Source organism: Podarcis erhardii (genome assembly GCF_964252035.2).
Source record: "Podarcis erhardii genome assembly, chromosome: 14".
In the NCBI taxonomy this organism is placed as follows: Eukaryota; Metazoa; Chordata; class Lepidosauria; order Squamata; family Lacertidae; genus Podarcis; species Podarcis erhardii.
In genome coordinates this window covers 11608003-11750024 of record NC_138503.1, presented here as the reverse complement: position 1 = coordinate 11750024, position 142022 = coordinate 11608003, and the positions used below count along the sequence as shown (strand labels likewise).

The 142022-nt window shown below is 45.1% G+C and overlaps 3 protein-coding genes and 2 long non-coding RNA genes across 6 annotated transcripts in view; 2 read left to right on the top strand and 3 right to left on the bottom strand.

Annotated features, from left to right (window-relative positions):
• The window catches only part of TMOD2 (tropomodulin 2), a 46149-nt gene extending 36820 nt beyond the window's left edge, over positions 1–9329 (bottom strand). Inside the window, exon 1 of the mRNA XM_081839220.1 lies at positions 9249–9329. The gene's annotated coding sequence lies outside the window, so the exon portion shown is untranslated. The remainder of the gene's footprint in view (positions 1–9248) is intronic.
• Positions 9330–21243: 11914 nt separating this feature from the next.
• On the top strand, positions 21244–68718 carry LOC309328813 (tropomodulin-3). Of its 2 annotated transcripts, none has more exons than XM_081839217.1 (10): positions 21244–21338; positions 35103–35308; positions 37793–37949; positions 50670–50792; positions 51196–51285; positions 54277–54407; positions 55344–55451; positions 56294–56437; positions 58383–58527; positions 64336–68718. In XM_081839217.1, exons 2-10 carry the CDS (start codon positions 35183–35185, stop codon positions 64368–64370), a joined length of 1059 nt encoding a protein of 352 aa, XP_081695343.1. In that variant the 5' UTR covers positions 21244–21338; positions 35103–35182; the 3' UTR covers positions 64371–68718. The 2 variants fall into 2 exon arrangements, with proteins under 2 accessions (XP_081695343.1, XP_081695344.1); XM_081839218.1 differs by lacking the exon at positions 21244–21338 and adding an exon at positions 23961–23984.
• Positions 33968–34713, bottom strand: LOC309328998. Its single transcript, XR_014150999.1, has 2 exons — positions 34302–34713; positions 33968–34091 (listed from the first exon to the last, which is right to left on the bottom strand). It is a non-coding gene; the product is annotated as an uncharacterized lncRNA (long non-coding RNA).
• On the bottom strand, positions 35303–52017 carry LOC309328952. The gene is made up of 3 exons (XR_014150947.1): positions 51848–52017; positions 38689–38886; positions 35303–35396 (listed from the first exon to the last, which is right to left on the bottom strand). It is a non-coding gene; the product is annotated as an uncharacterized lncRNA (long non-coding RNA).
• A 3636-nt stretch (positions 68719–72354) lies between the features above and the next one.
• Positions 72355–99604, top strand: LEO1 (LEO1 homolog, Paf1/RNA polymerase II complex component). Its single transcript, XM_081838949.1, has 12 exons — positions 72355–72513; positions 76339–77115; positions 78075–78179; positions 82803–82897; positions 83442–83587; positions 87719–87803; positions 89730–89824; positions 91179–91313; positions 92699–92834; positions 94174–94360; positions 94680–94777; positions 99321–99604. Exons 1-12 carry the CDS (start codon positions 72456–72458, stop codon positions 99426–99428), a joined length of 2025 nt encoding a protein of 674 aa, XP_081695075.1. The 5' UTR covers positions 72355–72455; the 3' UTR covers positions 99429–99604.
• Positions 99605–142022: the final 42418 nt, after the last annotated feature.

The following is a 142022-nucleotide window of genomic DNA, read 5'->3' as shown; positions in this document are numbered from 1 at the left end:
CTAAAGAACTGGAAGCCCCAAACACTTGCTGATCGACTGCAACTTGAGGATTAAAATGCCTTAAAATAGCTTTTATCCTCTGAACAACATCTAGAAAATCCAGTGATGGATGTTTTCATAAAAGCAGAAAAACCACTTTATTAGTTATTCAATAATGCTTGATGGTGCTGCCAAGACTGGCAGGTATCCTGTCCCACAGTGAATACTTTATCACAGCACTCATTTTTATTTCATTTATTGATTTAAGGTATTTATAAACCTTTCGATTATTAGCATTTCTAAGCACTGTACACAAAAATGCAGATAATAAACCAATAAGACATCATCAGATCCAACACTACATGGAAGTGCCTGCTGGAATAAGAAAGTCTTTGTCATGCACCAGAAGTTTAGCAAGGAGGGTACCTGTCAGATCTCGGTTGGGAGGATTTCTACAGACTAGGGACTCAGCTAGATTAGTAAAAAACAAACAAGCACAATGCCTTGAATGCATTATAAACATGTAACACCAGATGGCGCTAGAGAGCAAAAGAAATTTCAATGCGATTTTTACATAGCGTTAACCCCCCCCCCCCTTTTTGGTGACATTTTTCCACCTTTGCCGCATCAAGCAGTTGGTCCCTTACCTTTCCTGCCCCGACCTTGCCACAGTGATCCATGCGATGGTCACCTCCAGGCTTGACTACTGTAATTCGCTCTACGCGGGGCTGCCCTTGAAGCTGTCCCAGAAACTCCAGTGGGTGCAGAATGCTGCAGCGAGGCTCCTCACGGGGTCTCTGCCATGGGAGCATATTCACCCAGTGCTTTTCCAGTTGCATTGGCTCCCGGTGGAGTACAAGGTCAGATTTAAGGTGCTGGTTTTGACCTTTAAAGCCCTTCACGGCCTAGGACCCTCGTACCGACGGGACCACCTCTCCCGGTATGCCCCACAGAGAGCCTCAAGGTCCATAAATAGCAACACCCTAGAGGTCCCGGGCCCTAAGGAAGTTAGATTAGCCTCAACCAGAGCCAGGGCCTTTTCAACACGCTCTATCTCATGAGACCAGGGCCCTGCAGGATCTGATTTCTTTCCACAGGGCCTGTAATACAGAGTTGTTCCACCTGGCCTTTGGCTTAGAATCAATTTGATTCCCTCGCCCTCTTTCTTTTTTCCTTTCTCCTCCTGTGATGAGGCTGCATCTTAATGTTTTAATGTCGTATTTTAAACTTGTTTTTAAGTTGTATTTCAATCAACTTGTTTTTATTATTGGTTGTTAGCCATCCTGAGCCTGGTCTTGGCTGGGAAGGGTGGGGTGGGGTATAAATAAAATATATTATTATTATTATTATTATTATTATTATTATTAAACAATTTAATTTCTGACTTATTTATAGCGATCCCCCCACCGCAGTGTGTAGATCCACCTTTGCACCACAACACAGAATGCACGGCTTATCTAATAGCTACTCTGAGCCATGGGGGACCGCCAGCAGAGATTCCCCCCATAATCTCAGTGATCAGGCAGCGCTGTATTTTATTTATTCATCTGGTTATATCCCATCTGGTTATATCCCATCTTTTTCTCCAAGGAGCTCAAGGGGGCATACCTGGTTCTCCCCTTCCTCGTTTAACCCCCACAACAACCCTGTGAGGTAGGTAGGGATGAGAGTCAGTGACTGGCCCAAGGTCACCCAGTGAGTTTCATGGTCATACCTCGGAATAAATATGCTTCAGGATAAGTATTTTCAGGTTGCACTCCGCGGCGACCCGGAAGTAACGGAGCACATTACTTCCGGGTTTCGCCGCTCCCGCATGCGCATGCACAGAAGGTCAAAATGATGGCACGCACATGCTTGGAAGCGGCAAAACACGACCCGCGTGCGCGCAGATGTGCAGTTGTGTCTTACGTTCTATTCAGGATGCGAACGGGGCTCCGGAACAGATCCCGTTCACATCCCAAGGTACCACTGTACAAGTCTGACACGTTAACCACTACACCATATGGCTCCGGATCAGGCAGTCAGGCTCAAATGATTCACCATGCCCACCTGCATCCATCGTGGCTAAAGGTAAAGGTAAAGGGACCCCTGACCATTAGGTCCAGTCGTGACCGACTCTGGGGTTGTGGCGCTCATCTCGCTTTATTGGCCGAGGGAGCCGGCGTACAGCTTCCGAGTCATGTGGCCAGCATGACTAAGCTGCTTCTGGCGAACCAGAGCAGCACATGGAAATGCCATTTACCTTCCCGCCAGAGCAGTACCTATTTATCTACTTGCACTTTGACATGCTTTCGAACTGCTGGGTTGGCAGGAGCAGGACCGAGCAACGGAAGCTCACCCCGTCCCGGGGATTCAAACCGGCAACCTTCTGATCGGCAAGTTCTATGCTCTGTGGTTTAACCCGCAGCGCCACCCGCATCCCTTCGTGGCTACTTATGTACAAATACAGTCGATTACAATTTTGTGCTGGGGTTCCATTTCCGGCCCCCGCACATCAGTGGAGCGCATAAAAGCATGACCCACCCCCATTCCACACAGCCCCATCCCAGTTCTGCACTTTTTAAAATTATTTTTTGTCACATTTTCCGTCCCTTTCAGGTTCGGATCTGTGTGCGAGTGCATTGTCATGTATCTTTCAGGTGTGTATTAATCGGCCATTGCCTGTACACTCTAAGGCTAGCATGTGGATACAGTAATGCTTTGTAAACAAGCATTTTGGTTCCCCTGCAAATGTCCCGGTCCTCAAACACTCTGCACTTCAATCGGGAGAAAGCTGCTTGTGAAACGTGGACCACTTATAAACGCCATCTCCAACTCCTCAAAAGATTCCATCAATGGTGTCTCCGAAAAATTTTACACCTCACTTGGGAAGACAGGCGAACTAATGCTGGTGTACTGGAAGAAGCAAAGATCACCAGTGTTGAAGCGATAATTCTTCAACATCAATTTCGCTAGACTGGTTACAGGTAGGTAGCCGTGTTGGTCTGCAGTAGTCGAAACAAAATTTTAAAAATCCTTTCTGTAGCACCTTAGAGACCAACTAAGTTTGCTATTGGTATGAAAGCTCATACCAATAACAAACTTAGTTGGTCTATAAGGTGCTACTGAAAGGAAGATTTATTTTTTTAATTTTTTTGGACTGGTCATGTGCGGATGCCTGATTATTGTCTACCAAAGAAACTACAGTGGTACCTCTGGTTAATAAGTTAATTCATTCTGGAGGTCCGTTCTTAGCCTGAAACTGTTCTTAACCTGAAGCATCACTTTAGCTAATGGGGCCTGAAGCATCTGTAATCTGTAATCCTGTAACCTGAAGCATCTGTAATCCAAGGTGCCACTGTACTCTATTCTGAACTTAAAAATGGAAAGCATAATGCTGGTGGTCAACAAAAGAGGTTCAAAGACTCTCTCCAGGCAAATCTAAAAAAATGTAGTATAAACACCGACAACTGGGAAACACTGGCCTGCGAGTGCTCCAATTGGAGAACAGCCTTTACCAAAGGTGTCATGGGCTTTGAAGATGCTTGAACTCAGGACGAAAGGAAGAAATGTGCTAAGAAGAAGGCATGTTTGGCAAACTCTCACTATGATCAACTCCCGCCCAGAAACTTATGTCCCCGCTGTGGAAGGATGTATGGATCCTGAATTGACCTCCACAGTCACTTACGGACTCACTGTTAAAACCGTATTTATGGAAGACAATCTTACTCGGCTATGAGTGATCGCCAAAGAAGAAAAAGAAGAAAGAAGCAGGTTGGATCATGGATGATGCACGTCCAAAAGAGGTCATGTATTAAAGGTGCTCTCAAAGACACATCACTCATGAGCTGGAAATATAAATCTGCCGTCCAGCCAGTTCCAGATCTTAATACATAATGAAAAGTCTGGCACATGATGTTGTGCTCTGTGCCAAAAGCGGTGCTAAAAGGCTCTCCGAACATCACCTGGCAACATGTGGAACTAACTTAGGTCACCTCCAGCCCGCCAGCATTTCATGAGAGAGATCCAAGCGCATGCCGGAAATTTAGGTTTGCGCAACTGAAGTAGATGAAAGTGCTGTGTTGCAACACACCCAGTGTTTTCGCTGTTAGGAAAATACAGTGGAGAGCTTAGGACGAACACATGATGAACAGCAAGGCACATAAACACCCCAGAGGCAAGTCTGCTTGAGTGCTCATTATTGTATAACCTCCCCACAAGTAAATGAGAACAAATGCTCAACAAATACCAGACATAGTCTAAGCTCCGCAGAGGGGGCAGATAGCTCAGTTGGTTAGAGCGTGGTGCTCATAACGCCAAGGTTGCAGGTTCAATCCCCGTATGGGACAGCTGCATATTCCTGCATTGTGGGAGAGTGGACTAGATGATGATGATAATAATAATAATAATAATAATAATACATTTTATTTATACCCCGCCCTCCCCGGCCAGAGCCAGGCTCAGGGTGGCTAACACCAATAACATTACAGTAAAAACATAATAGGGGGGAAAACCAATTTAAAATACAGGTTAAAATGCAATTTAAAATGCAGCCTCATTTTAAAAATAGCCCATAATAAAAAGCGTAAGGGGATGTAAACATAATGGTCAGACTGAGTCCAAACCAAAGGCCAGGCGGAGCAGCTCTTTCTTGCAGGTCCTGTGGAAAGATGTCAAGTCCCGCAGGGCTCTAGTCTCTTGTGACAGAGTGTTCCACCAAGTCGGGGCCAGTACTGAAAAGGCCCTGGCCCTAGTTGCGACCAATCTAACCACCTTGCGACCTGGGACCTCCAAGGTGCTGTCATTTGTGGACCTTAAGGTCCTCCATGGGGAATACCAGGAGAGGCAGTCCCGTAGGTATGTGGGTCCTAGGCCAGTCCCTTCCAACTCTGCAGTTCTATGATTCTGTAAGCTTTGGGCCAGCAAATCAGGACGAACACTCAGTAAACGGGATTATCTGGAGGAGCCCACATATTGAGTCAAGTTCCTCATTGATAAAAAGTCATGTATATTCTGAAGGGCAGCATCTCTTCAGGGCTTCTTGTAGAATCATAGAGTTGGAAGAGGCCACAAGAGTCATCTATTCCAACCCACTGCAATGCAGGGATCTTTTGCCCAACATGGGGCTCAAACCCACATCCCTGAGATTAAGAGCCTCATGCTCTATGGATTGAGCTATCCCAGCTTACTCCCACAGGGCTGATTTCCCAGTCTCTGCTAGCTGAGATCTGAAACGCGACTACAGCAGGGGTCCCCAAACTAGGGTCTGCGAGCCGGATAAGGCCGGAGGGACTCGTTTATCCAGACCACAGAGACCCCTGCCACCCACTCTTACTGGAGGAGCACCGGAAATAGCTTGTGCTCGTGTGCAAGTGTTATGTGCACACGCGCAAGTGTTATTCGCGCATGCGCAAGCATTATTTCCGGCGCACATTAGGGTCAAAGGAGGCCCGTGCACTTGCGCACAAGCTATTTCCGGTGCTCCTCTGACCTGGTAGTGTGCAGGAAATAGCGTGTGCACACGCGTATGGGCAGTCACTCCCCCGCCCTCCAGCCCGCCGTGCAATCGGCGCTGGAGACACCGGCCTGAGGCGCGGTAAGTTTGCTGACCCCTGGACTACAGCTTCAAAGCATGTAGAACAAAGATAATTCAGCCCTACTTAGCACTCAGATCATCTCATCTGCACATCACTTCTCAAGAAAAAGGGGGTTTTGTTAGGTAAGGCTCAGCAGCGGCGGTGGGGAAGCCCCTATCTGGGGGGGCCGCAAGCCAGTGGCAAGTGTGGAAAAGGCTGGAGTTGGCAAACACACAACCACTTTCCATCCTATGCCCAGGCAAACGAGAGGAATTATCACAGTTCAAGGACACCTTTCAGCCAAGTAAAAATCACTAGAGGTAGGCGAAGAGCAGGATCCGTGCTGGGTGTGACTTGGGAGGGAGGGGCAGCATGGGGTCAGCAGAGTCCCGAGGGACAGGCAGAGATGCCTGGGGGGCCACGACCCCCAGGCCTGAGGCTCACCACCCCTGCTTGACAGTTCCATTCTCAGGATCCAGCTGGCTGCCATGTTTTGGATTTGTGGGGAAAGAGAGAGAAAGGAGATTTAGCTCTTGGGTACAGTGGCTGACGATCCTAAAAGCTTCTTGCTTTGTCCTGAAGCAAAGATGTGAAATGGTTTGTTGTAATTTTTTTCCCCTTATTGTGCTTCTTTTGGCATGAGCATTTGGCAAGATGACTTTCCTTGTTCTTAGCCTCTGCTGATTACACAACCACAGCTGGATTATAGGGAGGTCCTCTGCAGGGAATGCTTAGTCAAAGATAATGCGGGAGAAAAGCTGTTTGACTCGGGCAGCTGGGTCCATTTTAATCTCTTTTTTTAAAATGAACTATCTTAAGGATGTTATCTGGTTGTTGTTGTTGTTGTTGTTGTTGTTGCATTTTAAAAAATGCATATTAAGGGGAAAGGGTCAGCAACCCTGCAGTCATTTTTGTTGGGAAATTGGGTCTTTCTATCACGTGTTGGCGCAAGAAAATGCAAATCCACCCACAGTGAAATATTTGCGGAAGGAATCTGTGCATTTTATCTGCTAGCATACAAGAACCTATTTTATTTATTCGTTCGTATTTTTTACTTAATGCACCATTCTGTCTCCAGGTACTCTTTTATGTTATGCATTTATCTTATTGAAAAAATCCCTGTCAAAACTATATAAAAAAAAATACAGGACACTTAAAGTAATATTTTTAATTGCTCTTCTTTTCAGTGCCCCACCCATTCAGAACTAAATAGCACAACCACCTCCCTTTCTTCTTATCTATTACATCTGCGGTGCTGGGGAGAATCAAAGCAATTCTGAAAGGTTAACTATGCTAGGTTGAAATTCCAAACACACTGACTAGGGTGTGTAAGCGCCATTCAGCACAATGGGACTTTACTTCTGAGGAAACACACACAGGGTTGTGCTGTTCATCTCTTGCAGCAGCTGGGGAGGGGGCTGCAGCTGGGGAGGGGGCTGCAGCTAAGTTTGAATCACAGAATTGTAGAGTCGGAATGGACCCCAAGGGTCAATAAATTCATCTAGTTTGCTTTGCAGGAATGAGGTCCCAGGTTCCATCCTCTCCAAATAAGGGCTGGGAATTTTTCACAGCCTGAAACCCTGGAGAGCAGCTGCCAGTCAGTGAAGACAATACTGAACTAGATGGACCAGTGGTCTGACTCAGTATAAGGCAGCTTTCTAGAAACCCACCTAAAGAATCCTAGGTAAAGGTAAAGGGACCCCTGACCATTAGGTCCAGTCATGACTGACTCTGGGGTTGCGGCGCTCATCTCGCTTTATTGGCCAAGGGAGCCGGCGTACAGCTTCTGGGTCATGTGGCCAGCATGACTAAGCCGCTTCTGGAGAACCAGAGCAGCGCACGGAAATGCCGTTTACCTTCCCGCCAGAGCGGTACCTATTTATCTACTTGCACTTTGACGTGCTTTTGAACTGCTAAGTTGGCAGGAGCAGGGACCGAGCAACAGGAGCTCACCCCGTTGCGGGGATTCGAACCGCCAACCTTCTGATCAGCAAGTCCTAGGCTCTGTGGTTTAAGCCACAGCGCCACCAGCATCCCTAGGACACCTTAAAATGCTTAAAGGGGGAGGGGAAAGAAGAGGCAGAACAGCCTCTTTCCATCATCTAGTTCTGCCTCTCCCACGCCACCAGAGAGCCTACTCAAGAACCATCTTGCCCTGAGCAAAGGAGAAAGAGAGTTTTTTTTTAAGCTCCCACCCTGTTCTTTGTAGCTTGTGTTTGCTATTTTTATACTATTTTTAAACAGGTGCCTACTGTTTTAGCATTTCTATGTGAGCCATTTATCGAGGACCACTAGCAAAGGGCTTTATAAACATCTTAAGTGCACACACACCTATTAAAGAACCACCACATGCCACAGAATCGTAAGAGTCAGAGAGAGGGCTCTCCAGGTGTCATCTAGTCCAGCCCCATCCTGGTCAGGGCAGGAAGTTCAGAGTTCGAGCAGCCCCTTGCTCTCCCACAGACCACCTGACAACACCCACTTCTCATGATAGAAGCATTTTAAAAACACACACACACACACACACACACACACGCGATAGCAACAGCAATCCATTATTATCCTAAAACACACACAAACACCAAGGAACCCAGTGCTGCAAGATCAAAGTGAAACCTCTTTGGGATGAGGATAATTATTGCTATTACTGTATTATTCATTTTTTTACTATTATTTGTATGTGTACCCATTCCCTCTGCACTTTTCTGACCGAGTCCCCTTTGGCAAAGCTCTAATCTGGATTCCTGCTCATAGGGGCCTTCGGACTCCCCCCCCCCCAATAAAATAATTGAGGGGGCCTGGCTCCCCCCAAGTTAATGGGCATTGCCAACAAATGGTGTGTGCATGCTGCATCTTGCGATCGATTATGCAGGGGCGAGGCTTACCTGGGGGACTCCCCCCCCCATATATTTTATTCAGATTGGCATCCCTGGTCCTGCTCGTCTTGAACCCGATCGCCTCTGCCCCTTTGCCCATTTCCCAGGCGAGTGGCTCCCTTTGACAAAGATCTGCTGTATTATTGGAAACCGCTCCTCCGTGCCCCACCTCTGCTTCCCGGGCGGGTTCCCCCTGGGAAAAGACCCGAGAAGGCCCCACATCCAATACATCGCCCCTCCCCATAGCGCCGTCCCCCCCAACCCACACACACGGCTCGCACCGCCTGGCAACAGAGGTGGCTGAGCCTCAACGGAGCATCATTGCATAGGACATCTTTAGGAGATGTAATGCAAGCAGCGGGCAACGCGGGGACCATTCTGTCCCCTCCACGGCTCAAATATAGGAGTGGCTTCACCCCCAGGCAGATCCAGGAGAGGTGGGGTGAGATTGCACCATTGCACCCCATTAGGGGTGCCAACCTGAATAAAATATTGGTGGGGGGAAGGAAGCCCCGCATAATCGATCACAAGATGCGGGGCGCACGTACCATTTGGATGGCAATGCCCATCAACTTTGGAGACCCCTGGCCCCCTCAAATATTTTATGGGGGGGCCAAGGGACCTCGGCTCCCAGGAATTGGCTGCTATGCACCCCATGCTATAATCTCCGGGCTCTCCTTGCAGAAGGGAGTTTGGCTGGTGAAGGATGCTCGGCTCCATCCTTTCAGGGCAGGGCGGGTGGGGTGGCAGCGCGCGCGCGTGCCTGCATGCACGCATCCTGAGATGGGAGAGATCCGGGGGTCGGGATGGGAGGGGGGGATGACGACCTCAGGCTTACCAGTTGCTGACCGTTGCCCGCTGCTCCTTGGGCGGACGCAGGATTTATCCCGTCCGCCTGCCGGCCTTTCTCTGCATGGTGTTTCTCTGCATCCTCTCTCGCCCGCGCGCTCCCACCAAAAAAGAGAAAAGCCCACCCCGGAGGGCTGTCAACAGGCAAGGCGCTCCCTCCTTCTCTGCAGCCAAGCCAGGCAAGGCGGTTGCGCAGCCTCAGCGCCGCTGCTGAGCACTCTGGGACTCGTAGTTCTTGGGACTCCGACGCATCCCTTGCCTGGCCGGGGTCTGCCCGGTCCAGAACCGCACCTAATGCATTTTTGGGGGGGAAATTGCAATGCAGGAATATATTAACCTATTGCATTTGCACCCCATCTTTTCCTCCAAGGAGCTGAAGGTGGGGCGCACAGCCATAGCTGTCAACTTTCCCCTTTTTTAAAGGGAAATTCCCTTATTCCGAATAGGATTCCTCGCAAGAAAAGGGAGAAGTTGACAGCTATGCGCACAGCACAGGCTTCCTTCCCCCTCTCCATTTCACCCTCAACTTCTTTGGCAATCACTCATAGCCGAGTAAGATTGTCTTCCATAAACACAGTTTTAACAATGAGTCCATAAGTGACTGTGGAGGCCAATTCTGGATCCACACTTCCTTCCACAGTGGGGACATAAGTTTCTGGGCAGGAGTTGATCATAGTGAGAGTTTACCAAATATGCCTTCCTCTTAGCATGTTTCTCCCTTTCATCCTGAGTTTGAGTGTTCAAAACCCGCGTCACCTTTGATAAAGGCTGTTCTCCAATTGGAGCGCTCGCAGGCCACTGTTTCCCAGTTGTCGGTGTTTATACTACATTTTTTTTAGATTTGCCTGGAGAGAGTCTTTGAACCTCTTTTGTTGACCACCACCATTACGCTTTCCATTTTTAAGTTTGGAATAGAGTACAGTGTACCTTGGGTTACAGATGCTTCAGGTTACAGACTCCGCTAACCCAGAAATAGTACCTCGAGTTAAGAACTTTGCTTCAGGATGAGAGCAGAAATTGTGCTCCGGCGGTGTGGCGGCAGCGGAAGGCCCCATTAGCTAAAGTGGTACCTCAGGTTAAGAACAGTTTCAGGTTAAGAACAGACCTCCAGAATGAATTAAGTTCTTAACCTGAGGCAGCGGCGTAGCGTGGGTTGTCAGCACCCGGGGCAAGGCAAGTAATTTGCGCCCCCTAACCCGGGGCAAGACAAGTAATTTGCGCCCCCTAACCTGGGGCAAGGCAAGTAATTTGCGCCCCTAACCCCTAACCTGCCGCCGCTGCCAGCTTCTTCTTGCTGCTGCCTGGGCTGGGGTATTTACAGTAAGGTAGCCACGGTGGCGGCGGAGGGTCTGTGTCAGGTGATCTGAGGCGAGTTGCCACTGGCACTGCCGCCCAAACGACGCCACTTGCCCAGAGGAGGAGGGCAGAGAGGCAAGGAAAATGCAACACGGCCCAGTAGCTGCAGCAGCGGCGGCGGCGGCGGAGCTGTGAGGAGGGGCTGCCTGGCGCGCCCTCCGCGGCCCTGACACGCGGGGACCGCGGCGAGCACTGAGAGCCGCTGCCAGCCGGACGCCTTCACCCCGGATGCGCACACAGCTCGTCGGTTCCGCGAGACATGGGGCTCTGCTACAGCCTGCGCCCGAGGCTCTTCGGCGACTCCGGAGGCGGCGAGCGCGCCCCCCCAGATGTTGCGCCCGGTGCGGCCGGCCCCCCCGCACCCCCCACGCTACGCCACTGACCTGAGGTACCACTGTAGTTGCTTTGGAAGACGGTAATCAGGCATCCACACAACATGACCAGTCCAATGAAGTTGATGTTGAAGAATCATTGCTTCGACACTGGTGATCTTTGCTTCTTCCACTGCACACTGGCATTAGTTCGCCTGTCTACTTCACTCTGTGAGATAGGTTGAGGTGGCCAACTTTGTCCGGCTCCCTCTCCTGTGCCTTTGGCAGCTGAATCAGAGGCAGTGTGGGTGTGGGTGTCCACACTGCTACCTCTATATGCCTGATGGGCTGGGGAAGTGCACCTAATGGGTTTTTTAATGTTTGTTTTAGTTGTATAGAAAAATCATAGGTTTGGAAAGGACCCAAAGAGTCATCTAGTCATTGCAGCAGTATATTTATTTACTTCATTTGCATGACACCTTTTGCTCCAAGGAGTGTACAGGCTTCCTCCCGCCTCTCCGTTTCATCCTTATAACAATATAAAAACACCTTGTGGGGTAGGTTAAGGTCAATGGCCCACAGTCACCTGGTGGCCTTCCCTGGCTGAGAAGGGATTTGAACCCTTGCCTCCTAGCTCCTAATCTTGACAATCTAGCCCAGGGGCAGCCAACTTTGTGAACTCAGCATGTTGGTGGTCAACAACTCCCATCACCCCTGGCCATTAGTCCAGGGCCAGATTAAGGCCTTTAGAGGCCCCAAGCTCTGAAAAGATTATGGTACCTCCCCCCCATATGTAATTCAAAATCAAAACAATGCTATAAACCACAACATAAACTTTTGAAATAATAAAACATAGATTTACTGCAACACGTAACAGAATCTGATTTCCTCATGTTATTTCAGTTTGGGTTAACAGGTCAGGATGCCTCCATTTCCACCGTTCTTTTCCTCTACACCCATTTGTAGCCTTTCAGCTGGGGATTATTTTTCTGTGGCTAGCGGAACGACATTCTGCATATGCTCAGAGGCATGTGCCCAACCTTGAATTCTGGCACACAAGTTCCGAGGTTGAATCTGGTGTTCAGGAGGATGAAGCATGGCTCTCATTCAGCCCACCATGATTTGGGCTGAAGGTCACATTGGGAAATTGCCAGCCCTACTTGGAGCTGCCAGGGCAGTCCTGCACGGTAGGGGGTTGGACTAGATGACCCTTTGGGTCCCAATTCTACAATTCTAGGGATTGAACCTGGCGCCTTCTGTGTGCAGAGCAGATGCTTGACCGCTAAGCTATGGCTCTTCCCCTACAGTAAGTCAAAATCCAGACCTCATGCATACAACATCCAGCCTAATTTTTGTTGCTGTTCCCTTCCCCTCAATCCCTTGGTTTGTTGCCTGGCAAGAGTTACGGAAAACTCAGAAAGCTTGCTCACTCTTTTGTGACATTCTGGTTAGCCCCAATATCAAAGTATTGCCCAACTGTGGGTTTTTGCAGGGGGTGCGGTGGTTCCTAATGGGTGAACCTATCTTTGAGTTTTAAAACAGAATGTTTAGCAGATCCTTGACTGGGCATAAGGAAACCTAAGCTTGGATCATGTAGGTAGACCTCAGTCCTCCTAGCTTCCAGAAGAGTGGTCTCGAGTGGGAGTGGGGCAGATTACTTACAAGTAAGGTTATAACACACACTTGCATGCATTCAAGGTTAAATTCCCATAAAGCACTGTAATAATAATAATAATAATTTATTATTTATACCCCGCCCATCTGGCTGAGTTTCCCCAGCCACTCTGGGCGGCTTCCAATCAAGTGTTAAAAACAATACAGCATTAAATATTAAAAACTTCCCTAAACAGGGCTGCCTTCAGATGTCTTTTAAAGAGAAGATAGCTGCTTATTTCCTTCACATCTGAAGGGAGGGCGTTCCACAGGGCAGGCGCCACTACCAAGAAGGCCCTCTGTCTGGTTCCCTGTAACCTCACTTCTCGCAGTAAGGGAACCGCCAGAAGGCCCTCGGAGCTGGATCACAGTGTCCGGGCTGAACGATGAATGTGGAGACGCTCCTTCAGGTATACAGGACCAAGGCCGTTTAGGGCTTTAAAGGTCAGCGCCAACACTTTGAATTGTGCTCGGAAACGTACTGGGAGCCAATGCAGATCTCTCAGGACCGGTGTTATGTGGTCCCGGCAGCCACTCCCAGTCACCAGTCTAGCTGCCGCATCTTGGATTAATTGCAGTTTCCGGGTCACCTTCAAAGGTAGCTCCACGTAGAGCGCACTGCAGTAGTCCAAGCGGGAGATAACTAGAGCATGCACCACTCTGGCGAGACAGTCCGCAGGCAGGTTGGGTCTCAGCCTGCGTATCAGGTGGAGCTGGAAGACAGCCACCCTGGACACAGAATTAACCTGCGCCTCCATGGACAGCTGTGAGTCCAAAATGACTCCCAGGCTGCACACCTGGTCCTTCAGGGGCACAGTTACCCCATTCTGGACCAGGGAGTCCCCACACCCGCCCACCCCCTGTCCCCCCAAAACAGTACTTCTGTCTTGTCAGGATTCAACCTCAATCTGTTAGCCGCCATCCATCCTCCAACCGCCTCCAGGCACTCACACAGGACCGTCACCGCCTTCACTGTAGATTTCCCCTGCCTCAGAGTATTTTTGGGGGGTTAATTTTTTTATTATCTCATCATAACCAGAGAACTGGGTCCTTCTGGAGGAATAGTAATATCCTAACTCAGAGACGGAAGGGTGGGGAGTGCCTCTCTCTTCCTCCCTGAAGGACACACCTGTCTGTCCCAGCCTTTCCTTGGGGGCAATCTTAGAAATTATCTCGATCACGAGTTCTAATTATAGCACAGCACCAACCTTCAAGGTTCATGAGGAAGCACTTGTTAAAAAGGAACGTAACCATAAGCAGCAATCTTGATTCCTAAGCTGGAACCACCAGAAAAGCCAGTCTGGTAAGCATCAAAGAAATCTTCCCCTATCATTGATGTATAATGAACCATGCGCTCATTTAATTAAACAGTGTGCCTCTTTGCAGTGACGCAATATAGATGACTTAATTATGAGGAAGGTATTGGAACATGTCATCCCAAGATGCTTAGCTCATTTCTGTCACCACCCGTGAACATATGCACTCATCAAAGGGCATGCATGTCTGGGGCTGGCTCCCCACTCAAAAATGCACTCTTTAAGTGCACCTTATTCCTGCTACTGAAACGGCACCAAGATTCAGATCGTGATTGTGCATCTGTTCACCTAGCAAAGCCATTGAAGTATTTTAAACATTGTTTGGTTGATATTTTATTTCTCCCAGGCCTTTGGCTAATTAAACCATCAATGGCCTTTTAAACTGGAGGTGGGGGTATTGTGGTTGTTTTTTTTTTTGTTACTATGGTATGTATTTTCTGTACTTGTATATTGTAAAATACCCTGTGATATAATAAATAATAATAATAATTCTTCACAGGAAGGGTGCAAGTGTACTCCAACAAATGTAGGTTTGCACAATTAGTGGATCAAAACACTCTGTTGATTGCCGTAGTTTAACAAGTCCATCTTTAAAAAGAAACAGACTTTTTGCCATTAGGAAAGAGATGGGGAAGCAGAAGAAGAAGAAGAGTTTAAATTTGATATCCCGCTTTATCACTACCCGAAGGAGTCTCAAAGCGGCTAACATTCTCCTTTCCCTTCCTCCCCCACAACAAACACTCTGTGAGGTGAGTGGGGCTGAGAGACTTCAGAGAAGTGTGACTAGTCCAAGGTCACCCAGCAGCTGCATGTGGAGGAGTGGAGATGCGAACCCAGTTCACCAGATTACAAGTCTACTGCCCTTAACCACTACACCACACTGGGGAAATGAATTCAAACATGAAGGATGAGCTAATGATTAACAGGAAGACATCTAAACACCACACAGGCAAATTGGGATGAATGTTCTTTGTTGTATAAGTTCCCACAAATAAATTGGGATGAATGCTCAGCAAAGACCAGGCATAGTCTAACCTCTGCATAAGCTTTGTGCAAGCAAATCAGGATGAATGCTCAATGACATATGAGGAAGCTGTAGACCTATATCTGCCAAGGCATATTATTTTTTTCTCTTTTCCTCTCCCAAGCTCAAGCCATTCTATGACGGTAACTCCAGGTTAGACAAACAGGGCTAGTTCAAGACATGTGGAGGCCAAGGATGAGGTCGTTCCTCCCCACCAACTGCCATAAATAGAAGCCGACTGGATTGACAGCTGACTCTTCAACTTTGTGATAGAATTGCATCCTCCACTACACCTAAGAGCAGTAGCCCAGGTAAGGGGATGCTGTCACAGCTCTGTGGAGTAAACACTTCTGTCCTTCTAGAGAGGAAAATGGCCCAGAGATATTGGAAGCAATGGCAAGGAGGGGATAGGACTGCTGCTGCTGCACACACTTATTGTGTCAATCAAACAATTTATTGGGTCAATGTGGACTCCCCCCCCCCCATTTACAGAAATCTTAGTCAGTTAATCCTATGCTACTTTATTCATCCGTTAAACCTGCACAAATATGAGTTGATAATTAAAAGTATTGGGAAAAATGAGAGGTGGAAACAAGTACTCCACCTTGAGCTCTATGGAGGAATGGTGGGCTATAAATCTAGTAAATAAATAAATGGTGGAATGGAGTATTCTGGAAAGGGGTGTGACTTGCTGGCTGGAATGTGAACAGGAACGCTGTGCACCGCTGTGTTTTGTTGCAGCAGGTCCCGCTTGTTCTAATTAACAAATCACAGATTCCCTCTTGCAATGTTTCATTGGGCTCTTTACTTGAGTTTCTGCAAAAAGAGCTTCTTTCTGTCTTTGTTCATCTTTCTTTCTCTCTTTATATTTCTTAAAGACATAAGCAACTGCTCATCTCTTCTGTGTGTGTTTTAAACATTTTGCGTTTCCCCAAGAGCTGGTACAATTTAAATTTCTATTTCATGGTAGATGTCAGAAGTTAGGCTACTCCTCTGAAAAGGAAGTTTTACTATTACTATATATATATATATATATATTAATCTCTCTTGCTCAAACATGTAGTTGCAAGTTTGGGAAAAGACTCGCCTTCTAAGGAGCACTGCAGAATTATAATAGACCTCAGCTCAATGGCAGGCATACTCTTGAGCATACAAAAGCCTCTCTTCATCCAAACCATGGGCAGGGTGCCAGAAGTACTCAACTTGGCTTGGTGGCATCTCTCAGCGCCACCCCCCTTCCCGCCTATCACACTCAGAGGAAACTGTCACAGCCATTATACAACTCAAGCAGATCAGTAGCAGAAAACTCCCAGTTTAGCATAGAGGGTGCTTTTCATGGGATGGAACAAAGAGCTCTAAGATAGCATTGTCTTTCATGTGGGACTCTCCCATCCCCAGCCCCGAAGAAGTGGGGAAATGACAATGGACCACAAGTGTAGTTAAGGCAAGCGGTAAAAGCAAGGCAACGTCATGGAAAAGCCTTGTAAGATTCTGCAGCTTACAAAAACGACATTAGTTGGGCTAATGACATGAAATGCGGCGTATGTGAACTACCCAATGTTCACATGAGGTCTGAGAAAGTGCCAGATTCCAAACTGATCTGATAATAATTGCCACCGAAGCGACAAGTGACAGTTTGGCCTTGTTTTCCCTATTAAGAAAGCATATCATTTATTTAGGAGACGTGGGTGGCACTGTGGTCTAAACCACAGAGTCTCTTGGGCTTGCTGATCTGAAGGTCGGCGGTTCAAATCCCTGCAATGGGGTGAGCTCCCATTGCTCTGTCCCAGCTCCTGCCAACCTAGCATTTTGAAAGCATGCCCCCCCAAAAAAGTGCAAGTAGATAAATAGGTACTGCTCTGGCGGGAAGGTAAACGGCGTTTCCGTGCGCTGCTCTGGTTTTGGTGTTCTGTTGCGCCAGAAGCGGCTCAGTCATGCTGGCCACATAACCCGGAAAAACTGTCTGCAGACAAACACTGGCTCTCTCGGCCTGTAAAGCGAGATGAGCACTGCAACCCCAGAGTCGTCTGCAACTGGATTTAACTGTCAGGGGCCCTTTACCTTTTTTACCTTTATCATTTATTTATTTCTAATTTGGGGGGAAAACCACTGATGCATTTTATTCAGGCTTGTAGTCGACATGACCTTTTCATTGGCCTGATGAAGTTCTGATTAGCAGTTTGAAAGTTATTAAGGTTTTTCTACCCCATGTTAATACCTATGGCAAAATAGGTTGTGCCCTGCTGTCTTGGCAATGGACCACTTAGGTATGCAGAACTCTGTTTCTCATGTGGTGCTTCTGCTTATTCTGGGCACCATTCTCTATCAAAAATGTAATAGACTCTTCCATGCATTATGCAGTTCTTAGTAATACATCAGTTCGGGACCAAATCCTTTCCTTTATGCATCCTTGAACAAGTCTTTCAGGTGTGCCTTCCTGATCATCCTGTGCTTTGATGGCAAATGATATCAAAGGCCTTCCATCTTTGGGCAAAGTCTCTCTATTCCTGCCAACACTATAAACAGATTGATTCATGTGCTAAGGTGAGTGGTTGCTCAAAACTGAACCTGGTTTGAGAGAGGTAGTAAAAACGATGATCCTGTTTTTGTCCACTGTCGTGGATGGTGGTGGTGTGAACTGAAGTTGGCAGTGCTCTGGGTGGATACAGAAGACCTGGCATTTCAGTGGCATTCAGTGGCAGAGGCATTTCTGACTGTTAAGTCAAAGGTGCTGCTTTATTGCTTTGCTACACGAGTTCCAAAATTTCTGTTTCTAACTTGCAAGGCTAAGCAAAGGCGGGGGATGATGGCTTGCTTCTTTTTAGAGAATAGTATAAGTACGCAGGTGGAGCTGTGGGTTAAACCACAGAGTCTAGGACTTGCCGATCAGGAGGTCAGCGGTTCGAATCCCCGCGATGGGGTGAGCTCCCGTTGCTCAGTCCCTGCTCCTGCCAACCTAGCAGTTCGAAAGCACATCAAAGTGCAAGTAGATAAATAGGTACCGCTCTGGCGGGAAGGTAAACGGCGTTTCCGTTCGCTGCTCTGGTTCGCCAGAAGCGGCTTTGTCATGCTGGCCACATGACCCGAAAGTTGTACGCTGGCTCCCTCGGCCAATAAAGCGAGATGAGCACCACAACCCCAGAGTCGGTCACAACTGGACCTAATGGTCAGGGGTCCCTTTACCCTTTACCTTATGATTACTAAGCTGAAACTATTTATTTTTCTTTTCTTTTCTTTTTTTAATTTTAAATTTTTATTGGAATTTTATTTACAACATAACACAACCCCCCACCCCCCAATACACATTAAACGTGAACCTAACATACAGTGAACATAACATACAACAATACAAACAACCAAATAAAAGACTTCCTTTATCCTGTATCTGGCCTCCTTATCTACTTCTTATAAACTGTGTCCTTTATGAATAATTATTAAGATTTTTCTAATTATAACTTAAATATCCCCAAAGTCTCCTGCAGACATTAATCGAAACAAGTCCAGGTATGTATTTTAGGGCACTATTTTGTGAAGTATTCTCTGCATTTCCCCCATGCTTTTTGAAACTCTTGTCTAGTGTGATCTCTAATTGCCTCTGTTAATCTAGCCAGTTCAATATACTCTAACAGTTTATCTCGCCATTCCTTTTTTGTTGGCACAGGTTTTTTCCAGTTTTTAGCAATTAGGATCCTTGCTGCTCCTGTGGCATAGAGGAATGTTTCCAGATCTTCTCTTGCTATGCCTGTGTCCGTTATCCCTAGTAAAAAAGCTTCTGTATTTTTCATAAAGTTATACTTATACATTTTTTTAAGCTTGTCATACATTGTGTTCCAGAAGCTTTTGATTTTTTCACAGGTCCACCAAACATGTTTAAGTGTCTCCTCTGTTTTACCACACCTCCAGCACAGATTTGTTTTTCTCTTATACATTTTAGCTATTTTGGTAGGTGTTAAGTACCATCTATAAAACATCTTGATTAGGTTTTCCCTCAATACTTCACAGGCTGTAAATTTCCAGTTCTTTCTCCATAGTTCTTCTTCCCATGCTGTTAAGTTAATGGTTTTCCCAATATCTAAAGCCCACTTGATCATTAGAAACTGTTTTTTTTTCCCCTTTAAGAAACATGCACTTTGAAATGTATGTTTCTCCCCTGTTCCCCTTATGTCAGCTCAGATAGTCAGTAGAGCATGAGACACTTAATCTCAGGCTCATGAGTTTGAGCTCTAGGTTAGGTAAGTTTCCTGCACTGCAGGAGTTGAGACTAGATGACTTGCATGGTCTCCCTTCCAACTCTACAATTCTGATTCTATGAACTTAAATTCGGAGAAAGGGCTGTAAAAGTCACCCTATATTTAAATGTACCTGTTTAAAGCAAAATAAAAGTTTTTTTAAAAAGTCACTGCTTTGTAGGTTACAAGGGCAAGGGTCCTACCCCCCCCCCCATCCCTGCCACTCAAAAAACCTTTGTTTACACCCCCACCCCAGCCTGGATGAATTGGTGGGAGAATGTGGAAAAGAAATTGCTGGCCTCTGGGTGGAGTGAGTGCCCATGATATGAGGGTCCATAAGGCGTCTCTGGGTAAGAACCGGAATGGGAGTGTCTGCAGTACCCTAGGTGAGACGTGGATGCTTGAAGGTTGAGTCTTGGATCCAAATTATGGAAAATAAGATACATCATCTGGAGCATGTCGATGTTTTGCATACTACTTTTTTATTTCTGCTTTAGGCAGTATTTTCTCTCCCATCTAGTTTTAAGCTTTTAAACTGTTTTATGTATATTGTTTTATACAAACGTATTGTGTGTGTTTCTTTCATATATTGGTTGACATTGTTGCTGCTGCTGTTATTTATTTTGAACTGACCAGGTTACACCAACACCTTCCCAGTGTTGGTGAAGAATACACCCCCCTCTAAACAATTTCATGAAAAAATTTATTTTAAAAATAACAATAAACGCAGGCACTCAAAATCTGCAGACAAAATGTCAGTATTATTATCATTAAGTACAGTCATACCTTGGGTTAGAGACGCTTCAGGTTGTGTTTTTTCAGGTCACCAGAACGGGTTACTTCCGAGTTTCGGTGGTCGCGCATGCACAGAAATGCTAAATTGCGCTTTGCGCATGCGCAGAAGCATCAAATCGCAACCAGTGTGTGCGCAGACACGTAGCTGCGGGTTGCGAACGCTGCAGGTTGCGAATGTGCATCCTGAGCGTCCTTCGCAACCTGAGCGTCCACTGTACAGTGGTACCTCGGGTTAAGTACTTAATTCGTTCTGGAGGTCTGTTCTTAACCTGAAACTGTTCTTAACCTGAAGCACCACTCAAGCTAATGGGGCCTCCTGCTGCTGCCGCACCGCCTGAGCCCGATTTCTGTTCCTATCCTGAAGCAAAGTTCTTAACCTGAAGCACTATTTCTGGGTTAGCAGAGTCTGTAACCTGAAGGGTATGTAACCTGAAGCGTATGTAACCTGAGGTACCACTGTATATAAATATTTTATGAATCTGCTTTAGTGGTTTATTTTAAATGGCTCAAGCAAGCAGGCAAATATTATATTATATTATATTATATTATATTATATTATATTATATTATATTATATTATATTATATTATATTATATTATATTATATTATATTATATTATATTATATTATATTATATTATATTATATTATATTATATTATATTATATTATATTATATTATATTATATTATATTATATTATATTATATTATATTATATTATATTATATTATATTATATTATATTATATTATATTATATTATATTATATTATATTATATTATATTATATTATATTATATTATATTATATTATATTATATTATATTATATTATATTATATTATATTATATTATATTATATTATATTATATTATATTATATTATATTATATTATATTATATTATATTATATTATATTATATTATATTATATTATATTATATTATATTATATTATATTATATTATATTATATTATATTAATGGCTCTCAGAAGTGGAATGCTGAGGGTAGTTCATTCGGTGGAGCGAGACCCTTAATGTCAGGGTCGCGGGTTCGAGCCCCATGTTGGGCAAAATATTCCTGCATCGCCGGGGGTTGGACTAGATGACCCCCGTGGTCCCTTCCAACTCTCTATGATTCCTTCTTTGGGGGAATCCCAGGTCTGTGTGCGCAACCGAAGATGGGGCGGCGGCGTCACACCCGGGATTCTCTCCTCCCTTCCGGACTACAGCCCCAATCAATGGCGGACTACGCCTCCCATGATCCCACGCGAGCGCCTCCTCGGAGAGCGTCCTGGGAGGGGCGCGCAGGCGCAGTGGCCGGGCGGAGACTCGGCAGCCGCAGCCTTGTACGTTTCCTCTCCTTCTTCGAAAAGGTTGGGGGAAGTTCGCCGCCTGGCTGGGTGAGTGGTCCGGGGGCGACGAGGGGGGGTCGGGGCGGCAAGGGCGGGGTGGAATTAGCCGGGTCCGGGTGAGGCCCTTGCGTCTAGAGGGGACTGCTGTCACTTTGGCCGCACTTGGGGAAAAGTTGGGGGGAAAGATTCCTGCCTTGCCGGGGTTGGGCTAGATGACCGCGGGGGAGCCCTTCCAACTGCAGAGCTCTAGGTGAGGCGGAAAGAGGAGGGAGCGAGCTGCCGTTGTGGGAAAGCAGGCGTAGCTTATTATTATTATTGATTATTTAAAAGGATGGGATGCACAAGGACAAAGAGTCAGTTGCAGCTCTCTTTTGGGGGAGCAGTTGCTCTGCAGATCCAGCAACGCGGAGTGGGATCTGGAGTCGCTCCACTTCCACACCCGCTTCAGTTCTTCCCCCGTGCCTCCCTTCCCCACAGCTCTTTTCCTCTGCAAACTTGACAAACTCACACCCAGGAAACTCAACTCCACCCCTTGTCGCATCGTGAATCTTATCCACCCCCCCCCCCTTCTCCGTCTGCTCTGCAAGGATTTCCTCCCTCTCTGACTACATGCCGGCTCCCCAACTCAGGGAAACTTCCTTCCTCTCTCTCTCTCTCTCTGGGGGGGGGGATGTTTTGCAAGTGGGGTTTGGTGTTCTGTTTGATGCTTTTGTCTCCCCATCCCACCTTGGGCTTTTCTGCTCAGGGCTGCAGCATGCAGAACGTGTTGTTTTTGTCACCAATATGATTTCCCCATAAAGAGGGCCTATGTGTCGCTTTTGGTCCACAGCTGATTAAAAATGGCCAAGAGTTTAATGGCAGGTGAGAGTGAGCCTTGTTTTGCCATGATGCCTTCCTCCCCTTCTCTGTGGAACATTTTGTACTACACCCAACATCTTGGTACAAGCAAGTCCTCTTTTGCTTTTTGGTGTTTTCCATTCCTGTTGCATGCAACAAAAGATCGCTCTTTGCTTTACATCTGTTTTGGGTGTGCAGGGTGAATGGAAAGGGAATCCTTTCTCACTGAGATCCAGAGTGAGCAACTTTTAATTTAGACTCTGGACTTACTAACCTTAATGCCCTTCCTGCTTCCCCAGTGCCGGCTGAGGTGGTAATGTAGGAGCTAGGAAGTGACTCACACTTTATCTTTGAAACACATTCTTTCCCTCAAAGAATTCTGGGCACTGTAGTTTGCAAAGGGCTGCTGGGAACTGCAATTCTGCGAGGGGTAAACTACAGGGCCCAGAATCCTTTAAGGGAAAGCATGTGCTGAGATTGTGCTTTAAAGGTGCTGTGTCTGCATAGCCTTGTTTTGGAACACCTTGTGCAACTGATGCTCCTATATCACCACCCTATAATGGTCATTGGGATCCCACCAATTTTTCTGGGCACATCCGTAGGTGTGGATTGACATGCCCATCTGGAGGTGTGAGGTTAAAGACAATGAGCTGCCCCTGCCCCTCTCAGAGAAGTACATTATTTTTATTTTTATTTCATTTCCCATTGGGTGAAGGAGGGCTGTCCTACATGCCTGTCTGAATGTTTGGATTGGCTTTGTGCTGGCATGCCGTTGAAAATGCTTTCGGGAGAGTAGGGTGCTAGAAATGAAAATAGTACCAATGTTCCATGATAATCTGTGTAAAGAATGTTTCTTTGAAATATGGTCAGGTGGTCTTAAAGGGAAATGTGCCATGGAAACCCATCATGTATGCCTCGATGGCATCAGACCTTTCCCAAGCAGCTCACCAGGCTGAGTAAGGCTAGAGGCTCCTTGCATGAGGCGACTGAAAAATACAGCAAATAAACAATCCAAGCCTATGGCTATCGGGCCAATTCTTAAGTAAAAGACTGGTCTATCACAGTAGCAGTTAAACAAACAAACAAACAAACGTCCTAGAATCATAGAATCACAAAATTCTGGAGTTGGAAGGGACCTTGTGGGTCATCTCCTGCAATGCAGGCTCCTTTTGCCCAAGCTGCACCTCGAACTCGCAACCCTGAGTTGTAAGAGTCTCACGCTTTGCTGATGGAGTTGTCATTGGCATCCGTTTAGCGGACTAGAAGAGTTCAAAGAATGTCAACAGTGTCTATTGAAGTATTCCCATATTTGTAAGGTGTTGCTTTCAGAAGTTGGGGTTATATCCAATGCTAGTCCAGACCCCATCCGCACTAAACATTTAAAGCAGTATCATGCTACTTGAAACAGTCATGGCTTCCTCCAGTCTTGGGAACTGTAGTTTGTTATGCGTGATGAGAGCGGCTAGGAGACCCTGATTCTCCTCACAGAGCTGTAACTCTGAGGGGTTTAACAGTCTGACCCTCTACCCAGGGAACTCTGGGGATTGTAGCTCCTTGAGGGGAAAAGGAGTCTCCTAACTCTCAGCACCTTTGACAAACTAAATTTGAAGTGCTGTGACACTGCTTCAAGTGTATTGTACACAGATGGGACCAAAGTTAATGAACATGACTAACTTCTTCTGTTTAAGCAGATGACTAACTTACATCCAGGAATTTCACTGGGTGTACTATGAGCAGAACTTGGTTCGATACAACCTCTAGATCTCCTACTTATTCTTTTCTTCTGCTTGTATTATTGTGCTACAGTTTCAAACGAGCCGTTTTACCTTCCATGGGACTTTTTAAAAAGCTGCACAGGTATGTGCCCCCCAAAAGGTATCTCGACTCAGGAATGCTCACCTGATGTGGTGTGCCTATTAAAATGTTAGGTGTGCGCTGTCACTCTTATTAATGCAAAGCAGTTCCGGTGCTTCAGCACCGTAGCTGAGTAGAAACAGGAAATAAGAGCATTTGAAAGGTATGTTTGGCTTCTAGAAATGGTACTTTGAATGGCAGGGCTCCCTCCTGTCTCTAGGCTCTGTTTGCTATGTAAATGTGTACATACTCGAAATGTTTCCATAATGCTTGGGGCATCTCCTAGACCAGTTTGTTTGCTTTGGCCTCAGGGATATAAAGTTCAGCAGTGGGACGGTTGTGGAAACAACCAGAGCGATTGTCTTTCTTCTTTTAAAGATAAACAAACAGTGGGAAGAGAATGGGGTGGCAGGCAAAGCACCCCAACCTTAGTCCTCGTGATGCTGGATATGTCCCTCATGAGACTTTTTTTGAGTGGTGCATGCTTGGGAAATCTGATAGCAAAACCAGATGTGAGGAGTTGCGAGCTGATTCCCAAAGGGGATAAGTTGTCGCTGCTGGAGGAAAGGGAAGAAGGAAAAATCGGTTCAGGCCAAAATACAAACAAACAAACAAACAAACAAACAAACAAACAAACAAATCTGGCTTGGGATACCTAGAATTGCTGAGTTGAGAGGAAACAATGATCAACCAGAAACCAGGCTTACACTCTCCCCCAATCTACCGATAGCTCAGTGCGCACCATGGATGTGTCACCTCAAGTTCAGGGACCAAATGTGGCCCTCGAGCCCTTTCAGCCTGGCCCTCGTGACCAGGAGTTGGCAACCTAAGGCCCATGGGCCACAAAAGTATTATCTGAACCCTGATAATAGTTCACTTTATTATTGAAGTTTCCTCAGTACAATTAAAAAGAAGAAACCAATCTACAAAAAATTAAAGAAAATAAACCAAGGAAAGAAGAAACGGAAAAAGAAACTACAAAATCCTTTCACCCCTTAACTTTCGTACCCTAAAGAGGAAGGTGTGCTCTTCCCAGCTCTAACCTGGGGTCATCCCTCTCTTTTCACAGCCTCCCACCCTGTGAGATCTCCCCTTACCCGCCTCTCACATGCGGTCCTCAAACTCCTTCTCCTTTATCTGTATACAGTTCTTACCAAAATACGAGAGAGACAACAACAACAAAAACAACAAACAAACAAACAACTACCAAGGGAGAGAAAAATAGAGGGGAAAAGAAAAGACGCCCAGCTAGAGCCATCTGTCAGTTGTGCATGCAATATTTCTTCCAAATCGTCAAATGCTCAATCTAGGTTATTCGATTGTTCCTTTCTTTATTGGAAGTTGTTTTTTCAACCTTCCACCCAGTGCTGTCCAGTTCGTTTATGAAAGTGTAAAGAAGATTCTCCAGTTACTGCCTTCACCATTATAAAACCTTCCCTCTTTATTCTTTTACCTCCTTCTCCAAAAGAAAAGCTGGGTGGTTTTTTTACCTGTGTTGATATATTAACACATAGTATTTCAGTCACTTTATAATCTGCGTTTGCGTCCCAGTCCATTTCCTGTGTCATTTCCATCCGAATATCAGTTCTGTACCTGATAATGCCTTCTGATGGGTGGCTGTGCATAGAAACTAGCCAGCTGTACTAAGATAAAATTTCTTCTTCCACCTACTTTTGCCTGAGCCCCCAACCACCACTGGCAGGCGTCCCCCAGAAGAGAACATGGCCCCCAGGTTGAAAAGCGTTCCCCATTCCTAGCCTGCGCAAACCAAAACTGAGCAGAGAACAATTTCACCACAACAGGATTAGGCCATCTCCGGGCCTTCCAGTGTTGCTGGACTACAACTTTTGATGGCCCCAGCCAGCGTAGACCAGCTTCTTGGACCTGGGGAGGGGCAGGGGAGGGTACAAAATGTGTCCGTGTCTGGAATAGAGAGTCACGAAAGAATGCTGGCAGACTGTGGTTAGAGAGAGGAAATGGAAAACCACTGTGGGTGGGTGGGAAGATGCAATGGAGTGTCCTGGGAAGGGGATTGCTGGCTGGCTGGAAGACTGAACAGGAGAACGTTTTTGCTGAATCCATAAGGCAGATTTTTGTGGCACAACTGGAGCAGGGATGTCCGAACTGTTTTCCCGGCTGGTGAAGAGTTAACGCTGCTCCCTAACCCTTAAGCAGCTGGAACCCTTTCAAGCCTGTGATGGATTGTGGAAAACTGATAAACTTTGCCTACAAAAGACCCTCCCTTCTCCTGTTGAGGTTCATCCAGAGGCTGATTGGAATAAGAGGCGGACCAAAAATAAGGACAATGTTTTAAGGCTTCTTAGTTCCAAACCAGCTCTTGTTTATTTGCCTCTGATGTCATTTTCTATTTTAAAACTTCAGCAATGGGGCTTTGTTTTGCAAAGATCCTCAGTAAATTTGGAAGCCCTGCCCGCCTTCAAAAGAGAAAACAATTAGGACTCTGTAACTTTGCAGGTCACTCGTCTCCAGTAACCTCTTTGTAGCCTTGTTAGTGCCTGATGTCAAGGGGTCTCCAGTGCATGTATTTTGCATGCCTCTGCTAAAACATTTAGGTCTTAATTCAGGACAAATAGCATTTCCGTTGCTGCAGGTAGATAGCTCTCAAGTTTGCAGGCAGGGGACCAAGAAACTCTGGAACACTGCTGCCAGTCAAAGTTCACTCTACATGAGTTACCGTATTTTTCGCCCTATAGGACGCACCGTCCCATAAGGCGCACCTAGTTTTTTGGGGGGGGAAATAAAGGGGAAAAAAATATTCCCCCCCCAGGCGCGGGGCTGGGGCGGGGGAGGCCCGAGCTTCCCCCGCCCCAGCCCCCAAACAGGCAGCTCTCTGCAAGCCGTGGGAGCCCAGCGCTGGCTCCCGCTGCTTGCGGAGAGGTCCGCGAAGCCTGGACGCGCTGAGCTCAGCGCGCGCAGGCTTCGGCATGCAGGCAACTCTCCTCAAGCAGCGGGAGCGCTCCTGCTGCTTGCGGAGAGGTCCGCAAAGCCTGCAGAGCGAGAGGGGTCGGTGCGCACCGACCCCTCTCGCTCTCCAGGCTTCAGCGAAAGCCTGCATTCGCCCCATAGGACGCACACACATTTCCCCTTCATTTTTGGAGGGGGAAAAGTGCATCCTATAGGGCGAAAAATACAGTAGATGGACTAATGACTCAGGCCTGGTGTAAGGCAAATATGTTTATCTAAAGCAAGTTTCTATCCCTCATCGTTGCAGAGGAAAAACTTGAATGTGCTATACTCGCAGGCCGCCATTTGAATCTCTGGTATCTTCAGCTTTTGGATGAAAATCCACAGGTGGATCACACGCTTTTCACGCCAGGGGCCCTAGGTTCGAATCCTGGCATACTTGGTCATTATTATTAGCATTTTCATTGATGAATTGCTTCCCATAATGTTTTAACAATGAAGTCACTGATGCTAAAAGTACATTAAAAAAAAATCAAGACTCGTACAGATAGTACTCTAGGATTTGGAAAGATCACAGAGCTGCTTCCTGGGAAAGTGTCATTTACTAAGGCTGCTGAGAGTTGTTAGGTCACCTCTTTAACTATCACAGAGGTACAATTTCTAGAGTGCTTTAGTCCCTTTCCTCCTAAATGTAGGTCCCCGGATTCTTGGGGGTAGGGAAGCCATGACTAATACAGTGGTACCTGGGGTTACAGACGCTTCAGGTTACAGACTCCGCTAACCCAGAAATAATACCTCAGGTTAAGAACTTTGCTTCAGGATGAGAACAGAAATCGTGTGGCAGCAGCGCAACAGCAGCAGGAGGCCCCATTAGCTAAAGTGGTGTTTCAGGTTAAGAACAGTTTCAGGTTAAGAATGGACCTCCGGAACAAATTAAGTCCTTAACCTGAGGTACCACTGTACTGCTTATAGTGCAGAGGAGCCCTAAGTTCCTGCAAGAGAACTTGTAAGCATAGCATCACCTGATGAGGGTTTTCTTGGGGGGTGCTGTTGGCTGCATCTCAGTGTGACATGGATCCTGAACCAGTCTAGCGTTTGCAGTGTGTTCAAACTGCTTCAAATGGGCATCTCATAGGATGGGGGATGCTGACAGACAGAGGCGCATGAGGGAGCAAAAATGATGGCAGCACTGATGACCAGATCACATTGTAGCGCAAGGGATGCTGTTATTCCACCTGTTTCCAGATATAAAAAAAAAACACAATGGGGACCATGACTCACTTTGGGATGTTTAGTGATTCTTTGGAATAGAATGATGCAGGTGTAAGATTGTGATGGAGCTCAGAAACAAACTAGGTCCCCCTGTGACAGTCTGGCCAGCTGTACCAATGCGTGATAAGAGAAAATAAATAGGCCTTTGTGCCAATCTTCCTTTAAATAAATAAATAAATAATGTTGGCTGTTTGTCTCTAGTCCCCAGCACTCGTATTGGAAAAGGTTCCCTTCTCCTCCCAGAGTATTGTGGTCTGGTCTGATTATAAACAGATTTGCACTACACTGGGAGAAGGAACAAAAACAGAGCATAGTGTTGACTTGGCAGATGGATAGGCAGCTTGGCAGCCAGCAGTGCTGTGGTCATTAGCTGCAGGAAGCCATTTCCCTTTTAAGATGCTGGCTCACATTGGAATGGGGGTTTGGGAAGTGGGGAGAGGCCCTTCCTCTGATGGGAGCAGGAACTTGTGTTTGCTTTTTTTAAAATAACTTTTTTATTCAAAATTTAAACAAAACATATTATCCAAAAACATATCATCCTTTCCCCCCCCCATTTTCCCTCCCCCCCACAGTCCACCCCACCCCACCCCACCCCGACTTCCCTCAGTTCCAGTCTTTGATTTCTCAAAAAATGCTGTTTTCTGCATGTTACACAGTTGTATAAATCCTCAAGCTATTTAGCTGATTATTATCAATAAAAAGTTTGTGAATGTTTATTCAAAACCAGCCAAGGAGTCCACTTCGCTTTCTTGCGTCTTCAAATACTTTGTAAAGGGTTCCCATTTATCTTTAAAGTCACAGTTACCCTTGTCCCGTAGCTTATATGTCAGTTTTGCCAGTTCTGCATAGTCCATCAATTTTTCTTGCCATGATTCTTTAGTTGGGGTTTCTTCAGTCTTCCATCCTTGTGCTATTAAAACTCTCGCGGCCGTTGTCGCATACATGAAGATGTTTTTCAGCTTTTTTGGCAGATCTTTCCCTACAATCCCTAATAAAAATGCTTCAGGTTTTTTAATAAATGCTTTCTAAGCTGTTCTTCCCCACCCCCCCAAAAAAATATGACAGGGATGTTGCAATGGCAGCAGTACCACAGTGTTGCAACGCTCATGGAGAACAACTGCGGCCCAGTGGTTAGTGCTTCTGCTTTGTATGCAGAAAGTCCCAGAAATCTGGAGGCAACTGCTAGACCAGGGGTCAGCAAACTTTTTCAGCAGGGGACTGGTCCACTGTCTCTCAGACCTTGTGGGGGGCAGGACTAGATTTGGGGGGGGGGTGAACAAATTCCTATGACCCACAAATAACCCAGAGATGCATTTTAAATAAAAGGACACATTCTACTCATGTAAAAACACGCTGATTCCCAGACTGTCCGTTGGGCGGATTTAGAAGGCGATTGGGCTGGATCCGGCCCACGGGCCTTTGGTTGCCTACCCGTGATGTAGACAATGCAGAGTGAGATGGACAAATAAGTTCCTGTTATCAGATGGAACTTACCAGTGACTTAACTTGGTTGGATGTTCTTGTAAATTGTTTTAATTGACTTTTAATCTTTCCTTTTTATATATATAACACGCGGGCGGGTGTGGAGGACTCCCTGGTCCTGAATGGGGTAACTGTGCCCATGAAGGACCAGGTACGCAGCCTGGGAGTCATTTTGGACTCACAGCTGTCCATGGAGGCACAGGTCAAATCTGTGTCCAGGGCAGCTGTTTACCAGCTCTATTTACGCAGGCTGAGACCCCATCTGCCCACGGACTGCCTCACCAGAGTGGTGTATGCTTTGGTTATCTCCCGCTTGGACTACTGCAATGCGCTCTACGTGGGGCTACCTTTGAAGGTGACTCGGAAACTACAACTAATCCAGAATACGGCAGCTAGACTGGTGACTGGGAGTGGCCACCGAGACCATATAACACCAGTCCTGAAAGATCTTCATTGGCTCCCAGTACATTTCCAAGCACAATTCAAAGTGTTGGTGCTGACCTTTAAAGCCCTAAATGGCCTTGGTACTGTATACCTGAATGAGCGTCTCCACCCCCATCGTTCTGCCGGGACACTGAGGTCCAGCTCAGAGGGCCTTCTGGTAGTTCCCTCGCTGTGAGAAGCGAGGTTACAGGGAACCAGGCAGAGGGCCGTCTCGGTAGTGGCACCTGCCCTGTGGAACGCCCTCCAAGCAGATGTGAAGGCAATAATAAGCAACTATTTTACTTTAAAAAGACTACTGAAGGTGGCCCTGTTTAGGGAAGTTTTTAATGTTTGGTTGGAAGCCGCCCAGAGTGGCTGAGGTAACCCAGCCAGATTGGCGGGGTATAAATAAATTATTGTTGTTGTTGTTGTTGTTGTTGTTGTTGTTGTTGTTGTTATCAGCAGCTGCTGGAGTGACTCTGCCCAACCACACTGGCCATTGGCTCTCCTTAACAGGAAATGCTATGACAGCTTCCTGTTCAGGCTAGGATCTTGCCTGAGCAATTATCACTTTGCTTTGACTGGCCATGCTCACAGCTGTTTCTCCATGCCCAGACCTCTGCTTCCCACTGAACAGCTGTCTCTGGTTCAGACCTGTTTGTATGCCAGCGGCACTCAAATTCTTGTTTGCATACCTGACACCTTTTTAGAGAGCTGCCGACTTTCACTTTGTATAGAAGTTGGACGTAGCAGTGTTTTATTTTTGCTGCTAATGGAAAAATAGCAGGATGTGAGTAAGCACATGTCTGTAACATAGATGTTAGGTTAATGCTGATCGTTGGCTTACGTTCTTAACTGGTCTTTGACTTGCAAGCAGATGTCACAATCTTGATATTTTCTGCCCCCTTCTCAAAATATAAGGAATTTACCAGCAACCGACGCAGTTTTTGATATTTACTTTATGTATGATATGTTGATATGAAATCTTATGTTTTGGAGCAAGCAAATGAAAGCTTCGACATTTGATCCCTGGAGTCAAAGAGAACATGGCCCAGGGGTTGACATATTGCCAAGATCAAATAGTTAGGCACTTCCTATAAAGTAAACAATGACGTTCAAAGAAATCTGTAAGCCGAGCTCTAATGGAATCAAGTAAGAAAGCAGCTTTGGACTTGAGTGAGCAGGATGTAAGGGAAGCTGTGTAATAAAATAAGAGCAAAGTGACAAAATGATGAAATCCTCCCAAATTCACATTAGGGCAATGCCTTCATTTGGCCAATCAAAATGCCACAGAATGATTTGCAAGCTTTTGAGTTCTCCAGGACTCTTAATCAAGAGTAATTAAAATGGGTGGGGTTAGAGCAATGGAGTCTTGCCCACAGCACTATTAAATGCTGTGTAAGTTTCAGGTTGTACCTGGGATGTTTGGGGAGGAGAAACACACAGTGCTTGATCCATCATCTTTGAACATATAGGTGTTGTACCCAAACTAAGTCCTACTTGGAGCAGACCCACTGAAATGAATGGGTCTTAGTTAGTTGTGTCCACTCATTTCAATGGGTCTGTTCTGAGCAGGACTAGCATTGGGGACAAGCAGTGCTAGCTGTTGCCCAGATCCATCTCCATCCTTAGGCTAAATGCACAGGTTCTTTTGTAGGTGAAAAACAGGAATAAAAAGAAGGTAGGCAGCTTTTATTGAAGCTGGAGGTTATTTATAGCAGGTGTGTTGTGTTGTTTTTTTAAAAAAGTCAAGTGAAGTCAAATTGGGTAACTTATCTATGGTGGTGGCGAGCTTTTGGCCTACCAGATGTTGCAACAGCACCATCAAGCATGACCAATGGCCAGGGAGGATGGGAGTTGTAGTTCAGCAGCGCCTGGCAGGCCAGAGATTCCCCACATTCTGTAATAGATGGAAGGAATATGCTTTCCAAATGAAGTCTCCTTGTCTGGTGGCTTAAGATCCCCTTCCTTTAGTTTAGGATCCTGTTTCCGAATGGCTTGAATTCTGCATTCTCCCAAAGTCACCCAAAAACAAAGGGATCCATCTTGGCACATAAGGGAAACTATGATAATGTGTGTTTGCTCTTGATACTCCTACTCTGTGGCATGCAAGAAACCACTCCTTGTTTCAGCTGCAGTGAGAAAAGGGTTGTAGTAGAAAAAGATGTGTGAACCTGGTGCAGAAAAGAACAAGTGGTTTGTTTATTTCAAATAGGCAACACATTTTATGAAAAAGTTATTGAGGGCTATATAAGAACCTGGCTGTATTGTCTACTACTGACCTGAGGAACATTCCCCCAGATGTGTTTTGGAGGCCACATCTAACCCCAATTTCTCAGCTGGCTATCCTTGTCATAAGGCAGACATGGTGAACCAGTAATCCTATGAGTGCTTTTGCGTCCCCAACTTCCATCAGCCGCAGCCAGCAAGGCCCATGATGGGAGAAATAGACCGGCAGCATTGGGAGGGCCATAGATCTCCCCACCTCTCCCTATAAAGGTTTCTAGGATCATAGAAGTGTAGAATGGGAAGGGGCCTCCAGAGTCATCTAGTCCAACCTCCTGCCATGCAGAAATCTTTTGCTCAGTGTGGCCCATGATCCTGAGATTAAGATGCTCTAGCGACTGAGCTGTCTCTGGGGAGTAGTTCATCTCTTCCCTCCCTTGGTTAGCAGTAGAGACTGGTCCATTCGGACGAAGGGGGGCACTGCCCCACCAACCTCTGTTTGCCCCCAGCCAGCTGCTACCTGCCTGCCATCTTACAGCCAACATGCCCCCTCCAAATGTTGAGCTACAACCTCCATCATCCCTGGGCATTGGCCATGCTGGCTGCAACTGATGACAGTTGAAGTCCAAAACATACAGGAGTTGGGAGAGGCTGAAAGAACCAGTAGCTAGCACTGGGATGCAAGCGACTCAGCGGGGGAAATGTTTTGCCATTTTTGCTGACTCGTGCACCTGTGCTTGTGTGTGATCCGCTTTGAATGTAGCCAAGGTTTCCTTTGTGCGTGTTCCAGATTCAGACTGTGAAGGTGACCTTGAGCGTGAACAAAATTAATAAATGGTTTCACAAAGTTTCTGTATGTGCAGCTGACTCCAAGGTCCTGGGATTTGTAACTAGTGTTTGAAGAGTAGATAAATTATCTCTTCCCTGGTTTTGCCTAGTATAGTGTCTCTGGAGTTTCCATTGTTGTTTTAACAATGAAAGTTGTGTATTCAGTTACTGACTTAAGCCAAAGGTTTTCTTGTTCTTCTTCTTCTTCTTAAATGCAGCGGTATGATATAGTAGGGGAAAGGGGCTTGTGCATTTTTTGGGCAATGCATGCCCAGCAATGCAGATAGGCGCTAGATTTTAAACAGAAATCTGAGATGCGACCTGAGTTAAACTCTGACAACAGATCTCAAACTTTACCTTTAAGCTTCCTATGGGTCATTTCTCACTTGACCTTCTGCACTCGAGAGTATGGATGTCTGAATACAAAATGCATGAGCCTCTCAAGTGAAATGTGCACTTCTTGCTGGCGTTTTATCAATATACATATACTGCTTTTCCTTGTATATCATCCTGTTCAAAGAAATTTACTGCAAAGCAGGATGAACGTAACATCAGTTTGTTGAGTTTTGGGTTTATTAGATTTTTTTAAAATAACTTGCTCTTCCTCCCAAAGGATCATGGGATGGCAAAGAACAATCAGTAATGCAAACAGATCCTAAACAACGTATGAAAATACTTACAAATGGGCACATTTAAATACATGTCTTTAAAGTGTGTGGATTTAAAATATTACGACATCGTAGTTGGGCAGGGAATGGACACCCCCACCTTCTTAATTCTTGGGACAAGTGTCAATAGAATAAGAATAATAACCATAACAATAATGTTGCTGATGAAAACTATTTCTCTTTCTTTCCCCCCAGTTCTGATTTGAAATTAAAGGACAAAAGGCAGGAGGCGGGAGAGGAGGCAGAGGTGTAGATTTAAAATAAAATGTAATATGCTGTAAGAGAGCTGTGTTTTGGGTGTCCCCTGGCTCTTTCAAGCAGCATTAATAGCAGGTGCGTTGATGTGCAGAAGGTGGGGGTGGGGGCGCGCATGCACACCAGACTGTGGAGGTCCTGATTCTCCCCCTGCCCTGGGCCTTGTTTTGCTGCTTGACGCTGCCCCTCTCAAGCTTCTGTTTGCACCACGAAGCAGAAAGTGCAGATATCAAGCCTGAACGAGCATCTTTCAGGTTCACAGCTTGGGGGATGTAGAGAGGTTTCATTTCGGACAGTGATGTACAAAGAAAGGTCTAATTGCCTCTCCTAGTGCTGCAGTCCAGATCTAACTTGGGAGGGAGGGTACATGGCGGTAATTAACCTTATTAAATGATGGTGATCATGATGCCGAGGTCTAAACAGGTCTTCAGCATCACCTCCTGTAAAGTCCTTGATTGACTCTGAATTTCCTTGTTCAGGTTGTCCTCCCCAGCCAAATGTAGGACTTGAGATGGTTGATATTTGGGTGGTGGGGCGGCACACTTTACGGTGCTTGGGTCTCAAGCCATTTAGGACTTTTCATGCTAGTGCTAACACCTTGAATTTGCCCCAGTATCTCACTGGCAGCCAGTGCAGTAGCAGCAGCAGCAGCAACAACAACAACAACAATAATAATAGGTATTAGTAACAGTAATACAGGCAATGCTCTTTTTGCACAGTGGTTATGTTCCGGACTCCCTCGCTCATTGGCATAAGAGTGCGCATAAGCCTGCCCGGTTCCGTGCCTGCCAAGCTCCTGTTCTGCCCTGTTCCGCCCTTTTTCCTAATGTATTTATGACGCATGGGGGCTACTTCCGGGTTCAGCTCGTGTGTGCCATTTGGACGTACCTAAATCGCTCGTTGCCTGTAGTTTATATTCTGCCATTGCAGTTGGAACAGCTGCTCTGCACCATCCTAACTCTCTTGAATGGCCTTCTGTTTGCACACACCACTACAGAGCAAAATGCCCTTGTTGATGAGTTCTTTGTCCCTCTTTCCACAGTTCCGGTTAAAAATAAAACCCAGGTTGCCAGCCTTGCCGTACACTTGACAAAGCTGCTTGTCCCCTCGCAAGCTGAAGTGATGGCTCTCCCCTTCCGAAAAGACTTGGACAAATACAAGGACCTCGATGAGGATGAAATCCTGGGCAAGTTATCGGAAGAAGAGTTGAAACAACTGGAAACCGTCCTGGATGATCTCGATCCAGAGGTGTGTTTTGGGTCAGCGGGACAATTCCCTCTGTTTAAAAAAGTGCTTATCCTGCTTTCTCTTGTACAAACATTCAGGGTAGCTAATGCTGCAAGGGGACGTGGGTGGCGCTGTGGATTAAACCACAGAGCCTAGGACTTGCCAGTCAGAAGGTCAGCGGATTGAATCCCCATGAGGGGGGGAGCTCCCGTTGCTCGGTCCCTGCTCCTGCCAACCTAGCAGTTGGAAAGCACGTCAAAGTGCAAGTAGATAAATAGGTACCGCTCCGGTGGGAAGGTAAACGGCGTTTCTGTGCGCTGCTCTGGTTCTCCAGAAGTGGCTTAGTCATGCTGGCCACATGACCCGGAAGCTGTACGCCGGCTCCCTCAGCCAATAAAGCGAGATGAGTGCCGCAACCCCAGAGTCGGCCACGACTGGACCTAATGTTCAGGGGTCCCTTTACCCTTTCCCTTTAATGCTGCAAGAGAGTGCAAAAAACAGTGGCTTGACAGCACAAGAAGCCTGAATGGAATGAGTCCATGTGTTAGTGCTGTTGCACGAACTGCAAGTCCCAGTGACAGGAGCGCAAACATCTTTTCAATGGAAAGCAAATCCTGGGGGAAACTGGGGGCATCTTGGCTGTTGCTGGATTCTCAACTTCCATCAGCCCCAGGCAGCATGGCCAATGGTCAGGGATAAGTGCCATGTGTACCACCCTCAAATGGTCATCTGGTCCAGCATCTCACAGTGGCCAACCAGATGCCTGTGGGAAGACTTTAAGCAGAGCATGAATGCAACCGTGCTCTCCCCTCTTCATGATTCCCAGCAACCTGTATACAGAAATGGAAGTAGAGCAGGGTTTCCTCATTTTGGGTATCCAGCTATTTTTTGTCCTACAATTCCCATCATCCCTGACTGCTGGTCCTGCCAGCTAGGGATGATGGGAGTTGTGGTCCAACAACAGCTTGGAGATACAAGTTTGGGAGAAACGGAAGTACAGCATGGTGAGAGTTGTAGTTCAGCGACATCTGGATGGCCACATCTGGAATGGCATGTGCCTTGGATGTGCAGGCGCAATGGATTTTAAGCTATAAGCATTAACGGGTGTGGACTCTAGAGGAAAAAGTCAGCAGATTGTGTGCTGCAACATCATCTCTGGTTCACTCTCCACACGTAGCACTCTTCACACCCAGAAATGGCCTGTCCGTGAGCAAGAAATAGGGTGCCCGCAGAATGGATCTGGTTCAGTAGAAAAATGCCAAAATAAAAACAGTCAAAACAAAACAAATTCCTTCCAGTAGCACCTTAAAGACCAACTAAGTCAGTTCTTGGTATGAGCTTTCGTGTGCATGCACACTTCTTCAGATACACACGAAATGCACACGAAATGCACACGTGTGCATGCACACGAAAGCTCATACCAAGAACTGACTTAGTTGGTCTTTAAGGTGCTACTGGAAGGAATTTGTTTTGTTTTGACTATGGCAGACCAACACGGCTACCTATCTGTAACTAAAATAAAAACAGGTTATTTTTCAGAATAAATCCAGCACAAAATATTAAACATGTATGCACATTGCGGCCTAGGACCCTTGTATCTACAGGACTGCCTCTCCTGGTATACCCCGCGGAGGACCTTAAGGTCCATAAATAGCAATACTCTAGAGGTCCCGGGCCCTAAGGAAGTCAGATTAGCCTCAACCAGGGCCAGGGCCTTTTCAGCACTGGCTCCGGCCTGGTGGAACGTTCTGTCTCATGAGACCAGGACCCTGCAGTATCTGATTTCTTTCCACAGGGCCTGTAAGACAGAGTTGTTCCACCTGGCCTTTGACTTGGAATCAGCCTGATCCCTTCCCGCTCTTTTCTTTTCCTTCTGTGATGGAACCCCTATCTGGGGACTTCCCTGGCTTTTTCTTGCCCACATAGGACCAGTCTGTATACTTGGCCTTGGTGAAGATTTGACATTTTCTCCCCCCAAACAGTTTTTGATCTGGGCTTCCACTGAAATGAGGCTGCAGTTTAAGTTGTACTTTAATCCTGTTTTTAAGTTGTATTTTGGTCAATTGTTTTTATATGTGATGTTAGCCGCCCTGAACCCGGTCTTGGCCGGGGAGGGCGGGGTATAAATAAAATTTAATAAATAAATATCAGAATCTGGATGTATCCCAGTTCCTGCCAAGTGGAAGAGAGTCTTATGTGTGTGTGCACAGGGAGGGGTCTAAAAGTACGTACACCAGAAGTAGGATGTGATGAATAAATGCAGATATTATCATTGTGTTAAAACTGTACTCAAACTTGCAAGTCTCATCCTTTCCCAGGAGATAGGGCTGATGCAAGGAAACATGAGGGTGGTGATGAATCTGCTCCTGAGACAGGATCCAGGAGGATTTGGCCTTTTTGACCCCTTCCTAAGACACCTGCGTGTATTTTAATGTGCCGCTTCTGCGGTTCGTTGTTTTTTTGACGAATAAGAGCGGTAGAAGCCTTGTCGTTTTCGTTTTGCAGAATGCACTGTTGCCCGCAGGGTTCCGGCAAAAGGACCAGACGTCCAAAAAGCCCTCCGGTGCTTTTGACAGGGAGAAACTCCTTTCGTATCTGGAGAAGCAAGCGCTGGAGCATAAGGACGTTGAAGATTTTGTCCCATTCACGGGAGAAAAGAAAGGTAAGGGTGCCTCTCCCCAGCCCTCCCCATACCGGGCACAATGGTTTGCGCAAACTCGCCCTGAGAGCTAACCAGTGTGAGTTCACTTCTTCACCTTTCTCCTTGCTTCGGCTGTAACTGGTAATGCTTGGCTTCCCAGTTGTACGTAAAGATCCAGTTTTATTTATTTATATATTTAAAATGAATTTATTTATTAGGTTTTTCAAATTAAAATTTTACAATCGCATATGAACATACAATATAAAAACAAGAATTCTCAGAATCTCCTGGACTTCCCCCTGCATCTTTTATAATAATCCAAAACTTTCGCATCTCCATTATATCCCAAATTCACCATTAAACTACAAGTGTTTTGCCAATCCTACTAACGATTTTAGCTGTCTACAATGGTTTTTAAGATAGACTATAAATCCCCCCATTATTAAAATTTTGGTCTTCCTAATTTCTTTATTATTATTATTATTATTATTATTATTATTATTATTTTATTTTATTTTCCAATACAATATTTTATTGGTTTTTCCATATTACATCACAATATAAATAAACCAAAGCCATCACCACATCCTTCCCATCCCCCCATATATCCATCAATCAAACCTAATATTCTTTTGTCCCTCCCCCCGCTTCCTTTCGCCCCCACTCAATTTCCTCTACATTCTGAGATTACATTTATCTTTGCATTTACAGTCTTCTCAAATCTTCTATATATTCTTATTATCTTTCCTTACTAATTTACCTTCCCTCAGATACTTTACATTTCTGATTCTTCCGGTCATTTTTGCCATTTCGGCATAGTCCATCAACTTGATCTGCCATTCTTCTCTGGCAGGGACATTATCTTCTTTCCATCTCTGGGCTAGTGGCATCCGCACAGCCATACTCATGTACGTAAATAGTACTTTCTGCACCCTTGGGATTTCGGCACCTAGAAGTCCTAAAAGAAAGGATTCTGGGTTTTGTTTTGTTTTTAGAAAAAGTTATTTTAAACTTTTGTAAAGATCCAGTTTAAACCTTATAGCCCCGTCTGTCTTCCGAGGAGTGAGACGAAGGACCTACTCTGTAACAGAGAGGAAGTTGTGTGTGTGTGTGTGTTGACTCCTTCACACGTACGAACTGGGCCTCGGATGTGCACTTGCCTGCATGAGTTTGAGGTCCTCGGAAAATGCGGCTTTTCAGTATCAAAGCAGAGAGGGCTGCTTCTCCCAAATGAATAGAGCACTCCCCTGCCCCTGTCGTAAGCGGTTGCTAAAACTTGAAAGCCTCACCCTGTCCCAGCTGTTGGCGAACATACAATGAGCCACTGTTGCTGGTGGAGAGGGCTGATGCAAGAAAACTTTCTTTTGCGGAATGACATTTGGAAAGAAAATAGAGATTTCATCCACGTAACAATGGGAGCTTTGTGGCAAAAAGCATTGTGACTATCAAGAAGGCATGCAAACAATCGTTGTCTGCTGCAAGCACACAGCTTGAGGACCCAGAAGGGTTGGGGAATTGATTCCCTACTTCAGAGGTGGTGAGCTTGGGCCAAGCGGGAGTCCTAAATTGAAGCCTGTTTTTCTGAAGCCACACCCATATATGCTGTCAGGTGTAAGCAGTGCCAGATGTAGGTATAAGCTAAACAAGCTATAGCATATGGCCCCACTCTCTTGGGGGGGGGGGCAAAAAAAAATATGAGGAAAAACCTGGATATAGATTTCCAAAATATAAGATAAGTTCAACAATCACTTTGATAAAATACATTTTGTTATGTGCAAATGGCTTTAGATACCTATTAGGTCCATAAAGTACCATATAGCATATATTCAACACAAAAAACAGTGACAATATGTTGTTGACAAAGGACAGCTGGACATATAAAGGGCCCCATTACCTTCAGTAGCTCAGGGCCGCATCAAACTTAAATCTGGCCCTGGGTTTAAGGCACCGCTTATCATCTGTCCCTTTGCTTGTGTGGCTTGAGTTTGCATCACTGCTGGTAAAGGAAGTGTGGTTTTGCAGCTGACTGTCAGCGCTTGCAAATCGTTCTTCGTTTGCCCACATGATTTGATTCATCTGATTTCACCTGCCTGAGCACTCCAAGCCTTTGTGGTTTGAAGTCTACTTGGCCAGGTTTTCTGGCTTCCTGTGCCACCTTGGTCAAATCACTGAGGGTGTATTTAGACTCAACTAGAATGGAAATCAGGGGACGTGGGTGGTGCTGTGGTCCAAACCAGTGTTTCCCAACCTTGGGCCTCCAGCTGTTTTTGGACTACAACTCCCATCATCCCTAGCTAGCAAGACCAGTGGTCAGGGATGATGGGAATTGTAGTTCAAAAACAGCTGGAGGCCCAAGGTTGGGAAACACTGGTCTAAACCACAGAGCCTAGGGCTTGCCGATCAGAAGGTCGGCAGTTCAAATCCCTGCAACGGGGTGAGCTCCCGTTGCTCAGTCCCAGCTCCTGCCAACCTTGCAGTTCGAAAGCACGTCAAAGTGCAAGTAGCTAAATAGGTACCGCTCCAGCGGGAAGGTAAACGGCGTTTCTGTGCACTGCTCTGGTTCGCCAGAGGCGGCTTAGTCATGCTGGCCACATGACCCAGAAGCTGTCTGCAGACAAACGCCAGCTCCCTCGGCCTGAAAGCAAGATGAGCGCCGCAACCCCAGAGTCATCTGCGACTGGACCTAATGGTCAGAGGTCCCTTTACCTTTAGAATGGAAATCACCTATGGACATCCGCAAGGCGATGCAGTGCATTTTGCATTGATTGCCTTGTTTCACCACCCAAGATTGCTCAGCTGCAAGCCAGTCCGTTGAAAGCCAGCATCTAGGCAGTGGGTTCCTAGACTTTTACCCTGCACAGCCCAGTTGAAAACTGCTGAGGGTCATGAAGAACCACTTAACATTTCTTTTGCCTGTTGTAGCAAATGTAATGCACTGTGCTAGACGCTATATGATTCTCTATTGCCTCTGTTATTTTAGATCTGTTGTATTTTATTGCATTACAATTCCATGTAATTCAATTAGCTACCAGATGTTGTGTTTGATTTTGGCACAGTCTTTTTTCTTTTCTTGCACAAGTATGTGAAATAAATTGATTGAACTGATTGCGTTTATATCCTGCCTTTTCTCCAAGGAGCTCAAGGTGGTTCTCCCTCTCCTCAGTTAATCCCCACAGCAACCCTGAGAGGCCGTGACTGGCCCAAGGTCACCCAATGAGTGTCATGGCTGCATGGGGACTTGAACCCTGGTCTCCCAGGTCCTAGCCCAACATTCTAACCACTGCACCACAACGGCTCTCTATGATTTCTGATACATAAATGCATCATGTTCGTCTTAGCCTTGATTCCATTCAGTTTTTTGTATCAGAGCTGGAGTCTGCCAGTGCCTGGAAAACCATATTTTTCCCACCTGGGTTTGTACACACTTCAGTGATACTCAGCACACATAACTTTTCTGATACTCTTATGCCAAACTGTTAGGTGTGGAAGTGTTTTGATATGTGCATCCCCCCCCCAAAAAAATATATCACTCCACCGTGTGATCTCCTCAACTAAATGAAATGTTCTCAGATTATCAGCAAAAACACTCCTGTGCCCCTTGCAAGCTCAAGTGCAGATGTGTCCTTTCGACAACGTTTGTGTTGGTGCGTGTCGGGCAAGAGGAATCTCGAAAAGTTCTCACTTGGCTCTCTGCCTGTATAGTTATGTCATTGTTTCCAAAGGCTGTGCAGAGTTTTGCCCTCACAGTGACTGAACAATGAGTTTGAGTTTTGAGCGTATTTGCTCATTACCTGGAAGGGAATCTCGGAAGTTTTCTCAGAACAGAAAAGGGTGGGTCTGTGCAAGACGAGACTCGCTGGGAGCTCCAGTGAGACCAAGTTTGCATTTGTGTGAGGGTCTTTTTTGTTGTCGTTGATTACACAAGGGAGCAGCTAAACTGTGGCATTGATCACAGTGTTTAAAAGGGAAGAACACAGCAGTGTTTAAATTTGGGTTGGTTATGGGGAGTCTGTCAGCCTCAGCCAACACAGCCAATGGTCTGTGGGGAGTTGCCGTCCGGTGACTCACACACTCCTTATTTTTGAGTACTTCAAAAGTTCTTCAGAGCTGTGTGAGAAAGTTTCTGTGTGTGTGTTTTGGCCAAAGTGCACCCCTGGAGCTGCAGTGGAAGGGAAATAGCACAAACTGTGCTCTGCTGCAGTGGCTCAAGACCGCCATACCTCAAGGACCGCCTCTTTCCATATGAACCTACCTGGACCCTGAGATCACCTTCTGAGGCCCTTCTTCGTGTGCCGCCTCCTTGAGAGGCCCAGAGGGCAGCAACACGAGAACGGGGCCTTCTCTGCAGTGGCTCCCCGTCTGTGGAATGCTCTCCTCGGAGAAGTTCACCTGGCGCCTTCATTACACACCTTTAGGCCCCAGGCAAAAAGGTTCCTTTTTAACCAGGCCTTTGGTTGATCTGTTTGACATCCTATACCCTTTTAAAATGTGACTCTTTTCTTCGGGGGGTGTTATTGGGTTGTTGTTTTTATTCTGATTATATACAGTGGTGCCTCGCAAGACGAAAAGAATCCGTTCCGCGAGTCTCTTCGTCTAGCGGTTTTTTCGTCTTGCGAAGCAAGCCCATTGACGGATTAGCGGATTAGCGCTATTAGCGGTTTAGCGGCTTTTAGCGGCTTAGCGGATAAGCAGCTTAGCGGCTTAGAAAAAGGGGGGGAAGGGGAAAAAACCCACAGGAACTCGCAATACATTTTCGTCTTGTGAAGCAAGCCCATAGGAAATTTGTTTTGCGAAGCACCTCCAAAACGGAAAACTCTTTCGTCTAGCGAGTTTTCCGTCTTGCGAGGCATTCGTCCTGCGGGGCACCACTGTATGTTGTGATCTTTTCTGTGACCTGCCCCGAGACCTCCAGGTATAGGGTGGTATAAAGGTAAAAGATAAAGGGACCCCTGACCATTAGGTCCAGTTGTGACCGACTCTGGGGTTGCGGCGCTCATCTCGCTTTATTGGCCAAGGGAGCCGGCGTACAGCTTCCGGGTCATGTGGCCAGCATGACTAAGCCGTTTACCTTCCCGCCGGAGCGGTACCTATTTATCTACTTGCATTTTGACGTGCTTTCGAACTGCTAGGTTGGCAGGAGCAGGGACCGAGCAACGGGAGATCACCCCGTCGCGGGGATTCGAACCGCCGACCTTCTGATCGGCAAGTCCTAGGCTCTGTGGTTTAACCCACAGCGCCACCCGCGTCCCTATAGGGTGGTATATAAACTCAATAAATAATAAGAAGGCCATTGCCTGGCCATCCAGGCTTCCTCTGTCACAAGTATGCTATTATTCATAGTCTACCTCCACACTCAGAGGCGGTGTTGAACTACAGGTAGACGAGTTGTTGGCTTGGACCAGTAGGGCTTTCCTTTCCGTTCTCAAAGGAGTACGTTTATGGCTGTTCTGCAGAGTCTGCCGAGGGAATCCAGGTTAGGTGCTCACAGTGAATTTTGGACAAGTACCCATTTTGTGCTTTTCATAGAGATTTCATCGCCTGTGTACTGTTGCTGCCTTTGCAGAACGCAGAATGCTTTGGAGCTGTGGGAGACGGCTGAGCTGCCTCAGTTCTTAACGTGCATCTCTGCAGTGCTAGGTTTAATAATGGAAACAAATGGACAGGAAAGGCACAAGAATGGGAACTGGCAGATTTTCCCCTGGAAACCAACCAGGAGGGAGGTGCTTTTCCCCAGTTGCGCGCTTGCCCTGTTGCCGAGGGGGGTGGCAGCTTGTGCGTTTTGGGCAGATTGCCTCAGAGGCCTCTTTTGTGAAGCCAATTCTGTTTTTAATAACTGGGTTCTTTTCCTGTTGCATACCATGAAGAATAATGCTAATCAGAAGGAACAGAAATGCAATTGTGAAGGCTATAGCAGGCAGAGAAAAGTAAGAGAGAGGAGGGAGCATGTAATGTATATCCATTACTTTCAGCATTTTCAGACTTGCTATATAATTGGGTGGTGCTGTGGGTTAAACCACAGAGCCTAGGACTTGCCGATCAGAAGGTCGGCGGTTCGAATCCCCATGATGGGGTGATCTCCCGTTGCTTTGTCCCTGCTCCTGCCAACATAGCAGTTCGAAAGCACGTCAAAGTGCAAGTAGATAAATAGGTACCGCTCCGGCGGGAAGGTAAACGCCCTGAACCCGGTCTTGGCCGGGGAGGGCGGGGTATAAATAAAATTTAATAAATAAATATCAGAATCTGGATGTATCCCAGTTCCTGCCAAGGGGAAGAGAGTCTTATGTGTGTGTGTGTGCACAGGGAGGGGTCTAAAAGTACGTACACCAGAAGTAGGATGTGATGAATAAATGCAGATATTATCACTGTGTTAAAACTGTACTCAAACTTGCAAGTCTCATGCCTTCCCAGGAGATAGGGCTGATGCAAGGAAACATGAGGGTGGTGATGAATCTGCTCCTGAGACAGGATCCAGGAGGATTTGGCCTTTTCCACCCCTTCCTAAGACACCTGCGTGTATTTTAATGTGCCGCTTCTGCGGTTCGTTGTTTTTTTGACGAATAAACCAAAGAGCCTAGGACTTGCCGATCAGAAGGTCGGCGGTTCGAATCCCCGTGAAGGGGTGATCTCCCGTTGCTTTGTCCCTGCTCCTGCCAACATAGCAGTTCGAAAGCACGTCAAAGTGCAAAGTGCAACGGCGTTTCCATGCACTGCTCTGGTTCACCAGAAGCGACTTAGTCATGCTGGCCACATGACCTGGAAGCTGTACGCCGGCTCCCTCGCCCAGTAAAGCAAGATGAGCGCCGCAACCCCAGAGTCAGCCACGACTGGACCTAATGGTCAGGGGTCCCTTTACCTTTACTTTATATATAATTGGGGAGCATTCATAACTCTGTGGTATGTCCTTGTGTGCAGAAAGTCCCAAATTCAGTCCTCAGCATGGGAGGCTGTAATGGCCACCAACTTGGAAGGCTTCAAAAGAGGGTGAGAGAATTTCTTAGAGGGGAAGGCTGTCAACTGCTAGCTATGATGTTCTACCTCAGAGGTCAGCAACCTTTTTCAGCTGTGGGCTGGTCTACTGTCCCTCAGACCATGTGGTGGTCCAGACTACAGTGGTACCTCGGGTTACAGACGCTTCAGGTTACAGACGCTTCAGGTTACAGACTCCGCTAACCCAGAAATAGTACCTCGGTTTAAGAACTTTGCTTCAAGATGAGAACAGTAATCGTGCTCCGGTGGCGCAGCGGTAGCAGGAGGCCCCATTAGCTAAAGTGGTACCTCAGGTTAAGAACAGTTTCCAGTTAAGAACGGACCTCCAGAATGAATTAAGTTCTTACCCCGAGGTACCACTGTATATTTTTTTGGGGGGGGGGGAAATGAACAAATTCCTATGCCCCACAAATAACCCAGAGATGCATTTTAAATAAAATGCATTTTAAATACATTCTACTCATGTAAAAACACGCTGATTCCCGGAACGTCGGCCGGATTGAGAAGGTGATTGGGCTGGATCCGGCCCCTGGGGCTTAGTTTGCCTACCCCTGTTCTACCTCCTCCATTGTCAAATGTCTTTCCATGCCAATTGCTGGGAATCACAGTCAGGCAGTGGGCGGTTGTATTCATGTCCAGCTTGCAGGCTGCAAGCTGTGAAAACAGGATGCTGTGAAAACAGGATGCTGAACTAGGTGGACCAATGGCCTGATCTAGTAGCCTCATCCTATGTTGTTATCTGGGGGGCATCAGTTGGATAGATCTGTGGCAGGAGACAACTTGTTCCTGTGTGCTATCATATCCAACCAGCAGCATGAGGTCTGCTTTTAAATGTACGTGTTTACTTTTCAGCACTTGTTTTCCTATCATCTTTTTTAAAAAGAAGGCAGCAACCCATTAAAATCAACAACGCACCACTAAATAGGGATGTTGCCATTGGTGCAAACCACTATAGGCTGCGTAGTGGCCCAGTTTTGTGTTCCAGTCTACCAGTTGGAGATGATGATATACTCCATTGTTGATGAGATCATCTCTGTACAGTGGTACCTCAGGTTACAGACGCTTCAGGTTACAGACTCCGCTAACCCAGAAATAGTACCTCAGGTTAAGAAATTTACTTCAGGATGAGAACAGAAATCGCGCGGTGGCGGTGGGAAGCCCCATTAGCTAAAGTGGTACCTCAGGTTAAGAACAGTTTCAGGTTAAGAACAGACCTCCAGAACGAATTAAGTTCTTAAACCGAGGTACCACTGTATATGAAGAAAGCAGCTCTCAATTAGTTGTGATAAATCTTCTGTCTCCCATTTTGGTCCTGAACACTTTTGGTTCATAGGATTGAACCCATTGCCAGGCCTATTCAGAGCACACCCATTGCAATTAATGGGCACAACTGGCTATTGTCCGTTGATTTCAATGCGCTTACCCTTAAGTAGGATTTACCGTATTTTTCACTCTATTGGACGCAGTTTTTCCCCTCCAAAAATTGAGGGGAAATGTGTGCGCGTCCTATGGAGCGAATGCAGGCTTCTGCCATAGCCGCGCGCAACCCCTCCAGCAGGGAGAGGCTGCACGGGGCTATGGCTTCTTTAGCCCTGCGCAGCGTCTCCCGGCAAGGAGAGGCTGCACGGGGCTAAAGGGGAAGCCAGAACAGTGAGCGGGATCCATCCTGCTCGCTGCCTTGCCTTCTTCCATAACTGCGCGCAACCCCTCCGCAAGGAGAGGCTGCACGGGGCTAAAGGGGAAGCCAGAACAGTGAGCGGGATCCATCCTGCTCACTGCCTTGCCTTCTTCCATAGCTGCGCGCAACCTCTCCGGCAAGGAGAGGCTGCACGGGGCTATGGCTTCTTTAGCCCTGCGCAGCGTCTCCCGGCAAGGAGAGGCTGCAGGGGGCTAAAGGGGAAGGCAAAGCAGCGAGCGGGATCCATCCTGCTCGCTGCCTTGCCTTCTTCCATAGCTGCGTGCAACCCCTCTGGCAGGGAGAGGTTGTGTGCAGCCTGTACGCTGCTCTTTGGGGCTGGGGGGGGGGTGGAAATATTTTTTTCCTTGATTTCCCTATGGTCCGGTGCGCCCTATGGTGCGAAAAATACGGTAATAGGCTGCAACCCACAGGCCCTATTGTACCTGGTGTCTTGGAGGCCTTGCAGAATCAAGTTCAATGTCAGTCGTATTTGTTTCGACATGGACCTCTAAAGACTATAAAACGAGTCCAGGGCAAAAGTGGGTCTTGAGTCATCCCGTCAGATCTACGTCCAAGTTTTCTGTGCCATAAAACTCCGACCCTTTAGTCTTCCATTGCTTGTAATATTGCTAAGATGGATTCCAGACATATTTGATTCCCCCCACCCTGTTTCATTTCCTTTTATCCTGAAGATCAGAGTTGGCTCTTGCCAAGACTTGTGACAACGTGAAAGTGAATTCAAGAAAAACAGAACCAGATGGTGATGGGCTGGAAAGGGAGGCTTGACACTGTTTGGTGAGATTCGCTTTTCAGCAAAAGAGGCTCCCCTTTCTTGCTTCATTATTATGCCTGTATCCCAGGCTTTCTCAACTTTGGGTCCACAGATGTGGTTGGACAACAACTCCCATCATTCCTGACCACTCGTCCTGCACGCTAGGGATAATGGGAGTTGTAGTCCAACAACATCTACAGACCCAAGATTGAGAAAGGCTGCTGTATCTTGTTGTCTGTCTTGTTTTTTAAAATATACAGAATCCACAACGTAAAATAAAAGCGCTTGGTCCAAGTAAAATGGCTAGGAGAAGCAGAAATTACTTATCTATGTTTACTTATAAGATTTCTGGCCTGCCCTCCATATGGTGTCAGGATGGGTTGCAGCACGGTAACCTATAGTAATTTTAAAAGATTAGAATTATTTTTAAAAGTCAAATTCCAAACAAGTTGATGATGAAGATGATGATAATAATAATTGTATGTCACCCATCTGACTGAGTTGCCCCAGCCACTCTGGGTGGCTTCCTACAAATTAAAAACATGAATAAGTATCAAACATAATAAGTATACAGTGGTGCCCCGCAAGACGAACGCCTCGCAAGACGGAAAACCCGCTAGACGAAAGGGTTTTCCGTTTTGGAGGCGCTTTGCAAAACGAATTTCCCTATGGGCTTGCTTCGCAAGACGAAAATGTCTTGCGAGTTCCTGCGGGGTTTTTTCCCCTTTTTCCCCCCTTTTCCTAAGCCCTAAGCCGCTTATCAGCTGATCCGCTAAAAGCCGCTAAACCGCTAATAGTGCTAATCCGCTAAGCTGTCAATGGGCTTGCTTCGCAAGACGAAAAAACCGCTATACAAAGAGAATCGCGGAACGGATTCTTTTCGTCTTGCGAGGCACCACTGTAGATTCATCAAAAAGGATTGGTCCCACAAAACAAAATACCTTAACTCTCAAGTAAATAAATAAGTGTGTCTTCAGCGTATAGGGGAATATGCAGTGAAGATGCTTCTGTGAAGAGGGATTTCTACAAGTTAGGGGCTGCCGCAGAGAAAACCCTTTCCCATACCGCCATTCCCCACACTTATGGGAGTGGTGGAACTACTGACAGAGCCCCCCTTGACACCCAAGAGGGTCTCTAGGGGTGGAGACAGGCTTTCAGAACCTTCTGGAGTCTCCTTCAGGGTCTGAGAAGCCCTCAGAATCACAGCTTTTTCTGGGATCTAAAAGCCAAGAGAGGATAGAGCAAGAGAATCCCGTGCCTGGATTGTCACTCTCTGTATGGTGGGGAAACACAGAGTCTATGGTCTGGAGATATGGTCCAGTCTGCTACAGTGCAGTGCTCTACAACTCCCATCATCCCTGACTATTGGCCGTGGCAACTGGGGCTGATGGGAATTAGAGTTAGAAGCTCCTGTTTTGATAGCTCATTGGTAGAATATGTGCTTTGCATGCAGACGGTTCAAGGCTTCATTCGACAGTAATGGGGATCAGGTAGCGAACGGAAAGAAGACCCTTTCTGCCAGGAGAGCTGTTGTCAGTCAGAATCTGCGATATTGGGCTCGATGGGCATTAGTCTGAGCTGACTTAAGGCTTCTTCTTAGGTTCCTGCACATCTCTCAATCCTCTAGCTCAAGGGTAGGGAAACTTCGGCCCTCCAGATGTTGCTGAACTACAACTCCCATCGCCATCTACCATGCTTGCTGGGGATGATGGGAGTTGTAGTTCAGCAACATTTGGCGAGCCAAAGGTTACCCACCCCTCCTCTGGGTTTTCCTGTTGCACAGGTTGGTTGCATCTATGTGGATTCACAACTTTCTCATACTGAACACATATATCCAGCTTCAGTGTTTGCTCTCATAGGAAGCAGCAAATTGGGATAGGAGTGCCATCTACTGAATTACTCAGAATGCCTTAGCAGAGAAATAATTCAAGTGCTGCTGTCAGGCATCCATCAGAGAGATGTCTGAAGCACCATTTCCAGCAGCTTTCCCCAATCTGATGTCCTGGAATTTGACAGCCCATCAGCCCCCATCAAGCCTGGCTGTGCCAGCCTGGTGCCATCAGGCATCCATACAGAACATCTGGCAAATGCTGATTTAAGCTTTTGCCTGCAATTTAAATTGCTCAGATGCATTGCAATCAAAAGACTGAAGCCAATTACGTTGTCGGATTACTGAGCTACTCACTGATCTCGTGTCTAAATGCAATAGCTGAATTTTCATGTTCAATTTGGCAAATGCAGTCTATATCGAACTGGCAGACAGGCTGACACATTTGTTGTGGAATTCAGCCTTTATGATGCACGGTAATGGTGATAATGATCTAAGCCAGGATCCAAGGAAGTACCTTTGGGGTAGTTCCTGAGGGCTTGGATATGCTCATTAGGTGCTGTGATTAGAATCAGAGAATTGTAGAGTTGGAAGGGACCATGAAGGTCATCTAGTCCAACCCCTTGCAATGCAGGGATCTTTTGTCCAAGGGACGCGGGTGGCGCTGTGGATTAAACCACAGAGCCTAGGACTTGCTGATCAGAAGGTTGGTGGTTCAAATCCCCGCAACAGGGTGAGCTCCCGTTGCTCAGTCCCTGCTCCTGCCAACCTAGCAGTTCGAAAGCACGAAGTGCAAGTAGATAAATAGGTACCGTTCCAGCGGGAAGGTAAACGGCATTTCCGTGCGCTGCTCTAGTTCGCCAGAAGCGGCTTAGTCATGCTGGCCACGTGACCCGGAAGCTGTATGTCGGCTCCCTCGGCAAGTAAAGTGAGATGAGCGCCGCAACCCCAGAGTCGGCCACGACTGGACCTAATGGTCAGGGGTCCCTTTATCTTTACCTTATTCAATAATAAGCATTAGAATAATTTTGTTATTTGTATCCTGCCCATCAGACTGGGTCACCGCAGCCACTCTGGGTGGCTTCCAGCACATATACAGGGCTGCCTTCATATGTCTTCTAAAAGCCAAATAGTTTGTTTCTTTCCTTGACATCTGATGGGAGGACGTTCCACAGGGTGGGCGCCACTACCAAGAAGGCCCTCTGCCTGGTTCCCTGTAACCTTGCGTCTCTCAGTTAGGGAACCACCAGAAGGCCCTGCATGCTAGATCTCAGTGTCTGGGCTGAGTGATGGGGGTGGAGACACTCCAGGTATACAGGACTGAGGCATTACCCCTTTAGCGATGTGGTTTGGTTTGGTGAGTATTGACTTTGTAAGCTACTGATCATCACGCAATGTGATCTCAAGATCCTGCAAGGTTGTCGAAAGCTGAGCACCAATAATATCCTAAAACAGCTGTCCTCCTCTTTTGAACAGGGAAAGTATTTATTCCAAAGCCAAAGCCAGTACAGTCTTACACGGAAGAAAAAGTGAGTCTTGATCCTGAACTGGAGGAAGCATTGACAAGTGCTACAGACACTGAACTATGTGACATTGCAGGTTGGTTGGTTTGTGTGTATGTGTGTATTGAGTTTGATTTAGCTTTTCTAAAAGCATGATCTTGCATACAAGCATTCTTAAGGCTTCTTCCCTGGGATGGGAAAACACAAATAGTTGGACTACAACTCCCATCATCCCTAACCATTTGCCATGTTGGCTGGGGCTGGTGGGAGTGGGGAGTCCCAACAATATCAGGAGAGCCACAGGTTCCAGTCTCTGGCATAGATTCTGATGGTATGAGCCATATCTCAGAAGCAGTGCGTGCATGTTAGTGGCGCTGTACAAGGAGTCGTAAGAATGACTTTGGTCTTTGGGAAATTCTGCTGCAGATTCATGTTTCGGTCGCCTTAAGGGCCCAGCTGCAAAACCTAACCGCTGTTTCTTTCTCCTTTCTCCTGAACAGCTATCCTGGGAATGCACAACTTGATAAGCAACTCTCAGTTTTGCGATATTGTGGGAAGTAGCAATGGTGTCGCCAATGAAAGTTTCTCAAGTGAGTTTCATGCTGAAAGTCCAGAAATGCAACATTGTGGGTTCGACTGAAAGTGAGCCTCGCTGATTGCATTGGGGTTTCCTAATGCAATTGAGCACATGCAGACACATGGTGGATTATTTTTGTGTGCCATTTTTATTTTAAAGTGTCCTAAGCTTCTGTCCTGGACAAGGCAGCAGTTTAATAGGATTCCTTCGGAGTCCCAAGGCTACTCAGTTGTGAGAAGTGACTTGGTGGGTCTCTTATGCCTTTGTTAAGGAGGTCCAAGAGACTCTTCTCGTCATAATATTCCTGTGAGGCTTAGTTGCAGTTTTATGCCCCATCTGCACAACAACAACAATTTATTATTTATATCCCGCCCATCTGGCTGGGTTTCCCCAGCCACTCTGGGCAGCTCCCAACAAAATTTTAATAATAATAATAATAATAATAATAATAATAATAATAATAATAAATTAAAGTGATAAAACATCAACATTGGTCCAAGGAGCATCTTTAAAAACTGGGCATGTGGTGGGGGCACAAATCTTCAGGAGGTCTCCCCTCTTTCCCATGACTTTACCTTCTGCGCAACCAGCGGCACATTGTTCCATGTGGGTAGAAAACCGAAGATGTCCAGAAAGTCAGTCAATCCATCTGAACAGCTTTCAAGACAAGAACAGAAGAAGGGATCTGAATGGCTGCTAACTGCTCCAACTGACTGGGCTTTCAGCTTAGCCAGGGATCCTTTCAAGAAACTCACCTGGCCTCCTAGGAAACAAAACATTCCCCAGGATTCCACAGCTGTAAGGCGGCTGAGGGAGAGGCAGTAGGCAGACGCAAGTCCCATGCTGCTGTTTCAGGCAGCGCGGAACCTGCAGGCGCCTAAGACCCCACATCACTCCTAAAAAGTTTTGTGAGCCCTTTAAAAAAAATAAAATCATTTTGTCCCGTCCCCCCAGTGATGACACCTGGGGCACCCCCCCCTTCCTCCCTCTCTGTTCCTCCCCTCTTTCCCATGACTTTACCTTCTACGTCACTAGCAGCACAAAGATCTTCAGAACCAAAAAGGTCCAGAAAGTCAGTCAAACAGCTTTCAAGACCACAAAAGAAGAATTGCTGCTTTATGGGCTGCTAACTGATCCAACGGGCTTTCAACTGACCCAGGGATCCTTTTAAACAACTCACCTGGCCTCCTAGGAAACCAAACATTCCCCAGGATTCCGCAGCTGGTTGTGAGGTCAGAGCCTGGCCAAGGACGGGAGCCAGTGGGCTCTGGGCTCCAGGAACGCTCTCTCTGCCAGGCCCATGGCACCTGGGCAATTTCAGGCAGCCGCCAAGCTGTCTAGCCCACCTTCTTTCCCTCAGAGACTTCTGGGCACTGAAGTTTACCTCACACAGAGTTACAATTCCCAGCAACTGAACAAGAATAAGAATAAGAATAAGAATAAGAATAGTTTACTTATACCCCGCCCATCAGGCTGGGTTTCCCCAGCCCCTCTGGGCAGCTCCCAACAGAATATTAAAACACAATAAAACAGGCTTCGTCAACCTCGGCCCTCCAGATGTTGTTGGCCTACAACTCCCATGATCCCTAGCTAGCAGGACCAGTGGTCAGGGATGGTGGGAATTGTAGTCTCAAAACATCTAGAGGGCTGAGGTTGAGAAAGCCTGGAATAAAACATCAAACATTAAAAACTTCCCTAAACAAGGCAGCCTTCACATGTCTTCTAAAAGTTAGATAGTTGTTTTAATTGCTTGACATCTGATGGGAGGACGTTCCACAGGGCGGGTGCCACTACTGAGAAGGCCCTCTGCCTGGTTCCCTGCAACCTCACTTCTCGCAATGAGGGAACCACCAGAAGGCCCTGCATGCTAAATCTCAGTGTCTGGGCAGAACGATGGGGGTGGAGACGCTCCTTCAGGTATACTGGGCTGAGACCATTTAGGGCTTTAAAAGTCCACACCAACACTGCGTTTTTTTCAATCACCCCTCCCCCCCCAAACACTATACATTTAAAGCAGTGTCATACCACTTTAAATAGTCATGGCTTCCCCACCACAATGCAACGGAGCTCAGCGTGATTTAACAGTCAGTCCTTCTTCCCAGGGAACTCTGCTCAAGATCCTTGTTGCTGGAGGAAGGATTTTTGGGGAGCGCCAGCCCATTGGTGGTCCAACACAATACACATAAAGGGATGTAAGCGATTTGTTTGTATGGTTGTATCGGACTCATTCAGACCAGACCCCCTAATTTCAGCTGGTCTACTCTGAGTACAATTTAGTGGGATACAACGTGTAATTTATCTTTTTATCATTCCAGATTTTTCATTTAAAGTTCTCCCAATATCAGTAACACATGACATCTTGAGGAAGCGGTGGGGCATTGTTATGAATTTTGTTTTCCAGTGAAGGGTTTCCATTATTATTATTATTATTATTATTATTATTATTAAAAATTATATACCGCCCTATACCCACAGGTCTCAGGGCGGTTCACAGGATAAAATCACAATATAAAAACACAAAATACATAAATAAAATAAAAACAAGAACAACTCAATAACCTCCCGCATATAATCAGAGAAGGAAAATTAAAACACACACACAATATTTGTAATAAAACATATAAAAATAAGCACCCATCAGATACCATCAAGGAGTAAACTAAAAGATCAATGCAACTCTCTTTCAAATCAAAACATTTTAGCCATTAGTTTTTTTTACAATTGAATTGGAATAGAATTAAGTTTCCTTCTGCACTGCATTGGCATGGGCAATATATTTTTTAAAGAACTCAAGATATGGGTTGTGTACTTTGGTTTATCCCTGTGTTCCATACTACAGAATTATCCCTGTGGAATTTTGTTGCTGGTAGTTGACATTTTGCCGTGACAGAAAAATGTTGCAACACCTGAACCTGCATTTTAAAACTAGTACCAGCGCCGTTTGGGGTGTGTGATTGAAAAATTCAATGTTCGTGTTTCTCACATTCCCTGTCTCCCGATTCAGATGTGGTCAAAGGCGAAAAGATCATGCCCGTCTTCAATGAGCCACCAAATCCCACAAACGTAGAGGAGAGTTTGCAAAGGATTAAAGACAACGATTCGCGCCTTGTTGAAGTCAACTTGAACAACATAAAGGTAACTGTGAAGCATACAGAGAACAGCAGGGATGGAAAACCAGTGGCCCTCCAGATGTTGCTGGACTACAGCTCCCATGATCCCTGACTCAAACACGTTGGCCAAGGCTGATGAGAATCCAACAGCATCCAGTGGGGTACAGGTGCCTGTTCCTGGAGTCCAGAAATGTAGCTTTCAAAATGACCGGAATTTCTGTGTCCATGGCAGTGTGGCTCCAGTGCTTTATGATGGCAAATAGTGCGCTTAACTTATTACAATGCAAATTGTTATTTAATTACAGTCGTACCTTGGAAGTCGAATGGAATCCGTTCCGGAAATCTGTTTGACTTCCAAAACGTTCGAAAACCAAATTGCGGCTTCTGATTGGCTGCAGGAAGTTCCTGCAACCAATCAGAAGCTGCAGAATCCCCGTCGGATGTTTGGGTTCCAAAAGAACATTCGCAAACTGGAACAATCACTTCCTGGTTTGCTACATTTGGGAGCCAAAGCGTACAAGTTCCAGGGCATTCGGGATCTGAGGTACAACTGTATTGTTTTTATTTTGGTTTTTTTGATCTGTGGATATTTACAGTGACACATGCTGTCCTTGCTGAGAGTTGTTAGGAAACCCCTGTTCCCAGAGTTCCCTGGATTCACTGTGAACCACTCTGGGAATTTTAGCTCTTTGAAAGGAAAAAAAAACCCCTAACTCTCAGCACCCTTAACAAAACTGCAGCTCCCAAGATTACTTGCTGGAAGCCATGACTGTTTAAAGTGGTATGATACTGCTTTAAATGTTTAGTGCAGATGGGGCATCTCTCTTTCTGCCACCCTCTCCCCTTGTTTTCCTCCCTCGTGAAAATATACCGAAGGCCCCACTGCTCCCAAGTTGAAGGAAGGAGGGAACTGCCATCATAATATTAATTGTGTCTTATTCTCTTTTAATTTTGATTGAAGAACATCCCCATTCCAACACTGAAAGAATTTGCCAAGGCATTGGAAACAAATACTTACGTGAAGAGCTTCAGCCTTGCGGCTACTCGAAGCAACGATCCTGTTGCTGTCGTAAGTGAGATTCCAGGGTTCGCTAATCTAGGGTGTTGTCTTGACACGAGGTACTCAAAACAATTGAGTTAAAGTAAAAGGTGGTGCATGAGGGAGAGATGCTTTCAAAACCTGTCGTGCCTTGGATAAGCTCAGACTAAGGCTGACACTTGGGGTCTCATTCTGGTGCAAGAACCAGAGGACATAGTCAGAAGGGTCAGGGGCATGAGAGGGTTGTTTTATTGATTATAGTTTAGATATTATTGTAACTGTTGAGTGGATTTCTGTTTAACTTTTATATGTTGATATTATTATTTTCTACTATTCTAATGATTGTTGAATGTTACTTTTTTGATGGAGGTTGCCTATTTTAAAGTTATGTTTTATTATCACATCTTTGTATTGCATTAGATTGTTATAAGATGTACATTTTTTGTTTCTTTAGCTTGTAAACCACCTTGAGTATTGTTAGAAAGGTGGTATACAAATTAAAAATGATAAAATGATAATGAGGGGGAGATGAGGCAAGACTAGTCTCTTCAGCAGCTTTTCACAATAATGAGTTGTTCAAACTGAGAAATTGACTTGGATGTTTGGGTTTTTATAGGGTCTGGTGGGCTCTGATTGGCCAGGGGTTGGCCAGCTGACAGCATTCCGGTAGTTTCTGAAGCCTAGGCGATACCGTTGCGCTGTAGAATTTAGGTGTAGGTGGGAGGGAAGTCTTGAACCAGGACACCGTCACCTTCATCGCCTTTTGGGTATTGACCGTTATGGTGTAGGCTTTCATTCATGCCTGACATGGTCGCACTCTGCTTTGGTTTTCCATATGGGCTGCTATCATTGACACCTCTTTGTATTTCAAGGCTTTTGCCGATATGTTGAGGGTGAACAAAACACTGAAGAGTCTAAACATTGAATCCAACTTCATCACCGGTGTGGGCATATTGGCACTGGTTGAAGCACTCAAGGAGAACGAAACCCTGACCGAAATAAAGATCGATAACCAGGTAACTTCAGCTGCTTCTTATGCAAAGTTAACTGTCAAAGTGCAGGCTAGCCAGGATCCAAAGCTTTGTTGTGAAAAATAAATAAATCTAGTTTGGTGGGGGTGAGGCTGAAGGTTGAGCTATTGGTCCACCTCTCAAATGACACTGTTTGGTGGAAGCTGTAACTGCATGGATTCTGCATTCAGGCCTTCTGCCGAACACTCAAAGGGCTGAGAGATTGAAAGTGAGGGCCTGTTGGCCACATTACACATTTCAAATGTCTCTTCTCAGCCTGAATGTTGTAGTGGGACAAATTAGGCAAATTTATTCTTCAGAGGAGTGATGCCTTTGGAGTAATTAATCCTTTCCTGAAGCATTTTTTAAATTAAAAAATTCCTTCCAGTAGCACCTTAGAGACCAACTAAGTTTCTTATTGGTATGAGCTTTCATGTTCATACACACTTATTCAGATTCTTCGTGCATGCACACGAAAGCTCATACCAAGAACAAACTTAGTTGGTCTCTAAGGTGCTACTGGAAGGAATTTTTTTTATTTTGTTTCGACTACAGCAGACCAACACGGCTACCTACCTGTAACATTTTTTTAATCTACAGCATGAATTTAAGTCTCCCTCGCTTAGTTCTGTGTTGGTCTTGAACAGCCACCTTCCAATGACAGTAATTGTCCTGTAACTTTAATTGCTGAGACTAAAAATAGCTGTTTTTAAAAAACCAAAACATTAGCTACTACTTACATACTAGTTATTAAACAAATTAGTTTTGACAGTTGAGATAGGGATGTTGTGGTTATTGTTTTTAACATGCAGTTTGCAATCTCTGCACACACATAGTCCATATCTGTCCTGTGCTTACAATTTTTAAAAAACTAATTAGATATGCTCTTATATCTTATATTATACAAAATGGTTTGTCTGGTCTTCTCTCTGTGCATTTGGACACCTCTTAAGATACTGTAACCAAATACGCATGATGGTTTCTGAAAGCTGGTTTTCATCTATGTTTGGATAAAACTGAGCACCATTCTGAATCAAGATGACAGACCGAGCCTTTCAAAATGGCACCAACTTCTTAAAATCACTGGAGTTTTTATTAGTTTCTTAAAATTCCCAAGCAGTGTCAGTTCATAGAATGATAGAATTGGAAGGGACCCAAGGGTCATCTAGTCCAACCCCTTGTAATCCAGGAATCTCAGCTAATGCATCCATGACAGATGGCCAGCCAACCTCTGCTTAAAACCTTCTAGGAAGGAGAGTCTACCATCTCTTGTGGGAGTCTGTTTGACTGCCAAACAGCTTTTAACTGTCAGTTGTGAGGCTGCCAGTGCAGGATCAAAGCATTAATAATGATAATAATAATTTTATTTTTACCGTATCTGACTCTTAGTGAAAGCAAGAGATGATTGGCCTTGAGGTTTAATTTGGTGCCTGAAAGTTTAATACAGTGGTGCCCCGCAAGACAAATGCCTCTCAAGACGAAAAACCCGCTAGACGAAAGGGTTTTCCGTTTTGGAGGCGCTTTGCAAAACGAATTTCCTATGGGCTTGCTTCGCAAGACGAAAATGTCTTGCGAGTTCCTGCGGGTCTTTTTTCCTCCTCCCCCCTTTTCTAAGCCGCTAAGCCGCTTATCTGCTTATCTGCTAAGCCGATAAGCCGCTAAAAGCCGCTAATAGCGCTAATCCGCTTATCCGTCAATGGGCTTGCTTCGCAAGACGAAAAAACCGCTAGACGAAGAGAATCGCGGAACGGATTCTTTTCGTCTTGTGAGGCACCACTGTAGTTTCTGAATTCGAAACGTAACTCCTCTTAACTGACCCTTTTAGGGTCAAATCACCCATCTCAGTGTTCCCACTACTGATCTAAAAATCCCAAGGTGCTTAGGAGACTTTATTTTGGACAACCCTGGACCAACGTTTGCTGAATTTCTAATGCTTTGCTGATTCCACCAGAGGCAGCAGTTGGGAACCCCTGTAGAAACGGAGATTGTGAAGATGCTCGAGGAGAACACAAAGATCCTCAAGTTCGGATATCACTTCACGCAGCAGGGACCGCGAGCCAGAGGAGCGGATGCAATTACGAAAAACAACGATTTGGGTAAGGGGTTTTCTGCTGCAGAATGAGCAGGCCTCTGTCACAACTGAGTGTGGTGGCAGCTACTTGGCATAATTTGTTTAAGAATGTGCCTGTAAGGAAAACTGACACCACAAGTTCAGCCCCTCCAGCTGGTATCCTCCCTCTACACATTGATTCCTCTTCAAGAGCCTTGTTGGATCAGGCCTAAGGCCTGTCTCAGGGGTGGGGAACCTCAAACTAAATGTGGCCCTCTAGGTTGCTCTTATCTTGCCTCCTCGTGCTTTTGCCTGACTGGAAAGTGTCCTTGAACTCTGATCATGCCTCTTACTTTCCTGGATGAAGGTGGGTGTGAAACTGCTGGATTTGTATACAGTGGTACCTCGGGTTACATACGCTTCAGGTTACAAACTCCGCTAATCCAGAAATAGTGCTTCAGATTAAGAACTTTGCTTCAGGATGAGAACAGAAATCATGGTCTGGTGGCGCAGCAGCAGCAGGAGGCCCCATTAGCTAAAGTGGTGCTTCAGGTTAAGAACAGTTACAGGTTAAGAACAGACCTCCGGACGAATTAAGTACTTAACCCGAGGTACCACTGTAATTGGAATATAACCTGCCGAACAAAGGTTAAGAGTCACGTGCATTGCTCCATCCTTCAGTTGCCTCAGGACCCCACATACAGTGGTGCCCCGCAAGACGAATGCCTCGCAAGATGGAAAACTCGCTAGACGAAAGAGTTTTCCGTTTTGGAGGTGCTTCGCAAAATGAATTTCCTATGGGCTTGCTTCGCAAGACGGAAATGTATTGCGAGTTCCTGCTGGTTTTTTTCCCTCCCCCCCCCTTTTTCTAAGCCGCTAAAAGCCGCTAAACCGCTAATAGCGCTAATCCGCTAAGCCGTCAATGGGCTTGCTTCACAAGACGAAAAAACCGCTAGACGAAGAGAATCGCGGAACGGATTCTTTTCGTCTTGCGAGGCACCACTGTACTACTCGTGTGTAGTCCTCAGAAGGTTGCCTGCTGAGGAATGTGGCCTTCTGCCTGCAAAATGTTCTCCACCTCTGGCCTATTGAATCCTGCATCTAGTTTCTCATCATGGCCAACCACATTGATTTACTTAGTTAAGGGATAATAATAATAATAATAATAATAATAATAATAATAATAATATATTCTGCCCTTCATCCAAAGATCCCAAGGCAGTTCACAACAGAAAAATACAAAATAAGAACACAAAATACAGTGGTACCTTGGTTCTCGAACGTCTGCATTGACAAACGTTTCGGAACCTGAACACCGAAAACCCAGAAGTAGATGCTTCCGTTTTCAAACGCATCTCCGAAGTCGAACGGCTTCCACTGCATGTTTTTCGATTTTCTCTCTTTTTAAAAAAATAATGCTTTATTAGTTAACAAAAGAAATACAGTTAGCAAACAATAATACAGTTCTTGTTACTTGTACAACGAGCACAGGAAGAGCATAAAATAATACAAAAAAATAAATTTCAATCATTTAGTGAGAATTATCTACATGTAGCCTTAAATGCTGTTTGTTACTGTACGAACGAAATATCATTGTTGTATTTGACTTCCAGGGTTGGTTGTTTTCAATTTTCTCAATGCAATTTGCAGACTGCCCTTTGCGCCTTGGTTTTTGAACATTACGGAAGTCAAACAGTTTTCCGGAATGGATTATGTTCGAGAACCGAAGTACCACTGTGTATAATAAAACAGAACTAAACAAGTAATGCCCCCTCCCACAAAATCCTGCTATTTCACTGTAAAGTTTTCCAGAGTGGCTCCCCTGAGACTTATAACAAACCCAAGGGAAGAGGAATTGGAGGGAATGGGGAGGAAAGCAAGCAGGTTTAATCACAAGTGTCCTTGATAGTAGATGTTGCCCATTGGGAGTGGCAGGGCCAAAGGCCAAACAGTCTGTTGTGCCTGAGCCACTGACAGGGAGAGCCAACCCCATTCTAGTTTTGGCCCCATCCTCTTCCCCGCTGAGTTCTACAAAGGGCAGCACTGAGGCTAAGGCGGAACTGACCAGCTGTTTGTAAATAGGAAGGTGGTTGGGTAGAGACCTGGCTGAGGGCATTTTGCAATGCAAGAATCTTTTTGCCCAATGTGGGACTCAAAGCCATGACCCTGTACTGAGATGAAGTGTCTCATGCTCTACTGACTGAGCTTAAGAGTTGCTTGAACAGCTACTAAGAAAGAGTACAGTGGTACCTCGGGTTAAGTACTTAATTCGTTCCGGAGGTCCGTTCTTAACCTGAATCTGTTCTTAACCTGAAGCACCACTTTAGCTAGTGGGGCCTCCTGCTGCCACTGTGCTGCCGGAGCACAATTTCTGTTCTCATCCTGAAGCAAAGTTCTTCACCCGAGGTACTATTTCTGGGTTAGCAGAGTCTGTAACCTGAAGCGTATGTAACCTGAAGCGTATGTAACCAGAGGTACCACTGTATATGCAAAGCACCTGTGGGATGGAGGGCAAAAGGTGTCCTCAACACTGCAGGAAAAGAATCTAGGCTTCTAAGGAAATATAACTTGGCCTCTTCTTACTTTCATTTTCAAAAAGCCGCTCAGCACATTGTAAGCTTTCCTGTTTTCCACCACTGCCCCAAATTCCAGCTGTGATATGTCATTGCTGGATGGTCATATCTTTTCTCATCTATTTATATCTTGCTTTTTTATTTTTTTATTTTGCTTTCCTAGTCTGGCGCATAGGAGTAAAAATGTCATCAAATGCCCTTTCATCCCTTCAGCCCTGAAGCTTCTGAGACAGGTTATTGCAAATGCCCAATTGGGTACTGAACACTGCAAAAGAAACTCTCTTAAAACCTCTCCTTGTCTCTGTATGTGTCTCCTAACAGCTCTTCGTGTGCACACTGTTGCTCCATGTTTCCCTCACACTCTTCTGCATGCTTTTTTTCATTTCGTAGAGGCTCTGGAATTCCTTTCTAATAGCATGATTAATTAGGGAGGCATAAATGAAATCCTGTACAATTCTGTTCTTGAGGCAGTTTCATACAGCAATGGGTTCCAATATATAGTGTCATAATGTGTCGCTGCTTTTAAAGAACAGGCCCAGAACTGGTTGGGCTCAAAAGCATAGAGTGCGGAATAAAGAGAAATACAAAATAAATGTAACAAGTGGACTTTTCCACTTGCATGTCAACACGTTTGGGTGCTGCTGTTAACAAGGTTGTTGATAATAATAATAATGATTTAATAATAATTTATTATTTATACCCCGCCCATCTGGCTGAGTTTCCCCAGCCACTCTAGGCGGCTTCCAATCAAGTGTTAAAAACAATACAGCGTTAAATATTTAAAACTTCCCTAAACAGGGCTGCCTTCAGCTGTCTTTTAAAGATATATAAAAAAAATTTATTATTAAAAGATTTCACTTCCTTTGGGATACCCTCTTTGACCCAGTTATATAAAATCAACATTGGACTAAGTTCTAGTGTAATTCCCATAATTCATGTTATATTCACCACCAAAAATACGTTGTTATTATGTATTTATTACCCACCCTTCACTCTAAGGTCTTAGGGCAGGTTACAGCAATTAAAACAGAATGTTAAAAACAGTTCAAACCATCTTGCAAGCACAGATTGAGGTGGGTCCTAAATATATGTCAAAAGCCAGGGTGAAGATGCATGTTTGGTATTTACTGAAAGCTGTACAATGGAGAAGCCTGGGGCACTCTTTTTGGGAGAGAATTTCACAACTTTGGGGCTGCCACAGAGAAGGCCGTCTTCAGAGCTGCCTCCGCCCCAAGCTTCTGAGGATGGGAAAACAATAGGGTCTCCTTTGTCAATCTTAACACCCAAAGCGGTCTGTAGGAGATGAGGCAGTCTTTCAGGTATTTGGGGGCCTGAGTCGTTTAGGGCTTTAAACACTAACACCTGGAAATAAACTCGGCAACCAGTGCACTTGTATTAAAACACGTTAGGTAAGACCTGAACAGAACTGCTGGCAGTAATCTATCTGGCCGCTGCATTCTGGACCAGTGGAGGTTTCCAAGTCGTGGAACGTGTTCCAATAATCCAATCTTTTGGGCATTTTGTTTTTCCCCAGTTTGGACGCTGCAGTGAAGAAAGGTGGAGAGGGGCATCAAATTTTGAGATGAAAGGACTGTGGGCTCATTTCCAGTACCGAATTAAAAAACGTACTGGGTCATGTGCTCAGAGGCTCCTTGTTCCTTAGTTCTTTGGGCCCAGCTACACAATGATAATGGTTTATCATTGCCTTTAAGTCGGGGGCGGGGGAGACATTTGTTCCACAAACCTAACTGAACCCAGCACAGGTCCCACTTTGGCCTGTGAGGCTGTTTCCCACAAATGCTCTCTCCTGATGTCCCATGACATCACTCGCAATTGTGCATTGGTAAAGGAGGCTTGCTGCCTCCACCAATCAGCTGCGCAAACCAACTGGGATCAACTGCGCCACTGAGCATTGGTTAAAGTGAAGGGCCTTTTAAAAACGTGAATTGCCTGTGCAGGATGTCCAGAAGGATCCTAGTATAAACAGGCTTCAACAACTCTTTACCTTCTTCTGCTTTCCCTAGGCTTGCAAGTTGTGGAATCAAACCAGCAGCTGCAGTTAAAAGGCACAGATACGTAGTTAATGTCTTATGTGGTGTATAAATTTCATTAAATTAATAAGTGCGTCTGTGCCTCTGAGCTGCTGTTTTGCACTCCAGCTGGTTCTAGAAAAAGCAAATTGGATTCTTCAAAGCCTCGGTCTGCCTGCGCCAATCGAGTGAGCTTCTTAGTTACCAATTCTTACAAAAAAATGAGTTTTCAGTACATTTAAACTTAGAAGTTTTGAATAACTGTTTCCTTTCAAAATACAGGGCTGATACATTTTTTTTCCTCCTTGCTTAATATACATGTTCAGTAACCTTCTGAAAATATTTACAAGACTGTTTGGACTCTCTCCACTGTTGACTTGATGGACTAACGTGTTTTCTTAACCTAACAAAAAGGCCAGAGAATTGTGTGTGCAGAATTGACCAGTTAAACCTTTGGCTTATCAAATTAACTGTTTTGGAATGAATATTTCCCTGCCTGGTTTGAAAGAACAAAACAAAGTTTGCTGTAGAAGACCTCCTTGAACTGTTCCATAATATGCTGTGTTTTTAATCTCTTACCAATTCAGGTCAACATGACCTGCTTGCTAAGAATTGTGTTTTTGTGCTGTGCTTCTGTAGTTGTGCCGGTACAGCAAAGACTCCAGACCCGTTTTAAAAAGTGCTGAATAACATCAAGTATCTTTGCTATGCAAGCAAAAGGCACAGGAAGAGTAATTGCAGCAACAGCTCCGCAGTCCCAATGCACTGCAGCACAGATGTGGTTTGGTTTTGTTAACCACATCGCATACCCACTGCCACATTACAAGCTGTTCTTCAGGTTCGCTGGGGCTTTTAAAATTTGGCTTGCTGGATGGTGAGAATGGACCATCCATCAGTCATGGATGCTTTGGAATGACATAGGATGTGGCCTGGAGCAGCGCACTGGGAGAGAGAGAGGGATGGATGGATGGAATGCGAAATGGGGACTAGTTGTGTAAGCAAAAGTGCTTTTGTGCTCACTCAAGGGAACTTTGGATCCAACCCATAGTAAACAAAGGAAATTTTTAAAAATCGCTAAAGGGTAGGAGAATTCAGTCATGGCCACCATTTTTAATGTGCATGACAGATGCTGCAATTAGTCCTCCTAGTTCTTGGCTGTTAATAGACGTCATTCCAGTAACTGAAACATGATAGCCTTACACCAGCGTTGTCTCATGTCTTGTTTCTCTTCCCCCACCTCTGTGGGCACAGTTCGCAAAAGAAGAGTGGAAGGAGACCATCAATAAACCTGAGCGGCTGCCAGATGTGTGTGGCATGGAGAATTTGGAGCATCTGCTTAGATGGTTTCTTCGGCAACCTCAAGATTACTTCTTACCTGGGTAGAAGGGAAAAGACTGGAATCGCCATTCCTCCTGTTGTCGGGTGTTCTGTTTTTGTGTGTCTGTGTTGTAAATGTATATTTGTATGCGTGATATCCAACACATGTATGTTCAAAGCCTTGTAACTACATCTGCCCAAGATCAGTTCTTGAACAGCCTTTCATTTAAGAACTTGGGTGTGTGTCTTCTACAAAGATAAGTACCAATTCTAGCATCTGCCGGAGTATCTTCGTGACATGCAGTCAAGGATCGGCAAACAGTTTTAAACCTGCAGGGAGCAAGTTTTCAGGCAGGAAACCCAGAGTCCTTATTTAAAATACGGACTCCATATTTTTAGAAAACAAATGTTTCGGGTGGGGTGGGGGTGGGGGAGAGAAAGAGACCCTTCCAAGAAAAAACAAAGGACTTTGACCACTTACTTCAACTTTGTATGTGGATAAATCACTGCTGCGACAGTTACTCCTCCGGTTCTTAACGTGCTTTGACCGTGTAGAATGCTTTCTTGATATGGAGATTTAAGCTTGAAACTTCTTTTTATAAGAGATTATTATCCCACTTTTAAGGGCTGCTTCTACTCTCTTACCTCATTGGAGGTAAGTGAAGCCGACAGAAATGGCGATTGATATTTTAAGCCCACAGCCTTTGCAATATCTGGTGTTCGGTTGGCTTCCTTTTCTGTCAACTTACAGAACATGACGTTTCGGCAACTTTGTTCTGTTAAGTCTGAACTGGATGTATTTATAGACCTTTTGGTGTTTTTGTTTCATCCACGTCGTGTTGAGTTATATTCCTTGGAATCTCTCTCTGTGTGTGAGTTTATATATATGTGTGTGTGCGCGCACGTGTACACAGACACAGACACACACACACACACACACACACACACACACACACACTCTTCAGTGGCAGCATGCCAAACCTACACAAACGGCTTCTGAATCACAGCACAGCATCAAGTAGCAGTCCGCTGGTATGCTGTTTTGTATAGGCCAAAACACATGACAACCAGGTTTTACGCTCTTTGGCTGTGAGTTCTGACCAGTGTGACATGGCAGGTTTTTAGAAACTTCAGGCTTTCTGTACTTACCAGCACCCACAGACAGCTGCTGCGGCCTTGCAGCCTCTGAGCACCTCAACAGGACCCACTTTGCCTCCCATGGGCCACCATTTTAAATTACCCACAATGCCCTAGGGCAGCCAACAGAGCATCACTTGGGCATCGTGAGGAATTAAAATGGCTTCCAGTTGGGCGCCACCACTTTTAGTTTCCCACGATGCTGTGGGGCAATACATTGACTGCTCTGAGATGCTGTGGGGATTTTTTAATAGCTGCTTCTCAGTTGTCCAACCTTGCCACTAGGGGTTCGCTGACTTAAAATACCAAGTGGTATTTTACTAAGCCCCCCCCCCCCCTGGCTCCAGCCCTTACTCTGCTACATCCATCATATGCATAGGAAATTTTGTATTCTTTCACAGTTCTGGTGCAGCTGGCAAGGAAAACCCACAGTTTTCAAACATCTGTTAATAACAACACATACTTTTAACCTTACAACAGCTACAACTAACAGGATGGTTTTGTGACCTGAGCTTGGTTCCCACTGTGAAATAAGGACCGTTTTAATGCCACTATGTTAATGCCTGCTGCTGACTTACATCTCCAGTTTCATGTGGTACAGGGAATAATCATACATATTGGACACAACCCGTCAGGCTTCTCCTATGCAAACCATGATAAAAGTCAATGGAGCACAAGCAGTAGTAGTATATGGAATAGGATTCACAGAGTATACTCCAGGTTCATTTTTTAATTCAGGGTTCTATCTTCAGCAAAACTTGGAAACAACTCTGGCCAGGTTCAATCTTGTTTTTCCTTCATTTTTCTGACATCTTTTGGCTCTCTGATTTGTTGAGTGCAAAACTAAACGGCACAGAGCAGAGCATCAGGCCAGGATGAAAGTTGCAGGACTGATGTGCTATTTTTCACATCATTGTCTCTTTGAATATGGACCATAACTGCAAACATTTTACCTTAAAGGAAGTTGTGTTGAAATCAGTGATATGTTTTTCCGAGTCAATGCACTGAGAATACCAAAGTGTGTTTCTGTAGGGCAGTCATCCTAAAACAGGTGTCTTCCAGATGTTAGGACTAAAACTCCCATCATCCACAATACTGAAGGGCTAATGGGAGTTGTAGTACATGCTATCTGGAGGGTGCTATAGGGCAGAGGTGGGGGTTTTTGTTCGTTTTTGCATTGTATGAAAAGACTGCGTTAAAGAAACCATATTAATATGTTTGTTTCTGTTGGCGCTTAGGTGTGTAAAACAGAAACGTGCATTTTTAAAAACAATTTTGGGAAACAAATCCAAATCTCTTTTCTCATTTGCAAAGCTTTAAAACAGTCCCAACAACAAGAAAAAAATGGAGGGGGGAAGAGAGAAGGTAGTTGCCTCCGTATAAAAATATGCATTTTTAAAGTTTCAGTGTGTAAATACAATGCACCTATTAAGAAGATAGTGTAGATTTGTTGTGAAAAATCAAAGATTAAGTAGCTTTATCTCCCCCTTATTTTTTTGTCTGTTGACAAAATGCCTGTCAGGTTTACAGCCTGCCAGGCAGCTGATACACCCAGTTTAGTTTTGGGGGGGCTTCCGAAACAGCCTGCTTCAGACATATGGAGAGCCACAAAACAAGAATGGCTTTTTATAAGAGAGCTGAGATTGCAAACTGGCAGGCTTTTTCAAGAGGTGTTTCCCCCCCCCCCTTAAAGAATGAACTCAAATCATCTGCATGTTGAGACTGCAGCCCTGTACTTACTTGGGTACTTGGCTCACACGAGCCACAGTGCATGGGCAGGAATGCTCCACGGGTGTTTTTCAACAAGTGGTGCTATACTAAGTTGACCAAAACATAATAAATACTTGTACAGTATTGCACTGTCTGAAGCTTGAGGGATGGGGTGCAGAAAGCACTGCTACCGCATGACCTCCATTCAATTCAATAGGGTTTGCATGGGAGTTTGCCTACATCACATTAGGATCCAGAGGTGTTGTGGCGTGGATGGTTTTCAATTTCTGTAGTGCCTAATACAATATAAAAGTTGTCAAAACACACATACACACACAGAGAGTAAATGTTTCTCTGTTTTTCTGTTACAGGGAGGGTTCTGTATTACTAACCGAGCTGGTTTGTCAGATCAGGTGCAGAGTTCATTGGTGCCTCGATGACCATCAGAAAATGTTCAATTAAAGATGAAGGAAGGCAGTAAAGTGTGAAGCTCTCTTGTGCTTCAGACCAGGAGCGGTCAGTGGGGTGCCCTGTAGATGCTTTGGGCAGCACCTCCCATTGATGGCTGTTGACCACCCAAGATGACCATTGACCAACCTGGCTGGAGGTGGCAGGAGTTAAGAAGCACCTGGAGAGAATCACGTTGGCTCCCCTTGGCCCAGATGAACCATCAGTATTATGGTGATATGAGCATTTAGCAGCACCTAAATTTAGAGGTCTTTGTGAGCTGGTAGCTAGCCTGAGAGAGTCCAGTGATCATAGTTCTAGTGGAGTAGAAGCAGGCATCCTTTTAATGCCAAGCAATCTTCTCTATGAGTAGAGAAAAGAGGCAGGGAACCTTCTCTAAGCCATCAAATTGTCCTTTTGAGATAGGACTTCTGAGGATACTTTAACTCTTTCTAGTTCTGTATGCATTCCTGTTTCTACTCCTTGGAACGTAAAGCTTTCTGAGTTGCGCACTATAATACAGTGCAATGGTCTGACTTTTCATACTTCATTCCGGGTCACTAAGCTTACTGTTAAGGGCACATATCATGAAAGTCTACATGCAAGGATGGTTCAGAAATGACTGTAGAACTGGGCCATTTCCCGAAAAGGTGAAGGTTTTGTGCATTTTTAGTCTAATTGTTCTTGCTGAGGTGAGAGACTGCTTTATGTTTTAAAATATATGCACTTACCCTTTTTTAAAAACAATAACAACAAACAACCCTTGGCTTTAGGCTCCACTTATCTTGAACAGAATGTTTTCATACCATATGACAAAATAATGTGTTTCCACTTAATACTGTTTACAAATGTTATCTTCTCTTACTATTTTTGATACAGATAATACTGTTTGTAAGCTATAAACTTTCTCGAATCTTTGGGCAAAGTTTCTGTGGGGAGAAAAACATGAATGGGAACATATAGGAATGCCAGCACTGTATGCTGCTGTTATTGTAATAAAAATATCCAAATGATTTTTTCAAAGTATTATTACAAGGTGGTTTTTCTCCCGCTTTAAGTATGTTTATTGTTTCATGTGATTTGGAAGGCATTCCTTTATATCAGAAACTGAGGTCCAAGTAAGGAAGAAAGAAAGAAATTGAGGTCCATGGTCTGCATCTTTGTGTTTCCCAAGTACCACATTTTTCGCTCTATAAGGCACACCAGACCATAAGACTCACCTAGTTTTTGGAGGAGGAAAACAAGAAAAAAAAAATTCTGAATCCCAGAAGCCAGAACAGCAAGAGGGATCGCTGTGCTGTGAAAGCAGCAGTCCCTCTTGCTGTTCTGGCTTCTGGGATAGCTGTGCAGCCTGCATTCGCTCCATAAGACGCACACATTTTCCCCCTTACTTTTTAGGAGGGAAAAAGTGAGTCTTATAAAGCAAAAAATACGGTAGTCACTGCAGTGGTTTTCTCACCCTGAAATGCTTCGTGTACATGTCACTCTGGTGACCAACTTGGTTCAGTTGGGGATTGGATGGGTGAAAAAAGAAGCACATAGACCTTTTGGATCATCTTGTGTTCCAACCCCACTACCGCTTTGTTATTAAATTGCTAAGGGAGATATTTGGCATCTATAAAGTCAGAGAAAACTTTCATAACCAACCATTGGGACTCCCCTTCCTCACCATGCAGAAAGAAGACGTACATTCCCTCTTTATCATAGAATTTGAACGGACCTTGAGGATCATCAAGTCCAACACCCTGAAATGCCGGAATATGTAGTTGTCCCATTTGGGATCGAACCTACAACCTTGGCATTATCAGCGCCATGCTCTAACCAGCTATCAATGCTTTCCTTTTTCTCCATGGGTCTGCATTCACAGCTACCAAGCACATGAGTTGCATTGGGCTATCAGACAAGAGGGAAGATGGTAGGACTGGTCAGATATTTTTAAGGCATCAGGGTAGGGGCAGTCAACATGTTGCCCTCCAGATGTTGGAGACATCTGTTGGTCTTTTCCCAGACTTTTCACTAATAGAAGAAATACAGTGGTGCCCCGCAAGACGAATGCCTCGCAAGACGAAAAACCCGCTAGACGAAAGGGTTTTCCGTTTTGGAGGCGCTTCGCAAGACGAATTTCCCTATAGGCTTGTTTCGCAAGACGAAAATGTCTTGCGAGTTTTTCCGACTTCCCCCCCCTTCCCCCCCTTTTTCTAAGCCGCTTATCCGCTAAGCCGCTAAGCTGCTAATAGCGCTAAGCCGCTAATGGGCTTGCTTCGCAAGACAAAAAAACTGCTAGACGAAGAGACTCGCGGAACGGATTCTTTTCATCTTGCGAGGCACCACTGTATGGCCTTTTAAACTGGGGCAGGGAGTGGAGTTAATGCTCTCTGCTACTGTGTTACATATTTTTGTGTTTTTATATTATAAACCACCCCGTGATCCTCAGATGAAGGGCGTTATAGAAATTGAATAAATAATAATGGCAATAAAGCTCTGAATAGGCCCTGAGTTGCTGGGAACCACAGGTGGTGCTTGCCTGCTGGCCATGCTTGTGAGCTGTCTGTAGGCTTCTGGTTGGCACCATGATAGTAGGATGTTGGAATAGATGGGCCATTGGCTTGATCTAGCAGCGTGGTTCTATTGCAAGTATTAATATTGTGCAGCATGGATACATAAAAGCTGAGTCCCCTTGGAAGAAAAAAATTGTGACGTGCTCTGGTCCATGGGGTCACGAAGAGTCGGACACGACTAAACGACTAAACAACAAATAATTATGATTCAAAGCTTTACTAACCAGGACTTCTTAAAAAAACAGGTACAAAAACAAATGATACGTCCAAAAAGTTGTATAAGGCAAATGCATATTCGAGCATATGTTCTTCTTAAATATACATAACATAATTACAATCAAAAAACAAATCTCTCTCCCTTAGCTTGCATTAGCCTGCATCCAGCTCCTTGAGATAGGGTTGCCATATTTCAAAGAGTGAAAATTCAGACAGAAAAGTTGTTGAGCTTTGCCCAAAGTTGTTTATGGAAAATTGGCACTGCCGACATGGGCTGCCATACATATTTTCCCAGATAACTACAAATTTGCACCAGGACAATGCTAGAGACAGCAGTATTCTGTATATGTCTGGAAAATTCCGTACAGATGGCAACCGTCTCTTGAGAGGCTTCATTATCACATCCTCATCTCTGTGGCATCCAGAGAAAGGCTAATAGGCAACTGCCTTCAAGCCACAGATTTGCAATATCTTCACATAATCTAAAATTAAACACCACGTGAAAGCTAGCAGAGAACAACAACACTTAAGGATCACCCCAGCTAGATCCCAGAGAGCTCTCTTCTAGCTTGGTATACTCTAGTGGAATTTTCCAATGTTAAATGCTTCAGCAATACACACCCAGGCATTTCTCCATTGCAGTGTGCAATTAAACAATTATATTTCACACGTTCTCAGGTAGCACAGACAGGGCTGGATTTAGGTTTGATGAGGCCCTAAGCTACCGAAGGTAATGGGGCCCTTTATATGTCCAGCTGTCCTTTGTCAACAACAAATTGCCGCTGTTTTTTGTGTTGAATATATGCTATATGGTAATTTATAGACCTAGGTAAAGGAAAGAGTAAAGGGTCCAGTCGTGGCCGACTCTGGGGTTGCGGTGCTCATCTCGCTTTATTGGCCGAGGGAGCCGACGTACAGCTTCCGGTTCATGTGGCCAGCATGACTAAGCCGCTTCTGGCAAACCAGAGCAGCGCATGGAAACGCCGTTTACCTTCCGGCCGGAGTGGTACTGAAATATACTCAGAGTGGATTTCATGCTCTTTATTCAGCTCATAGTGGTGAGGAGGAATGGAAGTTCCCCCACAATATCTGCTTTATATACATTATTTACACATTGGGCTGCACTTGATTGGCTAATTCCGGGATTCTCCTGTAAGCCAATCAGGTTGTGGATTCACTTCCACCTGGAGCTGGATTGGGTGGCTCCTGTGGACCAATCATACTGCTCCATTGTTCTAGGACCAATTAGACTGCTGTATTCTGAATCCTATTGTTTTAGGACCAATCAGACTGCTGCATTTTGGATCCTATTGTTCTAGGACCAATCAGACTGCTGCATTTTGGATCCTATTGTTCTAGGACCAATCAGACTGCAGCATTTTGGATCCTATTCCACTCAGTACATAACAGGTACCTATTTATCTACTTGCACTTTGACGTTGGCAGGAGCAGGGACCGAGCAACGGAAGCTCACCCCGTCGCGGGGATTTGAACCGCCGGCCTTCTGATCAGCAAGTCCTAGGCTCTGTGGTTTAACCCACAGCGCCGTAAATCCAGCACTGCCTAAGGGTCATATAGTCCAATCCCCTGCAGTGCAGGAATCCTGCCCACAGCCATTCCTGGGTAGGCTCGAACCACCAGCCTTCTGGTTGACAGCCAGATGCCCTGACCCATTGCAGCACAGAAGGATTTTTATCTCTATATAGATGACTCTACTATTTTCTATCTCTATGCGAACCACTACGGCCCGCCCACGCGGACACTTCCGGTTTAACGCAAGTGGATATACCGTAGGTTTTCATCTTAAACCGGAAGTGCAGGCCCTGCACTGCTCTATATTCTATCTGTCATCTTCTATTGTAAATCTAGGCACGACTCCTCCCCCCTCAGTCGCAGCTGTTTTACGTCACGGGAAGGCGCCCTCTTCCGCTAGCCCTGCCGCCGGGTCCGCTGAGGTGGCCTGAGGAAATTGGGCTCCCCCTCGCCATGGCGGACATGGAGGAGCTGTTCGGCAGCGATGCTGACACCGAGCCGGAGCAAAAAGGTAACGGGGCGGGGGGGGGGAGAGACACGGACGCCGGGGGGGGGCATATCGCATTGTATCACGCATGCGCGGAAGGAGGCCTTGGCTTTTAACCCCCCCCCCGACGCCTTTTGATTCCTTTGAAATTCTCTCCTTGCTCTCTTGTTCGCGCCCAGAGCTCAGCCCCAAGCCTCGTTTTGGTACCAGAGTGCACGAGAGGCGACCATACAGAAAAAGAGTGCCTCTGAGCATGAGCAAAGTGCCATGCAGGAAAAGAGTTCCTCTGAGCATGAGCCAAGTGCCATGCAGGAAAAGAGTTTCTCTGAGCATGAGCCAAGTGCCATGCAGAGAAAAGAGTTCCTCTGAGCATGAGCCAAGTGCCATGCAGAAAAAGAGTTTCTCTGAGCATGAGCCAAGTGCCATGCAGAAAAAGAGTTCCTCTGAGCATGAGCCAAGTGCCATGCAGAGAAAAGAGTTCCTCTGAGCATGAGCCAAGTGCCATGCAGAAAAAAAGTTTCTCTGAGCATGAACAAAGTGCCATGCAGAAAAAGAGTTCCTCTGAGCATGAGCAAAGTGCCATATTCGCAGCGCAGCTGGGATGAGGCGGGAGAAGGGGACTGGGTGCTTCCAAATTGCTCAGGGCGGTGTGTTGCGGTTTGTTCCCCGCACCTGCCCCGTTTTTTATTCTTGCAACCCTTTGAGGGAGGCTAGGCTGACGGTGATGGGTTGAATCCTACCTGAGTGTCTCTCCCCAGACCCAACTCTGAGCACTGATTTACCTGCAATTAGATTTCAGTTGTTTCCCCCCCTCCCAGTTTCATCTTTTCATCCTTCTAGAAGTTGGGGCTTGTGAGACTGCCTCCAGGCACCACTGGGTTTGAAACATCAAAACTCGTAATATGTGAATGGGGCAAGTGCAAAGGAAGGCACGGTTTCTGTACCTTTTAACAGCTGCGTGACAACAAGGGGGAACTTTTCTCATGCTTTTGTCACAAGTTATGGTTACTATAGTCCAGTGTTTTTCAAACTTGGGTCCCCAACTATTGAGCTACAACTCCCATCATGTCTCGCTAGCAGGACCAAGGGTCAGGCGTGATGGTATTTGCAGTCCAACAGCTGGGCACTGAATTTTGAGAAACACTGCAATCCTTATGTACCACTGTTAAAGGTACAATACAGTCGTACCTTGGAATTTGAATCCATTCGACTTCCAAAACAGAAGCCAAAGCAAGGCTTCTGACTGGCTGCAGGAAGCTCCTGCAGCCAATCGGAAGCCATGGAAGCCACTTTGGACATTAGGGTTCCAAAGACCGTTTGCAAACCGGAACACTCACTTCTGGGTTTGCGGCATTCGGGAGCCAAAACATCTGAGTACCAAGGCCTTCAGGATCCAAGGTACGACTGTAATTTCCTTTTCATCTGGTCACAATGTTGTGGTCTCTGTCTGTTCATTCGTCTCCATGCCCCTTCTCACCAATGCACATCTATTCTGAAATTCTTCCTCATTTTAGGTACCCTGCAAGAACATCTTAAACAATGCTGCTAGCGTGTATTGTTTTGCATAGTAGTTTGCTGTGGGGGTTTTTTTCTCAGATCACAGGAGACTGGTGTACTCCATGACACACTTGTGGACCTTGAATCAGATTTCTCAGAAACAGATATGTGTGTCTTCCTACTCTTTGGGCAGACCCACCATTTATTAAACTAGAGGCCGCTATCAAACAAGGGATTTTTATTGTGGTGATCTCCAAGCTGTTCAGTACCTGGTTCTGTGCGCTAGATCCAATGTCTTGGTGTCTTTTTAAAAAGAAAGAAAGAAAAAGAAAACAGGCAAGGGAGACCTTTTTTTAGACAGGCTGTTTAGGGTTTGATGTGTGATGATTGTCATATTGGCAAGCAAAGTGGTGTAGTGCAAGATAAAAAATGTACAGTGGTGCCTCACAAGACGAAACTAATTCGTTCCACGAGTCTCTTCGTCTTGCGGTTCTTCCGTCTTGCGAAGCACGGCTATTAGCGGATTAGCGCTATTAGCAGCTTAGCGGATATTAGCGGCTTAGCGGCTTAGAAAAAGGGGAAAAAAGGGGAAGAACTCGCAAGATGTTTTCGTCTTGCGAAGCAAGCCCATAGGGAAATTCGTCTTGCGAAGCACCTCAAAAACGGAAAACTCTTTCGTCTAGCGAATTTTTCGTCTTGCGAGGCATTCGTCTTGCGGGGCACCACTGTAATCTCTGCCAAAATACAAATATCATTAAGTCACCCGTCCTCAGACTGATTCCCTACAGGTGTTTTGTACTACAACTATTGTCAGCCCTAGCCAGCACCAAAATGCTGTGACCATGTTGGTTGTTGTCAAGTCAGTCAATAGAATCCTCATAAATAAACCCACAAAAGTTACTTTCCAATAACAGTAATTGCCAGTTTACCTATTCTTCACATTCTGATGGCAGTCATACGTGGCTTAAAAGCTGGGGGTAAGCCAGCTTGGATAATATTTTTCTTATGTGGTCACCTGGTGGTGATTCTTCCTTTGCACAGATGACCAGGAGAGCTGCTATTTATGGGCCAGTTTATAGCAGTGTTTCTGAAACAATGGCATAATGGGACTAAATAGCAGCGCCTTAAATATTGTTTTATTTATTTATAAAAATATTTATTCACTATACGGTAAAAAGAAAAATACCCAAGTAGTTTACAGCAATAATACATACAACATACAGTAAAAATCATATTTAAAAAGTTAAAATGGACATTAATAAACCATTGTGGAAAAATGCAGTCTTAATTGTCTGTATAGACAATTTAAAGTTGACAATTTAAAAGTGACGCTCCTGCAGGTGATCTCAGTGATCAAGCTGGGATATAATGGTTCAGGCTAACCGGTTTTTACTTCAGTCTCCCAGGATATTCTATACAAGATCTTAAAGTAGCTGGCTTACTGCAAAAGAATTTTAGAAATACACTTGAAAGAGAAGTTGCTGAATTACAACTTATTACCAAATTAAAAACTATGGAGAGACCTGGTCTGAATAGAGATATTGGATTCATGTCCCATTATACATACTAAAGCTAATTTTGGTCATCTATCGCTTTAAAAATCCCTTGTCCTTCCCTATGGAACCAACTGGCGTAACAGCCATCAGCAGTTATAAGGTTGAAGCGACCTCTGCTTCAGAGTATCTGACAAAGTGTGTATTACACACAAAAGCTCATACCTTGAAAGCTTATATTTAGTAGATCTTAAAGGTGCCACTGGAATTATTAAAAAAGATTTTTTCATCTTTCATCTTGTTATTTATTATGACTATGACAGATCAATACGGCTATCCACCTGAACCTGTTTTTATTGTTTTGCCCATTTTCAGTCAACATTTGCTTTACTTCTGTATAGTACTTCAGTCAGGATTGTTGCTGGACTACTACTTAATTATGATTTTTCACTGCTGTCAGTGTTTTCAGCAAAGTGACTAGTTCTTCAAATTGCATATAGCTGATGGATTTGCTTCCTTCTGACTAGGTGAACATAAATACAGTGGTACCTCTGGTTATGTACTTAATTCGTTCCGGAGGTCCGTTCTTAACCTGAAACTGTTCTTAACCTGAAGCACCACTTTAGCTAATGGGGCCTCCCGCTGCTGCTGCGCCCCCGCCGCGCGATTTCTGTTCTCATCCTAAAGCAAAGTTTTTAACCCGAAGTACTATTTCTGGGTTAACGGAGTCTGTAACCTGAAGCGTATGTAACCCGAGGTACCACTGTAAAATGGTATTGGTCAGTTGATTTTTATATATGTTATCTGATTCTTTTCCTCTTGCTAACGTTGTCCTTTTATGCTTGTTTGGTTTTCACAGATTCTGATTCTGGGTCAGATTCAGACTCTGACCAGGAGCCTGTTGGCTCCATCAGTAATATTTCTGGTAGCGAGAGCGACAGAGATGACGACCGAGAGGCTTTGAAACCAAGTAACAAAGAATTGTTTGGTGACGACAGCGAGGATGATGGCGCCTCTCACCATAGTGGCAGCGATAACCGGTCTGAGCGATCCTACAATCGCTCGGAAGGCTCGGGGCATTCTGAACATGAGGATAATGACCAGTCAGATATGGACCAGCACAGTGGCTCTGAAGCTGCTCACGAGGAGGACGAGGATGAAGAGGATCACAGGTCAGATGAAGGCAGCCACCACTCTGAGGCAGAAGGCTCTGACAAAGCACACTCTGAGGATGAAAAATGGGAAAGGGAAGACAGAAGTGATCAGTCAGACGATGAGGAGAAGCTCCAGAACTCGGATGACGAAGAAAGGCCACAGCACTTGGATGATGATGAGAAGAACTCGGATGATGAGGAGAGACCTCTGGCTTCTGATGACAAAGAGAGGCTGCAGAACTCTGACGATGAGAAAATGCACAACTCGGATGATGACGAAGAGAGGCTGCAGGTTTCTGATGAAGAGGAAAGACCCCAAAACTCTGATGAGGAGAATATGCAGAACTCGGATGATGACTATGAAAGGCTGCAGCATTCAGACGAGGAAAAGATGCAGAACTCTGACGAAGAGAGGCCCCAGCATTCCGATGATGAAGAGCGAAGGCTCTTGGAGGATGAGGAAGAGCATGAGCATAAATCGGGTATGGAGAATTGAGGGTGCAAATGTCTAGTTGCAGGACTAGGGAAACCTTAGGTCTGGAGGGCTCTTGGGCAAGATTCTTTCCCAGCCTTCTACAGTCATACCTCGGGTTGAAGTAGCTTCGGGATGAATATTTTTGGGTTACGCTCCACGGCGACCCGGAAGTAACGGAGCGCGTTACTTGCGGGTTTCGCCACTCGCACATGTGCAGATGCTCAAAATGACGTCACACGCATGTGCGGAAGCAGCGAAACGCAACCCACGCAAATGTGCAGTCATGTGTTACCTTCGCTTCAGGATGCGAACGGGGCTCCGGAACGGATCCCGTTCGCATCTAGAGGTACCACTGCATATGCATAGCATGTGCTTAACCACTGAGCTTTGGCGTAGTAGACATATCTTGAAGGCTACGATTACTCTTTTTCATCCACCCCAAATCAACAAGTCTAGCACAATCCATATTTAGTTTTCAGAGCAGTTGTCCCTTTAGATAATCTCTTGGAATTTGGGTTTAATAGTTGCTCACACTTTTTTCCACTTACCTTTTTATAAAAAATTTAAACTCCCCCAAAATTTCAGGACGGGTTGTAATGTTTTGGGGGTTTGTTTGTTTTTCACTATTAACCTTTGATAGCAGTAAGGCTGAAAAATTTGCTGAATGCCTACCCAGGGAGCTTCAAGGCCAAGTAGGGATTTAAGTATCTTCCTTTTATATATGTCCACTGCATTGCTTGGCCATTTTTATTTTAGTACCCGTGTGGTTTCATCAACAATACTTTTGGAAGTCCACTGGTATGAATGCCATTCTTCAAAGTGACATTGCTCTGCTGTGTTTTATTCAGGGTGTCTGGATTGTGTAATATATAATAATATATTAATGGAAATATATTAATAGAAATATATACAGTATAATAATAGAAAGTGATGAGGGGGCTTCAAGATTGATATGTGCTTTTGCAGAATCGGCAAGAGGCAGTGACAGTGATGAAGAAGTCATGCAAACGAAGCGTAAGAAACAAATTGCGTCGGATTCCGAAATGGACAGTGATGTGGAAGGACAAAAAGGTAAGCAGCCCCTCTTCGTGTCATTTGGGATTAAAAACAAAACAAAATCTCATCTGAGGTTGGGTTTGCAGTGCCAAGCTCCTCTTCACCTCCTCCACTGCATTAGATCAAAAGTTGTCTCCACAACAGTTTATTTAAACAACTGTTTAACAACAAATCTACATGTTTGATTATTTTCATGGTAGCTCTGACTTCAGTATTTTGGGTCATCTCTTGTCACTTGCTTTAGAGCAGGGATGTAGAACCTGTAGACCTTCAGATACTGTTGGACTCCCATAACCCCCCAGCCAGCAGGCCAGTGGCCAGGGATTAAGGGTCCCAACAGCAGCTGGAAGTCCACATTTCCTCTGCCCCTGTTTTATAGGGTTCAAAGGAGGTCAAGTGCTTCAGTGGGAAAGTTCCTATAAACTAGGATTGGCTCCATGTTGCTCCATGGACTGGATCTGACACCTGAGACAATTTCCTCTGGTCTAGAGCTACCTAATCCTCACTTATTTCCGCCCCAAATACTATTATTTATGGATTTTTTTCACCCTTCATCATAAGGTCCCAGGGTGGGTTACAACAAAATAAATGTACGTTGTTAGAATGAGTTAAAACAATTTACACTGGCTTTCATTACATTTGCAAGTTATAACACTACAGAAATACAAAATTGAAATTGGGTATAAAAATTTAGAATTACAATATTAAAATCAAGTTGAACAATTTGCAGGTACCTAGTGTTAACAATGTTTGGCTCCCTCTCCTGGAAACCAATTTTAGTATCTGTGCTGCTGAAGCGAGCACCCTCTCCTGGTATCCTTCTGTGGTGCATATAATTTTCTAGATCTCATTGTAAGAGCCGTTTCGGAGATAAGGTCAATTTTTGCCAGACCAGTTCATTGGCACCACTTCCTGATTTTCCACATGGTTAGAATGGACCACCCTTAAGTTTCAAAAGAATACCCCCAGTAGAAAGACATCTGAAGCACGCCACTAAATACCTGGGTTTACTTTATTGATAAGCCAAATGGGCAAGGATTTTTTTAGAAATAAAACAAGGGCAAGGCATACAGAGCAAAGTTTCGAAACCAAAAGGAACATACCTGCTACTATTCTTGTGGCACCTTAAAGACTAAGAACTAAGAAACTTGCTTTCAGTCCAGCTACACGTTCCTTATCTCCAAAATCATTTAAAGCAATGTTCTTCAACCTTGGGTCCCCATTTGACTACAACTCCCATCATGCCCTCTCCATTGACCACACTGGCTGGTAACGATGGGTCTTGCGCAGCAACAGGTGGGGACCCCCAAGGTGGAAGAACTCTCATTTAAAGGACAGGACATCTTTATGACCAGGTGGGCAGGCTTAGATGAGATACCTAGATTCTCTCTCACTCCCTCTCTGACACTCTCTCGGTTTCTGTGACTCTTTGCCCCGGAGATCTAACTGTCTTCTCCCAACTGACAAAGTTCCAACTGCCAGAGAACTGACTTCTTTAGATGCACAGCTCCTCAGGTCCATCTTCCAAGTCTACCTGATAACTTCGTTACACCTTCCCACAGGCCAGTTGTTGGAAGAAGGTTTCTGTGTAGGGCAAAGGAGTCCAGCTGGAGCAGGAGGCTCTGAGGAAATCTTTGCCTGCCTCTCTCTCCAGGAATGCTGGAAGGCAAACTTGGTACAGTTGTGCCCCGCAAGACGAACACCTCGCAAGACGGAAAACCCGCTAGACAAAAGGGTTTTCCGTTTTGGAGGCGCTTCGCAAAACGAATTTCCCTATGGGCTTGCTTCGCAAGACGAAAATGTCTTGCGTGTTCCTGCGGGGTTTTTTTTCCCTCCCCCCCCCTTTTTCTAAGCAGCTAAGCCGCTTATCAGCTGATCCGTTAAGCTGATAAGCCGCTAAACCGCTAATAGCACTAATCCGCTAAGATGTCAATGGGCTTGCTTCGCAAGATGAAAAAACCGCAATACGAAGAGACTCACAGAATGGATTAATTTCGTCTTGCGAGGCACCACTGTACAAGACGAATTTCCCTGTGGGTTTGCTTCGCAAGACAAAACGTCTTGCGAGTTCTTGCAAGTTTGTTTCCTTTTTCTTAAAGCCGCTAAGTCGTTAATAGCCGCTAAGCCGCTAATAGCCGCTAAGCTGCTAATAGCCGTGCTTCGCAAGGCGAAAAAACCGCAAGACGAAGAGACTCGCGGAACGGATTAATTTCGTCTTGCAAGGCACCACTGTAGTTAGTTTTTTGTTTTTGTTTTAAATGCTTTGTTTGTAAAGATGGGATAAACAAGGATGTAAGTCACTTTGGGCCACCTTGTAAGAAAAGTGACTTTAACACATATGATAAAGAAATAACAATTTAATAATAAATGGTTTACATGAAATAATATAAAACTTTACATGAAATAATATAAAATACTCATAAGAAAATGCCAATAAAACCAACAGATTTTAAAAACAAGTCAATGTAATAAAATTATCAAAATATTAAGATTAAAAAGAGGGGAATGCTGAATTTCCCTGCCCTTTTAAATAAATCCTCACAACAGCCCTGTCTGAGAGGAGAAAAGAATCAATCAGAAGAATATTTGCATCAGCCACTAGCCATAGCAATAAAGTAAAATGTACAGAAGATAGAGGTAAAAGCTTAACTATAGAAAATACATTTTGGGGGTTTATATCAATAATCAAATAATAGATCTTTTCTAATTGCCCCCGCTAAAAACCTTGCACTTTTTGCTGTCACCTGATCATCTTGATCTGCTAAAAGGAAGGACACAGTAGGAATGGTTGAGAGACCTGGCATGGAGAGTAATAAAGGGGCCATAACCTCACTCCTCAAATCTTTATAAAGAGTGCAGGCCAGAAGCACATGAGCCACTGACTCAATACTGCCATCTCCACAGGGACAAAACCGTTTTCCCAGTGGGATTTTTTGAAATCGACCCTCAAGTACAGCCGAAGGCAGTAAACTCAATCTTGCAAAAGTGAAAGCTCATCTGTATTTTGGAATTGTCAAATTTTGCAAATAGGGTGTGCCAAAGTGTCAAAATGACTAGGTGGAAAATAATCATACCAAGCCTCATAAGCTTTATGGCTGGCTGGGAGTTCGAATGTCATTCTCCGCCCGCCAGCCCCTCGGGCCACATCCTGAGCCATCCATTTAAAGCACTATTGTGCCACTTTAACCGCCATGACTTCCCACAAAGTATCCCGGGAACTGCAGATTTCCAGAGCTGCAATTTCCAGAGTGGTTTAACAACCATTCTCTCGTCATGGGGAACGCCAGGTATAAACTAGCCCCCTACATTCAAACCCAAGTCTTTGTGGCTCATAACAGCTCACACACCAAACTCCTACATGTCGCTGAGGTTTTTCCTTCCCAAAATCCTCTGAGATTGATCTTGAAATACCTTCCTAGACCTACGAGGAATATTTCAACTAAAATAGCTTTTCAAACACTGTGGATCCTTGGACGTTTATTGGGGCAGGTTAGCTGTTTCCTCAGTGACAAAAATCAGTTGTGACTTTTTTGACAGCTATGTAAGTGAGACCAGGACAGGAGTCGTGAGAGAGGGAAAGATTTTTAAATCAATATTTTTATTAATTTTTACAGTAACAAAGCATCGCATTAAAAAGAAAAACCATACATCAAAGCCTTAAAATAATTATATATAAAATCCACATTTACTCCATAACCTGGGACTACTAGAGTCCCCTGACTTCCCTCCTCCCCCCACATGGCTCCCTTGTTTTATGTTATTCATATATGACCATCAATTTTTTACCTCATTTTACATTCCAGTTTTGTGCTTTACCTATAATATTACAAAAATAACTTTTATTGTACATCAATTTACATTAATTTACCTATAACTTATAACATTTAACTTGGTTTACTCGTCAGATCATATAAATCTTTTGCGTTTTGGAGGCGCTTCGCAAAACGAATTTCCCTATGGGCTTGCTTCGCAAGACAAAAATGTCTTGCGAGTTCCTGCGGGGTTTTTTCCTCCCCCTCCCCCTTTTTCTAAGCCGCTAAGCCGCTTATCAGCTGATCCGCTAAGCCGCTAAAAGCCGCTAAGCCGCTAATAGCGCTAATCCGTTAAGCCGTCAATGGGCTTGCTTCGCAAGACGAAAAAAACCGCTAGACGAAGAGACTCGCGGAACGGATTCATTTCGTCTTGCGAGGCACCACTGTACCAAGAGCAAACTTAGTTGGTCTCTAAGGTGCTACTGGACAATTTTATTTTATTTTTAATACAGTAGTACCTTGAGTTAAGAACTTAATTCGTTCTGGAGGTCTGTTCTTAACCAGAAACTGTTCTTAAGCACCACTGAAGCACCACTTTAGCTAATGGGGTCTCTCGCTGCTGCTGCGCTGCTGGAGCACGATTTCTGTTCTCATCCTGAAGCAAAGTTCTTAACCCGAGGTACTATTACTGAGTTAGCGGAGTCTGTAACCTGAAGCGTCTGTAACCTGAACTGTTTGTAACCTGAGGTACCACTGTTTATATTTTTATGCCCCTTGCAGAGTATATTTTTTATAAATAAGGTGTCTTTCAAAAACAAACAGTCCTTCTCGACCGCCAGTTTCCAACCTTCTGAGTATGATTTCTGTTTCTTATTTTCTGGGCAAGGTAATAAAGATGCAATGGATCTGTTTGGAGGAGCAGATGACATATCTTCGGGGAGCGATGGGGAAGACAAGCCCCCAACTCCTGGGCAACCTATTGTAAGTACCTTTGTTGCTTGGTGAGGTCAGAGGGTGTCGCATATCACCCGGTCCTGCTTTTGGATCAGTGTTGGATTTAACCTGACAACTTGAGAAATTATATTTTAATGCTTACATGTATGTTAAGATTTGTATTCTCAAACTGCATTAGGAAAAAGTGGGATAATGATTTGTGATCCTTTTAGAAGGGGTTGCAGATAAGTGTATTCCATTCGGGACTTTTGAAAGTTGAAGGTCTCTTTCCCCCTCTCTCCTGATGCCAGGATTGGGGAACTTTGGTTCCTCCAGAAGCTGCTGAACTACAACTCCCATCAGCCCCAGCTAGCAAGGCCAACAGCTGGATATGATGGGAGTTGTGGTTCAGCAACATCTGGAGGGCCAAAAGTTCCCCACACTTGCCTTATGCTGATGTCCTGAGCAGGCATAATGTTGATAAAGTGTATGTTCTCTGTATGGTCAAATCACACATATGCATAAATGGAAGAGATGGAATTATATTTAAAAGCAATAATTTCCCACGTGATTTTCTCTCCCCACTGAATAGGACGAGAATGGATTGAACGAGGATCAACAGGAGGAGGAACCTATTCCTGAAACGCGGATAGAAGTTGAAATTCCTAAAGTCAACACAGACTTGGGAAATGACTTATATTTTGTGAAGCTTCCCAACTTCCTCAGTGTGGAGCCCAGGTAAAAGTCACAGGCTCAGTCTGGGAAACAAGTGTTCCAGGGTCTTAAAAAACAAAAACAGTAAACCAATCTGTAGTTCTATCCACAGATGAGTTGCAACTATCTAAAAAAATACAAGCCCCCCCCCCACCTTTAGTCAAAATAGGTTTTTTACCAAAAAAAGAGCTAATGCTAACAAGTTAATTCTGTGTTTGGTTTTATTATAAACCATCTTTATTATAAGGAAGAAAGGGAGAATATAAGCATTTTAAGTAAACAGAATTGTAGTAGGGAAACTTAGGTATAATAATAATAATAATAATAATAATTTATTATTTATACCCCGCCCATCTGGCTGGGCCTCCCCAGCCACTCTGGGCGGCTTCCAAAAGAATATTAAAATACTATGATACATCAAACATTAAAAGCATCCCTAAACAGGGCTGCCTTCAGATGTCTTCTAAAAGTCTGGTAGTTGTTGTTCTCTTTGACATCTGGTGGGAGGGCATTCCACAGGGAGGGCGCCACTACCGAGAAGGCCCTCTGCCTGGTTCCCTGTAACTTGACTTCTCGCAGTGAGGGAACCGCCAGAAGGCCCTCGGTGCTGGACCTCAGTGTCCGGGTAGAATGATGGGGGTGGAGACGCTCCTTCAGGTATACTGGACCGAGGCCGTTTAGGGCTTTAAAGGTCAGCACCAACACTTTGAATTGTGCTCGGAAACGTACTGGGAGCCAATGTAGGTCTTTCAAGACCGGTGTTATATGGTCTCGGCGGCCGCTCCCTGTCACCAGTCTGGCTGCTGCGTTCTGGATTAGTTGTAGTTTCCGGGTCACCTTCAAAGGTAGCCCCACGTAGAGTGCATTGCAGTAGTCCAAGCGGGAGATAACCAGAGCATGCACCACTCTGGCGAGGCAGTCCACAGGCAGATAGGGTCTCAGCCTGCGTACCAGATGGAGCTGGTACACAGCTGCCCTGGACACGGATTTAACTTGTGCCTCCATGGACAGCTGTGAGTCCAAAATGACTCCCAGGCTGCACACCTGGTCCTTCAGGGGCACAGGTACCCCATTCAGGACCAGGGAGTCCTCCACACCTGCCCGCCTCCTGTCCCCCAGAAACAGTACTTCTGTCTTGTCAGGATTCAATCTCAATCTGTTAGCCGCCATCCATCCTCCAACCGCCTCCAGACACTCACACAGGACTGTCACCGCCTTCACTGGTTCTGATTTGAAAGAGAGGTAGAGCTGGGTATCATCCGCATACTGATGAACACCCAGCCCAAACCCCCTGATGATCTCTCCCAGCGGCTGCATGTAGATGTTGAAAAGCATGGGGGAGAGGACAGAACCCTGAGGCACCCCACAAGTGAGAGCCCAGGGGTCTGAACACTCATCCCCCACCACCACTTTCTGAACACGGCCCAGGAGGAAGGAGCGGAACCACTGTATGACAGTGCCCCCAGCTCCCAGCCCCTCAAGACGGTCCAGGAGGATGTTATGGTCGATGGTATCAAACGCCGCTGAGAGATCCAGCAGAACCAGGAAACAGCTCTCACCTTTGTCCCTGGCCCGCCGGAGATCATCAACCAGTGCGACCAAGGCAGTTTCAGTCCCATGATGAGGCCTGAATCCCGACTGGAAGGGATCCAAATGGTCCGCTTCTTCCAGGCGTGCCTGGAGTTGTTCAGCAACCACTCGCTCAATCACCTTGCCCAAGAATGGAAGATTTGAGACTGGGCGATAGTTGGCCATCGTGGCCGCATCTAAAGATGGTTTTTTAAGAAGTGGTTTGATAACCGCCTCTTTCAGTGGGTCTGGGAAGGCTCCCTCACGGAGGGAAGCATTCACCACCTCACGAAGCCCATCACCCAGTCCTTCCCGGCTAGCTTTTATAAGCCAGGATGGGCAAGGATCAAGGAGACAGGTGGTTGGTTTCACTCGTCCAAGCAGCCTGTCCACATCCTCGGTGGTAACAGATTGGAATTGATCCCATGCAATTTGACTAGACAGGACTCTAGCACTCTCCCGCCCCGGCCCTGCTCCCACGGTGGCGTCTACCTCTTCCCGAATCTGAGCGACTTTATCTGCAAAAAACTTTGCAAAATCATTGCAGGAGATCATGTGGCCCGTACTGGGCCCCGATGTAGCAGGTGGTTCCGCTAAATTGCGGACCACCTGAAAAAGTCTCCTGCTGCTGTTTTCTGCAGATGCAATAGAGGCGGCGAAGAAAGTTTTCTTCGCCGTCGCTACCGCCACTTGGTAGGCTCGACATTGAGCTCTAACCTGTGTCCGGTCAGCTTCAGAATGAGTTATCCGCCACCGGCGCTCTAGCCGTCTCAACGATTGTTTCATTGCCCTCAGATCCGTGGAAAACCACGGGGCTCTCCGGGCTCCATGCAATCGGAGAGGGCGCTTCGGAGCCAAACAGTCAATAGCCCTGGTTAACTCCACATTCCAGCGGGCCACCAGGGAATCAACTGAAAGGCCATCAACATGGGATAAAGCATCCCCTACCACTCTCTGGAAACCATTTGGATCCATTAAGTGGCGGGGGCGGACCATCCGAATCGGTCCCACCTCCCTGCAGAGGGGAAGGGTCGCGGAGAAGTCCAGTTGCACCAGGAAGTGATCTGACCATGGCACTTCTTTTGTTTCACTTTTAGTTAGTGTCAGATCACCAACATCCGTAGAGGTAAACACCAGGTCCAAGGCATGTCCGCGGCTATGGGTTGGGCCAAACTTATTCAGGGACAGCCCCATGGAGGCCATGCTTTCCACGAAGTCCCGAGCGGCCCCTTGTAAGGTCGTGTCGGCATGGATATTAAAATCCCCTAGGACAACCAAACTAGGCGTCTCCAGGAGAACATCCGCCACGACCTGAAGCAGCTCGGGCAGGGAATCCTTGGTGCAGCGGGGAGGTCGGTACACCAAAAGGAATCCTGTACTGCCCCTATTGCCCAACTTCCAGAACATGCACTCAGAAAACTGGGTCTTCCCAATAGGACGCCTGGTGCAAACTAATGACTTCCTAAAAATCACTGCAACCCCCCCTCCCCGCCCACAAGGCCTGGGTTGCTGTGCGTAAGAGAAACCTGGTGGACAAGCAGCGGCAAGAACAGGCCCATCTGCTTCATTCAACCAAGTCTCTGTTACACATGCCAGGTCAAATCCTCCATCCATGATCAGGTCATGGATGGCAGTGGTCTTATGAATCATTGACCTGGCATTGCACAGCAGCACCTTCAGGTCATGTGGGTATCCCTTGCTGATTCTAGTATCCATCTGGTCAGGACCAGACCTGGAGGCAGGGATAGTCCTCAGACAACGACTAAACCTGCCTTCTCTGTAATGACATGGTCTGGTCTTAGCGTAACTCCTCCTCCTACCCGAGATCACTGAGATCGGTTGTCCCAACGCATCCCCCCCTGTGGAACATGCCGCAGCCATTTTGTTGGCTGGGACCCACTCCCCGGCAGCCCTGACCCCTCCCCTTAAAAACAAAGTAAGGCATTAAAACAATGAAAACAAAACAAAAAAGAAACCCCAAAAAACAATACAAATAAAAAACTGTAAAAATTACAATCCATCAAAATCAAAATCAAGGTATGACTTTGAAACCCTCTGTCTTGGTAGAAGATAATAAGTGAGGGTTGTATCTAATGTAGTGCGAAGTGAAAGTCACCTAGCAGTACACTTGTTCCACTGGCGAAATGTTTTGCACCAGAAGAAGGTTGTTGCACAATAGAATGCACAAGCAAGCTGCTTGTGATGTTGTTGCACAACGTGCAAACCTTAGGGACATAGGAAGCCGCCTTATACTGAATCACACCTTGGTCCACCTAGATCAGCACTGTTTACACTGGCTGGAAGTTGCTCTCCAGGGTGTCCCGCAGGTGTTGCTGCCAACCCTACTTGGATATGCCAGGGATTGAATTTGGAACCTTCTGCATGCAAGGCAGATGTTCTACAGCCCTTCTCCAATAAAATCATTCGCCTTCTCTGTTCTCTCTCCCACCTCCTACCATGTGTACAAAGGAACTGCGGCCACAAACCCATAATTGGGTTTTTGTGTGAGAATTCCAGTCCTGGTACAAAATTGTTTTGCAAGGAAAGGATGACATCCATGGTAACCCATATTCCGCTTTATTGCAGGCCTTTTGATCCACAGTATTATGAGGATGAATTTGAAGATGAGGAGATGCTGGATGAAGAAGGTAGAACAAGGCTAAAGCTGAAGGTACCGTATACCTTAAATTCTGCCTCCACGCAACATGCAAACTTGACATCTTTCTGCAAGGCCTGCAAGACGGAGCTGTTCCGCCTGGCCTTTGGTTTGGACTCAGTCTGACCCTTATGTCTCCCTCCCCTTATGGTCTTGATTTATCGGCTACTTTTAAAATGAGACTGCGTTTTAAATTGCATTTTAACCTGTATTTTAAATTGGTTCCCCCCCACATTATGTTTTTACTGTGATTTTATTGGTGTTAGCTGCCCTGAGCCCTTGCAAAATTTATTATTATTATTATTATTAAACACTCCTTGCTATGTCTTGGAACACAATCCTGTCAAGCCTCATGCTTTGGATCAGGGCTGGGGAACCAGCCGTTGTTGGACTCCCATCTCCCTTGAAGCCCAGTCTGCATGGCCACTGGTCAGGGAGCGCTGTGGTGAGCGCTCAGGGAGCATTGGTGAGCGCTGTGGTCCAGCTGAATTGGGAGGGCCAGCGGTTCCCCATTCCTTCTTTAAACATTGAGAGCTTGTGTAGCATAGTTCTGAGAGATGGAGCAATGCACCCTGAAGTCCCCAGCTCAGATCCACTGATCCGGTGAAGTCCCATCAAATCCTAAAGTTGGAAGGGGAAGCTTTTAGGTAATCTGTTCCAACCCCTGCTCAATGCAGGAAACCCACTACTTGAGCTTTTCCAACAGGCAGCCGCCCAGACTCTTCTCGAAGACTCGGAGAGGCCAGGCAATTGGTTTCATGGTCCAACTGCTGTTTCCATCAAGACGTTTCTCATAACATACTGTAACTGATGCCCATTAGATTAAATGGCCTTAAGTTACAGGAGGGTTCAGATGAAGCTGAGCATTGCAAGAAACTTCTTCCCTGGAAGAGCAGCGAGTAGGTGACCCTAAGCAAGCCTTCTCCACCCACCCCAGCCAATTGTGGGTCCCCATCTGCAATAGGGGGACAAGAATACTGACCCACCTTACAACGCCATTGTTAGGAAAACATCCGTCACTCTGGGAAGTGATTTGTAAATGAAATAAATAAATGATGATGACCACGATAGCTTATGTGAAGTTCTTGAGAGTGTTCAAATTACTATTTAAACACAAAATATGACATTTTATGGAACATCAATAGGGCTGACTCTAGAGCACCACCATAGTATATGCACGATAACATTCTCTGTGCCAGTTAGAGCACCTGGGGTTTCTTCCTTGGTTTTTGTTTATTTATATCTCCGTCAATGTACAATGGTACCTTGGTTCCCGAACGGCTTAGTTATTGAACAAATCGGCTCCCGAACACAACAAACCCAGCAGTAAGGGTTCCAGTTTGCAAACATTTTTCGGAAGCTGAACATCCGACACGGCTTCCATGGCTTCCAATTGAGTGCACAAAGCTCCTGCAGCCAATCAGAAGCCGCGTCTTGGTTTTCGAACTGTGTTGGGAGTCCCAGAACGGATTAAGTTCGGGAACCAAGGTACCAGTGTACATGGATTATTACTTTTCAGCATAACAGGGAGGGAGATAGGTTCCTTCCTGAAGAGGCTTACTTTCTAAAATGGGCACATGGGAAGCAACAGTGGGAATGGAGAGGAGAGAAAGTTAATTTCAGGTTTACATGCATGTTATATGTGAGGACTAACATGTTACGCTAAAGTTTTAGCAGAAAAGGTCTGAGCTTGCAGTGGTGGCCTCTCCTCCCCGCCCCCCTGCTGAATCCCTCATGGTACACTGAGCTGTCTTGCTGCTCATTGATTCACAACACTAATGCGTTAAACAAGTTAATATTTTAAACATGAATTCAGCAATTCAGAATACCAGTGTATGACATTCCCACCAGCATTATTCCCCCACTCCCCACACTCTATTTCTTGCAAGCGTTGTGACATTTCTCTCAAGAAATACCTCCTGCAACTTTGTGTCCCCACAGGTGGAGAACACGATACGCTGGCGAACTCGCCGAGATGAAGAAGGGAGCGAGGTTCGAGAAAGCAATGCGCGGATAGTCAAATGGTCTGATGGGAGGTCAGTTTGTGCCTGATCCTGCTTGACCCATGCTTCTGAACTGTAGAAAGAAACATGTTGTGTAGCATAGAGTTCTATCTCGGGTCTCGTTCATCCAGTTATTATTATTATTGTTCTGTTTTCTGAGTTGAGTGAAAGAGGGCACGCATCCATGAAGGGGCTGAGTCTTCCTGCAAGGAATCATGCGGCCAGATTTTAAGCAATTCAATGCCTTACCTGGGACAGAGCTCTGCCCTATCCCATCATTCAGCCTCATTGCATCTCACCTTTCTGGACGCCTTTCATTTTATTTATTTAAATATCTATATACCGCTGTTCGTATTGCAGCTGCTTTTGTTGCTGTGATCCAGGCTGAATGAGCTGCCCCACTAAAGGTCAGAAAAAGCTACCAAGGTAGCTCAAAATACAGTGGTGCCTCGCAAGACGAAATTAATCCATTCCGTGAGGCTCTTCGTATAGCGGTTTTTTCGTCTTGCGAAGCAAGCCCATTGACAGCTTAGCGGATTAGCGCTATTAGTGGTTTAGCGGCTTTTAGCGATCAGCTGTTAAGCGGCTTATCAGCGGATCAGCTGATAAGCGGCTTAGCGGCTTAGGAAAAGGGGGGGGAAAGGGGAAAAAACCCGCAGGAACTCGCAAGACATTTTCGTCTTGCGAAGCAAGCCCATAGGGAAATTCGTTTTGCGAAGCGCCTCCCAAACGGAAAACCCTTTCGTCTAGCGGGTTTTCCGTCTTGCGAGGCGTTCGTCTTGCGGGGCGCCACTGTAACTAATGCTTTCCACCCACTTTGGAACAGAGAAGGCTCCAGTGGTAGACACCTTGGTGGAAGCGCTGCTCGATGGCTGATGTCGCTACCTGTATGAAAACCCACAGGGAGAGGAAAGTGCAAGGTGCTGTCAGTGAAGCTTAAGAAGCCCCATATCCCTCTCCTTTGCTATTTCCAATTTTGTTAGGGCATCCGTGTTATGGCAGGAGGGCCTGGAGGCAGTAGGCAAGAATACATAGAAAAACATATCCATACAGCACGTTAAAGAAAGCTGACAATAAACAACGATAAAAGACAGGCTAGAGAACCAAGGAGAGAACCAAGGAGAGCATAATTATAGATTGGGAGAATTAGCAAGTTTCACACAGGCACTGCCAAATTCTGTAATACCTGTAAAAAAATAATAATCCATGATGTAAGGAGTCGTCAGAATTTTGTGGGATAACTCTGTCTTCACTGCTCTGTAAACAGGTAATAACATCCTATATCTCGTTCACTTGTATCAACTGGGCTTAATGTACTTGTATAAGCAAAAGCAAATAAGGCTCTTGGCTTGTGTGCTAATCAAAGCAATCCTCCTTCCTTTTGAAGCATGTCACTACATTTGGGGAATGAAGTGTTCGATGTGTACAAAGCACCATTGCAGGGGGATCACAACCATCTCTTCATCAGGCAAGGAACAGGTCTTCAGGGGCAAGCTGTGTTCAAAACAAAGCTAACCTTCAGGTAAGCATGTGGATTCAATTGAGTTGAGAATATTTACAAGTAATAGCATCACTGTGAATGTGAAAGAAGATACAAGGTGGCTTGCCTAATTATTTCCAAGCAGGGTAGCCATGTTGAAGCAAGAACATAGAAGCTTGCCTCATCTACAGGCATTAATTAACTGACCAGCATCAGGATGCTTAGATTATTGTCATCAGTGCTGCTGTGGTCACTGACGATTTTACATACCTTTTAAACATTAACATAATGCATTCTTACAATTCCCACCCACCCTCAACCCTATCTATCTATCTATCTATCTATCTATCTATCTATCTATCTATCTATTTCTCTCTCTCTCTCTCTCTCTCTCTCTCTCTCTCTCTCTGTGTGTGTGTGTGTGTGTGTGTGTGTGTCTGTCTCTCTGTCTCTCTCCCTTCCATTTCGGGAAAATATGTAATGCATCTGATGATGTGGACTCTAGTCTACAGAAGCTTATGTTATAATAAATATGTTAGTCTTTAATGTGCCACAAAACTCTTGAATCATTTTATTATGGTCACTGTTGTCTATGGCCTATAGCAGGTAACAGCATTCGGAATTAGCCAGGCACATTTTGCACCTGGCTATCAGCCACTTGCAACCAAGTGAAGATGCCTGGGCGCCAGGATGGCACCTGACATCACTATCTGACTGGCTAGCGGACAGCAGCATTTGTTGGTTTTTCCTTACCATGCTATGGCGCGAGTCAGATTTTCGCTGGAGCTGAGAATATACACAATTCATTTTCAGCTTTGTGATCTGGTTTTAAAAAATATATGCATCCAAACATTCTGTTAGTGTGCCTGTAACCTAGCTTTAAGGGGCCATATGCCAAATAGCTTTTATATCTCAGTTTCTAACAGTGTCAGGTAGGGAACCTCATGCCCAGGAGCCAAATCAGCTGAAGGCCTGGCAGTCAGCTGGAATCAGTTATGCTAGGAGGTCCCCTTTAGGAAGTACCTGATGCAACCACTTTCTCAAGAGAGAGAGAAAATTGCTGAAATTTAAAATGGAGATTTTGTTCTTTCCAGGGATACGAAGTGCTTTCTCTGCAGAGGGAGAAATGTTCTACTTTTAGGAGCGTTTCCCCCTCTGCAGAGATTTCAAAGGGGCTCCCTGTAACTGACAATCAGCTGGTCATTGCTCACAGCGAGCCTCTTTGAAGGCAACTTCCTAGTGCCCGTGGCACTGAAAAGGCTTCTTCAAAGGAGGTTGCTGCAACCGATGATCAACCCACAAGATGGTCTTGGCTACAGGTTGACATAGTGTGTTGTGTGAATCAGCTCAGTCACATGCAATTGTTTTCTCAAACCTGCAGTTCCCTGAAAGAAGTGCTTTTTAAACCAGTAACAATTTTACCGCAGGCCTCACTCAACAGACAGTGCCACACACAGAAAGATGACTCTCTCGCTCGCAGACAGATGTTCCAAGACCCAAAAAATTCGTATTTTGCCCATGGCTGGCCGTGATCCAGAGTCCCAACGAACAGAAATGATTAAGGTATAGATTTGGGGTGGGGTAGCTGGAATCAAAATTTGCCTTCTAAGCCATTATTAAATTTGTCCCTTATATGCAAATCTTAAAATATTGTTTGTATGCATGACTCAGCAGCATCTTTAGACTTACTGCCCTCAATGCAGCTAAGCTCTTGCTCGGCAGGAGTCTGAATTGCCATAGAAAACAACCTTACCTACCTTGGCATCTCTGCAAACAGTTGAAAAGGGGGAGAAGAACGGAACAAGAAGGGATGAGCAGAAGAGATAAGAGTAACTTCATATTTGCTATATCCTACAAAACTTGGGTGGGACGCGGGTGGCGCTGTGGGTTAAATCACAGAGCCTAGGAATTGCAAATCAGAAGGTCAGCGGTTCGAATCCCCGCGACGGGGTGAACTCCTGTTGCTCGGTCCCTGCTCCTGCCAACCTAGCAGTTCGAAAGCACGTCAAAGTGCAAGTAGATAAATAGGTACCGCTCCGGCGGGAAGGTAAACGGCGTTTCTGTGTGCTGCTCTGGTTCGGCAGAAGCAGCTTAGTCATGCTGGCCACATGACCCGGAAGCTGTACGCCGGCTCCCTCGGCCAATAAAGCGAGATGAGCACCGCAACCCCAGAGTTGGCTATGACTGGACCTAATGGTCAGGGGTCCCTTTACCTTTACCTTTACAAAACTCAGTATCGGAATCTGGCAATCAGTCTTTATAAACTATTTTATGGTATCACCAGCACTGCTAGGTAAGAATGGGCAGTGCCTCGCTACTATGTTGCCAGTGGACTAAAACACATTTCCCCCCTATTTGGTGAAATGGTGGAGCTGGGTTGGGAGCCAATTTAATTTAGTCTGAAGCAAAACAAAAATCCTTAATGGATCCTTCTTTCTCCCTCTCTAACGTATTGATCAAGCTCTGTAATCCAGGCCAGAGCTAGTCATGAAACAGAGCACGTGAAACCTGTGCCACATTGCTCTCAGTTGCAGCACGTAGCAGAAAAAGAACCTGGAATAAAAGAAGAACTAGACTTAACTGCTGCAAGAATGCCAAAGCCTCATCTGCATTGGCATTCCACCGGCTTCTGAAGATGCACCTGTTTACACAGGCACCCCTACGATCTTGACCTGTTTTAATGTTTTGTTTAATAGGATTGTTTTATTGGGTGTTTTAATTATGGATGCTTCTATTCTAATACTCGTGTAACTGGTGTACCTTGAAAACCACTTTGAATTCTGCTTGGGCAATAAGAGGGGTGTAAATTAGTGATGGGTGATGTGCAGGGCAGTGCACAGTCTGAGCCCTGTTTTGAGAAATCCTTGGCACACCCCTATGTTGTTGCCATTTCCCCCTGCAGAAAGAGGAGGAGAGGCTGCGAGCTTCCATTCGCAGGGAGTCCCAGCAGAGGAGAATGCGAGAGAAGCAGCACCAGCGGGGACTGAGCGCCAGCTACTTGGAGCCTGACCGCTATGATGAAGAGGACGAAGGAGAAGAAGCCATCAGCCTGGCAGCAATTAAAAACAGATACAAAGGCGGAATAAGAGGTATGGTCGGCTTAGCGCGGAGTCTTGGATTTATCTGGTTTTAAGTCCAGGGTGCTGCTTTGGGCTTATTACACAAAGGAAAAGTGGAGCATTAATACCTAAGAGGAGGATGGCGGGAAATCCTTTTGGAAATAATATATGCTTATTTTCGTTTTGCAATGGCTTGTGATAACAAGCAAATAAAGAACGCTGATAGTGCTTCATGGCACGTTTCCCATGGAGGGAAAGGATTGTCACTTCCAAGCAGCCAGTTTCTAAGTTACGGTCAGTTTTTGTAGATCAGCTCTTGGAGAGAAATGCATATATATTTCCCTTTCAGAGGAGCGCGCTAGGATTTATTCTTCAGACAGCGATGAGGGCTCAGATGAAGATAAAACGCAGAGATTACTGAAAGCGAAGAAACTCAACAGTGACGAGGTGAGAGAAATGGTGAAGGGGTCTATTTTGAGTGGCTCAGGTGTTTATAACAACAACAACAACAACTATTATTATTATTATTTATTAATTATTTATATCCCGCCCATCTGGCGGGTTTCCCCAGCCACTCTGGGCGGCTTCCGACAGAACACTAAAATAAAATAACCTATTAAAAATTAAAAGCTTCCCTAAACAGGGCTGCCTTCAGATGTCTTCTAAAAGTTTGGTAATTATTTTTCTCTTTGACATCTGGTGGGAGGGCGTTCCACAGGGCGGGTGCCACTACCAAGAAGGCCCTTTGCCTGGTTCCCTGTAATTTGGCTTCTCGCAGCGTCGGAATAGCCAAAAGGCCCTCGGCGTTGGACCTCAGTGTCCGGGCAGAACAATGGAGGTGGAGACGCTCCTTCAGGTATACTGGACTGAGGCCGTTTAGGGTTTTAAAGGTCAGCACCAACACTTTGAATTGTTCTCAGAAACGTACTGGGAGCCAGTACGTCTTTCAAGACCGATGTTATATGGTCTCGGCGGTCGCTCCCCGTCACCAGTCTAGCTGCCGCATTCTGGATCAGTTGTAGTTTCCAGGTCACCTTCAAAGGTAGCCCCACGTAGAGTGCATTGCAGTAGTCCAAGTGGGAGATAACCAGAGCATGTGCCACTCTGGTGAGACAGTCTGCGGGCAGGTAGGGTCTCAGCCTGCGTACCAGATGGAGCTGATAAACAGCTGCCCTGGACACAGAATTGACCTGCGCCTCCATGGACAGCTGTGAGTCCAGAATGACTCCCAGGCTTGCTATAATTGGTTTGAAGTAAAGCCCACTCTGTACCTTGGGGTGGAGAACCAAGGGCCCTCGAGAGGTTGTTAGACTTCAGCTACCAGAATCCCCGGCCATCGAGACCAAAAGTCAGGGTTGGTGGTATCCTACAACATCTGTCTCTGCTGTACATGTTAGTTTGAAATGCCAAAGACTAGTTAACCTCTCTTACCTTGGACTTCTTCTATGACCTGATGTTTCCTGAGACTTGCCATATTCTTTTTTTCTTTTCTTTTACTGTTTCACCCAGAATACTCTGGCTTTAATGTAATTTTAAAACCAGTGTAGCACAGTGGTTTAGAGTGTTGGACTGGAACTTGGGAGTCAGGGCTAACTTCTTGAGGGCAATGTACTGAGATAAAAAGTTGCATCACAAAGCCTGCTAGCATCCTTCAGGCTCACACAGATTCTAGTCTGAAAACATTGTTGTCTCTTAAGATCGTAGCTGAAAAGCATCTGTTTAATGCTGTGATTTTAGATGCCTGCATGTTTTTACTTAAGTGGCTGAGTATCCCGCATGCCCAAAGAGGCTTTGGTCTTGTGTTTCAAAAGTGGTTGGTGACATGGCATTGAAGAAGGGAGCCTCCAGTCAAAGAAAAGCCTTCTCCAATCAAAGGGTTTCTACAAGCAGACTTCTGTCTGGTGCCACAAATTTCTCATTTCTTCGTAGGTGAAAGACAATGAAACCATGACTTCTGTTTACTCCCCCCCCCCACCTTCCATTTTAAATGCAATTTAGTTTGCTAACGTTCAACTTCACCACATGGTGGCGCTTAAGCATTAAAAAAATAGTTAAGGGAGTAGCACATCTGCATGGACTACAAATTATGGGCTGCACAGGCTTGTACTTTGTTATGCATCTCAATGCAACCATTTTTCTACCCTTGCTCTCCAAAAATGATCCAGAGGACCACTCTCTTTGCGTTAGTGATGTTGGAGTTCAGCAGAACTTCTCAGAAAGAGGTGGAGAAGTGAATTAGGGTAGAAGTTCAAAAGAAGAATTCTGTACTGTGTCGAGATCAGTTGACATGCATTGTGTGTGTGTTTGTGGGGGGGAAACCTGGGCTGAATTCAATCTGTAGAGGTTCATCATTATTTAGGAGGTCAGGCTTATTAAAGTCAGCATTTAATTTGTGCCTAGACCAGAGGTGGGAACTTTTGTGAGCCTGCAGGCCGCAATTCTCTTCTGGACCACCTTCTGAGGGCCACATGCTGGTGGTGGGTGGAGCCAGAGGCAAAAGTGGGAGGGGCAATGCATGGAAAGTTTATCTTGAATGGTAGGCTAGTTTCTGCACGCACTCTCACACCCTGCACCTGAGATTCCTCAACCCTGCCCCAGACCAAGCAGCCCTACAGGCAAGGAAGCATTTTCGGCATCCCCTCAATTTGTTCCCCTCTTAAATGCCTTCTTTTTTATTGTGGTTGTATCATTTCACGACATGGATGCTCAGTTTGCATGCATGAATTCAACTTTTGTCCATGCCTTATGAACTGTTTGCACTTGTCGTTTCAGCTTCTGAGTAGATGGTTGAATCAACCGCCCTTGACCCAGGGGCCACTCCTGCTCCCCCCCCCAAAAAAAAAATTCTAGCACCCCAGGCACTTCCATGAATCTGGACCCACGTTGAATGGGTGTCCTAGGTTCCGTTATGTTAAGTTTTATAGCGAAAAATGAATCAAGTAATTGGGTTCATTAATAAAAAAGCAAGTAATTTTCCAGTTGGTAGAAAGCTGTTGAAATTCTACTTCACTGCGAGAGACACACACATTATGGATTACTTCATTAAAATAACTACCAGCCTCTTTTGAAGCATGTGTTGCAGAGGCTGACTTTGAAATTCTCAAGGACTTCATTTTGATCTTTCATTTGCACAAAACCTGGATGTGTGTTAATAGTCAGGGAGTAGGGGATGGCAATTAGCTTTCACCCAAAGTCCCAAATCACCCAGTAGCACTTCTGGCTTCTTGTAGCAGAAGGAAAAATATTAAACTTGAATGCATTTGGGTCGGTTTTGGTTTTTTGCGGGTAGCTGGTGCCATTTGCTGAAGTATTTTGTACTAGGATACAAGATCTTCTCTGGGGGAAAAAGAAGAAATCTTTAAGCTCATCACTGTTAATGCATTCTGTCTTAAAATGGGAAGTGGTTTCGTTGTAAATTAGAACAGGATACTTATCTGAAAATTAAGAGCAAATTATAACTATCACATTGTTTGCTTTTTCCCCAGATTTTGCACACAGTCTATGTTTTGGCAAAACAAACAAGATGCATTACCTTTTGCTAACAACAAGCAATTAGCTGAGATCTAGGCTGAAATCATAACTACTGTAATATGCCCATCAGGCAAGGCAAGAGTCTCTGGGCGATGTAAGGCTGCCACTGAAAAGGGCATCGCTGTGTTGAGTTCACACCTTCTGTGATGTGTAGTGACACTCATGTCTTGACATCATGAAACCATGTGAATTCCCACAACAATGAACAGTGCCTAGTTTGGGGGACTTGCAGTAGATTTTATGCAGGAAGCATTCGGATACTTGCTTCCTGTCCCTTCTTTGGAAGCCCCAACAAAGCTGCAATCCTAAACACATTAGGTTGCATCTGGTGCTGCTGTACTATTCACACAACAGACTTTGCTTGTGCAGTTGATCTGCAGACTCCTGGGCACCCTGAAAGTCTGCTCCAGAGGGTTGGGAAACCCTCCAAAGCAAATTTTTGGGGAACACAGATGTCAGCAACAAATGGCTTGTATCCATCTGTCTTGAGAGGCAATGGAAGAGTGTGCCATGGCGGGGCAGGGAGTGTCAAACCGCTGGAAGGTTACAGTGCCTGCTGTGAGTTTAGAGATGGGAGAGGCATGTTTTACTGCAGATGGCGATGTCCTGCTTCATTGGGACAGGTGGACCATGGCATTTCTTCTCTCTGCGCTCCTCCCAGCCGTCATTTTTCCTCTGGTCACCGCTATGGATTCATGACCTGACTGTCTCCAGGCGCCTGCAAGGAATTCCCACATGGCAGGGTTGATTTTGCCAGCCTTCGTGTCATGTTTGCAGACATTTTTGTAATGCAGAGTTGGTCTGCCAGTGGGCCTCTTCCTGAAGCCAGCTCCCCGTAGAGCGCATCCTTGGGGATCCTGCCATCTTCCATTCTGTGCACATGACCAAGCCAGCGTAGACGTCTCTGAGACAAGTGTGTGAACATGCTGGGAATGTGGGCTTGTTTGAGACTCTGTCGCTGTGTTATGCCCAAAATCTTCCTAGCACAGCACATATGGAAGGCCTTGAGATGTCACTCCTGGTGGGTTTAGCTCTGGGAAATTTAACTTTTGAGTAAACGTGATTCGGGTACTGTTGATGTGGCTGTTTTTTTTCAGCTGTCCTCTGTCCTGTTTGCATCTTTAGATAGCCAAGCGTAAACAGTTGCAAGATTCGTTCTTCCTTAGCCCAACCTCTGTTTCCATAGGCTCTTTTCCCTCTAAATTATATTTCAATCAATTGTTTTTATACCTGGTGTTAGCCTCCCTGAGCCCGTCTTGGCTGGGGAGGGTGGGGTATAAATAAAATTTATTATAATTATTATTAAATGTTGCCTCTATTAACCAAGGAGGAAGCATCATTTTCTTTGGGAACATTATATACCTGTTTCTTAATGCGTAGATGATCCAAATTGCAGTTTTAGTCTCTTGCACCTAGAGAAATGCTCATTTTGGCTTAAAATCGATCTGCTTTCCTGTAGGAGGGTGAGCCATCTGGTAAAAGAAAAGCAGAAGATGATGAGAAGGCAAGCAAGAAGCACAAGAAGTATGTGATCAGTGATGAGGAAGATGAGGACGAGGATGCATAATGCAAGCCTGAAAGTCTACAAGATTCGTGTAAATATATATAATGACTGCACTGTTCTTTTTGCAGCCAGGATGTAAGTAAACCTAATGAGGATTTTTATTTTATTTTTACAAAAGAAACTTGCATTCAGATCTGTAGTCTTAAAATGAATAAAGATTTTTGTTGGACCCTTTTAAATTCCTTTTCTTTTAAAAGGTGATTGCTTTGGTTCCACTGGAATATGTTGTGGCAGATTTGTTTTAGATCTGTACCCATCTCATCGTCAAACACTGTGCTCTGCAAATGCTAGGTTGTTGCTGGATCGTTGACTTTTATGAAGCCAGAAAAATGTTACGGGTAACATCTTGCCACCAAAAGAAGCAGCGATCCAGCATCTCTTCTGCCCCCTTGTAACGTTCAGTAGGGTAAAGTGTGTGGCACGATGCCCTTGCGCCGTAAGATTCCCTGCCCCTTCCTTAATCTGCTGGCTGCTGCTCGTAGGGACAGGAAAACTTGCAACTTGATGCTGCTGTATCATATATTTTGCATATCTACAGTGGAGAAGAAGTGCGAGGCTGCTGATTTGGGTGGCAGGCATAACATGTACCACCCTTGGTGCAGATAAAACAGACACATGTGCAAGCATGTGCACGCATGCACACAAACGTATATACAAGCGCATACATATACACACACACACAAATCTGAATTAAATTAGTCAAAAGCTACTATGCCTACAGGGTATGTGGGTGGCTTATAGATTCTGCTTCCTTATGCCAGGCCCCTGTCCCTGGTGAAGAAGTGATTAAAGGTTTAGCACTTTAAAAAATAGCTACATTAATCAAATGGCTGGATCCTGTATTTCACACAGGCTCCCTTGGCCAATAAAGCGAGATGAGCGCCGCAACCCCAGAGTCGGCCACGACTGGACCTAATGGTCAGGGGTCCCTTTACCTATATTGTTAATTTACCCTAAACTTGTGATCAGTTGACACCTGAGAAGCTCTCCTTATGACGTTCTTCTGTGTAATTGTAACGCCGTCTAATAAAATTCACGTGTTTTCCACTAGGGTTTTATTCCCCCCTCCCTCAAAAATAATGCTGCTTTATAACTTGCTGGAATTTTGACCTGTTAATCTTCTTAGCGGTGTGACATCAGCAGAGGCATTGATCCCCTTAGTGAGGTTACTTAGGTATTACTTTGGTCTTTTCACATAACAGAAGCCAGCTCAGAAGAGGCTGATGCTTCATTATGTAATATAGATTTAATGTGGCCTTTTTGCTTTGTCGTAGAGCAACCCCAGCGCATATCCGTGTTGAGGGGAAGCGCTTGACCTCAGTGGAATATTACAGTTGCTCTGTGGACTTGAATGGCCTGCAGAGTGCTTCAGTTTTTCCTATGATCTCTCAGGATTTTAACTTTGAATAACGTTTTCTTGTACGTTTTGTTTGTGTATGTTCACAGGACACTGTTCAACCTATGCAGGACAATTGGAAATTTTCGGTTTCTCAAACCCTTGAACTCTGACTACTGTGATTGCAGTAGACATTTCCCACACACTTTTAGGATGATGAGGACTAGAAACTTCTCTCTCTCCCGTTTTTGTTTACACTCTGACTGTTACGACAGGGAGTACTGTGCCTAACAGCAAAACTCTATACTTATTTTAGATTCATAGAATACACTCTTAATTTTTCTTCCTAGAGCCATCAGTTCTAGACTACTGCCACTAGAGGAAAAAAACAAATTTCAGTCGTACCTTGGATCCCAAACACCTTGCGATATGAACATTTTGGCTCCCGAACGCTGCAAAGTGAGTGTTCCAGTTTGCAAACGTTCTTTGGAACTCAAATGTCCACCGCGGGTTCTGCAGCTTCCGATTGGCTGCACGAGCTTTCTGCAGCCAATCGGAAGCCGTGCCTTGGTTTCTGAATGTTTTGGAAGTCGAAAGGGCTTCCAGAACGGATTCTGTTTGACTTAAGGGGTACGACTGTACTGTAAGTTTTAAAAAATCCTTTGTCCTCTTTAACACCTCCCAACCGCCATTTCTAAATTGAGATTGTCAATACTTCGGGTGCAGAGATACACTTTTTCTACACAGTGCTCCGTAAAGCGGTGCACACACGGAGGGGGCTGTAACCATAATAACAGAAGATGGTGGTAACAGCAGCACCCAAAGGACCCAAAGTCACCCACACGTGTCTTCTTTTTATTTGCATCTGTCCATGTATTCCAATGTTTGCCAACTGTGACTCAGAAGACAAAGAAAACAGAACCAGCTCTTGCCTAATCACCTGGATGCAATTCTTACAACAGGTGAGGCTATATTAATATGGCACAACATATCAAGGTGATGCTGAGTCTGCAACTTACTCTCAGTTTCTGGTATACAGGTAAGCTCCCAAGTGCATTAGAAGCCAGACACTCTCTAGCTCCAATGAATCAATGGGCTCCCCTTTTACTGTTCTCAAATTCAAGTGCCCCACTTTCTCCTCTCTGCTTTCCTCCTGTTTTTCTCAGGGCATCTTGTCACTGCAGACATATTGGTTTAATAGCCATTATTTTGCCCTTAAAGGATCACTGACAATTGTACAGACTGTGTGTGGTATGTAGTTGTAGGGATCTTCCAAAGCAGGGTTTTCCACACCTACGCTAAACTTATTGACCGATTCATCGCAAGTCCTGGCAGTTATAATAATAATAATAATTTATTATTTATACCCCGCCCATCTGGCTGGGCCTCCCCAGCCACTCTGGGCGGCTTCCACAGAAACCAAAAATACAGTAAAATATCACACGTTAAAAACTTCCCTGAACAGGGCTGCCTTAAGATGTCTTCTGAATGTCAGGTAGTTGTTTATCGCTTTGACATCTGCTGGAAGGGCATTCCACAGGGCGGGCGCCACTACCGAGAAGGCCCTCTGCACGGTTCCCTGTAGCTTTGCTTCTCGCAATGAGGGAACTGCCAGAAGGCCCTCGGCGCTGGACCTCAGTGTCTGGGCAGAATGATGGGGGTGGAGACGCTCCTTCAGGTATACTGGACTGAGGCTGTTGACTTAGGACTCAGCTACATTAGTAAAAAAAACAGTGTTTTGAATGCGTTATAAACATGCAACATCAGATATGCACTGCGATTTTCCATAGCATTTTTTTTCTTTTGTTATAACAGTTTAAGTTGACTTACTTATTTCATCCCCGCCCCCCATGTGCAGATCTACCCGTAGCAAACCATTATAACATTGCAGTGTTCCTTCCTTCCCCAAATCTTTCTCCTTTCTCTCTCTCTCTCTCTCTTTAAAAATAAAACAAAATAGACAAATCTGCCAGTGGTGTGTTTCCATCAGTTGAAAACCGCAGTGTTACGTTGTTTAGCTTTTCTTTAAAAAAATAAAATACAATTGTTAATAAAAATATACGAAGATGACTTACAGTTGCTTACACAAAACACATCGGTAAATCAGTGAATCTGAGGTTCTTTTCAAGTGCAGCAAATTAGGAATGCAAAGGTTATGATTTTTACAGATTTAATCCTGCTCCAATTTTAAGCTTCACAATAAATTGAATCGACTGCTGCATGCACAATTGAACACAAAAGTGCCACCCTGTGTCTCGCAATTGCATAGGCCCTGATTTTACACTTTGATGATGATAATAAAATAATAATAATAATAATAATAATAATAATAATAATAATAATAGTAAATGTATACTAGTATATGTAAAATATGGACAAGTTGGGGGGGGCATCCCTATGTTTGCGTAAAGATGGATCATAGTGATACCTTCCAGGCATGTGTCCTTTTGTTGGTGGCAAGCCTGGGTTTTTGCCATTTCTCTAACTTCATAAATTTCACACACTACTTGTTGAGGGGGGCACTCAAAGCAGTTTACAAAAAGGATAAAATAATACAATTATCAATAAGAATTAGGGACAATAATTTCATAGAATGGGAAGAGACCCTGAGGGTTATCCAGTCCAACCCTTGTGATGCAGGAATCTCAGCATCTATGACAGATGGCCAATCAAACTCTGCTTTAAAACCTCCAAGGAAAGAGAGTCCACCCCTTAACTTTTGAAAAGTTAAAATAACAATAAACTCAAAACAGATTAAAACTCGCATCTACTTTCTGTGATTGCCTGATATCAATCACCGGGGAGTTCCGCAGTTTAGGTGCTAACTACACTAAAAAGATTGAGTTCTAGCAAATGCAAAATTGGTGATGTGTGGCACCTGTGTCTAGGTAAAGGGAAAGGGACCCCTGACCATTAGGTCCAGTTGTGGCCGACTCTGGGGTTGCGGTGCTCATCTCGCTTTATTGGCCGAGGGAGCTGGCGTACGGTTTCCGGGTCATGTGGCCAGCATGACTAAGCTGCTTCTGGCGAACCAGAGCAGCGCACGGAAACGCCGTTTACCTTCCTGCCGGAGCGGTACCTATTTATCTACTTGCATTTTGACGTGCTTTCGAACTGCTAGGTTGGCAGGAGCAGGGACTGAGCAACGGGAGCTCACCCCGTCACGGGGATTCGAACCGCCAACCTTCTGATCGGCAAGTCCTAGGCTCTGTGGTTTAACCCACAGCGCCACCCGCGTCCTTGGTGTCTAGATAATGTGTCTTTAAAATAAAGTTGCCTAGCCACGGCCGAAGAAATAAACAGTGGAATAATCTGGAGAGTTTAAAAGAGGCTCTGGCTGCTGCCACCGCTGTTGCTTGGCAGAGAACTTACTCTAAGACTCGATCAATCATTTTTCCATCTCTTTCTCTCGCCTCGAGTGGCAGGAGCGTCTGACTGTTGCTTTCCTTCCCTAATCCCTGGCGGAAGGGCCAAGGAACATGTTTTCCTAGTTTATTCCAGGCTACATTTCTTCACACTTGCCCGAACATGAAAAGCTTACAGAAAGCTGCAGGCCAGTCTTGGTCAATAGGGTAGCGATCGCTCGCGTTTGCCAACACTTGGGCGTTCTGAACACTTATGTAAGCTGAGCTGGTGTGGGGGTAGAAAGTCCCTTTTCTCTCTCTCCTCAAAGTATTTGGCTTGCCTGGTTTATAGCAGGTAATCGTTTTATAGTTTCAGTGGATGCTTCCTTGCGATGGAACCCTGCGCATTGCAGGTGATTCTGGGGCGCACTGTAGGGGGCCCAGTCAGTTCGTTCATGGCACTCAGTTGTAGCCCGTGAAACTGTCCCATCTGTGCAAAGGCTTCCGCTTGTAAAATCGAACTTCTCCTCCCTCTGAGCACCACCTAGATCTGTTCTGGGGGTTCCCCCAACCTTCTGGAGCAGATTTGGGGTGCAGGGGGAAGAGAAGGGGAAGCTCAGGTAGAAGTTGTGGTGTAAACGGGATGTCTTTGTCGAATGCGACCCAATGGACTAAGCGTCTAATGCCTATTCTTTTCAGCGGATCTTCTTTGAGCAGGACTTCTCTCTCTCCTTCCCCTTTCCCTGTTTCTTTTGATAAAGTTTTATTAACACTTTTCAGAATACAAAAGGACCCACCCTACCTATGGGGCCCACGGACCTACGGGACCGCCTCTCCTGGTATGCTCCGCGGAGGACCTTAAGGTCCACAAATAACAACGCTTTGGAGGTCCTGAGCCTCAAGGTGGTTAGATTGATCTCAACTAGGGCCAGGGCCTTTTCAGCCTTGGCCCCGACATGGTGGAATGCTCTCTCACAAGAGACCAGGGCCCTGCAGGATTTGACATATTTCTGCAGGGCCTGCAAGACAGAGCTGTTCCGCCTGGCCTTTGGTTGGGACTCAGTCTGACCCTTATGTTTCCTTCCCCTTATAATCTTGATTTATTTAAAATGAGGCTGCATTTTAAATTGCATTTTAACCTGTATTTTAAATTGTTGTTTTTTTCCTCCTCTCTTTTTCCCCTATTATGTTTTTACTGTGATTTTATTGGTGTAAGCCGCCCTGAGCCCAGCTCTGGCTGGGGAGGGTGGAGTATAAATACATTTATTATTATTATTATTATTATTATTATTATTATTATTATTATTATTAAAGACAGGCTAATTGACACAAAGAATCATAAAAAGGGAAAGGAAAAAGATAGAAGAATCCAGGGATCATCTCTAACAAATAAATCTTAACTTTCGTCCCATACAGAGTGTCTTCCCAGCTCTCACCTGGGAGCCTCTCTCTCGTCTCCCAGCCTTCTGCACTGAGAGATCTCCCCTTCCCTGTCTCACACAGGGTCTGTACATCCGCTTCATCTGCTTGCAATTCTTACCCAAATACAGTAAGATAAAATGATAATAGAAATGGTAATAGAATACCAAGGTTAGGAAGATAAGAATAATAACAAAACAGAGAGAGAGAGAGAGAGAGAGAGAGAGAGAGAGAGAAGTGACTTCCAACTATTCATCCATTCTCTGAGCAGGAGTTAACATTGGAGGCAACCCACTATTCAGCCTTTGAATGAGCTGGGGGAGTGACACTGTACATTGGGTAGAGGAAAGACATTTAAGGTAGGGTTTGATGGGTTTCCACATGTGTTTATAAGTCCAGCCCATTTCATGCATACGTCCGTCTCAAGGGTGTGTGCATATTTTTTTAAAAATAAGAAAATTTGCATTATTTATTAATGCTTTTCATTCTGAAATACACACCTTCTTATGCATTTTTTCCTAGAGCATGCATTTTTGGTACACGTTTTGGTATGCATTTTGGAGCCAACGATGATACTGTGAAATTTGGAGGACTGAAGGATAACAACTGCATTCCAATCCGTGCATTTGTTCGGGAAGGACAAATCGGGTCAGTTTGCTTTAAAAATACAGACGGAACAAAATCCTTGAGCATCCCTAGCTGGAGTACATGTTTTGCATGCAAACGAGTGCCCTCGTTCAGTCGCTATCTGTTAAGGATGAATGAAGGGCGAGGAGCTTGGGTTGTATGCCAATAAGTCCTGGGCAGTGTCGACCAAGTGAAATTAAAATCTAGGTTGGTCGAGTCCTTTAATTTAAGTGGGTCTAATCTAAGTAGGACGCGGGTGACGCTGTGGGTTAAACCACAGAGCCTAGGACTTGCCGATCAGATGGTCAGTGGTTCAAATCCCCGCAACGGGGTGAGCTCCCGTTGCTCGGTCCCAGCTCCTGCCAACCTAGCAGTTCAAAAGCACGTCAAAGTGCAAGTAGATAAATAGGTACTGCTCCAGTGGGAAGGTAAACAGTGTTTCCGTGCGCTGCTCTGGTTCTCCAGAAGCGGCTTAGTCATGCTGGCCACATGACCTGGAAGCTGTACGCCGGGTCCCTTGGCCAATAAAGCGAGATGAGCGCTGCAACCCCAGAGTCAGCCACAACTGGACCTAATGGTCAGGGGTCCCTTTACCCTTTACCTTTAATCTAAGTAGGTGGAGCAGGAACCAGCAAGCCACTCCAGTATCCTTGCCAAGAAAACTCCATGGACAAAGACAACAGGCATATAAAAGTGCCTGGCGTGCTCTGGTCCATGGGGTCACGACTAAACGACTAAACAACAACAATCTAAGTAGGACTAACAGAGGATTAGGGATGAAAGAGCATAGAATCAGGGAGTTGCAAGGGACCATGAGGATCATCTAGTCCAGCCTTTCTCAACCTGTGGGTCCCCAGATGTTGTTGAACTACAACTCCTATCACCCCTAGCTAGCAAGGCCAAAGCTCAGGGATGATGGGAGTTGTAGTCCAACAACATCTGGGGACCCGCAAGTTGAGAAAGGCTGATCTAGTCCAACCCCCTGCAATGCAGGAATATGCAGCTGTCCCGTACAGGGATTAAACCTACAACCTTGGCATTATCAGCACCATACTCTAACCAACTGAACTATCCAGGTGGATGGATTAGTTCACATTTAAAAGTAAATCTATCAACTCTGCACTTTCGGACATGAGAACTGAAGCACAGCCACTCTTCAAAATTCACAGTCACCCAACGTTAGCGATCTGGTTCTCCAACCAACCATTGTTTACAAAAAAAATGCATGTATTAGGGGAAAGGGTGCATGGAAATGAATGTAGTAGTGAAAATAACATACAAAAATGCATCGCATTAAGAAAATTGCTTGCAAAAATGTGTACGTTAGTCAAAACTGCATTAAAAAATGTGTTTATTTGCAGAAATTTGAGCAAAACACTGATGAGTTTCCACGAGGATGTAAATAATAATAATAATAATAGTGAATTGCTGCAGAAATCCTGGACAACTGAAATCATGACTAGAAAAATGAGAAACTGAGAAAACCGAAACTGATGGATCTTTCCATCCTTTTATTGGACACAATCCCCTAATGCAGGATTTTGAAGTGGGCAAGAAACCAGTGTAGGGGTTCACTCAAGATGTGCATTTGCCCAGAAGGCCTGTCAGGTGATTGTACAAAGGTGATGCGCCCTGATGGGACAGAGGATGGCTAGGGCTATCATATCAGAAGTTCCAACAGCATTGTTTTCGATAAGAAAAATCAAGGTAACTTCCTTAAGGTGAAGAAATCTGCACTTTGTCCAAGACACCTGGATGGCAGCACATCCTATCTAAATTAAAGCATAATGATTAGCCATCTATGATGCTTTCTGCAGTGATAAGATAAAAAGTCTCCAGGAAGCTTATTTGCTTAAGGCTGCTGGAGTATTTAATCTCTGAGCCCCACTGAATCGGGTTGAATTTCAGGGCCAGACAAGTTCAACGCTCACTCTGTCTTGGCACCTTGGTCCCAACCGTGTGGTGCTTGCCATTAAGAAGTGTACAAAGGTGCCATTTTCCTCCTTATATTCTGATGCGTCATGTTGCATTTTGAATGAGGAGTTGTGCGTCTTTGGAGAAAGAAATGAGATGACAAGCCAACTTAACTATGGCAATTCTCTCCGCCTCCCCCTGCCTTGTTCCTCTCCCCCTTTGTATGATGGCTTGGGGTGGGAGAAAAAAAGCAAAAGGCAAAACTTACTTTGGGCAGCTCAGCTGCAGGAATTCCAGGTTGTCAACCCAATAAGGATGTTTTCCAGTTCCGCACAAGCAAGTGGGCCTTTTGTAGAGTTGGAAAAGACACTAGCGGTGGCACGAATCTTTCAACTCACAGGATCTCTGTACTGATGTGAGCAATTGGGGAAAGACTGGACGACATGTTCTAACACACTGGTTTTCCTTTTTTTAAAAAACATAATTTTTATTGAGTTTTCCATATTTCATTACACAAATGCATAACTTAAAGCATTGCTCAAACAAAGCATCAACCTCCTTCCGTCCCTCTTTCTGACTTCCAAACATCTTTTACAAATTCTTCACATTTCTATAGCCACTTTTTTACCTAATAGCTTCTTTTGACATTCACCTCCTTATATGTAAATCAGCTCCTTATTTTGACATTACCAAACATTTCAACTCAAACCTACAAACGTTTTCAGATGTTTACAGTTTTCTTTCATATAAAATATAAATTTGCTCCAGTCCTTTTGAAACAGTTCGTCACGCCGATTCCGGATCTTCTAACACACTGGTTTTCCAACTGTATGTGGTTTTCTTTAAATGAGCAACCCTGGTGTTCCTCAGAAGCCTACTGGAGTTGGAGAACAGCCTTTACCAAAGGTGTCATGGGCTTTGAAGACGCTCAAACTCAGGACACAAGGGAAAAACGTGCTAAGAGGAAGGCACGCTTGGCAAATCCACACCGTGATCAACTCCAAACTACAAGAAAAAAGATTCCACCTAAACATTAGGAAGAACTTCCTGACAGTAAGAGCTGTTCGACAGTGGAATTTGCTGCCAAGGAGTGTGGTGGAGTCTCCTTCTTTGGAGTTCTTTAAGCAGAGGCTTGGCAACCATATGTCAGGAGTGCTCTGATGGTGTTTCCTGCTTGGCAGGGGGTTGGACTCGATGGCCCTTGTGGTCTCTTCCAACTCTATGATTCTATGAACTCCCGCCCGGAAACCTGTGTTCCCCCCACTGTAGAAGGATGTGTGGATCCAGAATTGGCCTCCACAGTCACTTACGGACTCATTGTTAAAACTGTGTTCATGGAAGACCATCTTACTCAGCTATGAGTGATTGCCAAAGAAGAAGAAGACTGGAGATTCCTCCATGAGATCACTAATGGCAGGTGAGTTTTCCTGAAAGTCAGCCTGCCTGCCACTATTGATCTTCCCCACTGGGCTGCAAGACTGTGGAGGACTTGGGCATGCTCTAGAGGAGGCATGGGCTGACTTCAGGCATGTGGGAATGGCTATTATTAATCATGAAAACCATAGAATCATAGGATAGTAGAATTGGAAGGGATCCCAAGGGTCCAACCTCCTGGAGCAAAGCAGCTGAAAATCAGGCATGAACCAGAGGCAGAGTCGGTTACCTGCTGCATTCCATGAGCCATACACTGCAGCCCTGTTCGTCATTCAGAAGAATGTGCAAGGAAGGACACATTGCCCTGCCCTCTACTGCCTTACACTGAGACAGATGTTTGGTCCATCTTGCTCAGTATTGTCTACATTGGCAGCAGCTTTTTCAGAGTTTCATCGTCAACAATGTTTAGGCAACACAATGACCATATACATACGTAATAGACAATCTTTATAGAATTCCTTCAAACAATAACAAGTTCAAAATGAAATCTTAGACTTAAAGTCTCTGAAAGTGAGGTACCAAACTTTATACGGTGAAAGATAAGCTGTGAAGCTTTGTGTATTCAGCAAATATAATGTCCAACACTGTACAGAGATTCCGGATATTGACTGCTGTTTCGTAGTTCTTCGTCAGCGTGGTACATTATTACATGAGCGCTGCTCCACAGCATTTGATATTTTCATTCACATATATTCATTCGAAATAAGATGGGTTTATGAAACGATTCTATATTCTCCCACCACGCTGACGAAGTTGTTCCGTTTACCAGTCACAACCAAACAACGGTTCTCGGGGAGTCATGCAAAACACATAATCTGGCCTCTGGAAGGTTTTGTGTTAGTATTAAAGCGTAATAATAATAAAAATAAATAAATAAATAAATAAATAAATAAATAAATATTTATACCCCACTCATCTGGCTGGGTTTCCCCAGCCACTCTGGGCGGCTTCCAACAGAACACTAAAATAAAATAACCTATTAAACATTAAAAGCTTCCCTAAACAGGGCTGCCTTCAGATGTCTTCTAAAAGTTCGGTAGTTACTTTACTCTGGTGGGAGGGCGTTCCACAGGGTGGGTGCCACTACCGAGAAGATCCTCTGCCTGATTCCCTGCAACTTGGCTTCTCGCAGGGAGGGAACTGCCAGAAGGCCCTCGGTGCTGGACCTCAGTGTCCGGGCAGAATGATGGAGGTGGAGATGCTCCTTCAGGTATACTGGGCCAATTTTTATAGGACAACAGAAGTCAGTGTGGATGAGACTGTGTTTTACCTTCACTGTCAGAGACAGCACTGTGCCTTTGAATACTAGTTGCAGGTGAAGAAAGTGGTTTGTGCCGAGGCTCTGCTTTTGAGCTGCCCATAGCCATCTGTTTGGCTACAGTGAGAACAGGATTGTGGACTCGATGGGTCTCTGGTCTGATCCAGCAGGGCTCCTCTTATGACAGTACTGAGCTACTGATGTGATATAAAACAGCTTTCCATGTTTTGAAGTGTTTCTGTTCTTAATTGATATTGGCACATAATGACGCTCATTTCCAACCTGGGGGCTTTTGTAAAAGCACCTTTTGGCAGATCATAATTTTAAATCTCTCCCCCCCCCCCGCCGCCCCTGCACTGGAAATAGGACCAAATGTTTCCTTGAAAACATACAACTGAATGTTGAGAGAGCTTAAGCAGACCTGATCTCATGAGATTCCTAAAGCGTTCATGACTTTTTTCTTTTCTTTTTGTCATTCAGAAGGTGTGCGTTCTTGGGAAACCGCTGAGGCTGTTTTCAAAATAGGCTTTAATTGAACCCATTTCCCTTTTTTCTCTCCTGTAACTGGGCCACAGATAACTCTGCATTACCGGGAGAATGTAGAAAGTTAATTGCACAGCAATTTCAGGTTATGCATACTTTCCAAGGGCTTTAATTTAATTGTTGCAAATTAGACTTCGAAGCCACATGAGGCATTGCTCAATTTCAGGTTTGAGATTAAGCCTCCATGAAAATAGCATTTGGGGAGGGGGAAGGTCAGTCTAGACATACATAAATCCTGCAGCATGATTCACTAAAAATGTAAACCATTGTAAGCATATCAACAGTCAAGTGGGGTGTACATGACTGGGCAGAGGGGCAATAAACACTTTTTCAGCCAGCGAAAAAGAGCAATGAAAATGACAGTATCCCTGTTCTCTGGCTTTCAAAATAAAACGACACAGCACAAAAGGAAAAGGGGATGGGGAGGGAAGAGGAAAGAAAGCACACTAGGGTATCAATCCTTAATGTTTCAAGGTTCTTATAACAACTTGATTAGATGGAAATGGACTGCTCATTATTAAACAATAACAAAGACAGGTGTGGGTGGGTTCCTGAGAAATATGCCTTTCTGGAAGTGATTGCAATGCACCTGGAAATTGTAAATCTTACAGGGCGAGTCTTTGGCTTCTTGCCACTCCAATTGCAGCAGGTGGAGTTGCAATCCCAGATGGTCCTCCTGCTCTATCTTGCACTGCAGGTGGAGCTGACAGCCTCTGTAAGAGGAAAGAGGGTCTCAGGCTGGCTGTTGGGATGTTAGAAAGCTTGCTTCTGTCTCATATGATTACAACTCGGCTTGGCCTTTCTCCACATGGGAAAGGTTTGTTCCGAACAGCGAGAGAGGGGAGCTTGTTTAAAATGGCCCAGATAGGGTTTAACTTGCTCATATCTGATCTAACAATAGAACATTATGTTCAGAGTACAGAGAGAAAGCATGCAGGGACTCTCAGTGTATCGTAATGGGTGACAGAAGCAGGGAAGCTTCCTGCAGCAAACACACAGCACCTTTGGGGTCTGCTTTTTGTTTTTAAGCAGTACTGGCAAACCAAAAATCCATTAAACTCTCTTCTCCAAATAGGAACTTCTGGCAATAGGTCGCTTTTCTGCCCCAGCTGCTTAGACTTGCCACTGTGGCAGGATATCCTTGAGGCATCTTGACTCTGCAACATCTCAGCCGTGATCAAGACCTGATGTTTGCTAGAGCTTTTCAATGCTGTCATGTCCCACAGCACCAGAAAACGAAAATGGAAATCTACAGTCGGGATTTTGCAGAGTGGGGTGGTGCAGTTACTGAATTTGGGGAGGAGGGATCATGTACTATTCCATATGAAAACAAACATACAGGTTCTATATTAGGTTTTCTACTTATAGGCAAAGGTTTGTAGGTGCAGAGAGTGTTTTGTTTGAAATAAAGAGCATTTAGACACCCAGTTCCCCAAAAACCTCTGCTTGCTGCTTTTGATGTCCTAGTTTTCAGCTCAAGATGCTGAAATCAGGGATCTTGAACTACAGAACATCTCCTTTATTCAGGTACAGCTGTTCAAAACTGACCTAGCCATTTTGCAGCTAATAATAATAATTTAGAAAATAACCCCAGCTGCTGGAAGTGGTGGGTTTTTATTTTATTTTATTTTTTGTTTCAACTCGAGTGCCCTTGTCTTCGATCCCTGAATGACAAAAAGGCTTGAGCCCAGGAAATATTGGAATCCTCAATGACTGGGGTTTTGCTTCAGTTTGTTTGTCTGTTCCGTCAAATGCCCTTAATTCCCCCTCTCACCGGGTTGGATGGAAGAAAAACGTTTTATGCAATCAGTTATTCAAGCTTTAAAATGTAAGCCTTTGCTGAGCACAGGGCTAATCCTTTGGCCAATATATACATAGTTTGGCTTGGCTGCTTTCATACAGGATTTTCTCAGGCTCCATTTATGTAACAGTTGGAAAAGCTGAATGAAAATAACAAGGGTTATGTAGTAATCTTAGTGAAAGCAAAGGCTAAGCCAGACAAATTAAAAAGGATTTTTATTTTATTTTTATTGAACAAAATATATTTGGGTTTTAAAAGGATGCTTTCTTGTCTTGTGAATGAATTGGTGTTTGGTTGACCATCCTTGTCTGACCTCTCTTTCAATACCGACCTGACATTACAGGGAAAGAAACAGACAAATGATACACACCCTAATTCTATTTGGGCCAATCCCAGAGTCCAATCTTTTGATGGCTAAGCTTCATTTGCTTGAATAATAGAGGCCACATCTGCACCATACATTTAAAGCAGTATTATATCACATGAACAGTTGAAAAATCTTGGGAACTGTTGCTTGTTAAGGGAGCTGAGAGTTGTTAAGAGACCGCTGTTTTCCTCCTGGAGCTACAATATCCAAGTTCCCTGGAAAGAGGGATTGATTTACTCTCAAAACCCTTAAACCACAGTTCCATGATTCTTTGGGAGAAGCCATGACTGTTCGGAGCATAATGCTTCAAATGCCTAGTGCAGATGGTGTCAAAGAGTCAACCTATTTGCTCTACCCACCCGGGAAGAATGGCAGACGAAGGTGATGGACTACATGGAACTGGCTGAGATGACTGGCAGAATCCGAGACCAAGGAGAAGAGTCGGTGGAAGAAGATTGGAAAAAATTTAAAGTTTATCTTCAGAAATATTGTAAAATTAAGGAATGTTAGAAAGATGTTGGAATAGAAATATGTGGTTTTAGCAGGAAAGATATAAAGGATTAAGTAAAAATGAATTGGTGAAAGAAGAGAATGCAAAATCACAATATATTAAGATAAATTATTAAGATAAAAACAAAGCTGGAAAGGATTTGCTGAAATATCTAATTGAATTAGAATACAAAAATGGGAGGTGTGAGGAGGTCAAGGAAGTAAGTGAATGAAAGCAAGTGATGTAAAGGTTTGATCTGTTTTTTTTCAGTTGTTTGTATTTTTTCTGTCTTTTTTATTTTTTATTTTTATTTTTTCTTTCTGTAATCTTTAAAATTTGAATAAATATTATATATATAAAAAAGAGTCAACCCATTACAAGGGAGGAGGGGAAGAAAACCAGAGCAAATTGGCTGCAGCCATGTGACCTCCTTGGTCCCACCCAGGTGACCTTACTGGGAAAGCTCAGAGGGAGAAGATCTGGTGGGAAACTGGCTGCACCCCAGAGGAGGCAATGAGCTGGGAGATTCTGGAGGCTGGGAGCATGATGAATGATGAAGAGGAAGAAACAGAGCACAGAGCAGAGACACGAATCCACAGGAACTCCTTGGCCACAGGCCACCCCCACTAGGTTCAGGCATTACTAATCATCATTGGTGTTATGTACTGAAGTTCTCACCCTGGGCCAGCAGGGGGATACTGTAGATAGTTATGCAAATAAGGGATCGAAAGTGACGTTCAGTGATTGGATAGTTTTAGAAAATTGTTACAGTTACGTTGTACTGGAGCTCTATATAAGCAGGCTGACTGAACCCTTCAGTTCAGTTCTGTTCTGGCCTGTAAATAAATAAGAGCTGTTTGAAGATTCGCTGTGTCGTCTGATATGTTCACCCACAACTTAACAATTGGCCTCCACCCTAGGGAGAAACACAGAAAAAGACTTCTCTTGATCTTAGGGAGCAGGCAGAATGGAATCCTTTGGGTACCCTGAAACCAAGCTATTGGGGTCTTTAAAGGTATTCACTGATATTTTGAATAATGCCAGTATCAGAGAAGGCACTCGTGGAAGACTGCCAGGGAATACTTTTCTGAGCAGGAAGCACTGGAAGCCAATATATATCTCTATTCTGCACTGAGATTTTCTTGCCCCCTCTGTCGCAGATGAATAGAGTCTTGGAAAGAGAACGATGGCCCCCTGTTGCGGAACAGGCTTCCTGGTGAAACTTGCATAACACCTGTCATGCTGCGAGGTTATTTCAGTGCCAAGGGCTGCTTTTGTTCTCCTCAGACATTTTAACTGTGAGGCTTTTTAAAGTCTCTGTTGATTGGTATTTAAGATGCTCTGCTTTCGTTACAGATCTTGTTTAGCTGCATTAATTTTATTATCTTTGTTTTGTTTCGTTGTGTCTCTATTTTTATTGTGAAGGAGATCTGGGGAAGCTTGTTTTATGGGTGGGGTAGAAATAACTGAAAAATAAGGGAACAAAAAGCTCCGCTCAGAGAAGTCGCCACTGTAATTCTCTAAAGTCACGCTGCTCGTTTAGGCCAATGTATGAGCAGAACACTCTTGTGATCCAGGTGTTGCCATATGCTTCTCTGAATTCTGCAAGGAAGTTCTCCAGCCAAGCAATGTGCAGAAAAATACATATATGGGTGAAAGCAGCATGCAAAAATCCATTATAGGAGAGGGGGTTTTTTTGTTTTTTTTTTAAATGTATATAGTGGTACCTCAGGTTAAGTAGAGCCAGTGTGGTGTAGTGGTTAAGAGCGGTAGTCTCGTAATCTGGTGAACCGGGTTCGCGTCTCCGCTCCTCCACCTGCAGCTGCTGGGTGACCTTGGGCCAGTCACACTTCTCTGAAGTCTCTCTTTTTTAAAAAAAATAATATTTATTACTTTTAAAGCTTACAAAAAAGAAAAAGAAGAAAGAAGACAAAAGAAAAAAAGAACAAAAAAGAGAAAATACAATACAATACAATATATAAACAATACAAAACACAACCTTAACACATTAAACTAAACACAATAAACAAAACAAAACAAAAACAATTTAAAAGCATACATCATACCTTTTCTATATTCTATCTTTCATTCCCTTGTTTCATCGACCTCCTCTCACCTCCCTTTTTGTATTCCACTTCTATTAGTTGTCTCAGCAATTCCTTTCCATCTTTCTCTATTTTCTGTCATATAAATGTCTTAACATATTTTTAATCTTATTTTCCATTAAAACTAGTATACTTATTTAAGCTTAACTCCTTAAAACATTTCCACTAAGACCATAAAATTTCATTCCAACATTTTTCTATCACTCATTAATTTTACAATATTTCTATATATAAACTTTAAATTTTCCAATCTTCTTCCACCATCTCCTCTCCCCGGTCTCAGACTCTGCCAGTCACTTCCATCAACTCCATACAGTCCATCAACCTGGAGATCTTATGTCCGAGGCTCTTAACTCTTTTCCATGTCCTTTCTGCAGGTCTTCTTCATATTCTTTGATGCTAAAGAGCAGATCTCGGGGAAACTCCGACCTAACAATGCTTTTATTCCTTCTTGACAGGTCAGCCAAATTTCCATAGTTAAAGCTAAGATCCATAAAGTATTTCAGGGCATGTTTCAAGATTCCTCCAAATCCAAAGGCCCCCAGAACTCCAATCTCCTCCTGACCTAAGTCCATGTTCCAAAAGTCAGTTAATCCCTGCATGGAGGGATCTTTCCAACTTTTCATTTCCAGTCCAGGCCGGGCTCTGATCCTCAAAATCTGGCTTTTTCTAGTTTCAATCATAAAAGGCCTCAACTTATAGTCCTCAATTTGCCTCTGTAAGGCTAAGGCTCCCACTTGTATTACTTTAGGTTCGACAACAACAACAACTTTCTCCTTCTCCTTTTCCACAATTTGTCCTGCTAAAGTAAATTCCTGTACCAAATCCTGAATAATTTCTGTATTGGTGCTCACTTTTTGTCCCAAATTAATCACTTTTTGTTCCAAGTTATCAATTTTAGTAGTCATAACATCGGTCTTCTTGTGCAGCTGTTCCAACGAATAGCTTATCTTACATAATGCAGTCACTAAGGCTTCTCCTGTCGACATTCTTAAATGGTCCAAGGTCAATCCCTGATTCTCACAGTTCTTATCATGCAGCTGGAGATTCCCCAGCTCCACTCTTGTAACAGTTTCAAAAACTCCCTCTAGAGGGAAACAGTCTCCACTTGTATCAATCCTTTCAAGCACAGTTCCAACGGTAAAGTTAGTTTCAATTTTCAGTTACTTTTCCTCCTTTTTAAACGCAGAAGAGGACAATGGAAACAATATATTTCTCTTATTTAACTAACTGACAACATACGTTCTCTTCACTGTCAATGAACTCTCCCAAAACGTCAATCTACTGGCAGCCCATTTCCAGGTTCAGAGCAGTGGTAATTTAATTTTTATCACTCTCTCCAGCAGGCTACACGATCCAAAACTTCCCCCCCTTCTCCTGCTTCCAAGGGGGGTTTAATTATTTCAATCGATGGAAGTTTAATCCTTTACATAAGGCTTCCCAAGACCTTAGCTTGCAGCTTCTTTGCTTCAATCTATTTACAAAAGGGAAAGGCGGACTTCCTGTTTGAAACCTTCCCGTTTCGGTACCAAATTAAAACGTTTGTAAATCCAATTTTCTGTTCTACTCAGTTGTTTGAAGTCAAATTGTCCACAGGAAAAAGTCAGCGCTGTCCGGCAACAGCAATGCGGCTTCACTCCGTGAAAAAAGCAATCAATTCGAAGCACCGCGCCACTCACCCCACATCGCTCCGGATCCCCAAAACTGGGTTTCCCCACGAGCAGGGGAGGCGCAAAGGGTGCCAGCCGAATCCCACGTTCACAAGCTTCTCCCGCCTGTGATTTTAGTGGGTCTCCGCCTTCGCCGTGGCGGTCAGACCCTGATTTCCACAGAGCAAATTCCTCCCGATCGGAGGAACTCCACCATTGCTGGAGGCACCAACCCAGAAGTTCCCACACTTCTCTGAAGTCTCTCAGCCCCACTCACCTCACAGAGTGTTTGTTGTGGGGGAGGAAGGGAAAGGAGAATGTTAGCCGCTTTGAGACTCCTTAGGGTAGTGATAAAGCAGGATATCAAATCCAAACTCTTCTTCTTCTTAAGTACTTAATTTGTTCCGGAGGTCCGTACTTAAGCTGAAACTTTTCTTAACCTGAAGCACCACTTTAGCTAATGGGGCCTCCTGCTGCCACTGCTCCGCCAGAGCACGATTTCTGTTCTCATCCTGAAGCAAAGTTCTTAACCTGAAGCACAATTTCTGGGTTAGCAGAGTCTGTAACCTGAAGCGTATGTAACCTGAAGCGTATGTAACCCAAGGTACCACTGTATTGGGCAATGTTGCACACAAAATGTGTATATGAGGAGATGCTGGTTTTCATGAGGACATTAAAAAAACCAAATCACAAACTGATGTTGAAATGTGAAGAAGAGAACTTAATATTGGAAAAATGAGATCCCCTGCCTTTGAGTTGTGCTCCTGCTGTCTTGTGAGCTATCTTTAAGAGAAGAGAAGGCTAAGGACTAAACCCTGCACAAATCTGGAATAGATTTCCTAAGATGGTTGGGTGGCGCCTGGTGCCCCTCTTTCTGGCAGCTCCTGCAGCCAAGCTGGTACCAAATGTATTGCTCTGCTTTCCTTTGGACCACATCAGCAAAGCCGAGAGGGGGGCCTTGTTGTCTGGGCAACCCAGGACCTCTGGACACACTGCCCAGGTTTGTGCCCCAAGGAGGTCACTTCAGTGCAGCTAATGCAGCAGTTTGACTTCACCCTCGGAGGTGCACTCCATTGTCTCTCGAGACAGATGGATGCCAACAACCGTTGAGTCACTTGGGGATGCTGGTTGGCTGGTTAAGCCTCTATGACTGCTCCCATTCTTCTGAATCCGTTCCGATTTCCCAACTTCGAAGCCTGGGCAGCTCCCTTTGGAACGCAACCGAAATGCAAATCTAACCCACTTGGAAATGCACACCTTGCTTAGTAGGTCAGTCCTTTGAAGCGTGTTTCCTAAGCTGCTTCCACCGGCCCAATTCTGCGAGTCATCATTCTGAGGCCACAGGATTGGTTGGATGGGGCCAACTCTATCTCTAGCCTCCATCCCTGAGAATGTGTTTGTTTTCCACCATGGGTGGAATCCCTGCCAACTCTCTGAATATTGTTTTCCCAATCCTTAATCTGTTTTTCCCTGTAGGCGAAACTGACTTGTGTTCCTCTCTCCCCAGGACTTCTTGATTGCTCAGCATTTGATCTCCTCTTTCCCTGCCCTCAGATTCACTCCAAGTTCTCTTCTTAGATCATAAAGCAAATATGTCAGGATAACTGGGGCAGTGTCACATACGACTGCAGCAGCAAGAATTTGGGGCTGGGGACAAGGGGAGTGGTGTTTTTTTAAGCAGATAACTATCTTGTGATATTGACCGCACTGGTTTCTGATGTTTTCAGGCCCTCTTTGAGGTGATAGTTACAGGCTGGCCACATAGGCCAGGCATCCCCAACCTTCGGCCCTCCAGATGTTTTGGACTACAATTCCCATCATCCCTGACCACTGGTCCTGTTAGCTAGGGATCATGGGAGTTATAGGCCCAAACATATTGAGGGCACAGGTTGGGGGTGCCAGCATGACTAAACCACTTCTGGCGCAATGGAACACCGTGACAGAAACCAAAGCTCATGGAAATGCGTTTACCTTCCCGCCACAACAGTACCTATTTATTTACTTGCGCTGGTATGCTTTGGAACTGCTAGGTTGGCAGGAGCTGGGGATCCGAACCGCTGACCTTCCAATCAGCAAGCCCAAGAGGCTCCGTGGTTTAGACCACAGCACCACCCACATATCCTGAATAGAAGCACTCCACAAAGTGACCTTTCATTGCAGGTACCACTTGAGTATCTCAAAAGATCGGTGTTCATAGAATCATAGAATCATAGAGTTGGAAGAGACCACAAGGGCCATCGAGTCCAAGCCACTGCCAAGCAGGAAACACCATCAGAGCACTCCTGACATATGGTTGTCAAGCCTCTGCTTAAAGACCTCCAAAGAAGGAGACTCCACCACACTCCTTGGCAGCAAATTCCACTGTCAAACAGCTCTTACTGTCAGGAAGTTCTTCCTAATGTTTAGGTGGAATCTTCTTTCTTGTAGTTTGGATCCATTGCTCCGTGTCCGCTTCTCTGGAGCAGCAGAAAACAACCTTTCTCCCTCCTCTATGTGACATCCTTTTATATATTTGAACATGGCTATCATATCACCCCTTAACCTCCTCTTCTCCAGGCTAAACAGCTCCCTTAGCCGTTCCTCATAAGGCATCATTTCCAGGCCTTTGACCATTTTGGTTGCCCTCCTCTGGACCCGTTCCAGTTTGTCAGTGTCCTTCTTGAACTGTGGTGCCCAGAACTGGACACAGTACTCCAGGTGAGGTCTGACCAGAGCAGAATATAGTGGCACTATTACTTCCCTTGATCTAGATGCAATACTCCGATTGATGCAGCCCAGAATTGCATTGGCTTTTTTAGCTGCCGCGTCACACTGTTGGCTCATGTCAAGTTTGTGGTCAACCAAGACTCCTAGATCCTTTTCACATGTACTGCTCTCAAGCCAGGTGTCACCCATCTTGTATTTGTGCCTCTCATTTTTTTTGCCCAAGTGCAATACTTTACATTTCTCCCTGTTAAAATTCATCTTGTTTGTTTTGGCCCAGTTCTCTAATCTGTCAAGGTCGTTTTGAAGTGTGTTATCCCTGATTTTCTTGTATCTATCCATATCCTGCTCTGCTCCCAAGAAGCTCAGCACATGGTAGATGGATTTACCCAATTCTATCCTAGCAACCTTGGGAGTTTGGCTGGGGTGAGATTTAGTGAGGGAGAAAGGTCATAGCTCTGTAGAACATCTGCCTTGCAAGCAGAAGTTCCTAATGTCAATCCGCAGCATCTCCGGGTAGGGCTGGGGAAGAACCCTGTCTGAAAACCTGCATTGCTGCTGCCAGTCAGTGGAGACAGTACTGATCTAGATGGACCAATTACCGTATTTTTCGCTCTATAGGATGCACTTTTCCCCCTCCAAAAATTAAGGGGAAATGTGTGTGCGTCCTATGGAGCGAATGCAGGCTCTGTGGCTTTAGCGATAGCAAAGTGAAGCCTCCGAAGCCTGCGCTCCAGAAGCTTTGTGTTGCTTTCGCTGAAGCCAGGAGAGTCTGGTCTTTGAGGCTGGCGGTGGGGGAAAGCAGGGGAATTCTCCCACCTCATAGAAAAGCCCGCAGGAGCTGCGCAGCCTTTAAAGAGCGCACGCTCTTGGGGGCTTTTTCCCGAGGAGGGAGAAGCGACTGACTGGCCGAGTCAGTCCCTTCTCCCTCCTGTGGGCTTTTGCGGGCGATGGGGGAATTCCCCCACCTCCCACAATAGCAGGGAGAAGGTCTGGGAGAAGGGAATCATATTTTTTCCCTTGATTTCCCCCTCTGAAAACTAGGTGCGCCCTATGGTCAGGTGCGCCCTATAGAGCAAAAAATATGGTAGTCTGACTCTGTATAAGGCAGATTCCTGCATTATGTTGTCTCCAAGTAAACTCCAAGTTGTGAGAATTTTAACCACTGCTGCACACTCTTAGTTGCCAGCATCCTTGATTCATCTCTCCACATTTCCTGGAACTTGTATTTTAATTTTCAGCTCTTCGTCACACAGATGGGCTAATATAGATCCCTAACCAGCCTTTGAACTTGCAGTGTTCTTTAATAAAAAAAAACAAACCAGAGGCCTATCTCCTGGGAGTTACAGATTTGGATATTCCGCAAAAAATGAAGGGTATCTTTTTATACGCCACGGCGGCTGCGAGAGTTCTTATCGCGGCAAAATGGAAGAATATTGAAATTCCCTCTATACATGAATGGATCCAAAAGCTGACTGAATTAGATGGTCTATCAGAAAAAAATAAAGAATAAATCAAAACAGGAATTTGTCTGAAAATGGGAGGTTTTCAAAGAATATTTGAAATATAAATATAGTAGTTTAAACTCTGTTACGGCATTCGAGGAACTTCAGTAATAGCTGCAAGTTAGACATAAGAGTTAAGATATATTAAGAAAAAGTTAAATTGTGATAAAAGTGTGTATTGGCATTAAGTAATATGAAATTGAAATAAGGAATAGACGGGATGTCGGGTCTATAGTGTTAAGACCAACTTATGTTTTATAGTTTAAGAAACTTTTGTGTTTATTGTTATTCCTGTGTGTAATTCTGTATCTGTGTTTTCTCTTTTTTCCTTCTCGCTTTATCAATAATAATAAAAAAGAACTTGCAGTGTTCAGTTGTATAGTGGAAAAGAAACAGGTGAGTGGGTCAGGTGAGCAATGACATCATTTTGCAGAATTCCACGGTGATTGATGGCTCCTCCTTGAACTGTCAAATGAATGTGATGATAATGAGGCTTTCAAGTCTGTTTGTGGCAAATTAGCATAGTGGAGGTCGGAGAACGAGAGAAACAATCAAACAGGCGGGGAAATTCTTTCATTTTCTTTGATGGGTGTCCGACTTCACAGAACATTTATTTGCAAGGTCATTTGCATTTCTAAAGTTTGTATTTCAGCTGGCTGAAAATCTTTTCCTAAAGCTCGGTGTGTTTTACAAGTGGAATATCTCCAGCCAGAACAGAAGAAAGTGCCACAGAGGTTGACGGAGTCTACTCCCAGGAAACTAGGCATGAGATTGTGGTCATTCTTATCCTAACACACTGGATATTATGATATGTATTTCTTCTCTTTGGCAGGGTGTGTATGTATAATGACGGAGAGTCAGAAATGGATGAACATAGCTGCCTGCATTTATAGATTCTCCTTGGGGACATGACAACAGGAGCTGTCATGGTGAGCTCCTGCGTTTCAACATTTGCCACGACACCTCTGGCAGCGTTCCTCTCTGCGTCTAAACTGGGACCTTTGAATCAGTTGATGTCAGCAGCTGGAGTTATGCCTTGTTGCACATGAGAAGGAGGGAAGGCAGCCAGTAGCTTCTGAGAGGTGAAGGCAGCTTCCATCTGCATGAGCAACCTGGCATCGCCCCCAGATCAGTATCTGTCAAGGGCAGGTTTCGTAGTCTTTGCTGAGGCTGAGGAAAAACTTGGGTGGAGGGAAGAGAGATGGAGAGTTCCATATAAACCATTTTAAACAAAAGACCAACGTTTCCCTGCTATGGCGGGGATAGAGAACTGTACACAAGACTCTAAAGGTTTCAAAAAGACAGAGAACATTCTGCCTTCCCTAATCACATAATCAGGGCCGGCCCATCCATGAGGTAAGGTGAGAAGACCGCCTCGGGTGGCAGAATCCACAGGGGCAGCAGATCCAACCTCCAAGGAATGCATTTCCCACTGATGTTGCCGCTGCCGCGATGACAGAGACGGCTGTGGTGTGCTCCTTGGAGGACAGATCTGTCTGCTGCTCAGCAGCTCCTTCTGGGGTCTCCTGGGGTCCAGGGGCTGAGGAAGGGGGCGGTGGGGGCGTTCCACCCCAGATGTCATTGAAGGGGTGACATTCAGCGTCCTGCCTGCCCACGACTCCCAAGCCTACCCCGAGCCATCGGGGGAAGTGACGGAGCTGTGCTGCCTTGCCCCCTTCCCCCTTCATTTTGACAGCTCAGGGGAGGCTTGGGAGTTGTGGGCGAGCGGTGTGCCATTGCCCCCCGCTCCTGGGCTGCTTCCTGGGAAGGAGGCCTCCTCCCTGCTGTCAAAAGGAAGAGGGAAGGGAGGAAGGCTGCTGGCAAAGTGGCGCGGCTCTCACCCCCTTCCCAGGAAGCAGCATGCCATGGGCAGCTCGCTCCACCCCCCATGGGCGTCTCACCCCCTGCGAAACTTGCCACGGTGCCCCCCGGGACGCTCGTCCCGTCCCCATGGCCCTGCCCCTGGGTGCACAGTATGTGCACCGCTCTGGGTGCCAGAGGAGCTAGCTCTGCTTCTGCTGGAGTGTACACCTTCCTGGCATAATTCAGAGTGGATCCCTTCCCACTCCCACTGCAGCGGCCTTTGATTCCCACTTCAGCTATCTGGGGAGGTTGATTTGATTCCTTTCCTTGTTCCCAGTGTAGATCTTCACTCTTCCTTCCCTGGTGGTGGGGACGGATGCCATTTTGTGGATCGCCTGAGGTGCCAAAATGTCTTGGGCCAGCCCTGCTCATAATGCTGGATGTCCAAAGATGTTGAATGATGGGAGGTTCGGGATGGACAGAATACTAAAGAGGCATCCACCCTATTCTTGTGACTCATTTGTTTTCACTGCTTTTAAAACTGAACCTTAAATTATGTTAGCCTGCTCTGAAATCTGCTGGTAATGGGTGGGTAATAACTTAGACAGCAACGTTCTGCCTTGTTTCTTTCTGAATCCCTAAAAAAACAAGATAGATGGTGTTTTGAACTGGCGGATACCAGCCCAGAGTAGTAGCTCTCAGGTGGCTTTATTTATTCATACTTAAGCACTGCTGCTAGTGGATGTCATTAACCCAGATGAGGTCAATTGACAGAAATGTCACATTTCCCACTGCAGCTGATCTTGTTTTCCTATCTACACCTCTCCACCCCAATCTTGCATACACCAGTAACAAAGGTCATGCTGTGACTGAATGAGGTAAATAGGCGTCCTATTTTCTGAACTCAACCCCTTGCTAAAAAATAGGGAAAGGACCTTGGGTGACTGGTCAGGCATGAGCTTGGAATACAGACAGGAATCTTGCTATATACTTAAAAGTCTCAGGGCAGACTGTTGAAAGAACAGCAGCAGGGATCATTCAGTTAATATCCTAAGGGTTAATTTTGTTGACAGCCAACCAAGGAGCTGTGGCCTAGCAACTAGTCAGAATGCCATGAGCCTTGCGGAGGTAACTCTGATTGGCTGTGCACATGTCAGTGGTGGGCGGAGCCAGGAGCAAAAGTGGGTGGAGCAACAAATGTAAATTTTACCTCTGTATAGCAGGCTGGTTTCTACACAGACTTTCATACCCTCTCCATCTCGGCAAGTAGGAGGCAATATCAGGGTGTAAGGACACATTCCAGCTAGGCCGAAACCCTCAAGGTAGTTGTGGGGCTGGGCCAATGTGGAGACGGGATGTGGTCCGGGGAGAGTCCCAATGGCCACATAGGTATGGAGGACAGCCTCAGATCTCGGGTTCACCTGAGGTTGGCTTTGGTCTCATCCAGCTTGTGCTCAAAGCTTTCTCATTTTTTCAATGGATAAAGAACTGAAGATTGACTGACAGTTTCTCCAAACAACTGCTTTCAGGATTTGAGAGAGGGAAAGGATAATTGCCACACCTAGTCTGCAGAAATATGCCAAGAATAATGAAGTCACAGAAACAAACGAATGCCTTAAAGCAAACTGCACAGGAAAATAACTTTCCAGGCAAAAACCCAGATGCTCAGTGCAACAGAAAGTTGTCACGTGGCTTGCCGCTGCCTCACCGGAAAGCAATCGGGCACGTTAGTGTAGATGCACATGGAGACAAAACCTGTGGTCTTTGCTAGGAGTGGTGTCTGGGCAATGACTAAGAGTTACCCCATCAGCTATTCCTCCGCCCCCTGCAGATTAAGTTTTCATTTGTTGTTTTCAATCTGCAAGGGATAAATGAATTTAGCAGGGTGTGTGCCCTTTAAATATCAAGTGGAGTTGAATGGTTTGTTTGCATGCAAGAGGGATGAACTTTTGACATTAAGGAAGCTTTGTGTGGTAATGGCCAGGTGAATCGCTTTGAGGTACCAGCTGCTCCCTCCAGCTTTCCAGAGTGCAGCTTTTGAAACTGATCATTGAATGAATGGAGACTGAAAGAGAGAGAGAGAGAGAGAGAGAATCCTCTAGTTGAAGGGGGCTCAAAGGCTACCTAGTCATTTGTGCTTATATCTTCATTTTTATGCATAAAGGTAAATGTAAAGGGTCCCCTGACCATTAGGTCTAGTCGTGGCTGACTCTGGGATTGTGGCGCTCATATCGCTCTATAGGCCGAGGGAGCCGGCGTACAGCTTCTGGGTCATGTGGCCAGCATGACTGAGCCACTTCTGGTGAACCAGAGCAGCACATGGAAACGCCATTTACCTTCCCACCGGAGTGGTCCCTATTTATCTACTTGCACTTTGACGTGCTTTCAAACTGCTGGTTGGCAGGAGCAGGGACCGAAGAACGGGAAATCACCCCGTCGCAGGGATTCGAACTGCCGACCTTCTGATTGGCAAGTCCTAGGCTCTGTGGTTTAACCCACAGCGTCACCCATGTCCCTTTTTTAAAAAAATGCATGCTTCCCCCTAATACATGCTTTTTTGTAAACATGGGGTAGGGGGAGAACCACCCTGCAAAATTCAGTAAGTGTGACTTTTGAAGGATGGTTCTGTGTCGGATCTCATATTGTTTCTGAAAGTGTGGATTAGATAGCCACCTTTAAAGGTCTACTGAATCAACCCCTCGGATCCTTAAATGTGACCATTCACTCATTCATTTTAATAACTAGTTTGGCTCTCACACCAACCCCTGTTGGACTTCTGATTCTTCTCTCCTGTTTCTTTGAGAATGTCTTTCTTGATCGATCTTTGCAGTATCAACGGACTTGCTTCCTGCCACTTCATTTCCTGACTACTTCGACTAATGTACTCGCCCGCAGCATGGTTTTGGAAACGGACCAGCTGGCTTAATTTTAGAACTTCTTCAGTGGGTAAAGTAAAGCTGACGCTTTGATTAGCTGAGAACTGTTTGCATGTCCACATCTCACACCCACTATTGTGTTCACAAAAAGGCAACGTTAAGTCCAGCCACTGAAGTCAATTAGGGAGCATTTCCCCAAGCCTTCCTGCTTCTATTTGTGTGTATCCCTGAGAACCCTTGCAATTTCTCTTTTTCTCAGGAATGGGTGGCTCTCTCAGCTTTGGTTCCTTGCAGTTTCTTTTTTTTTCCAGTCTTAAAATAGGTGCTTCGTGCTTCCTCATCGGCCTGCATTCCTAAAAATTCATTAACATTTTAGTGAAAATTTATCCTAACCCAGTGGCATAGCATGGGTTGCAAGAGCCCAGGGCTGTGCAGAGGGGTGGGAGGGAGGGAGGGAGGGAAATGGACAGAATGCACAAGCGCATTCAACTGCCTAATGGCTTCAGTGTCACCCAGGAGATAGCAGCCACAGAGATAAGAAAATAAGAGTTGTTCTGTTGTGTGGAGAGGTCACTCCCTGGTTCAAATGGAGACGCTGTTTTCAATTAAGCCCAGCGATGGAAATGTATTGAGGTAGCACCAGATGTTGAAATCTGGGCCCCTAACAATTTTGCACCCATAGCAGCCACCCTTGTGCCCCCCCATGCTATACCATTGTTCTAACATACACATTAGTAAGCAATTTTGTATGATATACTCATTTTTTACAAAGCAATTTTGCCTAATATAACACCTTTTATGTATTTTACACATCGTTCTAAAAAAATATATTATGCATTTTAATGCACGCTTTACCTTAGCAGATGCATTTTTGTACATGTTGCTTGGTTGGAGAACTGTATTGCAAAATTCGGTGACATGCGACTTTTGAAGGGTTGGCTGTGTTTCAGTTTTGGGATGTGCGATTCAGGTGGGTTCACCTTGACATGGAAACGGAATAGCATTTCTCTGCCTTCCCAACCCCTGCTCCTGCACTTCTCTTTCCTGTGAACATGCTCTTCGTGTAATTAGTGGTTCTCAAACTTTTTGCTGCCTGCGCTGCTTGAAAACTGCTGAGGGTCTTGGGGGACAACTTAATCATTTTTTATGCCTCGCAGTAATTGTAATATGTGGTGCTAAATTCTGTATGATTTTTTTTTTTTAATAATAATTTTTATTCAGTTTTTAAAACACATAATTAAAAAACAAACACATCACAAAATACAAACAAACATAAACAAATCAAACATAAATAAATTCATAATCTTATTTTCTTGTAACTTCTTTCAATCGACTTCCCCTTACCTCCCTTTCGCTGCATCCTTATTTTAAATTTTTTTAGCAACCCTTTAGTCAATTTATCCATTTAGTTCCCTTCATTAAATTCCCATAAATTAAATTCTGTATGATTTTTAATTGTGTTTTTGCAGACACACTACGGGCCTCCCCTCCTCCCTTTTCCCCCGACCTCAAGATGCCTATGACAAAAGTATCTCTCACTAAATGTAAACAAAGTGTGAAAAAGGCTCTATAACTAAAAGTAGAGATGATAGATGTACCTTTCCCTGTTTATCTGTTTGTTCTGTAACACAAAAAACATTTAATAAAAACTTTTTTTTCTAAGTGCAATAATAATAATAATAATAATATTGGCCTATTCTAACCTATGGTTGGCGACCAGGTATGCTGTGGTACATGCTCAGTATGAGCCTGTGTTGCCTAGCAACAGGTTCACCTACAGAGGCTTCCTGTTTAGAGTAATAAATAAGGCCTCTGTGAGGGAAATGAGGCCTGGTTAGTAGTTCCATGGGTTAGAGCATGAGCCCAAAGCCACAGTTTCAATTCTTGTATGGGCCAAGAGGGTCCCCCTTTTCTTTGTCCCCCCTATTCATCCCCACCAACTTTTTTAAAAAAATGGGGGGACACACACACACACACACACACACACACACACACACACACAAATAAAGGGTAATTTTTGCAAAGGTGATTTTGAAAATGGCTGGAGCGGATGCACAATTAACCAAAGACCCATCAGCACTATACATTTAAGCAGTATCATGCTGCCTTAAGCGGCTACAGCTTCCTCCAAAGAATCAAATAGCTACAATTCTCAGAAAGTCATAGGTTCTCCCCAAAATGAGAGGAACTGTAGTTTGTTAAGGGTGCTGAGAGTTGTTAGGAAACCCCATCCCCTCAAAATTCCCAGAGTTCTCTGGAAGGGGGGATTTGGCACTTTGACAACTAGGCATCTGCGAGGGGAACATGGCTCTCCCAGCAACTCTGCACAGGAGGGTACTCAACATCAGATGCTGCTTTAACAGCACTTTCTATGTGATTTCTCTCATCGGTGGCGCGAATTGTTGCGACAAGGGGATTTACTTCCTAGTGTTCCCCGTATGTCAAGGTGGGCAGGAGCCCCCAGTGCCTTGTTCACAGTCATGTTGAGAAGAGGGGGGGGGTTTTGGCAGGCACCGTTTGTCACGGAGACTTGAGAAATGCAGCATCTACTGGAATTTTCTCCTCTGCGCAACTGTGAAAGCAGTAATCCCCAAAGCTGTGCCGGAAGACAGCTAGGGTAGCAGTGAAGAAACAAGTTGCAGCGTGGAGTGCTTCTGACAGGATGCCAGTTAGCCTATTTCCAGGATACTCCATTCCCTAGGGTGCCATTTCTCTCTCTAGTGCAGGGGTCTGCAAACTTTTTCAGCAGGGGGCCGGTCCACTGTCCCTCAGACCTTGTGGGAGGCCGGACTATATTTTGATTTTAAAAATGAACAAATTCCCACAAGTAACCCAGAGATGCATTTTAAACAAAAGGACACATTCTACTTAGGTAACTTGTCTATACGCCCATCCTGTATTTTTATAGTAGTGTCCAAAAAAATGTACCATATTTTTCGCTCTATAACACGCACCTGACCATAACACGCACGTAGTTTTTAGAGGAGGAAAATCCGTAGGCATGCCACCCGTAGGCATTCCCTCCATAACACGCACAGACATTTCCCCTTACTTTTTAGGAGGAAAAAAGTGAGTGTTATCGTGCAAAAAATACGGTATTTCTTGCATAGATTGGTTCATTGTTAGGTTGATGGTATCTGAAGAAGTGTGCATGCACACGAAAGCTCATACCAAAAACAAACTTAGTCGGTCTCTAAGGTGTTGCGGGTGGCGCTGTGGGTTAAACCACTGAGACTAGGGCTTGCCGATCAGAAGGTCGGCGGTTCGAATCCCCGTGACGGGGTGAGCTCCCGTTGCTTGGTCCCTGCTCCTGCCAACCTAGCAGTTTGAAAGCACGTCAAAGTGCAAGTAGATAAATAGGTACCACTCCAGCGGGAAGGTAAACGGCATTTCTGTGCGCTGCTCTGGTTCTCCAGAAGAGGCTCAGTTATGCTGGCCACATGACCTGGAAGTTGTACGCCGGCTCACTCAGCCAATAAAGCGAGATGAGCACCGCAACCCCAGAGTCAGCCACAACTGGACCTAATGGTTGGGTCCCTTTACCTTTACCTTTAAGGTGCTACTGGAAGGAATGTTTGTTTGTTTGTTTGTTTGTTTGTTTGTTTGTTTCAACTATGGAAGACCAATGCTGCTACCTACCTGTACTTAGGTAAGCCACCCCACCCCACGACTCTCCCCTCCCTTCTCCACAGCACGAGACGAGCCCTGGTGGCTGCTTACCTGTGTCTTGCAAGTGGCAAGGGCTGGTGGTGGGGGGGACAATGAGCGGCACGTGAAAGGGCTCCGGAGAAGGGCTGGCAGCAACAAAGCCCGAATTGAGCCTGCTTAAAATGGCGACCACTCGAGCGCTAATGCTGCTGCTGCTGGCACCAACAAAGCTGAGCCTCTTTATCTCGGCTCTAGGCAAGGTGAGGAAAAGCCAGGAGGAGGTGCTGCCGAACGTGCACACTGATGCAGCCCGAATGATCAGATCCACGAGGAGATTTCCAGACTGTCCGCGGGCTGGATCCAGAAGGCAACTGGGCCAGATCCGGCCCCCGGGCCTTATTTTGCCTACCCATTGCTCTAGCACAGGGGTCAGCAAACTTTTTCAACAGGGGGCCGGTCCACTATCCCTCAGACCTTGTGGTGGGCCGGACTATATTTTGAAAAAAAATAATGAACAAATAATGAACAAATGCCCCACAAATAACCCAGAGATACATTTTAAATAAAAGCACACATTCTACTCAGGTAAAAACACCGGGCAACCCCCCACAAATAACCCAGAGGTGCATTTTAAATAAAAGGACACATTCTACTCATGTAAAAACACGCTGATCTCACCTTCCGCGGGCCGGATTTAGAAGGTGGTTGGGCCAGATCCGGCCCCCGGGCCTTAGTTTGCCTACCCATGCTCGTGTGTGTGTGTGTGTGTGTCTCCCTCACATGCCAGTCACTCTCCAACAGTCAATATTCTGCACCCTGTGAGCATACTCGGTTTTCAACTCGCTGGCCCGCTCATGAGGCAGGTCTAGCACTATGGCAGGACCCTGCTGATGAGCACCATGCGCCTTGCCGTCTGGCACTGGTGCTCTGGGCTTGTCAGAGGTGGTGACAGAGTGCTGGGCCTTCGGTGGACATGTGGCAATGCATGTCACGTGCGCGACTGGAGGAGGTCAACGGTTGGAAAGACCAACCATTGGGAGCCTCCTCTGTTCCAGAGCTATCTGGTAGTCCATTCTGGAAAACAGGGTGCTGGCCTTTGGTCTAATCCTGTGGGAATTTTCTTCTTTCATGTTCACCTTGGAGCACTTAAAAGGGTTTCCAGATCAAAAGGGTGCTGTTTGAAGACAGTCTTGATCCTGGATAATTCTTTTCTGCCTGCTCCCACCTCAAAGTAATTCCAAATACAGTGATACCTCGGGTTACATACACTTCAGGTTACATACGCTTCAGGTTTCAGACTCCGCTAACCCAGAAATAGTGCTTCAGGTTAAGAACTTTGCTTCAGGATGAGAACAGAAATCGTGCTCCGGCAGCGTGGCAGCAGCAGGAGGCCCCATTAGCTAAAGTGGTGCTTCAGGTTAAGAACAGTTTCAGGTTAAGTACAGACCTCCGGAACGAATTAGGTACTTAACCCGAGGTACCACTGTAATAATAACAGTGGGCTGAAATGTGGGTTGCCGTCTCTAGAAAACACCGTGGGAGAAGAAGCCATTCATTGTTCTAATAGAAGACAGGAAGTGCTTCATCACATGTATAATTTATGCTTGAATATGTTAGACACCAAGTATCCGTTATACCAGGCGGAGTAATTTCCTGTTTGTTTCTCCCTATGATCAATTATCTTCAGCCAACCTTCCAGTCACAACGGGGGAGTATTATTAATTTATTTAAGAGAATTTTGACATTGTGGGAAGCTTTATTTCCTCGCCTTCCATTAATGCCAATGATGACTGGAGGGATTCATTTAAGCTGGCTAAAATAATAATAATAATTGTTAAGTTGTGGGCGAACATATCAGACAACACAGCGATTCTTCAACAGCTCTTCTTTATTCAGAGGCCAGAACAGAACTGAACTGAAGAGCTCAGTCAGCCTGCTTATATAGAGCTCCAGAACAGCGTAACTGTTGCAACTTTCTAAAACTATCCAATCACTGAACGTCACTTTCGATCCTTCATTTGCATACAAACTATCCAATCACTGAACGTTACTTTCGATTCTTCATTTGCATAACTATCTACAGCATCCCCCTGCTGGCCCAGGGTGAAAACTTAAGTACATAACAACAACAACAACAACAACAACAACAACAACAACAAATTTTATTATTTATATCCCGCCCATCTGACTGGGTTTCCCCAGCCACTCTGGGCGACTTACAGCATATATAAAAACACAGTAAAACATCAAACATCCGGGGTTGACTTCAGATGTCTTCTAAAAGTTGTGTAGTTCTTTTTCTCGTTGACATCTGAAGGCATTCCACAGGGCAGGTGCCACCGCCGAGAAGGCCCTCTGCCTGGTTCCCTGTAACTTCGCTTTTTGCAGGGAGGGAACCAGCAGAAGACCCTTGGAGGAGGACCTCAGTGTCCGGACTGAAGGATGGGGGCAGAGATGCTCCTTCAGGTCTACTGGGCCGAGGCCGTTTATGGCTTTAAAGGTCAGCAAAAGCACTTTGAATTGTGCTCGGAAACGTACTGGGAGCCAGCCAAGATCCTTTAGCACCAGTGTTATATGGTTCCTTGGGGGGGGGGGCAAAAGAGTGGGGCCCTAAGCTATAGCTTGTTTAGCTTATATGTAAATCCGGTACTGGGTATGCATTTCTCATTTTGAATGCTATCCTTTAAAAGATTGTGAAAGTGCCTTGAGGACTTGGGGAGAAAAGCAGTATAGAAATATAGGGCCTAAATAGTAAAGTTAATGATGTGCACGATTCCTGGTGCCAGGTTTTCACAAGGTCATGTCTGTTCCTATTGGACAGCATGCTCTCTGCCCAGTCACATGTCCAAACCTACCCTGGACTCTTCCTTTTTAATTCAGTAACAGCAAACACTGTCTGTTGCAATGCCTGGTGCCTCATAAATAGCTCACTCTAGTGTGCAGGCAGAAGAGCAAAAAGAAAACACACAAAGCCACACCTATATCGTCACTGCCTGGGAGTGACACACGTCAGCGTGTTTGAACAAATATATCACTCGCATCTGACCGAAAGGCCAACAATTGAGTGTGACTCTTTTCATCCTGCTTCGCTTTGTTTCCAGGCAGATGGCAAAGATGGGTAGCTGCAGGTTTTGTAGAATTTGTAGCAGGGGTAGCCAGTGATGTTCTCCACATGTTGGACTCCAGCTCTAGGGATGAGTGAATCTATCAATTTCTGTTTGTCTCCCTTTCTCATTTTTTTCCAGTATTAAGTTCAGTTCTGCACATTACTATATCAGTTTGCATTAAAAAAAAAAATCCTCATGAAAATTCTTCGGTATTTTAGTGTAAGCTCAATGTGCCCATGCAATTTTGCCTAATGTGCAGATTTCTGCAGTCGTTTTCTTTAATATAATGCATTTATTTATATTATTTTCACAAACATATGCATTTATATACACACTTTATCCTAGTATATACATTTATGTACATGTTACTTGACCAGGGAACTCGACTGCCTTATTTGGAGAAGTGTGAATTTTGAAGGTTGGCTGTTGTTTCAGTTCACCTAATGTTTCGGAAAGTGCTTCTGAATAGGAATTTATTCAGATTTCACTCCCATTACTATGTAGGGATCTAAGTTTTTTGTCAGTTTTGTCACAATGTGTTAAGGAAAAGTCTTTCTACCAGTTCATTGTTCTTGCATTTCTCATAACAAATCACAATCCAATCCATGTTGTCCCCCCCCCCCCCCAATGACAGGTCTTTACATCATGTTTTCTGCTTTGGGCCTGTTGGAGGAATGTTGGAGGGTATAAAGTAAGTGTCATTGAATTCAAGGTAAGTAAGTACAGGATTGCCAAAGATCTAGGCTTTCTCTCTAGATTTTCTGTAAGAATGTGTGAACCAGTGACTTTCAAGTAAACAGACTAAGGCTGCATTCCTAACCTACTTACCTGGGAGGAAAGGTAAAGGTAAAGGGACCCCTGACCATTAGGTCCAGTCGTGACCAACTCTGGGGTTGCGGCGCTCATCTTGCTTTATTGGCTGAGGGAGCCAGGATACAGCTTCCGGGTACAGCTTCCATGTGGCCAGCATGACTAAGCCGCTTCTGGCGAACCAGAGCAGCGCACGGAAACGCCGTTTACCTTCCCGCCAGAGCAGTACCTCTTTATCTACTTGTGCTGGTGTGCTTTCGAACTGCTAGGTTGGCAGGAGCAGGGACCGCGCAATGGGAGCTCACCCCGTCGCGGGGATTCGAACCACCAACCTTCTGATCTGCAAGTTCTAGGCTCTATGGTTTAACCCACAGCACCACCCGCGTCCTTGGGAGTAAGTTACCTGGGAGTAAGTGCCATCAAATTCAATGGCACTTACTTCTGAGTAGACACATTTAGGAACCTGTCCCACTAAGACTCTCTCTTCAAAGTTTTGGCCCTACAATGGGGTGTATTTATGAAATCTGGGCTCCACTTCAGGCAACAACATGTCTTGGGCTGATTAGTCACAATAGCTAAACAAAGCCTTCATTTTCAACCCTACTACATTTCCAAACACAAGATGTTGGGGGACAATGGTAAAAGAGAACTATTTCTTCATTCCCTGGTCTGAACCAGTTTGATTTTTGTCCACTACACAGCTGTTAAGAGCTCCCATCAAGAAAACAAATGGCAACCCTATATTGCAAATGCCATTGATTATTTTATTTTTTGTCCCATATTGACTATGTTCCAACCAGCTCAACCTTGAAATGTCCCTTCCTTGGCACAGAAGGTTTGCTCTGTTTTCAGCTTCTCAGGCAGTCTGAATTAAAAACAACAAAAGGACCCTGAGTGTGAAAAAGAAAAAGAAATACATGCACTTCAAGTGAATTCAGGACTCTCTGATGAATTGCTGCAGGAAGAGGCAAAGGACATACTAAGCAAACTGTGTGCCAGAGCTGTTCCGTAAGGAGAAAGAGGGAATATGACTCAAGAACAGCCACTCCTTGACTTCCTCTACTTGATTGAGTGAATCCGTTTAATCAGCACAAATAAAGGCTTTGGGGAAAAGAATGATGCAAAGTTAGCAACCAACAATACTTGAAACTAGGTGCTTCAAATTCATAATAATTACCGTACTTTTCCTTGTATAAGACTAGGTGTTGTTGTTTTTTTACTCTAAAATAATGCTCAAAATTGTGGCTCGTCTTATACATGGAGCCATCTCCCCCTCCCCTTTTCTTAAATTGGAGTCCCCCAAATAGGGGGCATCTTATAGATGGAAAAATATGGTATGGGGGGGGGAGAGATTTCCTGAAACAGAAAGAACCACTGCTTTTTGAAGCCCCTCTGCAGCTCCAGTGTTTTGTTTTGTATTTTTTTGTCACTCTTTATTTGCTGAAATGAGCAAGTAATTAGGTCTCTGTTATTTGCAAGAGTCTTTTCTCATCCTCTGGCCTTTAGAACATCCTTCCAGGCAGTCGATCAGTTTCTTGTGCAGTAGTTTCCAAACTGTTTGGCTGAGGCACATTAATGGGCCACAAAGGAACTGCCAGTGTGAGAGCGCTGCTTGGCCTTAATTAATTTAAGTCTCCTGGGAGCCCACAGCAACTTTATGCAGAAGTGGCCACCTGCTACTGTCTCTGTTCCCCTCCCCTTCTACACAACCACACACATGCACATCCACAGGTGTATATGCCTGATCTCACACACAATTGGCCCTGCAGATATTCCATCATTGATTCCTAATTCAGACAGGCCTACAAACTACTGTCTCCTGGACTGGATCTAGACACATCAAGGAAGCGTTTCACTTAAATGCGTTGCAAACTTTGTGGTGGAATCTACACACATATTAAAAAGACCATTCTGAAAATGCTTTTCTTAAAAGCATTTTTAAAAATACATTGAATTTTCCATAAGGCTCAACCATCGCCATCTGGTGTCACATTGTATATTGCACTTAAAACCCCCTTCAAACGTTTTATTTGCAGCTGGTGTCACAGTGTTAGAATGCGTAAACAATGCATATAAAGCGAGTTTTCTTTGCCAGTGTAGCTGAGTCCCTGCTGTGCAATACATTAACAAACTGTATTGAACGTTAATATTTTGCTGTTATACTTTTGCTATGCCTGCTCCTTGGGAGAAAGGCGATGGCAAACCTGGACAGCATCTTAAAAAGCAGAGACATCACCTTGCCGACAAAGGTCCATATAGTTAAAGCCATGGTTTTCCCAGTAGTTATGTATGGAAGAGAGCTGGACCATAAAGAAGGCTGATCGCTGAAGAATTGATGCTTTTGAATTATGGTGCTGGAGGAGACTCTTGAGAATCCCATGGACTGCAAGATCAAATGTATCCATTCTTAAGGAAATCAGCCCTGAGTGCTCACTGGAAGGACAGATAGCGAAGCTGAGGCTCCAAGACTTTGGCCACCTCATGAGAAGAGAAGACTCCCTGGAAAAGACCCTGATGCTGGGAAAGATTGAGGGCACAAGGAGAAGGGGACGACAGAGGACGAGATGGATGGACAGTGTTCTCGAAGCTACAAACATGAGTCTGACCAAACTGCGGGAGGCAGTGGAAGACAGGAGTGCCTGGCGTGCTCTGGTCCATGGGGTCACGAAGAGTCGGACATGACTAAACGACTAAACAACAACACTTTTGCTACATTTTAAAGTGCATTGAGGATAACCTGCTTTTCTTGAGCCTTGCTCTGTCGGTAGAGCATGAGACTCTTAATCTCAAGCTTGTGGGTATGAGCCCCACGTTGGGTAAAAGATTCCTGCATTTCAGAGGGTTGGACTAGATCAGGGTCCCCAAACAAAGGCCCGCGGGCTGGATAAGGCCTGAGGGACTCATTTATCCAGCCCATGGTGACCCCCGCCGCCCGCTGCCGCCGCCCGCTCTTACCAGCGTTGCACTGTGCGGCTGCCCACTTCTGGGTCAGAGGAGCACCGGAAGTCGCTTGTGTGCATGCGCAAGCATTATTTGCACATGCGCAAGCGTTATTTCTGGTGCACATCGGGGTCGGAGGAGGCCTGTGTACATGCGCACAAGCTATTTCCAGTGCTCCTCTGACCCAGTAGTGTGCAGAAAATAGCGTGTGTGCACGTGTATGGGCTCGCCCTCCCCCGCCCTCCGGCCCGCTGTGCAATCGGCGCTGGAGACACCGGCCCGAGGCGTGGTAAGTTTGTTGACCCCTGGACTAGATGACCCTTGTGGTGCTTTGCGTCTCTACAGTTCTATGATACTCTATGATTCCATTCATCACTCCCTCTAATAGCAAACACAGGTGGTGAGTGCCAGTAGAAATGGAGCCAAATCCTGAGAAATCAGGGAGAGGTGCTATCATTTAACTTGAGGAAACTGTGGTTTGTCTAAGTCCTAGAATGAATGAATGAATGAATGAATGAATGAAACAAACCAGGATGGGAGAGCAGACTGATGGGGACTGAGCATGCTCGGAAGCTGTGGAATGTTAAATGCCAGGTCATATTATTTGCAGAAATATATGCATATATCCTATTATAGGCATTTTTTAGACATTACTTGGCTGGTGACCTGCATTGCAGTGTTCCAGTAAGTGTGAGTGTCAAAGGATAGCTGTGTTCTGGTTCTCATCTTGTTTTGGAAAGTACAAATTAGGTTGCTTTGCCTTTAAGTGCAAACTGAGTCAAATTTCTCCCCAACCCCTACCCTTCCCTACCACTTACACCAGGGTCCATGCCTGCAGTTAACTATAAGAATTTGTTCCTGCAGTTGCTAATTGTTTTTGTGGTGTCTCATTTCTTTTCCTCTCCTCCCCCCCCCCTTTTTAATAAATCAAGGAACATTATCATCTTTCCTCCAGCTTGCTTACATGCTCTCCCTGCAGAAATTCCCTCTCCAACACAGCTATTAAATGTGCAGGCCTCCTTTTTGCAGCTGATCAGCTCATCCTCCTTCCATTGCCCTGGTGCTTCCCCCTCCTTGTGATGGATTTCCCTGAGCACCTGAGAAAGTCACGTTGCACTTAACAGCTTCATGTGCTCCCGGAGAGCGCTGCTAGGCACGCCAGGCTGCTACATGCCTGGTAAGCAAACACAGCCCTGTGAAACGTGATGCTCGACGGCAGACTTTGGCTGAAAAGTGTTGCTTCTTTTAATGAAGCAAGCGGCGGCTTGTGTTTAATGGCTTTTGCAGCAAGGGCTGCCTTTGAGGGGTGTGGGGATTGGCTCAGATCCCTTCATGGGTGTGCGGGCTGGCAGGGTGGAATGATTAAATTGGGCTAGCTTGGGGCAGAAAGGATTCTGTGCCTTATTGCAAACACTTGAACTATCCTTGTTTACTAGGGCAGTTCTGTTTCCTGGCACGTTTAATTGACTGATCATAGAATCATAGAATCATAGAGTTGGAAGAGACCACAAGGGCCATCGAGTCCAACCACCTGCCAAGCAGGAAACACCATCAGAGCACTCCTGACATATGGTTGTCAAGCCTCTGCTTAAAGACCTCCAAAGAAGGAGACTCCACCACACTCCTTGGCAGCAAATTCCACTGTCGAACAGCTCTTACTGTCACGAAGTTCTTCCTAATGTTTAGGTGGAATCTTCTTTCTTGTAGTTTGGAACCATTGCTCCGTGTCCGCTTCTCTGGAGCAGCAGAAAACAACCTTTCTCCCTCCTCTATGTGACATCCTTTTATATATTTGAACATGGCTATCATATCACCCCTTAACCTCCTCTTCTCCAGGCTAAACATGCCCAGCTCCCTTAGCCGTTCCTCATAAGGCATCGTTTCCAGGCCTTTGACCATTTTGGTTGCCCTCCTCTGGACCCGTTCCAGTTTGTCAGTGTCCTTCTTGATGGTACAGTACTTGTACACTGCTTTTCATGGGAACATAGGAAGTGGCCTTGAACTGTCTGAAGGCTCCTCCAGATGGCCTGTTGATTGAGCATCAATCCTGATTTGCTTGCACAAAGCTGACTCAGAGGTTCGATGATGCTCAGTTTTCATCAAACATTCATTTTGATTTGTTTGTGAGGTGGTTATATGGGATAACCAGCCTCATATAACCAACATGTTTAAGTTTAATTAATGCACAAAGAGGTTAATACCATAGACATAGCTGTCAACCATTTTTTTGCGGGAAATTCCTTTATCCCAGCACCGTTTCCCGCTGCTTCTCACTGCTATCCTGGATTGTTAGATATCCCGTAGACTGTCACCGGGACAGGTGAGGCTGCTGATCCCTTATTTTCAAATCTGAAAGTTGACAGCTATGATCATGGAGTGCGCTGTCCTTCCAGTCTTAGCTATGTCCATGGAAGGAAATCCAATTGTTCTCCCCCAGTCTACCTGATGAACTCAGTGTGTGAAGAGGCTAAGCTGGTTGCTTTAGTTTACCCACATGGCTCTCACAAGCCACTCTTGAGTTCCTTAAGTTCCTGTACCAAGTTCCTTAAGCCAAGTTTTATTGCCTGTGCAACCTCTTCTGAATGCTGTTTGGAAAAGCACATTAATCTGACCTTTGGAGAGTTTGTAAGTAAACCATTTTTAACTTACTAAATGTGTTGTCCTTCTCTTTGCTAGGGGAAGTGGGGAACTTTGGAAGGAACTTAGAAGTGCATATTTTGAAGATCTAACAGCCTATATTTCGACACTTTACTGCATATTTTGTTATTTTAAATTGCTGCTTGGGTTCTCTCACCAAAGAGTACTTGCCCCACACTTTGATCTTGACATCCATGAAGTCTCCTTTTATACCTATTTTTTCCACTTGAACCAACAAGTCATACAATGAGCATTCATCTGGATTGACTTGTGGGGTGTTCACATGGCTTCCTGCTAGCCATTCATGCACCCCGCCCTTTTCAGTGCATCTCCCTGTCACCTTCCAAAACTGCAAGATGTCTGATGGCATTGGGAGCACCAGACATGGAGCCCCGATGTAACAAGCACTTTGGCCTGAAGATGCACAGAGTTATACAGTACATGCTGTGAAACGGCAACCGTCTGTCAATTTCCTTTAGCTACGGTAACTCTCCTTTTAGACAGACCTTTAAAGTGCTAGACCATCAGCAACCATTGCACTTGGAGAAGAGAGACTGTGTTATGCTAGGGCTGCCATATTTCAAACAGTGAAAATTCGGACAGAAAGTTGTTGACCTTTTGTTTCTCCCCCAGCAAAAATGGCAACCCTAGGATTGCGCTAGTGGCTACCCTTTGTTTGTGCCCCCCATACTTTGTGGGCAAACAGTAAGATTTATGCCACACAATCAATTTGTTTTCCTTTTTAAAATGTTTTCCTTTTATCAGCTGTGCTGATTTAAGTTCCGTGTTTATGATAAATCTAGGACTTTTGCCCTGGGCAACAACAGCAATGTTACTTACCTTCTGAGCAGTTTAATTAAAAGTTTGAGGGCATAATATCTGCCATTTTCATAAGAAGTGACACTTAAAATGGGGGTTTGCATTTCCTAAACCTGTACATGGAATTAAAAACTATACTGAATACAACGTGGGTTGTAATTAATTAGTTGATTAGAATTGTGGCTCTCTTGTGTTAACAACAGTCACAAAAGCTATTCTTAGCATCATTTGTTTGCTTTTAAAACATTCTTTGGCCTTGTCAGAAGCAAAGAGCCAAGATCCTGAACCAACAGATCTGCAAGAAGTAAGGTTGTTAGTCTGTAGTTGCAAAGAGTTAAAAGTGGAGGGAAACCAGATAATTAAAAAAAATCAAATAAAGCCAAAATGATAGATAAAATCTTGACCCAGCCCAGACAGAACTGTATTCATTACATTTGTTTTATATCTCATCCTATCCTAAGGGCCCAGGGTGGGTAGCAGATCCAGTTATCTATTGCACTGGTGGTTTAGTGGCTAGAGCATTGAGCTGGGATCTGGGAGACCAGGGTTCAAATTTTGAGTCAGCCATGAAGCCTTGGGCTAGTTCACCGTCTCCCAGCCTGATTCATCTCACAAAGTGTTTGTAAAGGTACAATGCAGGGGTGAGGGATTATGTACTCCACCTTGAGGAGGGACACGGGTGGCGCTGTAGTCTAAACCACAGAGCCTCTTGGGCTTGCCAATCAGAAGGTTGGCGGTTCAAATCCCCATGACGGGGTGAGCTCCCATTGCTCTGTCCCAGCTTCTGCCAACATAGCAGTTCGAAAGTACACCAGTGCAAGTAGATAAATATGTACCACTGCGGCGGGAAGGTAAACGGCATTTCCGTGTGCTCTGGTTTCCGTCACAGTGTCCCATTGCACCAGAAGCTGTTTAGTCATGCTGGCCACATGACCTGGAAAGCTGTCTGTGGACAAATGCCGGTTCCCTTGGCCTGAAAGTGAGATGAGCACTGCAACCCCAGCCTTTGACTGGACTTAATCGTCCGGGGGTCCTTTACCTTTTTACCTTTACTCCACCTTGAACTCATTGGAGTTCTATATAGCCATCATGACCCCTAGATACAAAATCTATGGATGCTGATGCTGTCCACCTTTCAGCCTGAAGCACCCCAAGCCCAGCAGCCAATGCCCCTGTGTCACCAAGTCTCCAGGTGTTGTAGTCTTTGCTCAACACTGCAAGTCACCAAATCGAGAAAATCACAGGGGAGTTGACTTGCCTGGAATCCACCTGCCATGGTGCTTTATCTTTCCCCTCAGATGTCCAGAGCTCATAGTAACCAGGACAATAAGCGCCAGTATGAGGCTGGCACCCTTTGAACACCTTTCGTCTACAATGAGGCTAATGAATAGGTCATTAACCAGTCCCATGAGCTTGGAGAACCAGTCCTAAACTGCATCCTTGCCACACACAGCTTATTAAT

Coding starts and splice junctions, on each gene's coding strand:
- LEO1 (XM_081838949.1), top strand. CDS start 72,456: ATGGCGGACATGGAGGAGCTGTTCGGCAGCGATGCTGACACCGAGCCG. Junction 87,804..89,729: donor GAACAAGGCTAAAGCTGAAG/GTACCGTATACC, acceptor GTGTCCCCACAG/GTGGAGAACACGATACGCTG. Junction 92,835..94,173: donor AACGAACAGAAATGATTAAG/GTATAGATTTGG, acceptor TTCCCCCTGCAG/AAAGAGGAGGAGAGGCTGCG.
- LOC309328813 (XM_081839217.1), top strand. CDS start 35,183: ATGGCTCTCCCCTTCCGAAAAGACTTGGACAAATACAAGGACCTCGAT. Junction 35,309..37,792: donor TGGATGATCTCGATCCAGAG/GTGTGTTTTGGG, acceptor TTCGTTTTGCAG/AATGCACTGTTGCCCGCAGG. Junction 56,438..58,382: donor AAATAAAGATCGATAACCAG/GTAACTTCAGCT, acceptor TGATTCCACCAG/AGGCAGCAGTTGGGAACCCC.